Raw genomic sequence first — 144179 nt, forward strand, 5'->3', positions numbered from 1 at the left:
GAGGAGCTTCATCACAGACATTCTAGCACTTTGGGCCCTATTTCTCACTTTTTTACATCCCAACCACGTGTCTCGTGCCGTGCCACAGCTACAGTGCTGAATTCCTCATCAGAGAGCTCTCTGAAAGCAAGAAAATACTCCCACAGTCTCAGCAGTTGCAGTGTCCTCCAGGAGCCAAATATCACTTGTGGGGATCGAGGAGACCTTCACTCTCCCTGTTTTCCTCTGTTTTGTCTGGTGCAACAGAAGTAAATCTTTCCTGGAAGCAAGGGCAGTTTTTTTAAGGTTGTACATCTTGCTATATCCTGAGGTAAATCCCAGTTAGCAAATAGATTTCAGAGCCACATGGGCATTTGTACAGGTTACTGCATGGAGGCAGAAATATTCCCTGCTCTGATCCTGTGTCTGTAATGGTTTTGAAGGGCTTTCAGGCACACCCACACATCTGTAGGTCACAAGGCATGTGGGGATGAGCTGGAGATGACCAAAGGCAGATGTTATGGCTCTAGATGTGAAGCTGAAAGTACTGTTCTTGCAGCTTGGGGTGACACATAATCCATTTTATAGGCATTTGCCTAATGGGAATCAATCAAGGGGATGTTTGAATGCCTGGGACAGTTTGACCTGTGATTTTTGTGACCCCTGTGAGGAAGCTTGTAATTCTCAACTGCTCTTTTGATGCTTTATCTACCTTCTCTTTCCCTCTATGTCCTATTTAGCTGGGCGAAGTTCCTAAGTCTGAACCATATGGTAGCCAGCCATTGCTCAGCATGCAGTCTTGCTGCTGAGCCGAGTAGAAACCCAGGTGTATGACCAGAAAGAAAAACACAAACTCAGCTTTTAACTCCAGCATCACACAGATATGTTAGAAATGTCTCCTCCATGCTCACATTTGCAGCAGCTTCCCTCAGCCGTCAAAAGGCTTAACCTCATGCTTCCCTCTGAACATGGGCTGACATGGCCCATGATGAATATGGCAATAGAACTGTGGCTGTCTCTGATAATCTTAGCTTTTTCTTTTTTCCCCTCAAGAAAGAAATTGATTTGTATTTTATCCGCTTTTGGCAAAAGTAAAGGCAGGCAAACAGACAAAACAGCTACCTTGGAAAGAAATGTGGGGCCCAAGGCCTGCAGGAAAGCTGAAGGAAAACAGCAGCTTCTGGCAAAGAGCTTCAGCAAACCCAGAGGCCCCGGGGGTGGGAGTGCTCTGTCGGCATTTCTTGGAGACTTGAAAAGAAAGGACAATGGATTTTATCTCCAGGCAGGTTATTTCTAATAAAGCTCACAGGACAGTAAAAGTAGGGGTGGTTCTGTGAAAAACCTGAGCACCTTTTCTTCCCCAGAGTCCCCAAGAGCAGATGCCACCACAGCCTGAAGCCACACGTGTTCAGCCTTGAGGAGGGAGGAGGGAGGCAGAGGCAGCCCTGAAACCAATATTGTGGGAGTCAGAGCAGTACAAGTGGAGAATTGCATTCACCAGCAGGAATGCCTGGTGGAGGCCATGCTGGAGGCACAGGGCTCCCAGGGAACTGTGTGGTGGACCTTATGGTGAGAGCAACACATAGTAAATAAGGTGACCAGCCATGGTGGGGTGAGCCATGGGAATCATGACCAGTGGCTTCTTGTCTGAGCCGGTGAATCCTGACCCCCAGGGCTGTGGTAGCTATGGAAATGTTGTACCTCCATGAGGGTCAGTAGTCCAAAGGAGGAGACCAGTGACCTGTCACCCATGCTGTCACTCATCCAGGCCAAGTGCATCCTATGATGGCCAATGCACTCTGGAGGCTGGTAGTCAGCTATAGGGGATTGTTAATAAACTCTTATTTTCTTCCTATTTTTTCTTGCCATCTCTCTTTTGCACTAGATGTTCTAATGTTTAAGTCCATGTGCTTATTGTGTGTGAGGAAGAAAAAGAGTGCTCTGTGTGCACCCAAGCTATAACTTTTCTTAGATTTCTGGGTTCGGAGTTTATGCCAGGGCTTAAACATTTCAGGAGGAATTCCCTAGAGGCCCCTCACTGTTGCCAAAAAGCATCCTGGCAGATGGGTTGCAACTCTATGACTTGCTGCAAAGTGAGTGGGAGGACATGGCTGCCCAGCATCTCAGAGCCCTGATGCCTCCATGTGCTCAGCCATGCTGCTGGGACCACCCTGCCCGACCAGGGGAGCAGTCCCAGAGAAAGCTTCCTTGCACACAAACAGCTATTGATCTCACCAAGGGTTGCTGTAAATGATCACTTACAGTGTGGTCTGTAATCAGGATGAAGCTGAGATTTATTGAAGTTCCCCTTCTCAAGGGCCAGGGGTATTTATCTGAATTCAGTGGGTTCTCATTTGCCAGGTGACAGGACTGTGCAGATCCTCAATTACCACCTTTTTATTTTTGCAGCAGCAGACTCTTTTCTTCTTGAAGACTAGGACAGCAAAGCCCTCTGAAAAAAAAAACCCTTGTCAGAGGTTAAAAAAGCCCAAAACACTAATTAAAATAAATAGCTGGGGTCGTAGTGAGAATGTTTGCCCATGAGGCAGGTTCTTGCAGGCTGTATTTTTCAACATTCCAGAAAATAACCACTGAAAATTTTGCTTTCCCCCCCCACAAGCATCTACTTGCAAAGTCTTTTCAGTAACATGGTAGTTTCTCTTAAACATTTAGCACTTTGCTGTTTGCAGAAAGGCAGCGAATATTTTCTTAGCACATTCTAAATTATTTGAAGCTTTTTGTTAAAATAACAAATTAGTGCTCACCTTAGCCAAACCCACAAATATTTGTACAATTAAACAGCAAGCTTTGTAGTCAGAATGGGAAAAGCATTCTCTTGTATTTTGTGGCGCCAGATTTTTTTGTTCCACTATATTAAGTTTGATTAACCAATCAGATAAAAAGAGCAACTTTGAATGTATGAAACAATAAATTAAAGCCTTCTTTTTTTTTAGGAATGCTTAATTCATTACCTTTGATATTTGGAAAGACAGAAATGCTGTGGAGTTGGGATGAAGATAAGGTTTTAACTGGCATAATATCTGTGGGTTTTAGAAGATTAGAGAAGGCAACCTTGCCATATAGATGGGTCCAAACCAAGTGAATAGAAAGCAGCCAAAGTGGCACCCTCAACCTCTCGGAAATGTCTTGGGTTTAGGCTTTATATAAGTTGTCCTTATGTAAGTGACCTGCATTCAGCCTGCCTTGGTTTTGCCTCCTGACCATTGAAAGCAGCTGGGAAGAAGGCAGAGGTGAGAACAAAAGAGGTTAAAAAGGGAAAGGAGAGAGATGAACTATTTTCTTGACCCAGAGCAGACCTGAGAAGAGCTCTGAAGGTGAGGGCAGCGTGCTAGCAGGGAGATTTCAGGAGAGTTTTGACATGCTGAGAGTGCCTGGAAGGGAGAGTTTTCTGTACGAGAAAGTGGGGAGGGAGTCTCTGCTCTACTGTGGGCACAGGGCAATGTGTGTGTGGGTCCTGCCTCCCCTGGCCCATGGGACACCCCTTTGACAAGGACCCTCCTTGCTGGAGCAGGACAGCAGTGGGATTTAGGTTGAGTGCCAGTCCCTGCTTAATTTACTATTTCCTGTGATGACTGGGAGGTCAAAAAGGGAGTCACTGACGATCAGAAGGGAATGTGCTATTTCATGTATGATACATCATCCCTTCGTTGATAAATATAACTTGCTCACTCTCTCTATAATTCAGTAAGGAAAAGTGAAGGCCAAATATTTCAAAAGTAGTTTTAAAGTGATGCATGTAGCTGATAAAAAGGGTGTAACCTTCCCCTCTGATCCCCCCATGATCCTCTCCCAGTGAAACACTGCTATTTTGTGGAAAGTGTTGACATGCTAAAAACTATTCCATTGCTTTAATATAGAATTTCAGCCTTTCTGTTTCCAGGGATATTTTCATAAAGATGTGGTCTTTATTGCTTGAGAGATCATCTGCTCCTGCTGCTTATTCATCACTAGCAGCCATATAACACACAGTCCTCTGTGACATCATAATCATCTCCAGAGCAACTAATTATGATGCCACAATCACAGGAGTGACTTCAAGTGAGGAATAAGCAGCAGGAGCAAATGAACTTGCTAAGTAACAAATAGTCTGTTTTCAGGCAAATGTCCCTAGTAATAAAATAGAGGAGGAGGGGGGAAACCTACAGAAAACATGACACACGGCCAGCAGTGTTCGTAAATAGAACATTTAACAAAGTTTTTCACAAACGCCTCTTTGATGTCACATGCTCTAACTGGCTTCTCTGGGCCAAATTCTGAAAATCTGGACTAAATCCAAGGATTTGAATTACTTAGACTTTCAAGGAAATTAAATGCACCAGATTTCTTCAGATTTGCCCCAACACAACTGAACCAACTATGGAATTAGAATTAAAGCGATGCTACAAGGGACTTTCCTGTGCAGAATAGGCAAAAGACAAAAAAATTTTTGGAGTTGATAATTATCAAACAATGGCTTAAAAGTGTTTTAGTTAGAATTCAGCTTTGCAGAGTCAATGGATATGCATACATAAGCATGAAAGAGAAACCATCCTTTCACCTGTGTCACAAGGCTACTGTAATGTTGAAAAGATGGCTCTGAATAAAGAGACTCAAATAGTAAAGGTGGCTTTGGCAAGAAAATACCTCAAGTTTTTTGTGGACCAGCTTTGTTTCAAAACAAGCAAAAAAAAAAAAAAAAAAAGAAAAAAAAGAAAAAAGTAAGGATTTTTTTTTGAAACTGAAGACTGGGCGAAGATGTAGTATGGCTGTTTATTTTTTATTTTATTTTAATTTACAGAAAGTATACTCTATATTGAACAACAACAGATGTCCTAGGAGTGAATGCAGGGCCATAATTCACTCTCAAGGCTCTGCTGCTGTTCATAAACTGCTCAGGCACTGTCTGACATCGGCAGAGCCCTGCAAGTGAATTACAGTCCCCTATCCACACTGGGGCCATACATTATGGGATGCAATGGGCAGCCAAGACACAGTTGGCTCATGTCACCAACTGGTTTGCAGGCAGACTGGTGGTGAAGGAAAAAAAATTATTACTCAGTCAGAGGTATTTTTTCTAAACACCTTTGTTACTTGCTGGACACATTCTGGAGCAAGTGTTGGTATTGCAGAGTTGCTGCATTAACTGTGGGGTTTGCTGCTAGAGCAGGAGCAAGAACCTTTGAGGAGCATGCTAAATCTCCAGGAGAACATGATGTCTGAATTTCATTCATTGCTTCCCGAGCAACACCATGAGAGTAGGAAAGGCCATTAGTGCCCACAAAATGGTCTGGGGAACAGGTGTTACAGATGATGGCAGGTTAAATTAGACATGGAGACTCCAAGAAATAGCCATTTCCCAAGTACTAGAGAATAGCCCAGATGGTAGATATTCTGATATCAGTGCATCTTTAATACTATCTCATAAAGATTTAAAATGCAGTTCAATTTCAGCACAGTTATAAAATCACATCTTACAACCATACCAAAAGCTCCCTTAATACAATATGGCTGCTTGGACTAAAAGCAACTTAAGCTAAAGATCACTAGTAAATCATTTGTTTCATGCTCCATTTCTCTGAAAAAGTACTTCCCAGATGTGGTAACTTTGTTCTTTGCATTTTTCTTCTGCAAGTTAAGTAACCCACAGTCCTTTCTCATTTTACTAGATGCCTAAAATGCTACATATTGGAAGAAAAATTGGCCAGAATTTTTCACTTGAAAGGAATATTCAATTTATTTTAGAATCCTTAATAACTACAGAAAACCTCTCCCATCCCCCAAAAAGAACCTTTACTAGCACTCTTGTCCCCAGGTCCTGTTGTCACATCTCCCATAATTACCAACCCCCAGAGGCTGAGTTTGAAGCCATCTATCTGGAGCAGGAACAGCTGAAAGGAGTGGGAGGAGAGCAGTGACTCAGCAGTGTGAACTACAGTGCAATTTTCTTTCTTTTCATTTCCACTTCACTGTTAAGAATTCAGCCAGAAAGGTTAAAATGAGGAACATGGCAAGAGTCAGGGCAAAAGTCAGAACTGTAGAGAAAATTAACGATTTGTTTGTTTGTTTGCTTTATTTTTCTGTTTTGTTTTGTTTGTTTGTTTTTTCCACAAAGCGTTGGGGAAGGATTGGACTATAAAATCTTACCTTTTACAAGCACGTATTAATATGGGCCAGGTAGCTGCTAGGGATAAACTAGGGAAATCCTGTGATAGCTTTTATCAACACATTGAAGAGTTGTATTTTAACTACTTCTTTGTTTTCAACACAAAGGAGCTACTGTTAGGCATCAAATTTGGAAGCGGAAAGAAATAGTATGCTAATGTAATTCATGGTCAGATGATACAAAGTCAAAAGAAGCTGCAAATCTGAGTGAAGATAGAAAAATTACAATAGGCTATAGAGGGGCTAGAAGCATTGGCAAAAAAAAGCATAAAGGGATTCAGTGTGGGGAAAAACAGTAGCTCAGATAGAACAATAGAGGCAAGCGATCCAGAACATTGAAATTCAATGGAAAGCAAAAATATGGAAAGCAATTGCTCTGTAAAAAAGGAAATGTTGTTACTGGGCAGTAATTAGATATGGGTTTGCATTGCAAATAAATCAGCCAAACAAACAAACAAAAAAAAGAGGACAAGAGCAATATCGGGCTGTATATGTCAAAGTGCAACTTTAGTAGAGACAGTGGCTCTTCAGAAACTGTCTTTGGGTTGACCCTTTCTCAATGTCACACTAGAAAGGCAAAAAATATAAAAAAGAAAAAAATCCTAGCAAGTCATTAACTTTTTTGAGTCTTTTGTGAAGAACTTCAGATTTGTTTTTTCGTTTGTTCTCCAAAGCCTTATAATCAGTGCGGGACTATTCTGCTCTGATTTGAAAAATGCACTTGCCCAAATTGAGTTTTATAGAGGCAAATTTGTTGGATTACCCCAAGGCCTGCTCTCCCCATCCACATGCAAGCACCGAGTGTTCTTCCATGTCCCTCTTACTAAATAGCCTCTCTGCTGACATCCCCATACAAACCATCACTGTGGGGTTTTTTCTGCCTTGAAGAAATACACTAGTCTCAAACCAGTCATCTGCATGTTAAGCTGTATTTAGAACAAATCATTTTAAAGCAAAACAACAACAAAACCAACAAAAGAGCCATGCAGATTTTTTTCTAGATTTTTAACAAAATGTTTGATGTTGTAGAGATTTCCAAACAATTAATGCGAAATTGGGGATTGTTGTTCCCATGATTTATTTACCATCCATAGAGAACTCAGCTGTGGTGCTGCTGCTATTGCTACTTTTCCCTCTGCATTTAGTGCTGAAAACTGGTAAGCTCTTTGTTGGGGCATGTTTCCACTGGATTCAAGTGTGCTGGAATTGCAAGGTTCAAGCTATAGTAATGTGAAACAATCTCTACAACAAAGCACATGCAGAAAAGGCTGGCTTGGGGTCTTTTTTTTTTTGCCTCATACACTGTGTAATCTTGGGAAGGCGTCAAGAGTTAAATTTTTAGACTTTTAGACTTTTAGACTTCAGCAAATTTTTTTTGCTGAAGGGGTAAGGAAGGCAATGTGCTGTTCCTACATGAGTAACAGGCAGATGACCTGTATGCAAGGTCTGTTTCTTGGGGACACTGTTCTCCCTGCCTGTCCAGTGCTCATCCCTTGCAGCTAAGGAGCTAATGCTCTAAGGTTATCTCCTCTAGTAGGTTTTATGCCCACCTCTAGGAAACTGCAGTAGTGAACCTGGGAGCAGAACTTGTGTCTAAAGATTGCAAAGAAAAAAAAGCAAGGCAAATACACAGTTTTCTTGGAACACCATGTCCTTGCTATCAAAAAGGCTACTTTTCCACAGAGAGAGGAAATATCCAGGTTGCAAGAGATGTAAGGAATACTTGTAGGATGCCCAGAACTTTTCTCCACTACAGCTTAAAAGGAAAAGAGTTGTGCCACCAATGATGCATTTAAAGTGAGTTTAAGTAGTGGGCAACATTTTCATGTCCCATCTTAGCTGAATTGCTGTAATTTTGCTCCAGTAAACACATCTTAGCTGTGGAGGATGGAGGGAAGGAGGCTGGTTGAGGTGGAGCTGAACATTCCATCCTCACCTCCAGCAGATCCCTTTGAGCCACTTTGGGCAGGAGATCTTTGTCCTGGCCTAAGAGACTCCTACAGTGTTTTCCATTTGGAGCTGCAAATGTTGAGCTGTTTTCACTGGACTTTCCTTTTGAACAGGCAAATCTCAGAGGGCATAGGCAGCCACTGGGCCCCAGCTGCTTTCTGCTCCAGCCAGAGTCCAGCCTTCTCTGTCCACATGCTTGATAAGCACCTAAATTACCAGATTTATTTCCCATTGTATTTTGTTGGTCCCCCAAAGATAATCAGTTGACTAACTGGTTTCTGTCTATATATAGGATAGAGGGAAGCAATACAGAGATTTCTGGCAGGACTTGTGGAGAAAGAGGATATTTTATTTGTCTGTGTCTTGGCTCAGCCAGAAAACATTTTTTTTTTTTACCACTCCTACTAAGAATCCTATTTCCCCTGTCTCTTGTTTTAATACTGTAGGGCAGTTTTTAATGTTGGCAATGTAGCCAGAATTAGATCTAATAACAGCCAACATATAGAGAATCCTAGATGCAACAGCACATAAATAAACCAGGCTGGGTTTTCCACAAAATTGTAAAAATGAAATAAGTAAGGTGTGAGGTTAGAAGGTTGATTTATATGTGGAAAACTAGTGCCAAGAATATTGCTATGGGCCTGGCTCCTAGAGGTAAGATTTGTTAGCAGAAACTGTCTCCGAATATTTATGTTCAGCTAAATAATTGCTAAATAATTCCAGTTCTCAGCTGGAAGCTCAGGATCAGGCCTAGCCCAAATGGGTGGCTGAGAAGGATGGTATATTGGTATTTTATACAGTGGGCCTCTTACTCAGTGACACTTGTAACTTTCAGGATATAATTAATCTCCTTTTATAAAATGTGCTTCATGGTCCATCATTGGAACACTTCTTTTGGAAGTATTTCTGTATAATAAATTGAAGCACTTAAAAGCAATATATTTGGTGCTATTTATTGGAGAATTAGTGAAGAAAGTTGTGCTTTTCTGCTCTGATTGTGTACTCTGCTTTGCATGAACTCTATTTTTGTTAGTTAACAACTTTGTGTGTGACAGTGAGATTATGCTATTACTGTCATTATTTAGGCTTCTGCAGCTTAGGGACAAGATTTTTTTTAATGTTCTTTTTACCATGTTGGCTAATACTTACTGTGCTCAAGATTAATGGTGGGCTCCCTGTAAGGAGTTTTTTATGGAGAGACTCTAGAAGAAATTACCTCTTATGAACATACAGGGAAGAGAGAGCCTCATCACTCAATGCAGCTGGGAGACAGACATCTACAGTACAATATTCTTGTATTTTCCTCATCTCAGAGCAGTGTTACAGTGATGTGGCAAAGGGGACTATTCTGAGTTTATGATCATGAAACAAAGAAACATTTTAAAGGGACCTTGTCAAGAATGGGATTTCTGATATTGGTACAAGCCCTCCAATGGCCCCACTTCTGGTTACCTCTGTCCTCCATCCCAGACCATCCCCACCTTCCCACAAGACCCCTTCTGTAAATCTGTTAAAATAACCCACTCTCAGGATTTATTAAACAAACAAACAAAAAATGATTGCAGCAACAGAGAGAAGAGCAGCTTCTGGGCAGTCAGCACAGGACTACTTAGGCCTGGCAAGAAGCAGCTGGCATTGTGGGCTACTCCGCACATGTTTTGTGGGATCCAAGGGACAGGGATGCTGGAGAGCAGCTCTTGACATCAGTGGGTCAATGACTTAGCATTCTCAAAACCTGAGCCTTTATCCTCAGAGGTGAAATGGTGTTGATCTCTCTTGAAAAATCAGATGCTGGGGAGAAGATACATTTTCCCTGAATACAAGCTGGGGGATTTGTCCAGGCTTTTACATGCTTTGATCTGTAACCCAACGACATCATCGGACTTTTGGGGAAACCTGCCACTGGTTGTCACGGGAGAACCAAAATCTTCCCTTGTGTTGCCTTCTCTCAGATCCCTTTTCTAAAGCACTGGACTGCCAGAAGCATTCCCCTTCCAAAAGAAGGAGAGACAGTTCTGCAGAGGTTGAAAAATGCACCCTAAAAACTTAAGACTCTTCATCTTCTGGGCTCTTAGGCTTTATTGGATTTATGGAAAATGAGGTACCTTTTATCACTTACATGTACAAAGCTGCACCTATCATCTGAACCAGATATATTTTGAATATTTATGCAGAAACAGCTCCTTTATGCATTTTCAAATGTTCCTGATCTAGTTTAATCAATTAAACCAACATTAAATGCATTTGAATATCTCAGCTCTTTCTCTTATCAATATAATTCTCAAATGTTTTCTTTTCAGAGCCCAAGGTGCTGAAAAATAGATTCATTTACTCTATTACTTCTTATAATTGTGGCTCCAAGAATTTTTTTCCCTAATTTTGAAGCCACAGGAAGAGTTTATGTGGCTCTAAAACTGCTGTTGGTTTTCATACCACAATACTCAAGGGCATATCTCTCCTTCAGGCTGCTATTGTTTGCAGTCTGGAGATAAAGGCACACTTGATAAAACTCTTTTAATGATGTTAATATTAATACTTTGGTGGAATACTTTATCCTCCAGTAATAGCTTTAAAGAGTTTGTTGAGATTTTGTCATCTCATACATTTTAATAGAAAATTAGGTTTGTGATTAAAAAGAAAAATATATCTACCTCTTACTTTATTTTACTTACAGTGTCATATAACGGCTGCCAGTGGAATAATGTATACCTTGCACCATATGTAGCTCGGCACTCATTGTGAATACCTGATGCTTCAGAGAGAAAGAGAGGTGCCAACTAGTTAAGGGCATTAGTATAGGCCACACTGTTCAGCATCAGTCCCTGGGGAAGCTCTGCATGGAGGTAACCTGCTCTAAGGGCAGGATGTGAGGCACTTTTGTCCGAAGGGGAGGAAGCTCCCAGTCTCACAAGTAACCCAGCTGCTCTGATACTCCCTTTTTGGGGAGAAAGTAATTTTCTTATTTGTAAGCCAGCAGCCCTGTGTAGGTTCTGGACATAAGCCAGGAACTCAGAGTTTGTTCCTCTCTGCTCCTTTGGGAAGCTTTTATGCTCGAGGAAGTAGGAGCGGCAGCTTGAGAGCACTTAACTGCAGGGCCATGGCAGGAAGGCAGAGGAGTCCCCAGGTGTGGAGGGTTTTGTTGACTGAAAACATCACCAGTAACTGTGTGTGATTGCAGTGCCCATGCAGAAGGAAGCTCAGGTTAGTCCCAAGGCAGGGAGATCCCACACTGGCTTCAGCTACTGAGGAACTTGGGTTTCATGGAGAGAACGCAGCACAGCATGACATTTGGGATCATTGCAGTAGGGTCTACTCTCACAAAAGCTGGGATAAAGAAACAGCTGCCCTGTGCTTGGGGGAATGCCTTTACTGTTTCATGTCTAACAGCCATGATGCACACACACTGCTGACTCCTTCGACTCCCCTTTCTAACCTGCTTTTGCCATACTGATCATGCATTTCTTGAGATTCAGCCTCACCAGTCATAAACTACTTTAGGTTCTGGCGATCACAGTTGCATTTCACTACCCTGCCTGCTTTAAAAATAGGAATACTGATGACATTATCTACCGAATCTGCATCCAGTTCTCCAGTGAGTATGCAAGCAGGCTAAAGCAAAGGTTTCACAGAAGAGCCACCAGAGAAGTCCCCTTAAGAGCTGTAGCGTCGCTCACTATCAGGGTTTCTTCAGGCAGGTGGAAACAGACCTGCTTGAGGGAAATCTTACCAGGATCTAGTTGATGTCATCCAGTGCTATTGCTACATAAGAGGAGGGAGGCAGCATTCACCAGATAGGACAGATTCACTTCCAGGCAGGAGGGCAGGGGACCAACCTCTGGTCCCAGTGGTGGAGGGCAGCACTGCACTGCCCTGCATGGGGTTGTGCTCACGGCGGTGTCAGTGTTATCGCTATCCTTGCACGGGTCAATTGCTTCAGATGCTATTGCATTCCCAGCTGCATAATTTATTGTGGCTGCCACGTGAGGGCTAGTGAAGACAGCCAGAATGAAGTGCTGTGCCAGTAACAGCCTTGGTAAATTAAGTAGTGATGGGCCTGAGCAGTAAGATTTTGATATGGATCTGAATTTTGAATAGCTTGAGTTCAAGGGAGCTAGGATCCGGGTTTTGGGCTCTGTCCCATTTAGAATTACAGAAAATGAACCCATCACCATTTTGAACCCAATGTTTCACACTGTGATAGTGGCTGTGGGAGCACTTGATCAGCTGCTGTCAGTCAGAGCAATAAATTGGCCAGCTTTGTGTCAGCTGATGAAAATGCTGCAGGAAAAAGTGCAGGCTTTAAATGTCCTTTGGTCTTTTTACTCTCAGGCTAAAATACAAAAGAACTTAGTAATAATATAAATAAGAATTAATTCCCTAGATTCCCCTCTCTTTCAAGCTGGTAAAACAATCATCTTCTCTCTTGCAATGCTCATCAGAGCTCAGTTCTTTGTGCTGCAGCCAAGTATAGCAAAGCCACTGCAAATTAGAGAAAATAAACATTCTCTTCTTGCTTGTCATTTGAGGTTATCTTAACCTGATTCTAGCTGAATGCCACTCTGTAGGGCCTCATTACACAGCCCAACTATTTCTTCACCTGGAGGAACTTGCCTCCTTCTGAAAAACTTCTCAAAGAGGAAGAAGTTTTGATCCCTCACATACGGAAGGATTTTAATCTTGATACTTGACAGTGTGCAGGATGCATGATTCATAATGAGCTTCCACTGTGAATCAGGATGGGATTTTAACGCTGTTAGGTGTGGTGTAATGTGTTGATGAAAGATAATCCTGACAAGAGTCCCCTAAAAATACCTCACCTATTGGGCAAATCAGTAGCATGGCCAGTGCTAGCGGTTCAACAAGTTCAGTGTGTAGGGGTTTGTTGTTTGGGCTGTTCTGAGTGCTTCTTAATATGGTATATTATCCAGTGAATAACTTCCAGGTGACACTTGAATGGTACATTTAGCCTGAGAAAAAGCTTCATTGCAAAATTCAGTGTATGCTGGCTATCTTGAAGGAGCTGCAGAGGAAGTTTGTCGGGGAGTGTAGCATGGCAGGAAGGTTTCAACTTGCATTAAGAAAATATGATATAGACTACATGGCAGCTTTCTTTTATTTACTGAGAACCTGGGCTATTATTTGCACTAAACTTGACAATCTCAAGCATTAACAGTGTCCTTGACCCATGTCAGAAGGACTATAGTTATGTTCATGAGTACTAGAAATATAGAGCTAGCAAAAATGAGTGATTTCATGTTGAGTGCCCAGGATTCATGATACGAACTTTTTCTTTTTGCTTTCAGCTGCCACAGGATTAATTAATACTATTTTATAGACCTCTATGGCCAGGAAACTATTTATCAGTTCATTTTTTGTTTGATTCTGCTATTCTAGAGGTAGTTATTATTCTTGGGATCTTTTTTTTCTTTTCAGTTTTTCTTGCGGCATAATTTCTCTTCCAGATTGCCCAGCATAACCTTGCTATCAAAGATAATGGACTTTCTGTAAGACTCTTTAAGTCCCTTCTTCTATGAATAATCCTAATTGCCTAAATAGCCCATATGGCTTCCATGAGATTACTTGTTTAACTAATGGTTTCCCTCCCTTGCTTTACTGTCTCTTTCAATCTATCTGGTAATCCAAGGTTATAATTGATCTAATTTGTTAATTTGTTTTTGCAGTTCAAAAAGAAAAAAATAATCACTGAGTAAATGGTTCTTCCTTTCTCACCTTGTAAGGCTATCGCTCTTTGGCAGTTCAAAATTCTAGTGAAAAGCTCTAGCAAAATTTTAAATTATTTCCACCTTCTCAGCTCTTCTGACTGGTATTTATAAACTCCATCTTCCCTGTTACAAATCTACTGGACTTACTTAATGTATATGCATGACGATAAGTCTGACAGTATCAGGCTACAGATATGATTTAGTAAACATGGTTATTCTGAGGAAGGTATTTCTGTCTTGACATTACCATCATGTATTGTGGTCCTTTGCTGTCCTACATTGCCTTTTAAGCAGTTGCCTCTTTCCAGTCTCAGGAGAACTTTTCAAGTGTGACGAGGTGATAATCTGTAATAGGATTTCTGCCTACAAAGTACTCACAGGGTTTTGAAGCTAATAACTTTAGCTAAAGATATTAAGCATTCTTGAAGGAAGCCTTCCCAAAGAAAGCCTAATCTCAATTCCAATGCAGAACAATAGATCACCAACTTAAAGGCTAACTGATGAGTGCAGATGTTCAGGGATCATGGCTAATTACATCAAAAGCTGGCAACCACTGGATTCTAAGTACCATATGTTGTTTCTCAAAAATAAGTGATGCTGCTCCTATCCAAGAGACTGCCACCACTGTCAAGAAGCTAATAAAAGAGTCTGGGTTCTCAGTGGATCTGCACTGGAGCCAACGACGTAACTTTGAAGCTCCCACTTCACAGATACAGCCTAATGTTTGTGTGCTTGAGACCTAGACAGCAGTGCTCTAGTTCCAAGTGCGAGAGTTGCTCTCTGTTCCTCCAAAGAACAACCTCACTTGCTACTATTCGATGGGAAATCTTGTAGGGAAATAGGGTGATGGTAAAATGTTAATACATTATTACAGGCATTCTACAAATACTTTAATGGTCCATCATTTGCTCTGTGAATCATATCACCAATCTAACCTTGGATGAGTTTTATCTGCTTACTCCACTCTGCATGGATATTCACGTTATAAGTCTTCCTTGCACAGCAGCAGGGAGTGGATCAGATCTGTTGAGCTTTGTACTCTTAGCTGGGCCTCTCTGCAGGCAGGAATTGCTCCTTTGTTTTACTGAAACTAATTTGGAAATGTTGTACCTGTCCCACTGAGTGGTCATGGCTTAGCTCAATTTTTTTTTTCCTTTCCAGAGGTGAGGTTTCCACAGGCACAACGAGGCTCATCTCAGTCTGGGCAGGTGGAAAATCTGAGCTGAAGCACCAAGGTGGGAGGACAGTGTAGATATGTCCAAGCTGACTGAATTCCCTTTTCTTTACCTGAATCTTGGAGTGGATCCCTGTAGATCGATGCAAACAGAGGCCTGTGGGTAGTAGCTGTGAAGGGAAGAAAATATTCCACAACAGTTTTACATTAAATATTTCAAGTAGCCTGTTCACAATCATTTATATTCCGAGAGAGCATTTGTGCAAGAAAAATTGCATATTTGATATTAAAAGATGACCATTTTTATTGTTGGTTGGATGTTCTGCTTATCCATACTCACCATTTTTGCTTCATATCAAAAGCTGATCTGAGAAATTAAACAGCTAGCAATTGCAATGAAAAAGAAAAGAAAAGAAAAGGGAAAAAAGAAAGAAAAAGAAAAAAAGTGAATACTGAGGGCTATGAAGCTTCAGTTCCTAAACACAAGACTTTATTTTCTGTTTTGACCAGCAATCTGGGCAATTCAGTCCTTATGAAACTCAATATTAAACATCCATTTTGAAAAAGTCCACTCTGCAGTTTTTATATGGTATTTTCTCTGAATTTTCAAACATGCCAGCTCTCTTATGAAGGAAACATTTATTTGGAGAATAAAAACAATGGATTTCTCGCCAGGCATTGTAGATGTAAGTATACTCCAAGTAGGAGAAGCTTGAAAAGGGTATCACAGAAAGTTATAATAAAGTCACTCACAGCGTTTCAATGAAGCAACATGGAATTTACTGTTTTAAAAGACAAACCTTTAATCTGTTATTAATTATAATAGCAATTTCTAGCTCATAGCACTCACGTCGTGTTTGCTATCAAGAAAATCTTCATTAGGAATGAGAGAAGCCTCATCAGGTGTGCTGGAGCACTTGCTACACTTGCACCTTCCTGAAATTGCCTGTAACCCTGGCACTTACTATCCTGCTGTTTACTCACATTTAAGATTAAGAAATTATTCATTGTTTAATACAGCATGTAATGCCTCCCCTAGAAAACACCTCCTCAGTGCAAACATACCATGTATTTATTATGAATGAAACTCATTAATAAGTAGTGCAATCAATATTTGAGCTCTCACAAATATCAAATGCTAGAGGTTGTTGTTTGGCTGCTATTCATCATAAGGTCAGGATTTGGAGAACAGGTTGTACTTCAGCAGAGGTATCAATTTTTGTAAGTCAGAATCATAACTTGTTTCACCTGTTTTGCCATCTATCTATTAAATCTTTCATCTGTCTCTTACACTCATGCACACACATTGCAGTCATTAGCTGCAGCTGCAATACTTTCTGGCATCATTTTTACAGGAGTTTTGCCCAGCACTGTGTTTGTGCCTGGGTCACGAAGATCTTTTTCAAATGACTTCCCATTCAATCAATGACTTCTTCTGAAATTGGTTTCCTCATCCTTAAACATATTCTCATTGCCATCCCCACTTAATCATATGCAAGGCACTTCAGTCTAGACCACCTCTCAAAAACTCAGAAAATTGAAAATACAAGTAGGAGTTTTGAGCATAAACCCCTGTGTATGCCTCTCTTTTTTTAATTTTTTTTTTCTTGCTTTATATTCTATTATGAATTCTGTGCATGGAGACTTCCTTGTACATCCAGACAAACACAGATCTGATGAACAAACAGGGCTTTAATGTGAGAGGAGAGTGAAGTGATTTTGAGTAAATGACTAAATCTGTAGGAACTGAAAAATGACCCCACTAGCTGAGCTATTGTCAAGGTGTGACATTCAGCCCAATTAGAAAATGACTGCCTTTAAACCAGCTCAAGCACTCTCTTAACATGGTTGGAGGTTACACATAGAAGCAACTCTGGCAGTTCTCAGACCATATCTGATCCTTTCAGGTCACTGCACATATTTTTGTCCAGCATGCGTGCCCTGCAGCATAGGGCAAGCAGCTCCTGTGATGAGTAGTCCCCTGTCTTCCCCATCCTCTGTCCCTGTCCCATCCCAGCATGAATGCTCAGTGCCCTGCTCTTGCTTCTGCCCTCTGCAAAAGCCCAGCCTCCTGTGGGCTCATCACAAAGACCAAGTGTCTCTTCCAAAGGCTTCTGTTTCACTGTTTATTTTTCTGATGTATCCTTTTATAAAGGAATACTCACCTAAATAAATAAGCTGTACACTTTGCAGAATGTTTCCCAGTTACTGCTCTCTTTACTATGGTCAGGACAAGAAACACTGAATTCAGTGGAAAATTAATTCAGCTGGTTTTCAGTGTTTCTTGCATTTCTCCTGCCAAGTCTTTGGACTTTGAGTAATGTCCTTCTAGGACCCTAAAAGATTCCTGTTTGTAACTTCTGCTTAGTATTTGTAATCTCAGATTTCCTTTCCTGAACATGTAATCACACATATTCTGTTTCTTTCTTCTTCTTTATCCTTACATGAATTGTTTGAAATGTCCATTCTACATCTCATCTTACTATTTTTGTTTGTTTGTGGGGCTTTTTTGGTGGGGATTTTTTTTTTGTTTGTTTGTTTTGTTGGTGGTTTTTTTGTTTGTTTTTTGTTTTGTTTTCTGAGAAGAAAACCCACAAACAAGACTTAATCTACATGCAGCTGGGCTGGAGCCATCTTACTATTTGTTAGGGCTGACCTGTTCAGATTTTTTCTTTTTTCTTTTTTTTTTTTTCCAGTTTATGAGCAGTGTGATACCTGACCCATTCACAGAGAGACATCCAGGAATCAGTTTTTATAGCCTCACTACAAGTAAATATATAATAGAGTAAAAATTAAGAGTGTAGTAAGATCAAGAGTGTAAGCAGAGTTCATGATGTCCAACTGCACTCATTTGTTGCACAATGACAGATAGACCAAACTATCAGTGTTATATATATGCATGCAATTTAATTCTGTTACACAAATAATTTTAAATGTCATTGTGACACCTTCTGAATCAAAATTTCAGCTTTTTATTTTAGATCTGTTAAGCAAGAAAATACCCAGTTGTCTGTATAGGAAACAGGCACAGATTTCCTGGCTCATTTTCTGCTATAGATCTAGAACCTTTCCCCCTTATTTTTTTCACGTTTTTTTCTTTAGGTATGTAAGAAGCACATTTGCACAGCAGTCCAATACAGCCTGTGTAAATCAGTGTCACTCCACCCAAGCAAGCAGAGCTATACTGATTTACACCAGATGAGGCACCAGCTGAAGATGGTCATAAATTTTGCAGTGGTTTTTTGACTTCAGGCTTCCTCCTTTTTCAAGGATATGTGTAATGAGATCTCTCATGTAGACCATGGACAAGTGCACTGTGCCTTTCCTTTAGAGGAGCTCTGTGGATTTGTGCTAGATGTAACTCCTAAAGGTGTTTTTAAGTGTCCTTGATTGTTCTTCTACTAAGTCGGCAGTTATACATAGCTCTGAAGAGACAGTTTTCTTACTCTAAGTATGGCTTTCCATGGTTTTTTTTTAGTGTTGTCATCCTTAATGCATGACATGTTAATCAAATAAATACTACTTCAAGCAATGCGTAGCTGAACTTAATTTCTAAGGAAGAATATTCTCCTCTCTTAAGCAACACTGAAAGCTTATACACAGAAAAAAGAACAGTTATCTGCTGAACTGCTTTAGCATCCTCTGATATAGCCATCTTTAAAGCACTCCTTTGGGTAATAGTACTAATTAAATCCTGCAATGCTTATTCAGTCTTCTGTCCATAAAAACTCCCACTGATGGGATCCGAGAGTCCTCTGAAAAGCTGGGCTAACTTTATTTACGGGTATAGATATGGATTCAAATGCCTAACATTATACAGTCCGTTGGAAAATTTTGGCCTCCATGCTCAAGGACCAGAGAATAAGAGACTTTAGGGATGACCTGACAATCGAACAGGGCCTTTCTCAGGCTCCTGCTAGTATAAAGATGCACAGTAAACTACAGTGTATACTGCTGGGTAGTTTTTCTTTTTTTCAAGGGAAAAAAGTATTGAAATGATAGAAAAGGGAATTAATAGTGACTGATTCCACAGTACAAAAAGACTTTGTGGGACATAAGTTCAAGGTAATCACAATTACAAGTGTAAATTATTTCATCTATTCATAATGCTCTGTTCCAAAACACTTGAAACTGCCCTGGAGAAAAGCTCTACCTAAACGTATCAACACCAGAAAAAGTGTGCTGTTGAAACATAGTTTTGATGGAAAAAACACAGAAAAATTAACTATACCATATAGTAAGCTGGTCTTATTGTATATGGGTAAGTCCTTCTTAAAATTTTTTCCCAATTGGGTGAATGGCACATGGCACAATGGTGATTCTTCTCTTAACTGTGGTTTGATATGTCACGTCTTACCCTGTCAGATATTTATGATTTGAACAGTGGAGCTTTCTTTCTGACTGAAATAGATCTTGTTAGGAAGTGTTTCATGATTTGCCTGGATCCTAACCAGTTTTGGGGATGAATCTTATATTCTACATTGATTTTTGCATGCCAGGTCACTGTGAATGTGACATTCGTAAAAATGTCTTGGTAATTCCACATGATTTTGCCAGATTCTGGCACCCTGTTTTTAAAAGCCTGATGGAAACTCAGTGGGACTGTGACTCCCAAGACACAGATTTTCAAAACTGCCTGTTTATGTTTTGATTATTTGGATTTCTAAGTCCTGAATGTTAAGCATCTAAATCCCTCTGGCCTAACAAAGCAAAAAGGACTGAAGAGAAATGGGGACAGTTTCTGTACAGCGCTTGGAAGAATATCAGGTAGTTTATTTTTGCCTGTTCATCCAGCTGCTCAGCCATTTACCATTCTAATAAGTCTAAGTAGGCAACCTTCTGTTTCCCTAAGGAGTCTAGATTGCCTGTGGCTACGTGGATTGGTCTTTAATAGAAAAAATATCCTATATGCAGAGGAGGTCATGCTGGTGCCTTAAGATGTGCTAGGGGAGGGGAATTTGCCATGGCTGGCCATCTCCTCAGCTCTCAGTGAGCCATATCTGTCCTTCCTGCAAACAAAGTGGATCCTACATGTTATCTCCCCACCTCCCACAGAGGTAAAGCCTCTCCCCCTCTCTGGGTGTGTGGGTACTGGTCTGTCCTGGGAACTCTGCACCCCAGTGTGGGGTTGGGGCTGATGTGGCTCAGCCATCGCCCCAGAAAGCTGCTTGGCATGCAGTGTGCCTGCTGTGCTTGGCAGCCTAGGGTTTCATGGCTAATCAGCATGTGTTAGAGCACAGACAGCACAGCTTAGAGTGGAACTGACCCCCAAATGTCCCTTTTTGGAAAAATGCAAGGGCCAGATTAAAATAAACAGCTTCTTCCACCACCACTGAGGTGGTTAGGCTAACAGCCCTCTTTAGTCTCTCTCCTGGCTCCAGGTGGCACCTAACCCAACTAAGGTCAGTAGAGAGACTGTCCAAAGAGAAGGGAAAGTCCCACTTTGGATTCTTTGGCAGACAGCCCCGGTGGCAATGTCACTCCTGTCCACAGCCCCTCTGAGGTAGCCAGTGGGCTGGCAAGCCCATGGGATAGCCATTTGCACCCTTCAGCCTGCCACAGCTTCATATATGGGGACAGTGGATGTTTATCTGCTATCAGCTATATCAGATGGACATCTATATATCCAGCAATTAGTGTGCTCTTAAAAATCAGTCATAATCTGTATTTTTAAGCCCATTTTAATAACTAGAGCACACTGCCACTCAGAAAGCAAAGCAAGTCCTCAGACATTAATATTTTAGTGATAGGAAAGAGAAACAGACTGAACTTGCTGTTGAGTACTCTGTATCATTTTATAAAGGAAACTAGTTTTGCTGAATTTTCTCTCTCTCTTTTTTGTTTTTTTCTTTTTCTTTTTTTTCCCCCGTAGTAATTAAAGTTCATTTTTTCTGGCTTGGCACAACATAGGAAAGAAACCCTGAAGCTTGTAATGCCCTCAAACAGACAGTGAGATTGCAAAGCAGTTATGTGCTTCTGTGGATTAGGATAAGTAACCTCTCTGAACTACGTTGTTGCTACATACAAACCCTAAGTTTATCCTACAGCTATCTCTGCTGTACTTTGGTCTAACTTGAACCTTCCAAAGACTAACTTTCTATGTGACTTTCTCATAAGCATAGTAGCAAATAGACATATTTATAAGTAAAAGCAATGCATGATCTTTCTCACCCCTAAGGCATAAGGCAGCTCAGTGGTGCTGGTTTTTTCCTACAAAGAGGGTCCAAGATGTCCCTGTTTTAGCATGATGTTATATTCTCATCAGCACCCAGAAGGAGCTGGATCTGTGTCTGCAGGTGGCAGGACACTGGTGAGAGCAAAGCAAGACATGAAGTATTAATTTTCCCAACAAGATTTTGAAGGAATATTAGAAAAATAAAAACCAGTCTCAGTATTTCCAGGAGATGCCAGGGTATGTGGCTGACAGAAGTTCTGCTTGGATCTTAATGTTGGGTGGCTATTCAGATATCATATCCTTGATTACTGTATCATGACATTTCTTTTATTCCCTGGCACAGAAAGAGAAGTGCCAGTATCCCCTTTCAGACTTTTAGGGGATCTACTTGGTAGGAGAAGGAGGAAGAAGTAGATTCTGTAGTCTTCAGGGGCTACTGGCCTCCACAGTCTGAAAAAATGATGTAGGAGAGTTAAAGAAGGGAGGGGACAGGGAGAAGAAGAGTGTTCCTTAAAGTGTAACTTTTCTTCCAGGATCATGCTCCAGCCTGTGGCTGGGGATGCTGGGGGTGTGTGGGAATCCTGCTGCTGGACCAGGGTGCTTCATCTAAGCCCTTGTCCACTTACCAGCATTAAAGAAACCACAATGTTTTAAATGAAACATGACTTAGCCATTACTTTCTGGTTGTGTTCCAAATGAGCAATCATATTTAACACAGGTTGCACACTCTTCAGGGACAGTTTTTGATCTCCTCTTAGGATACTCACTATTAATAATGGGGACCTTTACAGAGGTAGGAGATGGCTCATTAACATTCTTCACAAGACCTTCTATGTTTAGATGTTGTGTTGATAATGCTGTCTTCTGGTAGAAGTGCTCAGAAATAAAACTCTAATATAATCTGCAAATTAGCTGCAGAATAATAAGCTTCATTACAGCTAGCCAGCTACTCCAGCCTTCTGCTTTTATCAATGAATTAAAAGCTCTTCATCTGCAGTTATTACTGTAACATGACACGGCAGCAATGCTGAACAGTTGAGAAGGTGATTTTGCTGTGATAAGCACAGTCCCCCACAGGCTCTGTGATTCTGTAGCATGCATCCCTTGCCATGGGATTGTTCTCCATAATCAAAGATTTCATTTAAAAATAAAACTGCATTACATCCAGTGTGCCCGTAAAGGCAGCTTTCAAAATAGCCCTCCAGTGTGGGACAACATCAGGATGTCTGTCTGAGTCCGCAGGCAGTCGGGAAATTATCAAACCCAGTTCAGTTGCTGTAATCCTCCCTGTGTTTTGTGCAGGGGACATTGAGAAGGTGCTCAGGTCCCTGCACAAGGAGTAACCACAGCAGTCAAAAGTTTAGAGAAACTCTAATTCCTTTTTGGTCTTCTGAATTGGCTCTTTGTTGAGCGTGGGGTCTTTGCTGTTGTCAGTATCCTTCTCTGAGGTTTTTTGTGTTTGTCCCAGGTAAACACTGTGACTTGCATTCTTTTTGCTTTCTGAGATTTAGAGATCTTCATGCTGATGCTTCCTTTCTCTGATGGATTTCTCATGATGTTTGCTGGCATCCTCTCTGGCCTTTTAGGGGTGGTATGACTACAAAAATATATGATGGAAAACACCTTGAAAAAGGTTTTGAAAACTAATGTAAAAGTAATTTGCAGCTCAAAATCTGCTTGGAAATCCCTACTGATTTCAGTAGAAGCTACACCAAGCTGATGTCTGCCAGGTATCTAAGTACAACTTTGCTTGATTTGAAAGAGTTCTTGTCACTCCCTGGTCTTGCCAGTAGCCAACATCTGTCTTTTCCAGTTGGAAGGGCCTTTAAATGGTGGTCACCAGCTATAAGGACAAAAGGGCCTTTTGGGTGTGCTGGTAGAATGGATATCTTGTATTCTGGATCCCCAGGCCTGATAAACTCTGAAGCAAGAAGTCTGCATATAACTTGTACTACATTTCTCCTATGGAAAGTCCTCCTACATTTGTCCTGCTCTGGGAAATGGTAACAGCAATATGGCAGTGTGCTGGGTCTTATTAACTCTAGGAACTGATGCAAGAAATAGAAGGTAATTGCAGAAGACAAGAGACAGGTGTTATGCAGAGGGTGGAGTGCAGTCTCTCTCTCCCCACTGAACCTTTTCTTTGGTTTAAAAAACCAAAAGTTGCAAAGCAGTGTAACAGCACCCTAAGCAAGAGGGAATTCAAAATCATTTTTCCTGAGAAGGAATTTCTCTTAAAAAAATCATTGTCCCACACTAGCTCCAATAGATCTAGTAACAATCTATTTGTTAGTTTTCTCCCCTTTCTTTCTTAGAAACATAGAATCATAGAATGGTTTGGGTTGGAAGGGACCTAAAAGATCATCTAGTTCCAAACCCCTTGCTATGGGCAGGGACAGCTTCCACTAGGCCAGGTTGCTCAAAGTTCCATCCAACCTGGCCTTAAACTCTTGTGAAAAGTGTTCCTGAGTGTTACGTTAGCTAAGGCACTGAAAGCAGCCTGTGTTAGCTAAGTAGAACTTAATACTCCCTGGTGGCACAAACGAAGGACTCAGATGAAGGTGTGAATGAATATCCACCAGATGCTCTTTAGGCTGCACTGCAGTTCAGGAAAAGTTTTATGTTCTGATACGTTAGAAATTTAAAACTGAAAAAGCCATACCTTCAACATATAGAAAGTCCTTCTCCCTTTTTGGATGTTTCTAGCCTTTAAGATTTTTTCTGCAAGTATAAGCATATGCACTGAGTACACCCTATGGAGTCAAGAACTTGGAAGATTTTACAAAGACCCTAAATCTATTTTAAAATGAAAAACCTGAAAGCAATCTCAGACTGAGCCTCTGTGGCTTTTGAATGCTTTGGACAAGTCTACACAGTTCAGTAGAAGGAAAAGAATAGCTGCTTTTATACATTTTTTTAACTAAAAATTATATTTCTAAAATAAATGCCTTTTCTGTACATGATTGCGTGTGTGAGAAAAGCATTACTTTTCAGTGGAGAAGTTCAGTTGCAGTGTAGGAATGCTCAAAGACTTTTTTTTGAGTTTGCATGACTTTTTGTGCATTTATTTTGAAATATGGGTTCAAAATGAAATGCAATCTTGAATTTCTTCTGGACCTGACTTGGGGAAATGACATTTTTCTAATAAAAAAATTATCCTCCCCCCCCCCCTTTTTTTTTTTTGTTTCTTTGTTTTTTCATAACAAAATGTATAAGGGTTTTGTTGTGTACGGTCTTGTTTTAATTGGCTTTAATAATGATTAATATCAGACATCACTTGATACCGAGTCTTTATTGGCACATGCCACAGATAGCATGTATATTATATATTGGCTCCAAAAATAACCAATCCAATCCAGGTACCATTAGCCTTTGCAGGTGCTGATGGAAGGTAGGACAGGAAACACTCTGCTCCTCAGACAATTTGACTGCTCATTGCCAAGGAGCTGGTGCAGAGGGGACCTTGAGTCTCCAACTGGCCAAACTTCTCCACAGTTGAATCGGTAACACTGCTGATATGCCAGCATTTGAGGGCTTCCAGGTTTTTGGTGGCCTTTCTGGTCACTGATATCCTGTGATGGACAAAGGCCAACTATTTTCATCTGGGCCAGGACAATAGTTTTCCGTACGATGGTCCATTCAAGAGCCAGTTAATATCTACCTTTTTAACTCCTTCAAGGAATTTTTATTTGGCTTTATTGGGACTGAGTGTTGGTTTGATTTCTGTTTCACATTCCTCTCCGTGTAAAGATGAGGCAGGACTATTTCTGAGCCAAGGAGAGGCCCATCATTGCAGGAGACAAGAGAACGAACATTCTCACAGTATAATCAATCTTATAGAGCAGATGGATACAGTAATTAGAGCAAAAACAATTTTGCCAAGAATATTAACATTTCAACAGTTTATCAGAAAGGGGGTGTTGACACCGGTCAATAATTTTCTGATTATTGCAAAAACATCTTAAGTTGTTGACTATTTTGTGCAAAATAGGACAGACTAATTTTGGCCTCCTGACCTTGTTTACAGCAATGGGAGGTAGCATTGCCACCAAAATATTTTTTAAAAAAACAAGCAAACAAACATGTGTTTTTCCAGGATTTGTAGGTATTGTAGGTCATAAAGATGTGTGAGGTTTCCATATAGCATATTTATTTATATTTTACTCAGTCTCATGATACTTGGGTGCATGTTGCAAAAAAAATTAAACAACTGTTGCCAACAGTTAGCACACGTCAAGCCTACCCGTTCCTCCCCCTCTCCCCATGTGTGGATGAGATAAACATCACGCCTATGAGCCCAAAAGAAAGAATAATAATAAAAAAGAGCTTAGAAGAGTCCAAGTCCATCAAAGTTGAAAACAGTCCCTACACTGGGGAGGATGTAGCCTCTGTTGGTTTCCACCAGCTGAGTGAAAAACTGGCAAATCTATGAGAGGCACAGGAGGAAATATTGTCTAAAATGAGTATAGGTGAGGGATGTGACATTTTACCACCTTCAGAGTATATCTCAGTCCTTTATTTGTCTTTTATTTCCTCCTTTTTCTCCTCTCTCTATGGTTTTCAGTGTCAAGACAACATGCTCTTACACAGCCCAGTGGATCGGATCTGCCTTGATATAACTGCAGATTACACAGCTGGATGCCAGCACTTGGGAGAAGTCAGCACAAATCCCCTGAAACTATTTCCTGCCCTATCGCTCACATTCAGGTGTTGGGAAAGGACTGGGGATGCAGATATGAATTTACTTTGTGTCTTGCTTTCTTTTATTGAATCACATGAGTTAGACCTGGCAGAGCCCAGTAAGGGGAACGCCGCAGGAGGAGGGAATCTCCCTGACATTGGAAATGCTCTCCAGCCCACCTGCCAGACCCCAGGACTGAAGAAATAGATACAAGACCACTTGGCCAGACAGAAAACTGAAGTTGCAGCTGCTCATCTTCTGCGTTGCAAACAACTTCTTACTAGCAGTAGTAACACCAAAGCAATAACTTCATAGCCCTGCACTATTGCAATACAGATGGTTTGACACTGATGAGCAGCGCCTGCAGCATTCCCAAAGAGGTCTGGGGTAGCATAGACTTAAAGCAAATTTGTTTAGGCCTAGTTTCAGTGTCAGGTGAATATAAGGCCAATTCCAACCATGAGCCAGAGCAAACAAAGTTTTGCTTGGTGGCCTGTGACCTCTGTAGGGCCACAGAAGAACTGAGGGCTCAAGTGGCTGAGCCAATGTGTTTGACACATGATTTTTTCTCCCCCAAACACAATCTTATCCTTGGGAAGCAAGGTGAAGAGGTTCAGTGGTCATCAGTATGTCTTGGAAAAGGTGAAGGTAAGTCTCAAATTGCTTGATCCTCAGTAGATGTGTGAGTAGTTGTGGCAGGACTCAACATTATTCTAATGAGTTTGGTGAAGCCATGCCCCAGGGTAGCTGGTGAAGTTCAGGAGGCAGTTTTTAAACTATTGTGCCATGGGCTGCTGCTCAGCAGGTAAGCTGGAAACGAGGAGCTGGAGGATCCCAAGGCTGAGACCTCTCCAGGTATCTTTAGGTTGTAGGAGCATCTGCCCCTATGCATCTTTAACACCAAGTTGAGGCAAGAAAACAGGCAGCCAGAGCTTTCCTGTTGTGTCATGTGCCTCTTGCTCACTTTCTGGATGGGTGCAAGGTCCCACACTCTACCTCATGGGAACACTGGAGTGGAAGCTGGATGTGGCGTTTCATCTCCTGTTTTACATCATCTGTGAGTTAAGCTTGTATACTATGAGGTGTAGAAAAGAAAGTAGTTTTTCTGTTTGCTCTAGCAAAGTAGCTGGAGACCATCAGGAGAGGGGTTCAGCAGCTGCCATAGAGAAGGAGCAGCTGCTACTCAGAGCTCTTGCAGCTGCTCCATGCTGGACCCAGTGGGTTAAAAGTCCTTGTGAGAATAATGGTCCCATCTACTAGCTGTCTGGCAGTGGTTGTGATCAACAGCTGACATATTGATTAAACAGGGGAGCCAACGGGTAAGCAGATAGACTTACATTTGCAAAAAATAAGAGCAAGTGTAAAGTTGAAGCTAAATCACTGGAAATCTGCCCCTTTGAGTCTTTAAAGGTCAGGAGTGCAGACCAAGGATGAAGTAGTGCAGGAAGTGACAGGGAAATAAATGCCCTGAAGGGCCTGAAACAGCCTAAGTTTTGGCCTTCAGAGTTTGTGGAAAGTACCTCCCAAAAGGAGGTGGAAAGGACAAGGGCAATCTGAAGCCAAGCCCTAGGGCAGAGGGTGGCAGATGCTACACGCTGGAGCAGTGCTCCACAGGACACGATGCCAGCCTGAGGGTCTGCCTGCACAGGAATGATACACTGGATTAGGCTATTCACCCTGGCTTCAGGAATGAGCTGCATCAAACGTGAAATGCAATCACATTGCTTTGATCTGCTTTCCCACGGTGCTTTTTTTGTCCAACTGCGTGCTTGTAAGTGGTGGTGTGCCCATGTGCCACACAGAGCCCTGGGGAGGTACCTCTGGCCGCAGCGACCATCCCTCTGCTTCTGGCTCCCCAGAGTGTGATGCAGAAAACCCAGTTTTAACTGGAGTATACCTGGAATCAAACCAGTACTTTCCTGTGATTCCTCTCCCAGCCATCCTGTAAGGCACCCTAAAAAGCCTGGAAAAGATATCTCATGAGGGGATGATGCGAATAGATACATCTAGGTTTTTTTCCAGTCATCCTGGTAGCCTGCACTTATCTTGCCCCAGTGTGAACCTTTCTGGTGGGCTTTGAGGAAGAGAAAGGAATAGGTCAGCTAAATCTGAATGGTTGTGAATGTGCCCATGGAGGTTGAAAGAAAGGTGGTACCACATGATAAAAAAATCCCCCAGTGTTGTAGATGAACAGGGTCAAAGAAGCCTTACTTTACTCTTGCTGCAGTTATGGCATAGCTGTGAATAGAGACTGCACTAGAATCATGGCAATGACCAAAATGATTTGGGTAAAAATTTTTATGCTGGCATGTGTGGGAGACGATGTTTTGTAAATACGAGGTGACCTACTCTTCAATGAAATTATTCAGATCAGTTGTTTTAAAATCTGGTTATGAACAAAAAAGGGAATCAAGCACAAAAAAGAGCACAGTGCAAATTTCATCCCACTCAGATTTGTCTCACTTATGACTGGGAAGGATTTAAAGCAACCATGCCCATAGCTGGATGCTGTACACTGTCCACATGGATGCCACTGTTGGGCCACAGAAAAAATATTATAGTGTAATATTCACAATTTGTCTGGCACTACAGAGTGGAAAGAAGTCTTTAGCCTCTTTAAAAGAAGGTCACATCAACCCTTTGCTTTCACAAATTTTTTGAACTTTTTTTAAACCATTTGTACTTTTGGTGTGAAGGAGTGCATATAGCAGTGAGTTCTGTATTCAACTGTGTGGGAAACTGCTCCCTTTTTCTGTTTTGTTTTTTTTTTTAATCTTGCCAGCTGATAATTTGAAACATTGCCTCTAGATATGTTACGAGAGATTTAGACTTTTCTTTCTGTATTCACCTTCTATGCACTGCTTATGATTTGGCAGGTATTTGCTAGAGAGGGAAGCTAGCTGCTTTTGCAAGCCTTCTCTGTTTAATCTTTCCTCTGCAACAACTCTGTTACCCTGTTCACTCTTGCTGCATTTTTGCAGTACATCCAGTACATGAACCACAAAGTGCCCCTCACTGATTTTTTCCTCTTGGCTAACTCATATCTCCCTCAATTTAAATTAGTCTTGCAATTCTCCAGTCATCTCTAGGCATGACTGCCCCCAATAAGTTTGTACCTAGATATTTCTTCTTACCTCTCCTTTTCTGTCTCCTTCAGTCTCTCAGCTGATATTAGATCCTTATTAGGCTGAGGATATAGCATTTTGTCTACTAAGGCAAGCCAACAACACCACCTGTACTTATTTCTCAGTCCAAGCTGTCATGCTGATAATTATAAAGAATCACTTTTCCTATACTTTTGAAAGGACATCCTTGTCTACCTTTCTCTGCCATGGTTTGCTCTAAGGTAAATGGTTTTGTAAATTGCTTTCCCCAGGTAAAAAACATTGACTGCAGATGAAAGAAAGGTTGTGTTCAGGCTGATGATGGGAAACGTGTTAGGGGAGCCCTGTCAAAACAGTGAAAGAAGGGACACAGAGCTGTGGGCAGTGGTGTTAGTTATCAGGACAGTGTCCTTCTTTAATATGAATATGGAAAGGCAACGTCTGCAAGGCTGGTCTATAAAAGGCTGTTATTTTGTAATGTGTAAAACAAAATAGAGCACTCTGCTTGCTGGGACTAACTTCTGTGCAGAGTTACTAGGACTCTGCGTGACTTTTTTCTGGCCCAAACAATTTCAAATCATTGCATCCACTGATTGGAGATTACTATTGTAGTATGAAAACTGTTTCTGAAGCCTCCTGGGGCAACTTATTTACCCAAAAACTTCAGAACTGTGTGTGCTTGTATAAACCTGTGTGCCCACAGAGGTAATGTTTTTTTCTATTCTCTTGCACTGCAATAAACATCTGGACTATACAACAAACTTGATTTTTTTGAACTCCCATGGCACATCTAGTTCAAGGAGGAGCAGGGCTGTAGGAGACAGCTCAGAAAAGTAGGTTCGAGACTGCAAGCATGCTGCCTCTATTTGGATGGGATCCTGGAGGAAAATGAGAGGTTTTACAGCTTGAATGTTGCTTTAGAATGTTGTCTGGGTAAGCAAGTAATCTGGAGAGTCCTAAGTGCAGCTGCCATGGTAGTTGTCAGTCTGCAGCTGACTCAGAGTCCTGCATGTCCTACGCACAGAGACAGTACCAGAGAACAAACTGTTAGGGGAACTCTTCTGCCACGGACAGCTGAGAAGGCTTTTGTGTAATCCTAGATACTGCTTGTCAAGGTAAATCCCATGTTTTGAGACCATGGTACATTTGAGGTCAGGAACATTTTCTATGGAGTCTTGGCAATACCTTGAAAGAATTCTGTGTATCAATGTAGCACGGCTTGCAAAAAGAGCCTGTCTCTTCATGCAAGGGTTGCTATTGTGTCTTTACTGATGTTCCAGTCTTTCTCTGGCACCTTGCTCTCTCCCTTTTCTGCTCCTCTCTGGGGTGCATGTCCCTTTACTCCTCTACTCCATCAGCTCAGAAACTACTTGCTTGCTGGTGCCTTTGCTCCGGATGATGCTCTCTTTCCAAGGGAAGTGGCCTATTCTAGTGACATCAGGTACAGACAGCCCTTGCTGCCTCGTAGTAAGCTGTGGCACATCCACCTGAGCAGCTGGCACATCACCAGGAGAGATGACATTTGGGCAAGATAACCCAGAGCAGGAAGGTGCCCAGGCCAGGCCAGTGTGAAACAATTGTGGTGTGGGATAGTGGGACAACTGCCAGGAGCCGAGCAGCCGGGAAGGCTCCCGTGTGAACGTGAAAGCAAACAGACTCCCTGCCAAGCAGCACTACTTCTGCTCCAAGGAGGATCACTTATTGCTGTTTGAATTATTAGCTCATTTGTTGTAGTAAAAGACCGTGTGGACACAAGGCACAGTGAGGAGACCAAACTAAAATTACATCTGTGCACAAAAAAAGGGCCTGGGAGTATATTTATATCCCTGCTTTGCTATGGGACTGTTATTCAAAGCATAATATAAATCATTATGTAAAAATCAAAATACCTTTGGTCTCTGCAAGGCACCTGACATCAAAGCACGAGTTCAATAAGTTAAGCAGAATTGCTAATACTTGATGCTCAATTAGATCTTCTGTGGTATCTAATTTATACTGCTCTTAACACAGGGGGCAATTTCTTTTGCAAATGAACTTAGCAATGTTTGGTGCTTTCCCAGCACACAACAAGGTATTGACTCACTGAAATAAAATCACTGGTTTGGGGGAACCTCGCCTTCTTTTCCTATTTGCTGCAACTCCCCAGCTTCAAGACAAAATTAAGTAAAATTATTTACTTTAAAATCTAGACATTATTCTCAGTGTCATTGAACCAATCTAAAGTAGCTATTTAAAACACAAATCTAAGTTCCATCATTGTAAGGTAGGGAATCTTTATAATGTTAAGGAACCTTTGTTTGTGTGACTAGGGCTTGAGACTGTCCCTGAGCCATGGACTTCTTAAGAGTCTGGGGCCTCTTTGGTTTACTTTTCATCTTGAAAAAACACTGGGGATTCTAGCATATACACATAAATCTTGTCAGTTAAATACAGATTAATGGGAATCAGCAGGGAGTAAAAATACTCCACTTTTTACGGTAAACACTTCAGTTTTACAGCAAAAAATTAGGTCCTCCCATTCCAACCCAGAACTCTGTTCCCTCTTTTTTAGGCATTTGGCTTTCTTTGCTGCTACATTTTTTCCCCCAGCAATATTCTTTCCCTGCACTTCCCTAAGTATCCATGAAATACTAATTTCATACAGTCCTACTCAATGAGTCCCCAGCTAACAGTGTCTTGATGTGTCAGTTGGTGTTCTTTGTTACAGAAGTCCAGCATGATTTCTTAATCTTTGGAGAAATGGAAAGGGTGTTTTTCTTCATAGAATTACACCAGACAGTGAAAAAAAGGAACAGGAAAGGACTTCAAGTAAGTAAAGTAATTTTCTAGATAGTCTAACTGGTCTATGAATCAAAGTAGTATGTAATACCTTAACTCCTAAGAGTATATATCTCCTACATCCACATAAAGATGGGATTCTTAATATACACATGACTTTTGAAGATGCTGCTAAAGATTTATCAAAAATATTTTTGGTCACTTAGGCCAAGTTAAAAAAAATGTACTTGCAGCTCACCCACTGAGACAGAGAAAGGCACAGTTTCAAACCCTTGTGCAGATAATATGTGACTGCAGTGGCTGAACTACTTGGAAGATAACCTTTGCTGGACTAGGACAAAGAAAAACTAAGCTAATGGAGAAAAAACCAGATAAAATAACCATCTGCAAGCACACATGGCCTCTACTTCAGCACCCATAAAACTTAAAAGGATAAAAGGAAATTGCTTTCAAATTAGCAAAGACAATTTTATAAACATTTCTTCCTATGCTTTTATAGGGTGTTAGACTTGTTGGCCCATTTCTGGTATTAGTAATGCTGCATGTATTAGCTTTAAATGTGAAGAGAGTTCACAGTAGTCTTTCCATTCCAGCAGTCTTTGCTTCATTTTCCCTTCTACCCTGCATATGCATGCATATTAGTTTAAAAATGTATTTTTTTTTCTCAGGTAACCCTATTGAAATTGTCACCTGGCACTTCAGCCAGCCCAAAGGTATCAGTGGTATTGTCCTGCACATTGAATCAGCATGCATTGCTTAGCCTATATTTCATCCTGACCCATGGTTGTGAACAGGCATCTGTCCCAGCTCTAAGTGGCTATGTGGCTGTCCAACCCAAAGATCCCACTTGAAATTAGTGAAGAAATCCAACATTGACTTCTCAGGACTAGGCTTAGGTTCTCCCCTTTTGCAACCGTCAAGAGCTTTGGGCTATCAATAGATTTACAGCTACTACAAACCCCCTTAGAGAAGGCACAGTTTGACTGTCCTCTTGGACTGCAATTGCCAGCTTACACATCTGTGTCCCTCCCAAGGCTTGTTTCCCTCCCAGAGTGTTGCTAGGGCTCTTTTACCTGGACTGGAAACCAGGCCCCAATCGTGGTGCAATCCAGCCCAGTCCTGGCTGCAGCCAAGAGATGATGCAGCTGGGAGCCTCTCGGTGCATCCCCAGGGGAGCTGCCTCAGAGGAACTGGGCAACCTCCAGCACTTTTAAACATGTGGAGTGAAAACCTGCTTTGTTGACTAGTGTGTATCTTAAAAAATTTAATGGGCCTAAAAGGAGAAATCTGCTGCAACCTAAGAGACATTTGTGCCTTTGAAACTCATCCTGAGTTCTGCAAGCTTTTAGTCATTTCAGAAGAGCTGTGCTAAATTCAACCCCTGATTCACATATGGGATTAAGTTGTTTCCCTCCTAGGAAAAGAGAAGAGTGTTGTGTAGTTCACAACTTTAAACAGTAGATTTCTCTTTAGCCTAGACATGAGCTTTGCATAAATTCAGAGCTCTCCAATTGTTACGGCTTTATCAAGCACCTTATTGGTGATCAAGACAAATAACATAACTTAGAAGGGGACTGCTATATGCAAAGTCCATCTTTCCTACTTACTTTGTGACTATTAATGTGATTTTTAAATGTTCATACATAATTGCAAAGAATAGTGTTAGCATAATTCTACTGTAAAATAAAACCAGCTGTATCCATTATAAGTGCATTACTGCCAGGAACTCTAAATATGTTTATGCCTGATAGCCTTTTGACTCAGTAATATCCTGCTATCTCTGTTGGACAGGCAAGTTTTTAAACCAAGAAAAGATAGGTTATGATTTTCATAACCAAACTGTTTCTTTTTGAAGTATGTTACCTAAATTCAAATTCTAAGAAGGTCATTATAAAAATCTGCCTGTGATTTTCGAGAACAATTGAAATGTCATCTTCAAAGTGGGGCAAGAATGTACAGTGTGCACTAAGAACAAGTTATTCCTCCCAGATATACACATACGCAGACAAACCCTGCCATATCATACCATACAAACAATTTTAATTGTGTAGTTACAGTCAATAACCACTCCTAGTCAGAACATTTCTGCATAAAGAAAATTGTGATACACTTATAAAAACAGCCAGCTGTAACAAAATAACTGGTGTTTTCATAGCAATAAACTCATAAAAAAGAAATACACCTTTATACAGAAAATTTATACAGCTGTAGCTTTAAAATTGATTGTAAACCAAAGGAAGACACATTGCAAACATCAATTATTTTCACATTAATTGCATAAGTTTCTAAGGTGATCTATTAGTTTTATTTACCTAAGCTTATTTGCATGATAGTAAAAATTGCATACAACAATAAGAGTGAAGCTTATAGTATGAATTGCTTGGATAACATAGAGCACTTTTTATAGGCAACTGTGTAAAGCACATTTTCTCTATTTAAAACTTTTAAGACACTTTGTTTTACTGCCCATCAAAATACATTTATAAATAGAAAAAAAAAATCAGTATGATAACAAGAGAAGCAATATTACATTTAACGGAAACTTCCAAAAAAATTAATTACAACATGATGCTGCAGGATCTACAAATAAATAATGAGGACTAAATTGTGTTTCACATTTTCTTTTTCATTTTCTTTAAAACCATGTAACAATGAGAATGGAAAAAAAAATACAGTGACCTTTATTTCCAAAAGAAAACAAATCTGAATTACGGCAGTGCCATATAATACAAGGCATTTGTTGGCATATGTTATCTTTAAACTGCATTCCACAGTCTATAGTTCTTTTGTAACATACAATAGAACAAGAGTAACAAACTCTTTATTATTTTACTTTTTTAAATAAATGTGAGTTTCCAAAGATCAAGTGTGGAGTGCTACAGTAATAATTAAAAAAACAAGAACGAAACAGAAACAAAAAAACAGTAAATCACAAAAGTTGTAATGCTTGTCTGAAGGCTCCAGAATCAAAATCACTGGTATCATGCTTATTGGGTACACTCACAGTGTATCCAGTGAACACAAATTAATATCAAACAATCCTCAACGCTTCATCTGTTGCTGCGAAGCAGTTTGTAAAACAGAGTAAAACATCTAGTGCAGTCTGAATTATCCTTTTTTCAACTTTTGTGCAAGGTTTGGAAGATTCATTGGCCAAACAATGAATAATAAAGGTTTTTGACAGAACGCAAGATGGAATTTTCATTTCATTAGTAAATACCAGTGGCACTGTTGAAAGAAAATAATACTTTTAGATCAGTCTTTCAATTCAGCATTAATCTCTGTGTTCCCTTCTACTGATAACTCTTCTTCTAGTTTAACTGAAAAAAGCGTGTTTGCGTTTTTGTCTTGGATGCTGTCTTCTAAATCCTTGAGCAACTCTTCTTCCTTGTACTCCGCAACATCCACCTCCAAACCGGAATTGTCCTTCAGCTTCCCGTGGTGCTTGAGATAATATCGCTGGTTCTGAAAGAACTTGATAATGGTGTACTTGGGCAGGTCAAGCTGAGCAGAGAGAGTCTGGATTGCTTCTTCATCTGGATACAGGCCTACGTCTTGTATGAAACTCTGTAGGATCCCTAGGGCTTCAACAGAAATCTTTGTTCGTGGTCGGGGCTTCTGACGATTTTCATCCTCGGATTCAGCTGGTGATGCTACCGTCGGTTGCCTTGGGGGTAGTCTGGGACCTGGTTGCTGTTGCTGTTGCTGCTGTTGCTGTTGCTGCTGTTGCTGCTGCTGCTGCAAGACAAAGCACAGCATTTTTTTTTATTTTTTTATTTTTTTTTTTGTAAATGTATTCCTGCCCGTATTTTATGATACCAAGAAAATCCGAGGGGACAAATTGCAAAGCTATAAACAAAGGTTAGTAAGTTTAAACAACAAAAACGAAAACAAAACAACCTACCAAAAAAAAGGCCCATTATTGCTGAAACAGAATTAAAAGATTACTTGTAACTCTTTGCATACCACACGTTTCTCTGTGTGTGTGAGAAGAGAGGAGGAATAAAGGGGCAGGGATATGGACAGAGGAGTAGAAGGAAAACACTGGCTTTGTCTGACTGCAAGCTCCAATGACAAGACATTGCTGTGGTTCAGCTGACAAATTTTAATGAACATGCTTCATGAGTCAAGTGCAGACAAGACAAAATGCTAAGTAGGTGACATAGTATGGGATTAACTTGACCAGTTTAGCCAGAATTGTAGCAGGGGTGAAGTGAGAAAAGTGCCAGATGAGGGCAAACGAACAAAAGCTCTGCCAGCAGCAGCGGCTGCTGCCCAAAACCAAGGGCTGCAAATCTCTAGCAGTAGCTAGACTGAGGGGATCAGGGAGAAAGAGAGCATTTTAAGTTAAGTGCAGAAATATTCCACTACTAATCTGACCTTATTGTGGCACTGAAGTCTCGTCAAACTTGCAGGTGTTATGACAGAGAATTCATTAGCTGGAAGCACCTAACATCATGCTGTCAAACCCAGCTTCAGCAAGGACTGAGAGATCTGGAGGTAGGGAATCTGTATTGCCCATTCTGGCTCTGAACTCTCTTGCCTGTGGTCTAGGAGAGCGTCTGTCCTGCCTGTGCTCAAGTGTCCCAACGTATAAACAGGGAAGAAACATATTTACCTGCTTCTGTGTTTGTACTGGGGATTGTTTAGTTAATATTTATAAAGTACTAAGATGCAAAGCTCTAAGTAAGTTGCACTATGTATTATTAGAAGGGAACATGCTGCATTCCAAAAAACCCAGGCAATAAAAATGAGCCAGTATGCACATCAGAAGCATAAGATAAAGCCAATCATGATGTAAATAATTAACAAGAGCTTAAAATGAAGTTTTGCAAGCATGGATTCAGAAACATTCTTAAAAGGTGAGGCATTGAGCCCTAGGGACAGAAATGTTTTTCTCATCCACCACCAGAGTACGGTTCACTGTAAGATCATGTTTAAAATCAAGAGTGAATTTATCAGTACTGTTTTTGTTGACAATTATTTTGCTTCACAGCACAGGAAGCACTGGTTAGTAAGATATTTTGGATCAGCAAATTTCTTGTCATATGGTACAAACCACTAGTTATTATTAAAAAACAACAACAGCAAAACAAGCAGTTGCCATCACTACATTTCATTTCCCTTTGCGAGTCTCCCCTCGACCATTTTTTGTGTGTTGGTAGTGGTTCCCAAGTTTCCAGTTGCAGCTCACCTGCAGACTCTAAGAAGCATAAAATACTGTACAACAAGTATAAATATTGCAGGAATTAGAATTCTGTCCATTTTGCAGTGGTTGGGGAGACTTTGCATAGTTCTCAACAGTTCAGGAGCCATTGCTTTAAGTCATCTTTGTAATTGTGAGGTCCGACACAAATGCTAGCAGAATTAGGGCTCTTGCCACATCACTATTCATATCCTTCCATGCTTTTTGGTCTGTGAGCAGTCCTACTCAAGGTTTCAATCCCAAAGACATCCAAGACTACCCCCAGCACATTGAATTCTTAAAAGATTGGAGGCTTTGTATGTACAGTTTGAAATCTTCTGTCTTAGCTACATATTTATGTATCTACAATAATTACCGTGTAGCAGAGTGGAGACAAAACTCAGGCCCAATCTCCCAATTCTTACGCTTACAAGTCATATTAAGAGATTACAATGCAACTGCTTCTGTGAATAACATTTATGAGATCAAACACACAACTTTTATCAACAAGGCAAGAAAATCTAAGTAAGTGGCATAGTGGCTGAATGTTTATACTGTGCATAAGCTTCTCCTTTTATCCCCTTAAGAAGCGATTTTATTAAAAACAATGTACATTTTCAAACAAGTGCTGTTTTATTACTTAATATAGATCTTTCTCTCTCTTTTTGCTAAATCAAACAGCAAGTTTCCAGGCTTTCAGAATTATTTTTGTACTTGATATCCTAAGGGATTGTCTTATTCAGTTTGCTTTATCTTTAATATACACTCCTGTTGTTTCTGGCTGTGAGATAACGCTATCCTTCCTAGCTTTGTAAATATTTTTGTATAGGTAGTATTAATGATACACTGGGTCTCAGCTGAGGCAGGGAAAGCACAGGGTAATATCTGCCCTTTAAGAGGGAGCAGTTAAAAGGCTGACCTCAGGTCTTTCATGAGAAGGGATTAAAGAGTCCCCAGCTCAGAGAGACAGCAGTCTGCACTGCCGACGTGGGCTACAATATTTAGCAAAGCAGTCAGCCACACTCTTGGTACTCAGTACCATTGTGAGAGCAAAAGGCAGCTGCCGCCCCTGGAGGAGGGGACACCACCAGTGCTGCCCTGGAGCCTAGGGTGGCTGTTTCCAAGCCCTGTGGCATGGCTCCTGTATCCCCTCTTGTCTCTCCCTGACACGGTGCCCTTGTGCCAGCTCACCTGAGGAGCAGCACCCAGCCAAGGTCCAGCGGTCAGCAAGCCTGGTAAGAAAGCTCCTCTATGCTCTCCTTTCCCAAGGGTGGTGGGAGAGGGGCTCTGAAGGAAAAACAAACAAACATTGACTCACCCCAGCCTCCACCAGGGTTCCAGTGGGATGAGGAATCCCCTTCCCTTCACTCCTACCCGGGGCGAGCGGCCACTGTTGGAGGTTCAAGCTGAGCTCCCGGGCAGCAGCGCAGCAAGGTCTTTCCGTTTTGGAAAGGGTTGGGCAATGGGTGCCAAACGCCTCTGCCTTCCCACCCTGACACCTGCCTAGCTGGGGACAGCCAGGTGGCTCTCACCCTGCCCGGTGCCACCACACGGCTACAAAAAAACCACCCAACCAAAAGGAAAAACCGTGGGTAGCCCCACGCTCTCCTCTGAACTCTGGCGGTGCTCTTATCTTGTACCAGGAGACCTGCGTTTAGCCTGGCCGGGAGGAAAGAAACACTAATTTCCTTTGCTCTGTTTAAAGCTTTATTTACTTAGCGCTATGCGGGATTGGCCAAGGTAAACTAACCTGAATCTGTTCTGCTGGCACATGGATAATGTGGGAAGGCCTGTCACCATGGTGATGAACTGCATTGCTTTCTTGTTCATAAATGGCATCACGTTCAGGCTGAGGAAGACTGAGGAACCTTCGGATCATGGAGAGATTCTCCCAGAGGGTCCTGTTCTCTGGTGAGGGATCTTCTTTCCAACGTAACAGCTCACAGAGCCACCCCTTGAAGATAACACCAGCAAAACATTAGTGTTTTTCCTCAGTCCATGAGGGCAAAATGTGTACTTTATGGGGGCTACATTCTCTCGCGCTCTCCCCCGGTAAGAAAGGGCCGTCCCTGTACACCAAGGCAAACACCAACACACCGTGAGGCTGCCATGCTGCCTCCTGGACCCCTGACAACCACCAGAGATTGGGAAAGCACCTTCCCCTTGGTCCCACACTGGCCATGGTTTGCTTGCTTAGAAACAAACCCATTGACAAAGGCAGAATCCTTCACAAGCTCCCCTCCACAGGATAGGGGTTTCACTGACACCAGGATATTCTCTCTGCCACCTATTTTTATTATTCAAAGGTACATCAATGGCATAGGCACTGCCTTTCAGGAGCCAGTAAACTGTCTGCTGAGTGATGGTGAAAATCCTGGTACTACTACTCAAAGCAACAAAGTACTTCAAAAATCTGCCTTGACTGTAGGGCTGTCTAATGTACACCTTAGAGGTAGAGGAGCTCTCTCATGACCTTTCAAAAGCCAGGAACCCTTTGAATAGACACAGCCAAGTAACATCTTCCTATCTGCTACAAGTAGAGGTGACCCTGCAGGTGAACTTATTTCAAGTGATAGATGATTATCCATTCCCAGAATTCTTTCACAGACTCAGAAAAAAGCCTCAGTTTTATGTACAATATTAGGGTCTGGGGTAAGGACATGATATGGCTCAGGCTTCTGATATATCCTTGATGCCATTTTCAGATCACAGGACAGCAAGTTGCCAAGAGTGCAACTACTCAGATGTGGCTTTCAGGTACATGCTATGAAGGTGGGCTACAGAATCCCCTGCAAGGACTGCAGCAGTTGCTAATTTGGTCCTGAAAGAGACAAACAAGTTCATCTTGAAAATGTAACATTTTTTTCTTTATGTCTTCTTAAAATTTAATTAAGGAATTTTTTCCTTACTTGTGCACGGATAATTTTAAAAGAAGAGTATAAACATTCTAGCTACCACAGTGTGCATCAGCAGTAATTTTTTTGTATATTAAAATTTAGGAAAAAATGTTACATGCATGAAACATGCATTCTTCCTTTCTTTTAGCTTCAAGGATCTGTTTTCAAAACTAGGTCCATGCAATTTTGTTTCATAATGCTGTAGAAAAATAATGTGACATTTTATCGAATCAACAAAAATGTACATAAATTTTTAGATCCTTTTTATATGTACTGCTAGTCCAAAAATGCTTTATCTAGACCAGTTTACTACTAGATACAATAGATACAGCATAGATATTTATTTTCTTGTAGACATTCATATCTTTAGCTAGCAGTTAATAAATGCAGCGTAAAAATATTGCCATGATAGGAAGAGGTGAAAGTAAACAAATAATCTTAATGCATTCATATTGTATATGAAAATATTTAGTGAGGTGTTTATAAAATGTGAAGTATACTCTCTTGGATACAAGTGGAAAACTGAACAAATGACACAAGAGAGAATGCCCCTGAGAAATAGAAAGTATCAAAATGACAAATGTTAGAGAGATGGTGGTAGCAGAGCTGAGAAAGAAAAGATTTAAGTGGGGACAAAATATGCTGGGTTCTCAGGAAGTATGCTGGGGGAAAAGGGGAGAGGGAGGAAGGTGGCAGCAGCAGAAGGCCCCCTGCACCCCAGGAGAAAAAACTGTAGCAAGGGGCAGTGAATTCTCCCTTCCCATTTTAAGGCACCCTGGGACATGTTAGTAGGTCCATGTATGAACTCTTCCTTCCCCTTACAAAACCAACATGGTGCTCATGGGTCTCTGCCTCCCTTGCTGCCATGGGGCTACGTGCAGGATTACACTCAAGAGCAGTACTAGTTTTCTGCAGTGAGTTACAAGAGGCTGAATCAGAATGCATAGGTAGTTTGTGGGGAATGGAGGGGGGAAGAGGATGAGAACCAAATCAAGATCTTTTAATTGAAATGCTGTCATACAATTTTAAATTAAGAAATCCCTGTCCCCTCCCATAACAGGTCTCTAAGGTATAGAGACAAACTCAAAAAATTGCACTACCATTTGTAGAAGCTGCATATATTTTGGCTGGTGACCATGTGAACCACAGATTATTTTTTTTTTATTTTAAAGATAGTAGGAACTCTTTTTAAAAATGTCCAGTAATAAAAATAATTTTGTAATAATTATGATGATTAAACATATTTCAAAACAATAGTTTTCTTTAACTACAAAATTCCTCCTCCAGTTACCTTCTTTTCTCTTCCTCTCTTCAGTAGATCAGACTTTGCTTTATTGATGTGCTGATGGCTAACATTCTATTTCCAGTATTTTTTTATCATCTTTTTCACTGAAATAATACTTCTAATTCCTTCACTAAAAATGATTTGATGAATTGTAACCTGAAGCACATCTCTGCTAGCCTTTCAGGGAAGCAGTGATTTTATGATCCTGAAATCAGATACTTCTGGCAGGGTTCAGAGAGTATACTGCTATTCTACAAAAAAGTCTCTTTCCCACTAGGTTCATCATGAAACATATGATGGCCAATGTGGAAACTATCAGCTGAATTCTTCAAAAATTACAAGGATAGAAATGATTTTTTTGTTCTTCATGGTTTATTTCTGGAAATAGCTGATCTCAGAAATATTCTCAGGAAAGACAGTGAATGGGCAGTCACAGAGGCTCTGGGGGTTTACTTTGCTAGGAGACTACAAACTTTACACCACTGTGGTCCTTTGGCTCAAAGCAAACAAACAAAACCTTAATTATTTCATCTGGTTTCAGTTTCAGAATGCTGTATCTGACATAAAGGTCATTCCTAAAAGTCAGCTAAATAGGAATGTATGAAATGCTTTTTTAAATTTTAGGTAATGTGATCATACAGACTTTTATAATGGAGAAATTCAGAGTTCTGTAAAATTTTTAAGTTTTCTTCAGTTAGATGTAAACAAGTATTGAAGTGCCTTAGTTAATGTGGTTGATTTTACAAGTGAACCTAACAAGGCTGATTTTCCTCCTCTTACATTTATTTTAAGTCTAAAGCAATTTCAGTCTAGTTCAAACAATTTATTCTGAAGGAGGGTTTGGAATTCTGTTTTTTCATGTCTTTGTAGTCTTACAGGAAGTGGAAAGGACCACAATATAATAAGGAAATATTTGTAACTTAGATTATATCACAACCCACAGCACATATAGTACAGCACTTAAAAAAAAAAAAAACAGCCTTAAAATAATTAAGCTCATTTGTCTGCAGCAAGGCAAACCCCCCAAAACTCTGCAATGACATTGGGAACAACCTTGATTTTAAAACAGAGTAAATTTGCCAGGCAACATTACACTGAATATAAAGAGAGTACAAAGCAAAATATAAACATTAGCCACATGTAAATATGTTTGGAGAACTTTCAGGATGTTACTACTTTTCAAACTGACAAAGTTTAATTTGACACCTTCTGTTCTAAAACCTTTGTTTCTATTCAGAATCACGCCTTTAGCTGCTATCAATCACTATGCTCTCCCTATTACTTAAAATACTGGCATGGGCCCTGGATAAGCTGAAAATGCCATGCAGATGAATTCTGAGATAATATGTTCAAACCTGTTATATACAACACAAATCCTGTAAAGTTATGTATTGTAAACCTACATTTATTGGGAACTAAAAGTCTTAAATCCATCTGCTACAAAGAAAATACTGTTATGCACTTTCAAGTAACCAAGTACCATCTGCAAAGGTCTTGCTACAGTAAGCAAGAAAATGGTGAAGAAAAAAAAAAAAAAAAAAAAAAAAGATGCTAAACCTAAGATATTTAAAATAAATAAGAGTCTTCTGTCTGGTTTTCTGATGGGGATTTAGTGAAGAAACATAAGACATTAGTGGGAAAAAACCTGTGAAAGCCGAACTGCCAAACTATTGCAGGAAAAGCGCAAAGAGGGTAATTGCCAAACATTCGACTCTGCAAGACCCATGAGCATGCTTATTTTTGAAGAAAGAATCTACACATTTTATCTATGTATCCAAATGCTATTTTCTTCAGTCTGACCTGTGCTGTGTTTAAGTAAAATCTTCTGTTCCTTCCCACAGCATTTCTACCAAACTGTTCTTGCATTCTGATATCTTTCTTATTAAAAGAAGGGCAAAGAAAAGGTAATTGAAATCGGCACGTAAGGTATACACACACCAATCCTAAGATCAAAGAAGGTAGCATTACAATAATGAAAAATGTGTTTTGGGCACAGCTTTCCAAATCAGCAACAAAGACATCGAGTCTGGGAAGAAAGGGCTTCAAGGGGGAGCAATTGGTTTGGTGATTTTGTTATAGTGATAATAATTTGCTAAATGATGAATGTTTCTTACAGGATGACTAACAAAGGCTCCAACATTGAAAAAAAAAAAAAAAAAAACAAGACAAAAAAAAGCCAACACCAACAAAAAAAACCCCAAACCAAAAAAACCCCAACCTGTTCAAGAAGGTAAAACATTTTAGAGTATCAATGTAGTTTTTCTTTGGTATAGTATATCTAAGATTATTTTGTAACATTCTCTGGGGCATATAGTATAATAAAATACATGGATTTAAAAGAAATCAGTCTAAATAAGGAGTTACTTGATGCAAACATTTTAGCAGAAAGTGTGAATCGCATTTCAGCGTCTATAGTGAACAAAGACTAAGTACACAACCCATTAAACAGTACTTCTCAAAAAAAAAAAGACTATTGTAGATAAACTAAAGTAGACATTTTGAATGAGCACATTTTCAGCAACTAACTATAAAGCTAGCAATTTATCATTCAGCAAATAATTTTCTACTTTTAAAAGAATCTGTAAGTGTTACTTATGCTAATGAAGACTGTTTTTAATCTGCCCACAAACATGCTAATAGAGGGCAATTTTTATTTTTTTTTTATTTACGATGCTGAAGGCACTCCTGTTTATAGAACACAGATATGAAATTACACTTGGTAAAATGAGCTTTTAACTGTCTGAACAATCTAAATCCTTCACCTTTAACACAAAAGCTTATAGACAAAACAAAACAAAGGAACTTGAGAATTAAACTTTAAATATTGAACTTTTCCCCTGCAAAAGCCATCGAACTTGCTTTACAAATCTCGCTTTCATTCCAAATGTCTGTGTTCTGCATAGATATTTCCATTTCTTTTCAAAACAGAATCCACGTATAGGAGAGAAGAAAAAAAGGCCAACGTAACCACTGAAGTATATGTCTGTGTTCTGAGCCTTCAGTATTAAACCTGTAAGCTGCTCATTGTACAGAAAGGTTGCTTTTGGAAAAGTCATAATACTTTGAATGAGATACATAATGGTAGCAAAGGAGTACTGAAAGCATTTTAAATTATTTACTAGGTTAAAAGGGTGAAATGGTACTTTAAATACATCAAATTTCATCATCTGGGCCATTTTTTGGTGGCAAAGTGGTATTGATCTTTCCAAATGCTTAAAATTAACTATTTCCAGAAGGTCATTATTTGATTAAAGGCATTAAAGTTGAGGGCAAGAAATGATGCACTTTGTCTTCTTTCCCATTCAAATAATCATGTAATTTAATCAGAGCTATCCCTTCATGTCCTGTAATAAAAATGTTTGTCTTAAGATATTGTTCTTTACCTAACATATTAACCTTTAAATGTTATGAAGTTCTTAAGAATAATCTCTGCTTAGAGAAGATTCTTCCATAATGCAATGAAAGAATCTCCAGCACTTAAATTGATAAGGCCAAATTTCCCTTACACATTGACTGGAAAACGCATTAAACCTTTCAGCTGAGATTTCTCACAGTATTCAACAGGACTGAAAATTCAGGGGGTTCTGAATCAGTAAGTCCATGCATACAGGATTGAGAAGCAAAAGAAACAAATGTCACTTCAGCACAAACAAATACGACAAATAAATAAAAATGGATGCTGCTTTGATTTATCTGTGAAATGCAGTTTGCATTACATTTGTATTATCTGGAAAACTACAGCAGGGAACACCCACTGCAGGGTAAGAACAGAGCAAATTCAAAATTCATTCTCAGGCTGAAATTACTTAAATCTGATTTCTTTCTGGGTGAAATACCTGTGGGTTCAGACATGGGATCAAGCCTAGATGACTGAAGCAGTCCTTCTTAGCCTTAAATAAATGTTCTTCTGGAACTTCCTGACTGCAGGAAAATTTATTCTGACTGCAGGCCTACCTTTCCTAAAATACATAAATTGTCCTGGTTATCTCCCATGTAAAGCTGAATGGTCCTAAATGCTGCACAGGAGAACTGAAGTCTGTAAAAGAAGGGCTACTGGATATTTTTCTAAAATTGTCAGAAGACTAATAATCTTCATGGCTTAACAGCTTCTGATACCAAAGAACACATCGGTTAGTGAAAATCTTTTCAATTTAGCTTATATATTCAATAATTTAAAGAGCTGACTTCTGAGAGGCACAAACTCTCCAGCAATTTTAAAAACTACTGGGAATCTTCAACCCTTTGGGACTGTCCTACTTTGCTCACAAAACCATGTACCTTTACGTCAAGAACCAAAAACTGGTTTTCAGCCCAATCCAGAAGATGAGCAGAGATACCAGAGTATGAATGCCTCTTCTTGAGATGTGGCCTGAAGTGATAACAAAATGTCCCCTGAAAGATGGTTGCCTTGGTATTTTTATTTACACTAATCAGCCTTAAGTTTCAGACTTTGCCTTTGAGCATTCCCCTAAATCAGAGAAAGTTTGAAACCTGAAGTTGCCCTTTATCTCCAGGCATTTCTGCTTTATCTGTTTCACTGGCTTTTATTACTGGAACACTGAAAGGGAAAGCCAGATGTGAATTTTAAGTTAATCTGTATCTGCCATCATAATAGATGAGATTTAGCAAAACAAATGAACTAAAACCCCACAACCTCATAGGGCTTTTCAGAAAAAAGGTAAACTTTACTAACAGAAAAAACTTCCTTTGAAGAATACTGAACAGATTATGCCATTTCCTTATATTTCTTATCTAACCTACTATTCAGCTGCACCATCTGGCCGGATGTTACCTCTGCCTCTTCTCTGGGTTGTAAAAAAAAATAATAAAAATTACCAAAAGGCTAGCAGTGGTACTGATAGCATTTCACTGAAATTTTTTTGGTGATAAAGTGGGGGAAAAGGGTTCCTAATGTCGATTTTTCTTCTCTGCTTTTTCTCCTCCCTAGAAGTAGCACTTAAAAAAATAGATATGTATTTCTACCCCAGTAAACATTCAAACAAACAAACAGCAAAAGGGAAGCTGCTAAAGCTACCTCTAAAATTCAATGACAAGCAGCAAACAAATACAAAACTAAAATGACCTCAGGAGCTGTGGCCTGGCCCCCACAGTCTCGTTGCTCATATTAGATCCTTCCTACCCAGACCTATGGTGAGTGGCTAAAAGCCTGTGCTACCAAAAACGTGTTGGATTAAGGTCTGAAGGTTTATCATAACTGGTAGGTACATTCCCTGGGCTGGCAATTACACAAACAGCAGTCTGAACATTCTAGATGTGCCACCAGCTAATGAAAGCAAAACCTATCCCATAACTCTAAAACGGTCTGAAAACATAAGCATCGTTACTTTTTAGTTGAATAGAGAGAGAGCTGAATAACCTAAGTGAAGGGACTCTCCCAAGCTTGGTTTCTCTGCTCTCAGCCTCCTCCACCTTTCCCTTCCCTTTTTCAAAAGCATCTTTTCTACAGTATTACCTCCCTTCAATTGCTTACCGATGATACATAGGCACAAGCTCTAATCAAAAAACATAATATGCATGCATTTGAAAACCTTACATAAAATGCAACTACATTCATATTTAAAAATAAAGGGGAAAAGTAATATATGCAAAAAACAGTGGTTGAAGTCATATTCTGCCTTCCTCTATTCCAGATCCTTCCTCTTCAACACATGATTCAACTGGCACTATAACTGATATGTGTGACAAAAATGGACTTAAGGATAAAAAAAATTAAATAAACAAGAACAAAAACCTGCTAATTATTAAATAAGTCAGTTTTAGCTTGGTACATTACATTTCATAGTATAGATGTATAAAATGGGTCAGTGGTTTTTACAGAGGGTGACTGGCAATATATGTCCCTTTACCTTTGATTTAAGTAGAAAGAAGTACTGGTTTCATTGCAATACTGATGCTTCTCTTGAAAGTAAATACAACCCTAAATCCAACCATGACCATTAATAGCCCATATTTATTTATTCTTAAATATGCAATCAATTTTGTATGGCAGCTACATCTGCAGTTTAGTTAGAGAAGAGTTTTTAATAGAAAGAGCCTGGCAATTTTAAAAATCTTTTTTACTACTATCAATTTACAAGTGAAGAGCGAATGTTATTATTACATTGCTTAGAGAGATTTAAAATTTGCCTTGGGGAGAAAACCTCTGGTAAAAAGGCCATAGGGCCAAAGTGTTACTTCCATAATTACTTAAATGTGTGCATATCATGTTGTTAGATTTTTTTTTAAATATTATAATTTACCAGAGGGAGTAATTTAAATCTGTGGCTTCTTGTCACATTTTTTTTTTTCTTTTCAGAATTCATTTTGGAATGCAGGAAGATCTACCACACACCAAGGAATCACAGGCTCACAGATATTTGGACCTCACTGTAAATTCAGTGTAGCTGACAAGATGCTCCAACAAGTGACATCATTCCAAAACTCACAGAGCTCCAACTCGCTCTCAGACATCCCTTCACATTTTTACAGCCTAACAAAATGTTTTCATATATATTTGAATTGGACACTTAAATATTCTGAGAAAAAGTCTTTGAGTTTTTCCCTTGCAATTCAGCTGGCTTCTATGGCTCTCAGTTTCCTATTGAAGAATGCTTAATGCTCTGATAATGCCAAGGGTGAGGGGGGCACTTAAGAAAATTTAAAAGAAACTTCAGACTTTCTTCTGGATTTTGTTAAACAATTAAACAATCACAAAATTTTAATAATGTCCATTATCTCAATAGAGTTTAAATTCATCTTTAGAATCCACACTGACAGACATCTCCAAGCTAATGAAATGGGAGCACCCAGAAGCCTGCATCTCATTCATGGAAAATGAAAGGCAGTGAAGCTCTTAGAAATCACACACACAAAAAATACCCTTTTGTGTAGCATTGTCATGGACTCAAAAGAATAGGAAAGCTGGAAAGATGGAATTTCTCCCTCCTGACTGTCCAAGGTTGGGAACCAACACTAGAGTGTTTTCAGGTAGTTGCTGTCAGGTTGCGGCCAAGAACATCCACAAGTGAAAAACTCCTAGAGAGAGCAGCACTTAGTGTTAAGACTTTTCCTCCAAGTAAAGTGCCAGCCAAGCCCAGCCCCAGCCATATTTCCAGGGAGCAGAAGCTGCTGAGAAGGGGCAGCAGCTACAACAGCAGGTTCTGCCCTTAAATCAGGCACACTTCTTCCTGCCCTGCTCCCTCCATCCTGTCTCCTTTCCTAAGGAGCAATCCCTTTCACTAAGCTCTCTCCTCATATTTAATAAGAGCAGTAAATGATTTCTTACAGATTTGGCAAAAACAGCCACCCCAAAGCAAAAATAAAAATGATCTTATTTAAGCTTGTCATAGCTTTTAAAAAAACAATGTGTTTTTATATAAACAGTGGAAAGTTCCTGTATCTGTAGAGCTCACTCTTGCAAGTGACACATACTAGACATGTAAGCACTAGGCTCAGTCACCTAAGTAAAGCCACAGATGTAACCGATACGTGTGCAAATCTTGCTCAGTTGAGGTCCAAAACTTTAGGGGATTCTGCTAAGGACCACTCACTCCAGGCATCTTTATTTCAGAAAGATCCTGAAACAATCCTGGGCTTCTCAAATGTCATCCTGAAGTCAGGGAACATGACGAGGCAGGGAACAAAACTGAGATGACCACTGAGTAACAGTGTGGATTCAGAAAAAATTTGGCAGATTTGGAATGAGGTAAGTATTAGAAAATTAGATCACACACTTAGCTGGCTCTGTGCTTGCGCTGGTCTATTCATTACATGCTAACAGTTTGGGGCAATTGATAACCAAAAATCTGAAGTTTGGCTTAGAGGTTAAATTTGAGGAAAATAATAATAATAAAAAAGGACACTGATAAATTACTAGTAATGGTGAAATTAAAATATTAACTAGAGCAAAACATTGTTTCATTTCACATCTTGCACCCAGAAATCCTGCAGCATTTTTTCAGGTGTTCTGTTTTGAATTCCTCAACATTCAGAAGGAAAACACGTATCTATTATTTCTTATTCCTTCCTTCGCCCAACACCCTATCACCCGAGCTGTAATCAGCTGCTTCTCGGATTGTTACTGTATATTTGTGTTTGCATAAGATGCCTTTATTCTCTGCAATAACGTGTTTAGCAGTGCTGGGTTTTTCAGGAGGAATTTTACCCTGTCGTTTCCTGTTTAGTTACGGGTTGAGCTCGCTTTTGTTTTCTGCGCTGTTTACTTGGTGCCCTGCTTCCCCCACTGCCGGGAACCACGGGCTGCTCGCTACCTCCTCAGCCTCCCTTCTCAGCTCTTGCACTACAGCTTTGTTTTTGTTTCCGTAAGTCATTAACTCTCCTACAGCTTGCTCAGAGTTCTCCCTGTTTTGTTTTGGTGTTTTCTTTTTTTTTCTAGCTTTAGGTTTTTACTTTTTTTATATATATATACTGCCTTAGTTTATTCAAGTTAAAATACCAATACAAGGAATCCTCAAAAGCCTCCCAAATCAGGGAGCTACTCACAGCAGGCATGAGCAACCTGAGAAATCAAGAATGGCTCTTGCTCCTGATAAAATGATAGAATGATTTTCAGCCACAGAGCCGGCTACAGTGCTGGCAACTTGCCCTCAGTTCCCCACCACACAGCAAAGCCCAGGGGCATGGGGTGTCCATGCTGTACCCCATGCACAAGCCAGTGTTCATGCAAAGCATCTGAGTGTGGGGAGGATGCACCTAGGGGGTAGGATGTCCTAGGCACAGCTATGGGGCACATGGACTGCAGTAGGGCAAAAGAAAAGGGCACACAGAGCCAGAGTGGATGGTGAGGATGTACATGGTGATGAATGGGAAAAAGTCAAAGAAGGGCTAAGAGGAGAACTACGGTAAAAGGATTTAGTGAAGGCGGTGAAAGGAAAACAAAACAGAAGGTGATGATACAGAAAGCAGGAAGAGAAATTAAGAAAATCCATCCTGCCAGACACAGCACCTCTTGTCAGGCAGACAGCAGGTGCTGCCTGGGGAAGAGCTGATTCACGCATCTGGAGTATAGGAACTGGAACACCTCTACCTAAGAATGAAAAGCTAAAAGAATCAAAGGAGGAGGGGTGCCATGATTTTTTTTCTTTTGGCAATCCAGTGATTTCCAACTGCACAACATTTCTTTAATAGTTTTGTGAAGAAAGAAGAGCTGGATTCCTGGGGCCATCCAAGAATCCTGATGGTTCATTTCAACGTTGTCTCTCCCAAGGTGAGCCCTTCCTGCCATCCTCTTTGCTGTGTTCCAGACTCCCTTTCAAGACATATGCAGCCATAGCACCTCCTGCACTTCAGATGCATCACCAAGACAGTATTTCCCTTTTGTCTAGGGTCTGCACAGACCCCAGAGGACTCAGCAGTCGAGGCGGCACTGCCATGCAGCAAGGGACATTGGTGGCACATCTGCTTCTACTGGCACAGCTGATCTACTCCAGATCATCTTTGGGGAACTATTTACACAGTCAGTAACTTCAGGCCCAGCGGTATGGCCACAGGTCTTAAAACCTCTCTGCAGCAGTCTGGGGGCCATCAATGTAGCCAAATTTTCTGCTACAAATTGTCCCTTCACAAGCTTTCAAAAACTATCCTGCTCCCCTTCCTCTGGCTGCCTTTAAGCACTGAGTCCTTAGTTCCTTCCTCCTGTGCTTTCAACACTGCCACTGCATCACCAATCACTGGCAATGGGTAGAAAAATAAAAAGCTTTTTTTTTTGCTTTTTTTTTTTAAACCTCCCCTGGAAGCCTTATTACAGTTTAGATGTGATGAATTTCCATCAGATGCACTGCTCTGCTCCTCTTGCCTGACAATACCTGCTCAGAGGCATTCAGCACACTTGTATTTTTTCCTTGCTGTACGAATTGGTTTAGATCCTTATAATTAAAGCTTTCTACCAAAACTGCATTATTTTCTCTCTGTGTAGAAAAAATAGCTGGCTGTGAATCTACTAAAGAGCTGACTACTTTAAAACAAAATCCTTACTAAATATTGACGATTGTTTAATTAAGATGAACAATTTAACTGGAAAAAAAATTATAAAAACCTCAAGCAATTTAAAGACAACACTTAGGTTTCTTCCTAAAAGCCAACCAAAATCTTTTTTTCAAATGAAACACCGAAATGTTTTCATTAAAAAAATTAATAAATTCTATTTGCCAAAATTCTAACCACTTTGAGAATTATTTTTTATGAAGAATCTTTTCCCCAAAGGAAGGAGAGTGAAGAGTTAGCAAAGAGAGAGAATTTGTGCTGAAAAACTTTGGCAGAAAATTTTATTTCTGCTAATTTCAGGTGACAGTGAAGACTACATTTTTGGTTAGAAGCTCTTCCTAAAGCAAGGTATTTGTTGGCATGTTATTTTGAAAAGCAGCACAGTAGGATGACTTCTTTAATAAGTGGGCATAAAACCCAGAGATTAGAAGGTCTCAGTGAGAGACAAAACCACTGTGCAATATCCAATTTCTTTGCCAAATCAAGGAAGGTTTTTAATAAAGGTCATGGAGAAATAATCTCCAAAGACAGCAGTGTCTCTTTCCCCCTATATGTTTACTCTTTTATTTTCCCCCTTTACAGTGGAAGGCAGACCTTGATAGGAGCACACACACAAAAGGAAACAAAAACCAAAGATGAAGGGGAGGGGGGGAGATGAGGGGCCTGGAGGGGGGGGGAGGGGGGGGGGGAGAAAGGAAAAAAGAAAAAAAAAAAAAAAGAGGAGCCTGAAATTTTAGTTACACCACATGTGGTTTTCATTTGTGAAAAATGAACAAGCTGTTTGTGGTTAAACTGTCTAATCTGCTGTTATCAATCTAGCGCTGCATTCAAGATTTACAGGATACATCAGCTTCTGTGCCACATTAGCTGTAAAAGGGAGAGGGGGTGGGAGGAAAAAGGAGGAGGAGAGAGTTTATCCTGAGGAATAATATTTCCAATGCAGCCACACTCACACTACATCTGGTTGTGCTGGTAGCGGCAGTTAAATTGAAATATTTCACAGCGTGTGTCAGAAACATGCAGAATGGTAATTATGACAGATCTGATTAAGCCTGAGTGCCACTAGCTCCCTGGCCAGCTCCGGTTGTGCAGGTGTGACCTTGTGCGTGCCTGCGTGTGTAAATAAAATTAATTACAAGCGAGAGGGCGAAGGCTTCGGTGACATCACAAAGCGGAGAAACTCCCAAGGGGGAGACCTAATGGAATATTTTCCCTCAGTCTAATAATACAGTTCATATTGACTTGAGGTAATTAGTGGGATCATTAAAGCAGTTTTCCCGGCGTATTTGGCTGCCTGATCAGATTAGTGAAAATGTTCTTCAGAACAAGCCCTGTGTGGTCTGCCAGAGAAGGAGGAAATAAAAAGCAACAAAGCATATTTTGGAATGATAAGCAGCGCTGGACTTTTTTGCATGGCATTTTGCAGGGCCGGCTTCGGGAGCCTGGGCTCCCGACTCCCCTGACCAATTCCATCTTTCATCCCAGGTGCACACGCTGACACTGCACGTCACCAAAGACTTCTTAATTTCTGTTCCTCTGTCCTTCAAAAGTACACCATCCCTACCCCTTGCTGCCTAATAAAAAAATTTAAAAAAAAAAACAAACAGATAAAAGCATTATGGAATTGCTAGACTTAGAAAAACAATATTAAGATAACTGGGGAAGGAAGAAGAAATACACGACTATCTCCCCCAGCACCTCTCCCCAAAAAACAAAGATGGAAAGCACCAGTTTAAGAATTAGTAAGGTTTGAGTTTCCTAACAAGCTTAGCCAAGCAAAAACAAGGGGGGGGGAAAAAAAAAGGCAAAAACTTTAACTATGATATAAAGTCTTCCACAGTAAGAGAACACAGAGCCCTAATCAAGAAATGGACCATTTGTTTAAAAACAGTCTATTGAGCATGCTCTACCTTGCAAATGGAATATGCCAAGCTCTGTCACAGATGGCAAGCTTTGACAGTTCCCATCCGTAGCGTCGATACTCGACAGTTCAGCACAAGATCAGTGACATTCTGTCTCATTAGAGCCACGCTAATTATCACAGCTAGTTTCAGGGGAAACCATGTGTTGCAATGGTCAATTTGAAGGAGTCTGTGCATCAACAAACTGGTAATAAGGATCAGACACCTTATTATATGACAGCATGCTGCCTATGATCTGATTTACTGAATCAGAGGTACTGAGGCAACACTGAAGCCTGATGGGTTATGGAATCGCGTGTACACAATGCATATCTGAAATGTGCTTTAAAAATAAAAGGCAGCTATATAGAAACAACAAAAATAAAAAAAAATTGAATGGTGAAGTTATAATGAGAACTTTTTTCATTTGTCATTAAGACATGCAGAGATATTCAAGATCTTGTCAGGCAGTTTTATCTTTAATCAAATCATATAAGATAAATAATTCAAAATGAAAACTGTAAAATTATGGATTATGCTAAATTACAATTCATTCCATACTCTGATTTTTCAGTTTCAATAACATGTACCAAACATTCCTTATGTTGTGCCGTCTTGCTGCTTTAACAGAATTCTGTATTTTGTAAAGAGCTTTCTCTACTTGGCTCTATTCTCTCATTTGTACATTTAATGACTTAAACTTGTACTTCTCCTAGCTGCTCCCACACATTCATGCTTTTTCCACCAGACAAAAAGCACCTGACCAAGAACCCTGCTTTGCTGTTTCTGGCCACCTGCGGGGCCGCATCCTGCCAAAGCGTTAAGCAGTAACTCCCGACCAACGTAGGGCAGGTGCACACCACATCCCTCCAGGGAAGCTCTCCTTAGGGCTCAAATAGACAGCATTTCCTGAAGCTGCTACCAGCACTTTAAACAGCCTCAATATGGACTGCACACAGCACCTGAACTGCTGCCTGGCCATCTGGGAACCTCCAGCCACAGCTGATGAGACCCCATGTGAAAAGCATGCTCAGGAAGCACATTTTTACATTCCCATATCAAAAAACCCAGCCTTTTCCTTAGGTGTTGAAAGGGCTGCTTGAGCCCAGGGAGCTGTTTGAAGAGGTCAATATAATCCTCCTAAGTATTTTCCATCCTGTACCCTTTTCTTTGGCTTGAACTATTTCAGGTTTCAATGTCTTTTTTTTTTTTTACTTCTATACAGATGTCCATGGGCAATTGCCCACTGATATGAACCACTTTGGAGATCTTAAGGCCGTTTCTCTTTAGTGTATCTTTGTGGATTCCAGAAGTTGCTGTTTACTTTTTAATAATGGGAACCCAAGACTCACTGAAGTTAACCCACTCTGCCGAGGTTGTACCAATCATGTAGGAGATGACCAGGATCAATGCTGGCCCTTCTCCAGCTATAAAATGATTGAGGGACTGAACTAGTTTCTTTTACCCCTTTCTGAGAAAGAATTAGAAAATAAAATTTAAAAAAATCCTAAAGAAATTTCCTGAGGCTTTAACCTGTATTTCTGCAAAGAGATAATGTAAAGGAATCTAAGACATGGGCAGAGGAAGGACCTGGAGCTCCGTAAGCATTCATTTAGTTCCCCAATCGAAACCTGAAAATCTCCTTCTCTCTAACCTGGCAAGATGGAACATAACACTATGACTCTGCAAGATGATATTTTGTAAAAGAAACAAATCAGCCCTATCTGCCAAGTTTCACAATTCCACTGAATGGCAAACCACTTTGTGGGGCAATTCTTGATGGTGTGCAGATGCTCATCTAGCCTTCTCAGTTCAGGCTCTTTCTCTCCCATCCTCTCTGACATATGATCCCAGCCCAAATTCCTGCTGCTCATGGTACCTTCTCAACTGCCAGAGCAACCACTCCCAGACAGCAGAGGGGGAGGAAAATTTAAATAAACAAACAAACAAATACATAAAATAGAGGCAGTTGCCTGGTATATGCCAATGAGTTTTTTTCCCATGAAGGTGAAAGGGGGTTTATGTTCAGGTAGAGCAGTGAGACAAGAGCAGACCTTGGAGCACATTTTGTTTCCACCCTATTGTCTCCCCACGCAGTATCCCTCCCTGCTCCACAAAGAATCCATTGTACACCGAGGGGGGCAAAAAAGAAGGTTTTAAGCCAAGATTTAAACCCAGGAAGTGACTCAGCTACTCTGAGGGAGACAAAGAGAGGCGACTTGATGGAGAAGTAGGATGATGGGTGAAGGACCAAGCCCCTGCCTGCCCCCTGGGCTGGACCTTGCTAGGGCAGCCTGAGGTGCATGGCCCTGAGGGAACAGCTTTGGAAGCAAATTTCAAGACTCCCTTCTTAAAGCCACATTGTTACCAGAAGGCTGCCCTCTGTGATAAAAGGTTTCTTTCCCTCCCCACTAGAAAACAGTTGAATAGATCATTCTCTATCTGCAGTAATGGCATGTTACATCTTCGTGCCAGATCTACAATACTGTGCTTGTTCAGTGTGGGAAGCTGTTTAAAAATGACTTTCCTATTAGAGTATATAGCTTAGTCTCTAGATGGAAAAAGCCAGATCAAAGATATAGCATATCTAAAACTGCTGTTTAAAAAGATAAAAGTGAGATAACAGACATCAATTTTTCACTATAAATCTCCGGGTTTACTACAACATTAAAATTTCCAGTAAAAGCAGGGTTTTATATACCTGAACTCTAATGGCCTATTCTGAAAATATTTATGTCTGAAAAAGCATGGTATTTGCATGCCAAAAGCAATTTTAGTGCCGATGTTTAGCATTCTCTTCCTATTTAACTCCTTCCCATCTACTCAACAAGTGTTGGTTGCTCTGCCTAAAGCCTCCGTAGCTCCCCTCCCCAGGGAACATTTCAGAGAAGGATGCTCCAGGTGCGTACTAAGAAAGTCAAACACTTCTAATAAAATGCACTGCACTTGTGTGATGGCTTAGGATGGAATCTCTAGCATGATCTGAACCACTGATTTTTCTCCTCTGTGCTCTGCATGCAAAATTGCTCCTTTCCAAGGGACCAACTGCTTAACCAAAGTGAAGGGCAGGGGTAACAGAGAGGCAGGAAATTGGGCAACACAGTGCAACAGCTCAGAAGTAATGGATCAAAACCCCCCATAATGAGATAAGGTTTCTGGAGGTATGGGTAGTACTCCATTAGTTTTATACTAAAATTAAAATCAGAGCATGGTTCTGTGACAGCCAAGCATCTAACATTCAACATACAGGCATTTTTATTTTGTGACAAAGGAAGACATTTGGTGCCTTCCTGTCCATGAACAGTAATTGGCAGGACTAACACTGCAAAAATCAGCTGGTTTACCTATTTTTCTACTATAAACTCATTTAGGTATAATTCTGTAGTCAACAACCTCACACTGTAGCACATGAGACTCTCAGAGGTAGGGAAGTTGATATTACTTCAGGTTTTGCAAACTGTCATTTCCTACATTTAAGAAAGCTTTCGCAAAGTAAGTTGATTTTCAGCAAAGTTTTGCTTCATACCAGCATGTGCAGGCCAGAGTTTTTCAGGATAAGCCACGAATATTACAGTAACTTTGCAAAACACAGCAAACATACAGGAGCAAAAGTGTCTGCTTGCTTTACCTCTTGGGACTCTTAGATTTGGGGTTGGTTTTCTTTTTTGTTTACTTGTTTGTTTGTTTTTATGGAATAAAATTAGATTTCAGCATCTGTCACCATCAAGAAAAAACTCATCCCTGGCTCCCACATGAAAACATTGTAACCAATGCACAGTTACTGAACCATGATGCCTTAATGATCATTACACAAACCAACTTTTTTTTTGTTTGAAATAACAAAATTAAGAATGTGGTTTCATAATTACTTGAATCAGACTGTTGGGTTATAAATTGAATAAAGCCACAGCATGATTAAATTGTAAAAGTAATGCATAACACAAATTTATATATATATGTGTGGATTCTTTAATTTTGACTTATTCAGGTGTGGTGATTAAATTTTAGCAAGGCATATTGTTTATATTGTTTATGTTCCATAACCTGGAAGCAAACACAAAGCACTTCATAAACCTTTCTGTCTTCTGTTAGCACATTTTTTTCTAAAACTCTCTTTTCAATATAACCTAGTGAAAAATATGCAGACCTACTAGGCAGACAACTTGAAACAAAAATGTAAGATTTTAAATACTGATGTTCGGTGTTTTGCCAATTCCAGTTTTAAAACTCCCCAAAGATATGATGTATTCAAGCAATTTGAATTCTAGTGTCTTTCTTAACTACTCAGTACAACCATAATAACTTTTAAAGTATATACTTAGAATTTAACAGAATTTGAAGATATTCTGTAGATAATACATCAATCCTTAAAAATACAGAAACTTAAAAAATATACAGAATATATGCAATCTTAAACAGGAAAAGAATTCAGCGTTCAAAAGGATCTTCTAGCCAAGTCCCCGGACTCATTCAAACCCACATGCCAGAAAGTCCCTTTTCTTTTGGGAAGCCAACAAGCCACACACTAAGTGCATGGTGAAAATGCAAGTATGCAAACCATCACTCACCTAGGCCAGAGCACCCTCTCATGAGCATCATTGCAAACCCCTCCTGTTCCCATCACCACTTCCTTGCCCTGAGCTATGACCTCTGCTACTCTGAGCCCCTGGTAGCCAGCTAGTTTGCTGAGCATCAAGCCCATACTTGGCCCCCTGTGAATCAGGTAAATGCTGCCAGAGGCACTGACACAGTGCAAGTCAGGAGGCTGGTTTTTTTACCCTGGTGCTACCTAAATAGAAACTTCTGTAGCGCATCATTTAATAGCTCCTCTGTACAAAGTGTTCTAGTCAGCAGGACATTATCTGCAGTCTCTTGGCTCAGGCAAGCCCAGCCACCTTGCAGATGCTGGCTGCTTAAAACACCCAATCAGATGTTGACCCAAATCAGTTCAAAAAAAAAAAAAAAAAAAAAAAAAAAAAAAAAAAAAAAAAAAGAAACAGAGAAAGGCCCTCCAAAAAACAACTCTTTGCTGCCAGAGATGCTTTAGGCCACATATTGTTTTCTACCATTTAAACCATTAATCAAGCTTTTAAATCCAAAATAAGACAAGAGGACAAGAGCAGCAATGCTCAATTTTACTTATTTAAAAATTAAAACCATAAACCAACACATCATTACCTAATACCTGTCCTTCAGACTTTTTGCTATAACTGGAAGTGATTATCCCAGGATTTCCAGTTCCAAGCAGGAAACCAATACCCCCAAATTGATAAAAAAATGAAATGATGGACTTCTCTCAAGACATGTTCTCTTAAAGATTGTTTGAGCAAGCCTATATTTTTGTGGCAGGGAGGCTTCTTTGCCCTAAAAAATATTTCTCTGTACCACTGACAAGCTCCAATGCACAATTTTTCACAACACAGAGATTTCCTTTAATATCTGTGGCTTTGTTACATGTTTATATCTTATTAATTGGCTGACTAGTAGTTAGAGAAGACTCAACACATCCAATTCACTTCAGAGATTACTTCTTTGCAGCATCTATAAATGTCACTTTGGTAAACTACAGGCCTTGCTCAACAAGTAAATTAAAGTTGCATCGCTTCAGGAGAAAAATAACCTCTGAGAACACAGGCATAATCTCCCCAGCAAAAGTAAAAAGAACTTTGTGTTTGGTGTTGTCATGTTTCTGCACTTGACAGCAAAGTTTGTAAAAGAATCTACATTTCACACAAATACTCTGCAAGTATTTCTGCTAAACATTGACTACCTGTCCCTTTTTAAAGTCAGCACTGGAAGAGGTGTCCCACCTAGAACTTTTAAGACTACACACTTAAATAAATACACTATCACACAAATCAGATCAGATAATTATATGGACTGACAGATTGGCTTTGTGGATGACTTTTGCAGAGAACTGCTATGGAAGAAGGGAAGGTGTAGAATATGGACAGTTCTCTAACCCCGAGTCCTGACATGTAAATAAAGACATCTGAGGAGCACACAGGTTGGAAGCTGTTGTAACATTCTATCATAATTAGAAACATTTCTAGAGCCCTGTAATTTCCAATCAAAATTACAGTAATTTCTGATATACAAGCCATGATTCATGACAGAATTTTTACATTCCATGGGAGATTATAGTGGCCTGATGTATGACACACTGACTACAGCACTAACAAACAATTCAGTTTAATGTTTAAACAGCACTTGCTGTTTAGAATCCAACAATAAAAGAAACATATTATTGTAGAAATTATCACTTTGACAGTGATTGAAGGGTAGGCAGGCATGTGGCCTATAAAGCTGCAATTTTTACAGTCCACAGCTTGAGTTTAATCATTTTGAGATAACATTTCCAAAATATCCTTTTAAATTCTCCTTATAGCATATACCTTAAGAGACAATATCCTTTCTGTACCATGAAATAGAGTAAACTCCAAAACACAAACAACACAGAAGTCAAAAGTTAGAGACTGCTAAAAGGAAAATGAGCACCAAAATGCTGACGGCCCAAGAAACACTGGTCTGACTGATAATTACCATCTTTCCCTAGAAGGTGCTGAATTTTTCTATGGAGCAATTTTAGAAAATTAAAGGAATAGTGACTAAATGGACTTAACATTTAACCTAACATGAAAATTCAACATTGCAAACATTAATGCCTTTACCATCTTTTTCAAGCATTGGTAAAACCGTGGTTCTAGTCGTTCCAATTTTTCTGGATGTTTTTCCCTAACTTGCTTCTTTTATATTCCCATTTAAATCAATGCTTTTGCACACTTGGGTAATTTTTCTCAGAAGACATGTCACTTAGGATAATCACACCCAACAAGCACCTACCGATTTCCCTCTCTTGACACTAAACTTGACAGAAATTCTTCAGTTGAAGAAAACAAGAGTAGGAAATCACACAACAAAGGCTTAAAACTGAATATACAATCTGTATGTCTGCACACATGCAGGTAACCAACCACCCATCATATTCCAGACCATACTTGTTTTCTCAGACGTAACTTGTGTATCTGTAATATGTTGGGATTTTTTTTTTTGCTTTTGCTTTTGATATGGAGAGGGATGCCCCACCTCCTGTGCACAGCCTCACCAGTGGGTGTGCTGGGTTTCTGATTTAGTATTTTTGGCAAAAAAACAAACCCCGGTGCTCCTTGTTACAGTGTATGTAATTACAAAACACCTAAGAACATCTAAGCCTCAAGATAACTCAGCAATTATATACATATATTTATCTACAGCTTACACACAGCTTTTGACTGATCAACTCAACGCTTTCTGAACCATGCAAGACCCACAGGAGTGCAGAGAAGGCATCTCGGTGGGGCCAGGAGGGAGGGATGCATCTCTGGCAGCTGCTTCTCAACCCTTCCCAGCCAAGGGTAACCAGATGTTACCTTTGGACTCAACAAGAAACCCTGAGTTGTGGCATAGGCTGCACATTTTAACTCAGACAGAAGCAGATCAAAGCAGAGGGCAGGGAAAGCAGGCAGGACAGGGAAGCCGTGGCACCCCAGGAACTTTACCTGGCTTTTGGTTGCTGCAACCTTTGCAAACAGTGCTTGAGACACCTTAGCTCTCTTCATTTCCTGCTGAATCTCATCGTAAATGGAAGCATTAATGTTCATGGAATTATTTTCTGTTTTTCCATTCCTCTCTGTAGCAATAGTAGCAGTTTTGACCTAGAAAATATATTTCGTGAGACATTTTTCATTACGAAAAAGTTATTTTCCTTTCCTTCCCTCCCCAAGTAGTTCCCACTTCCATTTTATTCCTTTTATTCAAATTTGCTCTGATATTCTTTCAGCTTTTGAGAGATTTAACATTATAAGTTATCCATGGTTCAGGTAGCCGGGAAACAAGAAAATTCAGCATATTGCAACAGGTGAATGCATCTGAAATATGAGTTATCATTAGCTGACCACTGTGAATTCCAATGTCATAAAACAAATTAAGTGGAAACATGTTAAACATTCTTATAGGGTCTTGTGAATTCTTACATGATTTCTTTGCCCTGTGTAAATTAGGTCAAAATTGTAACTGCAGCATAAAAGAATCTCTAATGAAACAAAAAGCTGACAGATATATCTTGATCATGACTTGTGTCCCATACAATCAAATTAATAATAACGTACCAAAGTTGTGGGTTTAAATTTAACTTTCTAAAATACTATTCATTCTTAAACTGTTTTTAAGAAAGCACTTATTTAAAATAATGCATACTTTAACAACTCACTCATGAAGTCAGGGCTTTCTTAAGACTATTAATTCTAGCTGTATTTCACTTATGTACATCAAATATTTGTTGTTCTTGCAGTCCAGATTACAAAAAAAGACATTATAACATGACAGCAGGTTACACCACCACATCTATGCTACATCTGCAGCATTAATGAAAACAACAGAAAAATAAATCAGAAGTGATATGATGGGTAGAAGACTATCCTTTCCTTCATTCTCTGGAAATGATGGAAGTGACGTTTTGACACCAAGAATCATCTCCCCAAGGTGATAGTGCAGTTTCTACAGTATCAGTCGAGAGGTAGAGAAAATCAGCAGGGACTCAGCTTACCCTAGAATACTCTCAGTAGCTAATGACAACATCTTCATCTAGCAGCTAATCTTGCAATGCTGGCCTAAGACTAGTGAGCCTACTGGCCCACTAAAGTGGACACAGGGAAGGACAGGCTGGATTTCTGCCAAGTACCTACAATGGGTTGGTGCAAACTGAAACCCTTAGATTTTGATTCAAACCTACTGGCTCGTACGGTGGTTGCTGAGAGATGAATTAATTTAGCCATTCAAAAGTTACATGTCTAGTCTAAGTTAGTCACTCAGGCTACCTCTAAATCTAATGGGCAGAGAAGCTGGCACTTCCAGAGGGTGATTCAGCCTACTCTTAAGTATGTGTCTAACAGCACACTTTCACTATCAGTTTAATCCAGTGCGAGTCAGCATCTTCCTGTGTTCTAAAGTCCCTCGAGGATCAAAGGGAAATCATGACAACATGGTAATTCATCTTCTAATCTCATACACTATGAGCTTTCATATCTCATGGGTCTCACGATATGAGAATCAAAGAATTTGGGTGAGAGACGTACTTAGGCAAATCATCAGCCCATTTTTTTCCTAGAAATGTCACGCTCAATTTGTGTTAACTATCCTCCACAGTGCTTTTAAGATAAAATAATCTAGTCCAGAAACTGGGAGTGCACGCCACTTTTGCTGAGCCTGATTTGTCTATCAGGCTTTTTGGGAGCTGTGCTAACACATGCCCATTAGCTGCAAGGGGCAAAAGCCCCGCAAGAATGAGGTGTCCACACACACTTCCACCTTCCTCCTTCTGACAGGCATTAGCACTTTCTGGTGTCTGAAAACAGGAGTTGAAAATGCAGTTCATCATTTGGTTTGCTGTAATCTGAAGACAATTGGCACTTTGCAGCTGTGACCTGGAGAGTGAAGGCTTTTCCTTTTCTGTGGTGTGACCTTTTACAGGTGACACTGCAGGAGAGGATGCCCAAGCCTGGGCCAACAGCTGCTCAGAAACATCTGAGGCACCTGTACTGGGAGGAGCAGCACTAGGAACCTTCCCACTGCAGTGGTAAAACATGCCTCATACTGGGCAAATCAGCATGAGGCCACAAGAGCAGGTGCATCTCTTGAAAATTGAGCTTCAGGAAAAATGCAAGTCTTAACGTATTAAACTGATTGGGTTTGGGATTATTGAGAGATGTTGTTCATAGTCCCTGTCCCTTTCCAAATTACATCATTGGCCAAGTATAAATATTCACCCTCTGCCTCTTCACAATTTCTCCTCAAAGATCAGGTATAGACTGTGGCTGGACTAGATGGACCATTGGTCTGCTCTGGTCTGATGAATTCCATGCAATACTCCTAATTAACCTTTTGGAGAATATCCATACATAAAACTGTTTCATAATTCATACACAGCAAACATCTAGGCTGTTGTGTTGAATTTAGAATTGAACTTCATCAAGACAAAGGCTGTTTGAAGCTGGGTTGAAAAAACCTCCTCCTCCTCAAAAAAATCCAACAGAAAACAAAAAATCCCCCAGCAGTGCAACCTCAGGACTTGGGAGAGAAGGTGGAAAAAGTATTCATTTTGGAAATAAAACCAAAAAACCATAATCACTTATTTCATCCACAATTAAACACAACCTTTCACCCCACCCACACTTACAGCCACATTCTCTGTTTAGGAGAGAAACCACATATCAGCTTTTTTTTTTTTTTTTTTTTTTTTTGGCAGTAACCAAATCTTGCAAACACTAACTGGGAGGGGAGTTTTACTGTAGAAACGTAACATACTGAGAACCAGAAACTTGTTTGTCCATATTGCTATCAATAATCAATTTATTCATTTAGAAAGACCTGAAAAAAACAACCAAACCACATCCGTCCCCTCCTAGCCTGCCAGGTTCTATCTTCTCATCAAATACAAATTATTACAGTAGCAAGAAGTTCTGGATTAATTCAATTTTTCTAAACAAAGGACAGGTTGTTATAGAAAGGATAACCAATCTGAAGAGGTTTTCAAAAACATGGAAGCTCATTTCTTCCCCATCAAAACTGAAACAAAAAAATCTCTTATAACACATTCTCATAAGTACTGTTTTAGCTTGGGAACAAAAATCTTCTTTAATCCTGGTTTAGCTTTTAATATTACATCGTACATTAAAATTCATAAAGTAGTTCATTCCAGGCAAAACAAACTACTTTTCAGTTCTGCTCTGCAAATAGCACAGGAGGTACAATAAATGCTGTTGCTTTCAGAACAGCTTTTATCAGGACAAGGTTTACTACTCCATTATTACAGTGGCGCCTGGAAGTGCAGTTATAGTTAAGTGTCGGGGTTTCCATTAACTCTCCTCCGTGGTGGTTTTTGCAGGGGGGGTGAGAGGGTTGCATTTATTATTTTGTTGAGTTTTACTTTCATTAAAATGCAACTTGGCACAAACAGTAACTATCAACCGAAATCTCAAATTTTGCAGACTTAAAAAGAAAATTTTTGCTGGTGGTGACTTATGGTGTGATTGCATCTTTGAACTCCAGGACTCCACCATCAAGCTTCATGGGATTAGGTGTTATCTAGAACAATGGAGGTTCACTGGTCCTCAAACACCAGCAAAGCAGCAGCCTCCTCAAGACCAGTCTTCCAAGAGTAACATCCTATCTCTGAAACCCAAGCTGAGATTGCTTTAGCATGGAGGAAGTGTTATTTATCTGTAGGCAGAGGAAAACCAGGATTATATTCATGAAAATGAAGCTTTTTGTCAATTGAGTACCCAGAACTATGACTCATGAAAGATAAGTGGATACTTCTCAAAACATCACCTTGTTAAAATTATCTTCTTCTCTTGACCTTATACATACTCTGTTTTTATACAGGATTCTGAGGAGCCCCAAGAGTTAGTGCAAATTTTCTTTGGGGAATATGAGTGGTGAGAGGGTTTCTTCCTCAGCTCTGCTGCAAAGGAAATTACTTGTTCTGAGAAGGAAACATGCAAAACTGTGGGAAAGCTAACAAGTTTTATCCAGAATATTTGGGAAAAGAAAATCTGTGGCTTGGTCAATTGTCTTCATACTCTCCCAAACAAAGGACTAAGGAGGAGAGTGCACTCCCACCCCTGGAACTGCCCAATGAGAAGAGGACATCTCTAGCATCTCCCTGGAAAACTCCATCCACCCTGAACACAGTTCCACATTCAGCATCCCCTAAAGTATCCCCACATCCTCTTGTTCCCACACAATATGCAAGACTCATCCTCTGAGCTTGACTTAGGGATACCCAGAAAGGATGTGATCTGCAAGATGAAGGTGTTGAAGAGGCAAAAATAAATAAATAAATAAATAAATAAATAAAATAGAACAAGAAAGGGTATTTTTTAAGTTTCTGCTAGATTAGGAAAGTTAAAACTGTGGTATCCATGCAGAATGTAACTGAAGGAAACGCTAATATTATAAACACTACTGCCCCAAGGAAGAGCCAGCCTGACAGACAGGCTTCTCCCCCAAAGGTGGTTAGATGAACAATATCTAAAGGAAAAAAATCTTGTGTACATTGCTGCCTCACTTTCAGTCTGCCAGTGTGGAAGACAGTAAGCAGACATTTACAACCTGACCAGCTTACAGGGCTATACACATATCCCAGAAGCTCATGCATTAGAGGCTAATGATTTCAATTAAAAAAAAAAAATAAAGTAAGATTTTGCTTTTTTGTTTAAGTCAGAGAGAAAGGGAAAAGTAGGGGGGACAAAGAGCTTCTTAAAGGATTTCAAAAAAGAATTGGAAACAATCCAGCTACATTAGCTCAAGTAGACACTAGTAAGAATGCTGTAAAAATGAGATAAATTCAACACAGTTCCTTCTAACTCAGGCCCCAGGGTTTATGCTTGGTAAGTTCTTACTATTCTATCAGACCTCCGAGGTCATGCTTTCTGTTTTTTCATGCAACTATATGCAAAATTCACAGAGAATAAGCTCAGCTGCTAAATGGTTAAGTCTGCTCTACTGTCTGGCTACCAGTTGGCAACACAAAAATGCAAAATAGATCCTTTTCAGGATGTTTATTTTCACATCCTTCCGAAACTGATAACTTGCAATTGCAAAATAAACCTTCATGTGTGGCACATTAGCTCTCATTTTTCATGGTTTCATAGTTTAATTGTTTCAAATGTTACACTGGTCTAAAGATTTAATATTAAATATGTTGGCTCTTGAGTAAATTCTGTTGTCAGGATAAATGGTCTGTTTTGTCTTTCAATGGTTATCCAAGAAGCTAAGCTAGAAAAATATTATGCTGTATTACTGTATAGTCAGCTTTAAAGAATTACTTATAATAAATTCAGTAGTAAGGATGCTAGTAGTTTTATTTCCTTAGTATCAAATATTCAATAAACTGTGGACATTTTGGGGGTGTAGGGTTTTTTTTGGTTTGCATTAATTTTGCAGTATCCAGGCTATATTTCTGCTATGATTTGTATAGATACACTTGCCAGTTCAACAACTGCAACTATTTCATTATTTTTAGCATTCAATACTGTACTTATGTTAATCACACAGATATTTCAATTTGCAAATTTAGGGTTCACAGGGGGCAAGTGCTACATGTGTTTATAGGTGGGTAGATCTGGTAATGTGTAAAAAGATCATCTAGAATCCCATCTCAGAGGTTCTGACACCCTTGATCCATCCACTAAGTGCAACTGTTTCACTGAATAACACAGAACAATACAAGAGCTGGAAAACAATTGTTTTTCCTGTAGACCTAAAGCATTAGTTTATAAGGTTTCCTTGTTAACCAACCTGTTTTTCTCTTGAAAAGGATTAAAAAAAAACCAATATGATGTTTCCACTTTGAACTGTCATGATTAAGTTAATTATACTCCTGACTACTACTAAAAGAATAAAATATAATTATGAACAAGAGCACAGTAGAGACAGATGCCCCCCCTCCAATCCTTAAATTTGGAGTTGCTTTGACAGTTAGGAAAACCCTTAGGTCTCACTTTCCTTCTGACTGCAAGGGACTTATACACTTTAAAGTGTGAATTAAAACCAATAAAAGGACTACCTCTGACTCCACATCCTTCTGGAAAGTCCTGTAATTAACTCTGTTCTTTAGCTGTGAAATTGCCCAAGACCACTTGAGACAGAGTGAGACATTAGCTTGGCAGAAAGAGATAAGTTAAGAAAGAGGTTTAGCCTTTGTTCTGCATTACCTTGGCTGTGGGAGCAGGTACAGATATTAAAACAAACTCAAATGCTATTTTAAACACAGTTATCTATATTTAACTACTTCCCTCTAAAGCATCCTTTATCTTGAGGAGTATCTATAGTGGATTTCACAGACTAAACTCAGTTAATGATAACAAAACTAGACTATTAGCACAGTCTGTTTTTTCTATTAATTTTTTTTTTCTCTTCTTGTGAAAAGCAATGCAGGTCAAAGTGATCTTCTGTCCTCCCTTTTCCTACAGTTGTGTTATTCATTACTTCAGCATGGTCCTTAGCATCCACTAGCTGCAGGAAAATGAGGAAAATAACCTGGAGGGATGTATAGCATTCAGATTGGGTATAGCATATAGTCATAGACACATGCCCAAGCCTGGCTGGGGAAAAACCACTTTGTGTTTGTATTGTCAACCATCACAAAATTCCCACAATGCCAAAATCTTTCTTTGTATAGCAAATCTAGACTGTAGGTACCGTACAGTTCCCACATGTCTGTATATCAGTATTCTCCTTGCATAGGTACAACCTTGAGCCACAGCAGTGCATAGCATTTAAGAAAAAGTACACTGTATTTTGAAGTGTTTCATTCACAACTGTATTTCTTCTTTATGGAAATCCTGTGCATTCCTATGGCTCACACTTATGTTTCTCATGTACCCTAAAACCAGCATAAGAGGTTTTTTTGTGGACACCAGGACTACACCATCTGACTTCATAATTTTTGAAGAGTTCAACTAAAAGTCCACTACATTTTACATAAATCAATAGGAGTTTCATTAGAACAAACATTAAATGAAGTTTTAATTAACTTATCCTAGTCTTTCAGAGCAATGGATAGAACAAGTCTGTTCTGTTTTCCAGTTGTCTGTAGCTTAACCTGCTGAAAGCATGCCCAGCATCCTCCTTCATCCATCCCTTTAGTTTTACCTGTTACTTTTCTGGAAGATAAGTTTAAGGCAATGTAATGTACTCATATTTCTATTTTCATTCCCACTCAGTTTCATGGTCCGAATCCTTCAAAAACCCTATCTGGATCTCTTACATTAAACCCAACACCTGAGAATTACAGGAAAACCAAAACAAAACAGCTGAAAGCCAGCGTGTTCCAGGCCCGGTATATCTTGTATCTCAATAAAACATGAAAAAAAAACTCTGTAGGGGCCATAATGGATCGAATTTATCTTAAAATTAGAAAATAGCTAGTAATAAACTGCTGCTATCATCCATTATATTTCTTAAATTTAATTTGTGATGTGCACTGCAAATAAAGATTCTACAAGCGTTTAAAAAAACAAAACGCAAAACCCCCAACAAAATACCACAACAATAAAAAGAAGAAAAAGCTTTCTTCTTTTTACGAAAGGTATCACCCAGCAGGGCAGTGAGAAACCCCAAGAAGCAGATCTCAAAGACAGAGAGAGTGGTTTACTTGTGGAGGCCGAGTTGGCGGTGTGCTTATGAGAGGTGCGGGGCCCATTGCAGAGGCTGCGTTCAAGCTCCTTTCCCTTTCGTCCTGGTAAATTCGATCTCGTTCAGCTTCTGGCAGCTGCAAGAAGTTCTGCATAGCCCGAAGGTTTACCAGTAAAGACTGCGAGGCAGTCTTGGGATCCTCTTCCTTTCGGAGGATTTCTGAGAGCAAGCCCTGGAGGGAGGGAAGAAAAAAGTTAGCCCCTGGAGAGTTAGCCCAGGTGAGTGCCTGTGAAACCATTCTTTGCAAAGCCACTGCTTATCAGTCCTCAGTCTTCTTTCCACTGGGCTGAGAATAACAGCAACAAATGCACTATTCACTCTGCACAGGAATATATTAATTAATGGCATGTTAGGTAACAGAGAGCCTCAGTTGCTTTCATTTTATCAAGCATTTGTTTTAGATACAACATAAGCTGAATCCACCTAAATAGGTCACCTTCCTTTTACTGGCCATGAAAACTTTCAGTCAACAAGACACTCAGAAGATGTTAACAATAAGTGAAACACAGATAATTCAAAGGCATAACACTGGGGTGTTCTCAGGCTTTCCAAACAAAATGCATAGCCAACCTAAATAAATGGCTTTCCACATTTCTAGCAACTTAAAAGAGAGCTCTTCAAAAGGAAGTGACATCTCACCACTAATCTGAGATGATAAATTCACGAGGTTCCTAATATTTTGATGTCTAATGACTAAGTCAGTATTTTTGTTTTGAGAGTCGTATGTTGGAGTTTAACAAAAAGTGAGGAAAGTCACTGTTGGGTGCTCCCCCTCCTTCACCTTCCTTCTCCTCCCACTGTCCACCTTTCCCCACCAGGACAACACCAACCCAGTTAGTGGCCTGGATTATTTGACCTCCTACAGTTCAGGTCCCATTTACTAAGTCCAACTACCACTGTTGTCCTTTGACCATTTTCAGAGCACAACAATAGACTGAAGCAAGCACTGGGGAACGAGATGAAAACAACAGCATAAAAGGAAACAGGTCTAGCGGTGAGCCAGAGATGGGCAGGCTGCAGACAACAGGATGCCACCAGCAGCTTGTACAGATCACACCAAGTTTGCTACCTAATCATTTCATCTTGATTCTTAGCAATGGAACAGGCCTGGTGATCTGGGACACCTCGTTACTCTACAAGATGAAATAGTTTTGAAACTGTGAGTGCAACTGCAACTTTAATGTCAACAGGTTATTGAAACCTTCCTCTGCCTAATTTTCTTCTTAAATATGTCAGGCATGCAAAATGATCTAGGGTCCTTAAGTAAAAAGATGGTGATAAGTTAACATTTTGCAAAAGAAAATGTGAACCTCTTGTTAGAACAAATGCTGCTGCCATGCTGAGGGCTTAGGCTCAATGATCTTTCATGGTCCCTTCCAGCCCCTAACATTCTGTGATTCTGTATGTACAGGGTCTGTACTAAGCTTTTGTTGCTTGTGTAGCAAAAGAACATGGACGTGATTTTTAAGAAATAACACAACCTAATGTTTCCTTTCCTAAAGAGCCGTTCTAAGTTTTTTTGGGAAAATTAAGAGATGAATGGAGGGAGGAGAGGCAGGCAAAAAAAAAAAGCTAAAACTAAGAGAGGCAATCTTGACTGGACATAACCCTTCCTAAGGTAATGCAGAAGATAGCTATGGACCAAGTATCAGACTCAGTAGAGAAGTCTGATGCTTACAGCACATGGAAGTTGTCACCTCTCTCAAAGGCCCTACCCTGATAGGCAAAACCCCCTTTATGAAAGTGTTGCTGCACAGCCATTGCTCTTGGGAAGCTGTTCTTGGGCAGGGGCAGAGCCCACACAGTGCAGCTCTGAGCTCTGCATTTGCCCCTGTTGTCACTCCATCTCTTGGGGGAGATGAGGAAGCAGGTGCTAACCACTGCCCTGGGGTGAGGGTAGCCCTCATGACCCTCTCTGTGCCTGCACACATAAAAGGTAAATGGGATGAGAAACATGAATAGTCTTTGAAGCCCTAAGCATGAAAAATAATTTAAAGAATAAAATAAATAAATAAATAAATAATAAAATAAATAATTTCTTGGGCATACTTTCTTACCACTATTCTTCATCCCTCCTCTTTTCTGATATCCACGCAGAGACTACTTAAAAGGTAAATAAATTAGTTCCAGAGAAAAAAAAGACAATTCAGTGGAGGATAAGATTTAATTTTTTTTCTAAATTATTAGTTTAGCAATAAACTCACATTAATGGATACATAAACTGAATTATTGTCTACTTTTTTTTTTCCTACTTCTACACACTTAAACCCACATTTACCATTGTTTGCCAATGGTAGGGTTACACGACCCATCCTCCAAGGGACTAAAAAAAATAATATAAAAAATTGTTTTGTGCCACTGGAGACAAGGCAAAGCTGTCTGCAGAGCACAGGATGTAGGATGGAGGTGTAAACACATGTGATTTCTGACTGCTACTATTTTGAAAACAACCATACTAGGATTAAAAAGTATAAAGAACAACTAAACTGGAGTGATCACTGGCAGGAGAGAACTCCTTACTAACAGCAAGCCTACTGTTAGCCACAGGAAATGTCCTTGAAAAATACTTTAGCCCATAATATAAAATATTTCTTTGTATAAGCCTTTGCAACATAGTGAGCATCTAAAAAAAGCAGAAAAGGCTGGTTTTCTTCTATACCTTCCCCCCACTCCCCAGTCAACTAAGTAAAAAAAAAAGAAAATTGTTTGGGTTTGTTTGGTTTTTTTTTTTCAGTTTTCCTGTATTTGTCAGATAACCATTGCTGCAGGACACCTCTTGGTGATTACAAATGCCATTAAATGTGCATTCTCCTCCCCCACCACTGTCATGACTTTCTGCATGAGCTTGGAGCAGAGGATACAGATGCAGAGAAAGGAAGGGAAATGAGAGGGAGCAGGGAGAAGGCAAGGAGGAGGTGTTTGCTTATAGGAGCTTTGAACCTAAAGGTCAGAATATGTGAGGAAATAACAGAAAAACAACATGTAGTACCAGGTGCAGGCAAAGACTTACAATAGAGTTTGCCTGCTTCAAGTATTACTTCATTGCTACTGCTTCAATTTTCTGGGCACAAAACTACTGCTAAATATTGTCAGGCAAGATGAAAAATGGAAAAATCCTAGAAAGAAAACATCAGTTCTCACAGATCCTGCCCCATCCTGACATGCAGAGATTTACTCTTCATTTTATCAGGTTTGAACTGGTTTGCCAAGATCCAAGCCTTGGTGTGGTCTCCTGGTACTGATGAATAAAAGCTAAATGCTATTCTGCACAGATACTATAAACAATGCAGGCTCAGAGTCCTCCTCTCTTTTCCTTCCTTATATTCTTTTCACATTGGAAATGTATTTTCTTAAAATGTTACCAGGTCCAATTGATAAAAAGAAAGTTTACACGCCATCACAAGTATAATTCATTACTAATTGCACAAAAATGTTCAATAAATATTATCAAGGCTTTCAAAAGCTAATTATGAATTCTTTAAAACTGGAGATAAACGAAAGTGTCTGCCAATATGAACAAAAGCTATGCCTGTCTGGCCCCCCGTTTGTCTCCTCTTTGAGTGTAATCACTGATTCAAATAGATTTTATCAGCCTGACAGAACTTCAAAGCTTCCAGAAGAAAAATGCAATTTGCCCAAACCACCCCAAAACATGCAGAACATCCTGGAACGCTCCCCTTTTGCGTTGCAGGGTGCTCCCACCCCATGTCCAGGTGGAAGATTATTTGCAAGCTCCACCCACAAGCCTGGATCCCTGCCAAGTAAGTTATAAGCAGACACATTTATCTATGTCCCTTAGTAGCAAGAGGAGAGCTGTCATGATAGTGTAATAGCACCTTTTTACCTTTTATTCAATAGTGATATGGATAGCGTGCTTTTTCTTAAATTACACTACGAAGAATTATATGAATACAGTGGCAATTTCTGTTATACTTAAGCAGGCAAATTTCTCTCTACCACATAATTTACAGAACTCAAATTCAATAAAACATTACATGATGGTCCATTACTGTTATCAATTTTGAATAATCCATCTTCATTTTTCATTTTACTGGAAAATAAAGTGTGCCAAAGACAAAGTGGAATTAAAAAAAAAAAAAAAAAAAAAAAGTGCCTGAGAAGGTGGTTTGTGTAAACTTAGATTTTGGTTTAAAATTACACAGAGCAGTTTACTGCATCTAAGTGTTCTCCCTAGAAATAGCAACTGCCCAGAATTATCATGAACACAGGCCTAAATTCAGAGAAGTTTTCACAGATGAGAAAAGGCATTATACATGACCAAAAGGAAACATAACACAGCAGCTAATATTTTAAACAAGCATAGGGGTGAAACAGAAAGGAGGAGGAGAGAAAAGGTATCTGCAGAAACACTGAGAAGCACTCAAAAACCTTGAGATGAAAAACTGTGACTGGTGCGAAGAAGAAGAATTGTAACAATCAGATATGGCAAAAGTAGCAAAAAGCACTCCCCCTCCTTTCGTGGAGATGGAACTGAGAGGTCACCTCCATACAGCAGCACCCAAGTTCATTCAGCAAACGTTACGGTTGAAAGTGTGCGCAAATAGCAACAAGCAGCCCCGAGTCACAGTTCCAACCACAACCATGACTAACACAATCCCTTCCTCACACAGGACCTGCACGTCACCCTGCTGTGCACCAGGTTAAGCTATGCCTTCAAGTCAAATGTCAGCTTTGCTTGTGGGAACCCAAGCTTTCCGTTTCCTGACTCGTGTTTACATTTACAGACAGCGAGACAGAAATGGCAGAGGAGTTTGTTTATTTGGTTAGGGCTACCAAGGTGGTTCAGCCCAACAAATCCGATGCTCTGCTCTCAATAAGAACAAAACAGTGTAGAGAACCTCCCAGATTAATTGCAAATTTGCAGGGGTGGGCTGAGTCTCTCTGCTGATGGGAGGCAGCTGTGGGGCATCGTGCTCTGGGGGGCTGCCACCATGCACTGGCACTGTCACCCCACGGCAGCCCAGTGCCACCCAGGTCAGCAAGCTCATCATAAATGCTTACTTTCTGGCCAGCAGAGCACAGGAAAATACTGAACTTGCTCTTTTGAGCAGAGGTGTCTGCACAGTGCACTGACATCAGCTGGAAAAAATACTGTTTATTAATTCAGTCAAATGGCAACTGAAATACTTGCCTCTCAATTTACCAAAATTACCCAGAGAGAGACCAGTAGACACATTCAGTAGCTATGCTTGAGGTGAAACTCTGATCTGCTCTCACAAATCCTCACTCAACAAACTTTTCCTCAGTGCATCACAAAGAGTTGCTAACAGGATTCAAGCTGTTTCTTTGCAGCTGGTGTGCTGGAATCACAAGTGCTGAAGGACAAATAGAACTTCAGACCCCACTGTGCTCTGAAGCCTTCCTAGAAGGCCCACTGAGAAATTTTGCATGGGGAGAGCTGCTCTACTCTCCAAAATCACTTCTGCTTCCTACAACAATTGTTCTATTGTATCTATAGAGATGCTAATTTTCATTCAAGTAATAGCTATCTTGGACACCGCTTTGATTAAACTTTGCAAGGCGCATTCCTGAGAACTACATGGTTTTGAAACTTCCATTTTGAAGTTAAGAGTAGGGGGGAAGTTATCCAGAAGACATTAAGGACATCCTTTTAATTTTCTGAGTTCTGGCTGAGAGATTTTTTTTTCCTGCCTTGTAAATAGATGATAAATAATAAAAAAAAAAAACCAACAACAAAAACTACCCTTCTTTTCAGGACAATTTTTACCAAATTATTTCCTTTGGACTGGGAAGAAGCAGAAATGTTTCTAATTGACATTCTTCTAGAAATTATTGGAAATTAGGGCCATATGTAGAATTACCATGTTAAACTGGTATAACCTCTTTTTCCCAACCAAAGACCCTCACCCAATTCTGTATTCATACTGCAGAGCACAAGTCTGTAAAACAAGAGGTTTCAGCACCTTGAGCCAATTTAACCAAAGTCCGTATTTACTGCAAAAACATTAAGTCAAATTACTCTTAGTTTGTAGCTCTCTTCCTTTCTTAACTTTCACACTGAAAGTAAATCTCTCTTTCATCTGAGACTGTATCTCAACATCAGGGGGTTTTGGCGTAGAACTCCTAACTGGTTTCAGTGAGATCTTCTGCCTTCAGAAATTGATGGCATTATATGGTCCCTGGACACGGCTCAAATATGCTTATGACAGTCTCAAAAATGTCAGTGGTAAGCCTGAGTTAGCTTTTTATCTCAGAAAACAGTAGATGAATTTAAACAAGCGTTTTCTCTTGCTCTAGCCAGGAAAAAAAAAAAAAAAAAGAAAGAAAAAAAAGAGACAATGATACTATATCCATATTAGAAAATAACGTCTAAATAACATCAGTTATTCGAGTGCTGCTCACTTTAGTCAAATGTGACAGATCATTGAATAGTCTGAGATAAATTCTGAACTACAGCAAGCAAAACAAATTTAAATGCTTCCTTATAAGAATCACAGGTATCTCTACTTGTATTAGGTGTTTCTGTGGGTAAAACTAGCAATTTTCAGTTTTGCAAAGGTGAAATGTGGCCACATCAAATTCCCCTGGATTCAACGGGGCTTTGCTTCATACTAAAAGTAATCTATTTTTTGGAAACACTGAGGCTAATATTGCCTAGGCTTCTAGTATTCTTTTCTGTTCCTTATGCTTGCTACAATAAATAATCAATACTAGAAAATGTTATGTATCTAGCTGCAAACACTTAGCTGACTAACCAACACAATTTGTAGGATAGACGGGAACTACTCTGTAGTCTTCCAAGAAAATTTGGTTGAAAATTGCCCAAATATACATAGGTATTTCATATCCTTAATGGGATTTGTTTTCAGCATTCATTTTGGGGCTTCCTTCCACATTTTGAGTCATTTTGAATACATTTTACCAAGTTGGTTAATCAAAACATCTGTGGAAGAAACATCAATTTCAAGAGAAGCCAAAACGATTATTATTTTTTTTTACTATATTCTACAATGGACAAATACTTATTCCTTATATATAAAAATTTTGGGATCCAAAGCAAATTTACCTACATCCTTTAAAAATATTTCCTTTAAAAAAAAGAACCTGTCTTATTTTCTGTTAAAACAGACTTCTATAATTTTGAGATATTATTTGCACTGGATATACTGGCATTTCTTTGATAATTTCTGCTTGATTAAATTCCACGCAACATGGCATTAAGCTAAATTCATAGAGCAGAATAAATTATAACAGGGTTAGCTTCTAAAACAGGTGTAAAAACTAACACATTTTAGTGTTACTTATCAGCTTTGCTGGGGCTAATTTTTTCTGCATTGAAGAGACGAAGTATATGTTCTGACGTGGACATTGGCAATCTCAGCAGCTACTGTTCTTGCAACAAATTACAAAAATACCTGAAAAGAGTAGATGATCTAAAAATAAAGCTTTTTTTTTTTATCTTTTCAGAAGCCTGCAAAGATGTTATTTAAACTTTCACAAGAAAATAATAAAAATAAATGCAAAGAAGAATAAAAGACCTCAGGTACACCCGTGAGAGAAGACAGGTGGTTCAGTCCATGCATGTGGTCAGTACAGGTATACCTTTGCAACAGAAAAGGCAATCTGTTGGGTGACTTTGTAAGTGGTTCTGCACAGAGCTGTTCATGTCCGTTCCATGGCATTAAGTTTAAGATACTCATAAACCATCACAACTGGAGAGGAATCAAGGCATCTCTAAGAACAGGGGGTATTGCCACAAACCAACCATTGAAGACTTCTGTACTGTACCCACACGGTCCTGCAAGGAAGCTTGGTTCCCTCACAGGAGCTAAGTGACAAGGCAGAAATGAGGAGAGAGACTGAGGTGGTGATAATTACTAAACAAAGAATGGGCTCTTAGACATTAAAAAAACAAAAAAATAGGAAAAAGACAACTGACCTGAGTTCGGTTAAAAGCCACACGTGCAAATACTGCCTGCGAGATTCCTGCTCGTTTCAGTTCATCACGGACCCACTGGTAGATTTCGGAAGACACCTCTGTGTTTGTTGAGACCTGCTGCTCCAACGGCTTGTTCATGGATCTACTGACAGGAGGAGGGTGGTTCAAGTACTGTTGGTTTAAGGACTGCTGGGCTAGAAGTCTGTTCACTGCATACTGCTGGTTCAGCAACTGGGCCATGACCAGCTGCTGATTTACCAGCTGAGGGCTAATGGGAGTAGATACAAGTCCAGGGTGCAGGTTTGGAAGTGGGGTCCGAACTGATGGTTGACTACCATGAGAAAGCTGAACAGGGGATGGAGGCTGTTCGGCTGTGTTCCCTGGGACTGGCTGCTGACCGAAGTTGACATGGTTGGCACCTTGCTGGGATAGTTCAGTAAGGCTATCCATCTCAACTATGGTGGAAAAGAAACATTAAAAAAGCCAACATAAGATTAAAAATCACAGACTTCACACTCCTCATAAACTGTGCTAAGACAAACATAAAATGACCTATTCAGGTTCAAGCTTACTGTACTCTCCAGCCTAGACCAGCAGGACCATAGCACCACTGTTGCAGTTATTTGCCTTCAAAATTTACCTACAAATACTGGTGCAGTTAATTCATTTTTTTTTTCTAATACCCAACAAACTGCCTATAATCATCACCAGGCCCCTGGAGGAACTAGAAGAATATTATAAAAAAAAAAAACCCATGTGCTGGAAACGATGTATGGCAGCGGGATAATTTCCTGAGAGTTCTGCAAAGGTGCAGTGTGGCATGGGGCTGCAGAGCACATCCCTGCAGTGATGGATGCAGAGCAAAGATGAGAGACAGGAAACCACGTTGTACGCTGCAGAAGATGTGAGTGAAATCCTAAGTCAATCTACACAAAGTTGGTAGGGGAAAGCACACCCAAACCAGAGAGACAAGGCCCTGGTGACTGGATTTGTTCCTCCCACAGTGTCCCTGCCATAACATCTGCAGTTCTCAGCCAGGAAATTTGTAACAAGCAGGGTGGGGCATGGACCTCCCCATGCTCTGTTAATTTCTAGATTCTGTATCAATTGTATGGGACTGTTAGGAACTAGTATAATTTATGTAAATTACACAGATGGGCTGCTTTATCTTGCAACCACGTATGCATGGTTTTTTTCAGTGACTTGCAACATGGTTGATTTTTTTTTCTTATATTAACTCATCTTGACACACCCTCATTTTTAATTAAAAATACAGTTTTTTAAATTTCAAGAGTTCTTCCAGCTCCCCTCTTGTGCACAAGAAGACAATATAAAATAACTCTAGGCTGATGGAAAAGTGTCTCCTTTTTAATCACTGTATGTCACTTTTTCATTTTTAAACCATCTCAGTTCTAGAGTTTTAGCAATGCTGGTCTGGAAATAGCTTTAAGAAAATATGCTCTATTTAAAAACCAAAACTCCAGTATCTTCACAGATCTGCTGTAGCATATTTTTTCTTATACTATTAAAGCATATTTTTAAAAAAAAAAAAAGGCAATGTCTTGAGTTTTTCATAGTAATTACGAACTTCAGTAACAGTCCTTCAGTGGAAGAAAACCTTTTCCTCCACAGGGGTGAGAGCTAGAAGAAGAAACTGCAACTAGAAAAAACAACAACTAAAAAGTGTGTTTTTCCCACAGAGAGGTCTGGTGTCCACAGCTTGGATCAGTCCCCTCAGCAGAGCACCCTCTTCTCCTCATCTGCATGGCTTTGAGGCCCTCCTTGCTCCCTTGCCCCCCACATTTCCAGTGTACTGGTTTCACTGTCCTTGAATGAATGGATGGTGAAACCTTCCCTGTAGGACATCATGTAAGGCAAATTTTGGAGGGGCTGCCCCATGCAGGAGCCCTGAAGCAATGAAGGTGGGAGAGGACACTGCAGAGAGGTCATCACCCCCATGCAGGTGACTCTGCTGGCTTGCCCACAGACCACTTAAACCCAATTGAAGTCTTACCACCAACTTCTGTGGTGTCAGAAGAAGGGTTTGGTGTGGCACAGAAGGTACAAGATGCCTTACTTCACTAGCCCAAAGTAGAGATTAACCCAAGTGGGCCATACACTTGGAACAGTAATTCAAGCAATTATCACAAAAGTGATGCATTGTCTTCAGTACAGCCTTAAGCTGTAAAAGGCAAGGAACCTGTTTTGTTAGATGAATGATTTTGCTTCAGATACCAAAATCTACATCAAGCTCAAAATTCAACCCAAACCGATGTCCCATGTCTTCATTCTGTTTTAAATTATATAGAAATTTTTTTACTTCAGGTGTTCAAAATGACATGACATGTTTAAGAAGTAGTTTTAAAAAGGGACAATACAGAAAGATAAAAGGTATTAGAGAACAAATATGTCCCACTGATGTTTTTTTTCCTCCAGTAGTTTACTTGGGTTTACTACAATAAGCAAAAATTGTCACAACACTTGTTAAATTTTTTTTAAATCAGGGTCCCAAAATTAAATAAAGAGATTAATTTATAAAACCACAGCATTCTTGTTGGAAAGCAGCGATAGTTATAGACACCTTTTTCTTTAAATATGCATTAGCCAGAGCAAGAAAAAAATACAGATATTTTAAAAAAAAAAAAAAAAAAAAAAAATCAGTCCATCACTGTTCCAGAACAGGTTTTTTAAACAATTATTCTGGGTGGTAGAAGATCTCTAGATTTACAGAATGACAGCTTTACATCTCTGGCAACCTAAGTCACTTTGGCTGTTTCAATAGCAAATATTTATTTAAATTAATTCTTTCACTATATATGTACTTTCTACTTCTGCTCATCAAAAGGATCCTAAACTTCTGGTGAAAGGACCTGGCTTCTTATATGACTGTGACAGACCTCAATGTGACACATAAAGAGTACGTATCCACCATCACAGCAACTTGTTTTTTTTTTTTTGCTTACCCATCATATCTTTTGCCTTCTTGAAATGTTTATACCACCTTCCAAATTCCTGACATTTTGCTGCTGAGACATTTGCATAGTAAGTGCTGTTCACAATGGAAGAAATCATACTCTGTGTGAAAAGGGGAGAATAAAAAAAATCTGTAATACAGTGCAGTCCAAGTCAAAGCACAAATTATTTCAAGTGCTGTAACCATTATATTTGAAGAGTTTAAGAACCATATTGCATTTTTAATCTTACTGTGCAAAGAATTTAAAAAAAAACCAACCTCATGACTGTTCTGTGATTACTTAAGCATGAAAACAAACTGAGGTATATTGTAAATCGGAGCAAAAAGAGCAGATGTATTAAGAAAAGGACAAAGTTACTAATTAAGAAATATCAGGCAATGGGATAGACTCTGGGCAGAAGAGGCTGATCTTGAAAGTGCATTTTATTCTGCTTTTAAATGTGACTGACCCTTCACACAGCCACACAAGTTTACAATACACTGAATCAAAAAATGCAAGCAATGTCCCAAGTTACCCATGTCCAATCCCTTTGTACCACTCATCAGAGGACAGACCCTGGAAAACCATAGGATTAAAGTTTATCTGAATGACTTACTAGTAGGATAAAATAAGGAGGTTTATGTAGTAGAATAATAGCTATGAAACAATCCAAAACAAACCCAGACTTGACTTTCCAAAACAGGGTATTTCAAGTGATTCACAAAAACAGGCTTATGAAAATCTCTTCTTGTCATATCTAATTCTGTAACTGAGTATTAGCTGTAAAACAGACCAGAGAATGACAGACAATTTTCCTCAAAGGTTCTCAAGATATCAGATAGTTATAGTGAGAAATTTACCTTCTGCTCAATTTTGACCAATTTTAAAATAGTAGAGTTTACAATGCATAAAACTTTCAATTCCCTTACGTTCTTTTGCAAAATCAATTAAAACTAAGCCTTGTAAAATGCTCCGACTTCAAAATTATGCTCAGTATATGATGTATGAATAACAAAATTAGCAAATGTAATTTCAATAGGCTGAACTTTGCCACCACTTAGATTTCTATGTAGAAAGCAGTTACTTTAAATTTAACTACAGGAATTGTCCAGCGTATTGAGAAAATATTGACAGTCAAGAAGACAAAGCACTGATTACTATATTTCTTCATTATTCAGTATGTAACATTTAACTACAATTGTGCTGTCTTAAAATCAATGTACAGCACCAAGCCTTTGCTATACAAACTGCAATAACCACTGGAAAAAAGTTTGGAGTAAAAATGCAATAAATATTACAAGTCTTCTTTTATAAGGTTCGTTCAACTTCTGAGTCAAAAAGCCTTGATTATTGATCTTAGTGAAATTCATTATAACGATTTTCTAACATATTACTCAGTAACAAGCTATTTCTGGAGGCTCAGAACTGCTAGAAGGAGGCAGCATTATTTATGCCAAATGTGGATACCCTCTACTCACTAGGCAGCTATTTTAATATTTCTCTGAATCACCAAAATTCTTACCATTCCTTGATACTAATTTGGCATTTCTAAAATCAGCTAGAAGCCTTTTGTCAGTAGTATGAAAGGTGAATGAAATCTTAATAGACTACTGCAATTCTAGCCTGAATGACCTGAATCAAGCTCAGGTAAGCCCAATTTCAATTTTCAATATAGTAGCAGTATCATTAATGTCTAATACTTACAAAATTGTTGTTTAAAATCTTTTACAGAATAAACCATTTTAAACACGGGCACATGATACCTATGGTGTGATTTTAAAAGTCTTTTGGATCTGAACTAGTACATCACATGAATGCAGTTACTGTCTATGTAAAACCTGTAAATCTGTACCTGCAAAATGGGAAACTGCACATGTAATAGGCCACCACCCCATGTTAACTTGTACATATGTTGTGAACGTCATTTAGAATTTCAGGATGGTTTTCTCTCATTTTACTTTGCCCCTTTCAGATGTCTTCTCCTGCCCAAGTAACTTTAGTAAGTATGACAACATGTATGTCAATAGTAATTCCAGTAAATTGCTTAATACTGATGAAGATGTTTATCTAGGATTTCCTAGTCCTCCCTTCCATGTCATTTTAAAAAGAAGATATGCCAGTGACATGGCACTTTGTGACATGCTCTGCTTCTTTAGGAATAAAATTAATGCAGTTACTTTATTTTACAAGCAGATAGGAGACAGGTCTGTTTAAATAACACTGCTAAAAATTTTAGCTTCTTTGATACAACGAGAATTTCAGGCTCTGATGGCTAGTATTAGGATTTTACTCCAGCTCTTCCAAGCAGACAAAAAAAACCCCACAAAACAACCACTAAAATCTGCAGACATTATCAATGCATTTTAAAATGAAAATTATCCTTTTTTCTTTGAGAACACTTCATGCAGATATTCAAGTGATATTACCCACGCTAAGAATCCTCATCATGAGGAATCAATGATTTATTTACTAATTCACTGAAGGCAAAGTTTTACAAGCCAGATAAAATATTACTACCTTGTTAACTCAGAAAATAACTTGACAACATTGAATTTCATTGTTTCTATGCTTTATTTATTATGGTGTCATCAAACGTGCAGTCACGTCAGTGCAGAGAAATGCACTTTGCAATAGAAATTCCTGTAGAATTCCTGTATCTTTTAATGGCAATGTACACATATAAATGCCCACTATGCTTAGAGCCTGAAACTGAAGATTAATCCTATGAGTTAGTGGTCTTCAGAGATTTATGATCTAGACTGGAGACATATTGAAGGTATTTTATTTCCTGGGTCATTAGATGTGAAGAGCTCCCCATGTCTTGGCTTATACTTATCAATAATCAACATGAAAATTATTTTATTTAAAGTACACCATATTCATATGTACTAGTGTACGTAGGCATTCCTTATCTGTGAAGCTGAGGCAGATGCTTTTCATGTACATAAATCATAAAAATACTGAAATGCATCACATTCATCACTCATAATCTGGTTTCTTTTCACATGTCACAAATCATCAGAATGCAAAAACTGGTCACAAATCTGACGTATTAATGTATTCTGTCCTTGATATTAAGTTGCAAGACTTCAAGTTCCCAAATTTCCCTCTTTCCCCTCTCTCCATCCCTCCCCCACTCCAACTGCATCACTTGTTCTGAGAATCAGGAGATCTCATCTGAAATGGTGCCACCTTCACAGAAATCCCACTATTCTGGAATGATACCATCTGCTGCAGCCCAAGTGCTCTTTTTTTAGCCAAATAAGTTAATTATAATTAGGCATCCAACAACTGTGTGGAGGTAGGGGTAGAATTCATTCTGAAGTTCAGCTGAGGTTCACCCAGCGTAGTTTGAACCAAATCCCATTATCTCGGGAAGGTTAAACACCAGAGATCCAAAAATCAGACGTTGTCATTTCTCAGACAAGTTGTTGAGGAACTCCCTAAGGAAATACCTGAATCCTCAGCCAGAAATCTTTTCATGTGCCCACCACATAAAACCTGATAAAACTGCAGCACCAGACACCTTTTGTTTTGAGCCAGAATCCCACGCAAGGTGCGTTCTGCAAAGCACGGGAAGGACCTGAGCCTTTCGTGCCGGGTGGTTGCCGCAGCCACGGCTGCGGGTGCTACAAGGGAGGCATTTCTGAGTCATTGCCTCTGACACTGCTCTCTCCAACCAGGTGAAGTACTGTTCCATCATCTCTAAAAGTATTCGGTTGTCCTTTTTTTTTTGCAAAACAACAAAAACAATGTTAATCAGGTTAATTCAATCATCTAAACCAAAACTGTTCATGCTTTTCTGCCAAATCAACCAACCACAGCAAAATCTGTTATCAGTGATTGCTCAGCTTCCAGTCAAAAAGCTTTTAACCCCCACAGTCCCAAAACTTCCCCTAAATAACCTTAAAATTATTTTTATATGGGCAGAATGAGGTTGTTTTCATGCCTCATGAAAGGGAAGTTGGGCTGCAGTATTTACACAGAACAAATACATACTAACAGACTTAGCAGAGAGTAACAGACGCAGCAGCTTCATAAAACAAATCGGCTGAATTAGATATCAGGGATTCCTTTGCAAACGAAACATTTCCCCATTTCCCTCAAAAGGAGCATTGTAACCAAAACTTATTTGGGCCTTCCAGGTTGTTTAACTAGGAACAAAAAAGATCCAAGCGTTTTTTTGCAACTCATTCATCGTTTTTTAAAGCTTCAAGCCTGCTCAGTAGAAGGGGCAAGGGCTGCAACAACTTATTTACACAATTATCTAAATACGATTAAACAGCTGATGGACAAATATTAAACTGGAAAATGTATAGTCATTTCAGCTTAATGTAATCCTCTTTCTGTAAACACCCAAGATGATTTTTTTTCAACCAGAACAGTCCTGACATCTCATAAGCCTAAGGGTGAATAGCAAGAGATTGTTTTTGATAGTTATAAATATTCAAAAGACATGCAGACCATCTGCTTTCATAATACAGGTAAAGCAAGACTGAAATGGTGACTGCTGTATAAAAATGGTTCTTTTAACAAAGTCTTCCTCTCTTCGAAAACTATAAAGACAGATGTCAAAAACTGTTTACACAGGGTAATCAGGAGCGTGCAAAATGTAATATTCCTTTTACACACAGTGCTTGCTAAAGAGATTTTTTTTTTTCTTTTTCTTCCCATCTGTGTGTTGCAACACATTTCTACAAGTTAAAAACATTTTTTCAAACAGAGATCTCATGAATACCCAAAAACATGCTATCTGGTTTCTGAATGCTAATTAATTTCAACTAAGGAATCTTATTTTTTTTTCTGTAGGAAGGAATGCATGCTTTTGAAATGGAGTATTTCAACAATAACAGACACTGAAAACAGAACACCCCACAAGTTTAATTTTGCACTAGTTTGACACAGGCTATTTTCACAACTGTTTTACATTCAAACCTGCATCTGCTAGATCTGTCTATAAGACAGACAGGAACTATTCTCCTTGATTTCAAATGAGATTTTATTTCTCTTTTACTATTTATCAAGTTTTTCAGTACGAAGCCTTCTAACAGCATAATGGTTTCGTCAAGTGGTAAGTGGAAGATAACTTGTCTTCCAAGCAGAATATGAACAGTGCTACCCATAAACCCTACAGTCAATTTTCAGAGCTAAAACACTAATCTTGACAGTAACCTTTTAATGTATTATATTAATGGCACAGAGGCATTAAGCACCTTTTTTATAATTCTCAATAAAATGAACATTTACTGAACAATCTGTCAAACTACTGGCTCCATTTTTTAAAGCCAAACTTATAAGGCAGTATTCTATTTTCTCTTCCATAAATCCTCCATTTTACATCACTATACACCAGCAGGGTAGCATGTTCCTGTGCTGGACTTCTTTTTAAAATTACTTCTTTAAAAAAAAAAAAAAAAAGTTATGAGCCATTATCTTTAGAACTGGTCTGAATAGGGGTAAAGTAACAGGACAGAATCTAAAGATGAGGAAAGAGACATTTGTTCATAAAAAGGACAGAAGAACTTTGTTTTCCTGATCCGAGCCACTATCAGTGGCTTTTATTTGCATAGCAATGACAAGCATCACTTTTAACACAAGCTGAACTCTCAGAGTGCTTATTTCCTAGAAGGCTTTATGTTACCATTTTTCAATAGAGAAGGGAACATATAGGCCCCAACTGGGTACCACAAGATGATCCTGAAATCAAAAGAGCCCATGTGCTGCAAAAACTCAACCAAGGCAAAATGTTGGTCCTAGTGTTCTGATATGGAAAAGAATCATCACCTGCCACTCCAAATAAAAGCAGACTAAATATATCCAGCCTCTGGCTGTTTTTCGGACAAGGAATAATAAAATGGACACTTTAATTGCATACGATTTTCTTCTTTTTAATTCCTTGGTCCATTACCTGGAACTATAGCAAGAAATGCAGTAATAGTCATATGTCCTGTAAATATGTAGTATAAGGTAAAAACGCACAGATGGACAGAGTAGAAAAGTAGTTTTGTTTGTGCCTTTGGCATTGCACTTGGATGGCTATTTGACCTCCATATTGTTGTCAGGGTCAGGAGAAGTAAGGATCTGCATGGAAACTGCTGGTCAGAAGTTAAAAATTGCCTAAAGGCAGATCTAAAATGGTGGTGCAAGGTTTTCTTCCAATACATGAGCATGTCTTTCCTCCTTTCTCCTATCTCTGTACAGGCTGAACTATCTTCTTCTACTTTTCTGCCTTATGTTGTCTTTAAGTATTATAAATGTATATATTAGCATAAATGTAAAGCTACATTGAATGCAACGAGGGAAAATATAAAATGAAAAAATAATCTATATATATACTTATGTGTATATCTATATATGAATATATAAATACATATACATATATTTATGTATGTATAGAAATATACCCAACACGAGAAGATTTTGAAAATCAGAAATGAGGATTCGGCATCTGAAGGAACTGATCCTTGCACTATTTTTACCATTTTGTAATGTAAATTCCCAATTGATGCATGACAAGAAGCATTCTCCCAATGTTTTCTGAGCATCTCCCACTGACAGATATAAATAAAGCTCAAATAAAAAGCTGCTTCCCAAGACATTAGTCTTATATCTACAAAGGTTAAAAGTGAGAAAGATAGATGGGAAATGTTAATTCAATTTTGAAGAACTTCATAACTGCTTTACAAGCTTTATAGCATAGTGCCTTAGTCTTGAAGAAAAAGAAAGTCACATCAGCCTATAAGGAGACATAAGACATTTTTGTCTTCATCATTAGAAATCTAAAATGAATCTTTTTAAGAATCCTGACTTCTACTACACACTATTTGTAAAATGGCAGGTACCTAGTAGCAGAAGTCCTGGCTAAACCTTTTCTAAAATCAATGTGGTTAAAATATAAAATAATAATTATTAGTAAGTTAATTCTTGGCTTACTTCATGGAATGAAATTGGTCAACCTTTTGAGGGTTGAATTAGAGATTTTCATTCTGTCTGTGCCTTTGGCAGAAGAGCTATGAAATCAAGGAGGTCCATAAGTAAGGAATTATTCATTTCAGCCAGGAATCTGCTTGAAAAAGCTGCTACAAAGTAAATAGATTAATTTTAAACTGCTGGTAGCTTGAACTGGGAATGCACATTTTCAAGGGCCCTTCTCATTGCTTACACTTCAGTGCCCTGATAGCACAAAGCCATCTTGGGGCACACAGGCAGAATTTCATAGAATCATAGAATGGTTTGGATTGGAAGGGACCTTAAAGATTATCTGGTTCCAACCCTCCTGCACAGGCAGGGACACCTCCCACTTCATTTCTGCTGGATGAAGTCAAACCCAGAGCTGAGCTGTTGTTCCAGGGTGAGCTTCATCTCTCCCAGTCTCATAATACAGAGACAGGTTCCTCAGCCCCTCTCCAGGCTGCTGCTTGCTCCTAGGCTGGGCAAAAGCACAACATGAAGCTTGAATGCCTACGTTCACCTCTTCTTCTCGGGACACAAGGAACAATATTAGAGGGAGCTGGAGCCGAGGAGGACAATCCAGATCGTGAGCAACAAATGTAGACAGGGCAAACCAGCATTTCTTGTACAGGAATGAAGGCTGGAATAGGTGGGGCCTCAAAGATCTCACAGAGTGATCTGTCAAAAATCTGGAGTAAGAGACACCTTCAACCTTTCTCTCGGGTGGATTGCTTTTATTTCCAGTCAATCTGTAGCAGCCAGGTCAGAATACTTCTGACTTGTTTCACAATGCACACACTTCCAAATGCTATCCTAATGCAAATGCTTTGTGTCATAGGGGATATTTTAGATGTATTAATGCATTAAACTTTCCACAAAAATCAAGTATATACACTCTCCTGATAGTGACATTGGTGATTGCTCCATCTTCAACCAATCACAATGGTTGTTTTCCACTCTGTTTTTTGCAAAAGGCTTTTCAAAATTGCTTAGCATTATCTGCTATAAGGAAGATTTCCTTGCTGGGAAATAGACATGATTTTCAGCAACTCTCTTCTCAGATTCCACTGTTCTGCTAAAGCAAAGCATCAGATGTCTGGCATGAAGTTGAGCCCTAAGGCACAATGTCCAGACAAGAAGTCATCAGACTCAGTAGCACTAACAGTTGCCTTGCTGAATTTCTTTTGGTGTTTAGGATAAACCCTTTCTTTGATCTCATTTCATACACAAGGTTTTTTTGCAGATTTTTAAACCAAAAAGGACCATTTTGAGCATCTATTTGGACTCCACATAAAAAGAGACCCTAGATGTTCACCTAGCAATTTCTGAATTCAGCCAAGTTACCTGCGGCTGGGCTAGGGCAAACATCTGATATTGATCTGAAGACTTCTTGTGCTGAATCTTTCACCACATCCCATGGTAATTTCTTCCACTAGATAGTTTTGTTGTTGTTGTTTTTACAATATATGGCTGGCTTTTAGTTTGAACTTCATTGATTTCCACTCCTAGACAGTGCATCTCTCATGCCTCTGATTCCTTGCTTAAATACCAGTCTAGTGCCAAATATAACATCCTCTGCCTATCCTTTGTTTAAATGGTTGTCAGATTTATTGTTTCAGGCTATGTGCCTCTTTATGAGCCACCTGTACTTCTGATTACTCTTGATCATATAGACCCAAATTCTATGAGGATATTTATGCTGCTAAAACATGCACATCAATAAACTTCTTTCTGACTGAAGAAAAATGTTGCTTTGCCAGAAGAAAGCATAAAATTTGCTTTCTTAACTTCTTGGATTCTTAACTTCTGCTAAGTCAAATCACATAAAGGTGGCACTTTAAGCAACTATTTGAGACAAGGTACCAATTTCTCCTCAGTGCTGCTGCCCTGCACTGACAAGAGTTTGTGAAAAGTACAGACTGAAGAATTCATAAAAAGATGCAAAAACCAATGGAGGGATCTCAAAAGAGAAATGTTCCAGCTAGATTTCCATGAGGAATATGCACATGTGCTTTGAGGGTCTACTTATTCAAAAATTGTTCTTGGTTAGCCCTCAAAATAAATTAAATAAAAAGTCACTAGATTAGCTTTAGCACACAAAGCCCCTCCTTACAAAACTGCAGAACAGGGAGCACAGCTTTAAGAGCTTGGGGACACACTAGCTGGTGAGTATATTTTAGTGGGATTATATTATGACGTATATATGTGCGTATATATGTATATATATGTATGCATGCAAATATTTTGTTTTTTAAAAAAACCAAACCTTCCAAGTCTGAGAGAGGCCAGATACACTGATTTAAATACAAGCACACGTGAGAAACTTAGAGACCTGAAATCTCTCTGCCTCTAGAAAGGCCACTGACCCTAATGTCTTCTGCATGTGCCTCAGTTTTTCATCATCACAAAACTCATCCTTCTCCTCCATGACAGATTACTGAAAAGTATCAGATCTTTTAGAAACGTGGCATAGTCAAGCACAGGTTATGCTTTAGAGCAGTTTCCCTGCTTTTCTGGCACAAGCTTACAAAAGAAATGCAACTCTCAGTGTAGGAAATCTTAGTACTTAAATAATAAAATAAGAATAATTAAGAGACAGGTGTATATAAGGAGTACCTTTCATGTGCTCCTGCCCCTGGGGAACAGACGTTTTCCCTCTTGAGTAGTTTATTCCATGGCTTGGAGTGAGGCAGGTCTGAGGCTGCTGCTGTCCTGAAAAACCTGTCCTCTGATCACTGCTGCAAGGCATCAGGGGAATCTGATACTATATGTGCTGTTCTTAAAGAAGTGTCCAAGGAAAGAGAGGCAAAGCTCACTCACCCTTGCCTTAGGTTTTCCTAACATGTTTCTTGGAAATAAAAAGGAAGAGCATAATTATTAATTAAAAAGGAAAAAATGTGGGAAGGTAGCAAGCTTTCAGGGTTTTGCTTAGGGTCTGTTTAAGAAATACTTGTCTTCTAAGTTATGATTAGAGCCAAGACCTGCAAGGAGTCTGGTCCGACACGGTGAGAAGGTGCTGGTCTCTTAGCATTGCCTCTCAATAAGTGGGTCCTGCTTTGCTTTCATTCCTGTCAGGTAAAAGATTACCAATTCAAGTAATTCTCTCCAGACGCATCTTTATGCCTACATCCCTGCAGGGGACCCTGTCTGCTTCCCCTAACACAGACATACCTCATCTTTAAATCTGCTGACAGTGACGCTGCAGCACCTACAGAATTTGCTCAGCTTTTGGGTAGGTTTTATAACTGCTCTGATCTCTGTGCCTCCCACCACTGCTAGTAATAACTGAACCAGCCAGGGAAGGTCTCTGCAAACCAGTTGCAGCAGTGATTAAGATGTAGACATACGTATCTCCTCGCCCTTTAAATAGAAGGCTTAATTGGCAATGTGGATAGCAGCTTCCTAATGGACAGAAATTAAACTCCATTTAATTCCTGAGCAGACACTTCCAATGCACAAGGTTTACCACACATTTGGAGCTGGGAGGGGAGTGGGGGGAAGGAAGGAGCCGCACGCACAACTCTCCCTACCTCTGACAATCACCAAAGAAAAGCAACATGAGGACCAGAATGGCATAAGTGTGGCAGGTGTGAATTGACCTGCACTGGCAAAGCTGCGAGCTGGGAAACTTGCAAATCACATGGTTGTGCAATACTTGGCTCTAGTCAGTGCTATCATGTTCCTTATAAAAAAAAAAAAAAAAAAAAAAAAATCTTAAAGACATGTACGTCAAGTTAAGGGATTAACTGTCAAGTGACATTACTGAAACAGAGACAATATATTTCTTTATTGTTAATGAAAAAAATGAAGGAAGTGATAAGCAAAGTACTGTTTTGTAATGTATTTTACATAAGAACGTAATATAGAAAGGGAAGTGCAATTAAATCTTAATGTGGACTTTTTTATTTTTAGTTTATCATCTGGTTTACATTTTGAGCCCCTTTGCAGCAGTAAATTATGCTGGCATTTCTTAGGGAATAACTGCCATGTTAATTTAGTTTAATAAAATAACTGACAGAAAAGGGGAAAAAGAAGCAAGAAGAGACAGTACCCCCACACCCACACTCCTTATCTTTAGCTAAGTACTCAAATGCTTTCTATATGAATTGTCCGTGGTCCAACTCCAGCACCATGTAATAATACAATACATTACAACCCAGTACAATACAATCTTGGGTTTCTGTAGCGCCCTTCATGCAAGCATCCCAGGGTGCTTTACAATCATTATGAGTTAAAATTAAAACTGAAGCACATACAATTCCTAATAGAATCATTTAAAAAATGCTAAACAGAACAAATAACTTTTAAGTCTAGATTTAAAAGTCCCAACAGCCAGAGCTTTCCTTACTTCAATTGGCAATGAGTTCCAAAGCTAGGGAGCAAAGCGACTAAAGGCTCTCTCATGTTATGCTAAAGAATCTCTCGTGTTGTTTATACTTGGTGCAGTACTCTACAGCCAACAATTTGCCAATAAGAACAAAAAAAAAAAAAAAAAAAAAAAAGAAAAGACTTATTTGCAATCTTGCTTAAAGAAAACTGGAGGAGTGTCTTGTTAACCCTCTAATAAAGTTATGGAAGAAAATAATCAGGGTTCTCACTTGGCCATGACTGCGTTAAGAAGTATGTGAGAAACATGAATGAATGAATACAAATTTTGTAGCGCTGCATTACTTGACTGCCTTTTCACCACTAAATGCAAAAAGCAAAAGCATGTCTATATATATGTATATATACATATATATATATATATAAATAAAAAGAACACCACTGCCGCAAATATTTTAAATGATAGCTACACTATACCATTCTCAGGACCACTGAGTGAAAACAGAAGTCAGATAGGTCTCAGTTCTACACCACATACACATTTTAGAGGGAAAAATCAGAAGAAAAAGTGGTGTTCCTTTTTCTTCTGTCACTTCCCTAAAACCTGATGCCCATATGATCCAGATAATCATTCACATGACACAGTTCTCAAAATTGCAATCCTAAGAGGTTAGCACATGAAGTGGGAGGATGGGCCCAAAAAACATAATTCCATTCAAAAGCAAGATTCTTGTACTCTGCTCACAGGAAAGCTTGGCAGAAGATGGCTGCTTATATCTCCAGACAGATGAATTTAGGGAGGTAAAAATAAATAAATATGATCAACACTAGTGCCATCCCTGTTGGCCTCTTGTCTACTTTTTTAGAAGCAGAAACCCAAGACCTCATGACAGCACAGATGCTAAGGGACACGCTGACACCTTACAGAGTCCTCTTAAGTCAGAAACTGTTTCTTTAAGAAACAAGGTATGTCTTCCCCCACCTTCCCATGGTAAGTCCAGTTCCCTTAACTGTTTTAGAATGAGACTCTGGCCTCATCAGAGTTAATTCACCCCAGAGTCACAGAATTTCTTAGGCTGGAAATTAACTTTCTCCTTCTATAGAGCGCTGCTCATATAAAACAGCTGTAGACTGACATAGCTTGAATAGCAAGAGTGCTTAGATGCATCTAAAGAAAATAAATCACTGACCAAAAGATCATGCAATTCAAAGGTTGAGTACCCTACAAATGTCCATACAGACACACAGCTCTACCTACATGTCTACAGCTCTGCACTGCCCCTTCTATATGGATAACTAAAAATCAGGGGCACAAATCCTAATAGTTAATGTTATAGTTAATGAAAATGTTTTAAAAATCCAGATACCACATCGGCTCACAGAGACATCCAAGTGAACGCTCTTGAGCAACTGAGGGGTGGGTTGAAAGGCTCTGCCTGCCAAAACCTGAGCCCAAGCCCTCAAGGATTTACTTCCCCAAAATAATTAATGTCATCTTTAAAATCTAAAGTATAATAACTTCTAAAGTAGAAAAATGAGCTGCATTCCTTACTCAGGTTATTAATTATTGGGCAAGGGGAGGAGAAGGAAGAGAAGAGAATCACAAGCAACAAATAAATCCAAGCACTTGATCTCAGGTCTAGGCAGGTAAAATTGAAAAGGGAAGGAAAAAAAAACACCTTTCAGTTTTCTAAAGCATTAATTTAAAATTGCTCATAAAACATATGCATTTTTGGCACCTCTTAATAGCTCATTCCTTAGTTATTTATAAGTCTGGAAATTTTAATTTTAGCAAACACAACTTTTTTTGGTTGGGATTTTGGAGAGGGGGCTGGCTGGGGTTGGGTGGTCAGAAGAACAGAGAGGAAATGCTGAAAGATTTCTATTATGCTGCTTATTTACTTTGATGGCCAGGTGCCTTTAGAGCAGGTAACTGAGAAACGCTGATGTTCCAAGCAAGATCTCTGTTTGGCATTTCTGTCATGACACATAAAGCCTGAACAATGCCTGCATAAAGCAACATGCATATTTAGGGAAGGATATTTGAACAAAAAAGGAAGTATATGACCTATATCACGCCCATGTCATGTGCAAGCAAACATTCCCTATAGTATCATCAAAATGTAGTCAGGATATCTGTATTTATCACAAGTGTAAAACTATTCAGAATTCCGTATTGTTCTGTGTATTTCTTTCCATGGAATGCAAGCGTATATCTCTATAATTAAAAAAATGCCATTCCTTATCATCAAGAGCAAATTATGTAAAACATATTAAAATTATTAAAACATTAAAAACTTATAAAAACATATTAAAAACATATAAGAACCATTAAAAGCACAGGGACATGGAAGGGGCAGCACACATAAGTACCTTCAGAAAAAACTAAGATAGTAACGCAACATCTGTACATGACTATATCTGTAAGTATCCCAGCTTCTGAATAGATTCTGTGGAAATATTACACGTTCTCTACAAAATATTTAACAAAATAATAAACCACAAGATTTGAGATTCTACTAACTATACATCAGGTCTGGAATTTCTCATCTGTAGTGCACTAGTAGTTGGCCCGAGAACCAGGCTAGATACAAGCAGTTTCAAAAGATGAGCAAAGGAAATTTAAACACCCCCCCCCACACACAAGAAACAAAACAAAACAAACAAAAAACCCACACACAAAGAAACAAAAAAAAAATTACCTTTACATTTCATGATACTATGGGGGAAAGAATACCTGGCTTCTGAACTGCTTTTGCGGAGCTTTTTTGCAAATACTAATAACAATCATTTGGAAAATCTTTTTTGTAGAAAAAAAAAATCAGCTGAGATAATAGCAGTAGAAAAGTCAATGTCATTTGATCACTGCCATATTTTCAAAGCAGCACTCAGATTCTAATTAATCTCTACAATCTTCTAGTTTGGTAGTTGATTGTTATCTTCCTCTCATGGAAAAGGTTAGAGGAACTCAAGATGAGGGGTACGTCTAAATGCTCAAAAGCACACAGTGAGTTTGTTCTAGAATTATCAAAGGACTTTTATTTTCAGACTTCTCTCAGGCCCAGGTTGCTCTTCTCTCCCCCGTAAAAGCTTATCCAACTACATATATGTACACAGAGAGCAAGAGGCAATAATTCAATTGAGGAAAAAAAAATCTGAAAAACACCCTTTATTAATATCAGTGTAAATACGGTCTGTAGTATTTCAGTTATTTTAACTGTGAAAGTAATACGACTTTTGCGTTAAAGACCAAAACAAAGCAAAACTACTAAAACGAAGCTAGGACTAAGGATGAGCAGAGAAATGGGAGAACTAACATTAAGTAAATGAACGGAACAGGCCTGCCTGCATGATCACTTTAGAGCAGCTCCCAACAGACTGAGGTAGAGTAGAGCTTCTGTGCAAGGAGTTGGAAATAAGAATTGATGGTAGAACAATTTCTTTACAACCCTCTGGAGACTGAAGAGCCAAAACAGCAAGGAAATGAGATCTAGGCCACTCACAAGGTGCACCAATTTAATGGAATGCACAACACAGCCCAAAATTGAGCCCTAGATTAAATTCCAAGTTGCCTTCCCCATCGAAAGATGTTTGGAGAGGAGGTAGAAATGAGGCGAGCCATGCGTATCAAACACAAGGAGTCTTCAAGGCAGCATCTTAGCACGCTGCTAGTCTCTAGCCATAAAATCTCCAAGCCCAAGGTAAAGCATGGAAATGCATACTGCAGTGCATAATTCAGAACAGGCTTGGCTTTTCCATGCAAAATTTACACTGTCCTTTTACCTTGCCTGCTTGATACTGAAAATTTGAAACTAAATCTCTGGATGGATGATTGCAATTATATGGCAAGTCAGAGCCATGCACTTGCGCTGGTCTACCCTGAGCACTCTCCTAATGAGACCAAGAGTCCTCAGTCCGCAGAGAAGGGCAAGAAGAGATCATACCTATAACACCCAAAGGTTTTAGCTGGACAAGAAATAAATGGAAAAAAAAAAAAAGAAAACCCAATCAAGCAGATAATGCTGTTAAGTTTTCAAAACTCTATAAAGACAAACTTGATCTCAAGGTTTGTTCGCTCACATATTTTCAAGCTATTAAATGATTAAATGTATCCACGCTATAAAAATAAACTGCTTAGGGGTTTTTTTCAGTACATAGAATATCAGAATTCTGAATAAATATGAGCAATTTTTAAATACATGAAATGCAAGATTAATGAAGAAATATAGTAAATTCTAAGTGAGAATGATGATTCTCAGTTTTCCATGCCTAGATGGGACTTCGGAGATGCCACGCATTGAGCACAGCAACTTAAATACTTTACAACAAACCCTCCCATACCTACACAAAACAGAGTGTTGCTAATGACAGTGACAGAAAATGATATCTACTCTCGTTTCCACTTTGAGTCATTTTTCTGTGGTTAATAAATTATATCCATAACAGTGTTAATAAGTTATGGTACAGTGTCACTGCATTAGTTTGCATTTGTGATGAAGCACTTCATATGGCATTACCTATGCCTGTGGAAGTACATAACAGGAGAGACAACTCCTCTGCTCTCAGAAGAATTTCCCATGCTGATCTTTTGATAGACCCTCTCAGGAAAATTCGCCTCCCAAACTCTGCCTTGCTCTTACTTTTCACCTCCGCTGCAGCAGCACGCTGCTGTGGGGCAATTCCCTAACTTTGCTGTGTTAATAAAATGCAGACTCTCTTAAATCACTGTCCTTTCCATAGGAGCAATATGTGATGAGTTATTAGGCAAATATGGGAAGCATTCAGATCAATTTATTCATGTGAAAAGGACACCGTCAGATCAACATGTCCTCCCTCAAGTTCCCAGAGGGAAATGTAAAGATGCACACTAACTGGTGGGCTCTTGGTCTACCCCTGTAACAGCTTGATTTTCCAAGAGTTAAGAATAAATAAATGTATGTTAAACTTAATGTGATCTGGTCTCCAAAGAAAAGCAGAAGTTACTTAAATTCTTGCAGCCCAACTACTGACGCACAGGTGAAGACAGAGAAGATAGCAGAAATAAACATGCTTTTAACAACAAAAAGAAGCTGCTGTAAGTATATTCCTTTGAAATAAAGAAGAGCAAAACAGTAAATGAACCATCCCAAATCAGAGTTCTGTAATCCCAAATCTGTAATCTGAGGCATTGGTCATCTCAAGAGCTGTTATTAGGCATGATGTTCTTTGTTCATTAAAACTGGTACATAAAAATTCATTATAGTTTAAAAAAAATAACTTTTTGAAAGAGTGTATTTACTGAAATGCCTATAGTACCATGGCAGTGTCCCTAGTGAAGTATTCCTTTTAAAAACATCTTTCCTGCTTTACCATTGCATCATCTACATATACACATAAGCTGCTATGTAAAATGTAACATCCAAATAAACACAAAATATTCCATCCCAGTAGAATGTACTTGCTCTCAATGAGTACCAAGTAAAAACTAGCATGATTAGATTAAAATGGTGAAAAATCCCCAATTATCTGCGGCCTCCATAAGCCAGCAGTGCAAAAGCTCGCTCACGTGCTTTTACAGTAGGTACTTACAAGATAACTTCACAGACATATTACTGGAATGGTTTGCAACCAGTGAAGATAATTTTGATTATTTCCACTTCAAAACTTCCTATATTGGAGCCACATCACTGAAAAGAATCTAACCATAGGGGAAAGAAAGTGATGGGAAAACAGTCTGCTAATATATCCGCTGGAAAGACATACAGAGAAAGAGAGTAGTCCTCTATAGATTAACTGAAGTCTTTCAGAGACAAAGACTCCAATATTCTGAGCAAGAGAAATAAAATCCCCATAAAAATACCTTTACTTCCTTGATTTCCTTTTCTTCTCCTCCCTAGCACAGCCAGCATCATTTATTCATACACTGAATTTGTCTCCACTGCACCACAACATATTTTCAAATTTAAAAGGTAAAAATAAAGATGACGTTCCTACCACAGCATCATTGGCTCTGTGTTGCATTCAAAAACAAGTTGCGCCTTCACATAAATTGACAAAAGAAAGACAAAAAGAATGGCAAAAAAGAACAATGCTTCTAAGGCTTGAGAAAGGCACCAGTTCAATACTTAGTAATGCATAAATTGAGGTTTCATTTTTGTTTAGGTATATTTTGATTAGAACTAATAACTGACTGATTTTCCTTTGGTTGTTTGCAACAACAACACATCATCCAAAGAGCTTTATTCTTTATTCCCTTCTCATATAGCATGCCAAAGACTGTCTCATTTTATGAATTAGCATTTAAAACTACTGTAGGTTATCTAACAAGCATTCAGATTCAATGGTACTTTTGACAGCAGTAAGTAAAGAGCCTTTTAACATCTTGAACACATGTGCTTGAAAAAAGTAGTTGCATCAAAGCAGCTCAAAAACTGAAGACAAAAACCAGTTAAAATCCAGTTTGCTGCGAGACAGTTTTAGTGTGGTGTAAACAACCTTTCACGACTCCCCATGGGAAACGTTGTAAGACTACGTTCAAAATGAATCAGGCATATTTATAAAGATCATGAAGTGGTCAAATGAATTTGCATTTTTGGCAGATTCACTCAACGGGTACTACTTGCTACAGTCTGTAGAAATCTCAAATCTCACATCAGCGTTGCCTATAGTGCTTTATTATTTATTACATGTTATGCTAAGTACCTGTGAAAGGGGACATTCCTTGGCCAATGAACTCTGGTTCATATCCTTCAGTAAGTCCTTCAGAGCATTTCTTACTGTTGTGTGAGACCATTGTTCAGGAGGCAAGTCTTCTAGTTTAGGGCAACTATTTGAAACACAGATTAGAAAAGGGATTATTATAAGATTGCATCCTGCTGCAGAACATTCCTTTAAGACAGACAGATTTCATTTTGCGCATCAAGCAGATGCATCTGGAGATTGCTCTCGGTCTCCTGATTGTTCCGATTAGTTAATTACTTTATACAACACATCTGCTGTATTGATGCATGAATTATACATCAGCTGCATGTGGCGACTATTTTTTCATGTTACTTCTACCTTCCTGCTCTGATGCGCTTGGTAAAACAATTTAAGGTGTAATGCTTTCTCACGACTGATCATGAAAAGCGTTAATATATTAAGCGGTTTTTCTTTTTTGTTACCATGAAATTTAAGAATCTAGACAGCAACACTAAGTGTGAGCAAGTCATTCTTTTACGAAATGCACACAGATGGTACTGTTCATGATATGCAAAAATATTTTTCTCTTAAGTAAACTTTATGTAAAATGCCTTCTTGTAATGCATCATTTAATTGACTAAAATGCAATATAGTTTTAATGAGATATCCAAAGAAAATCTATGTATCAGAGCTATAAAAGTTTTCTGCAATAGTATACTGTAAGTTAAAGAAGAATTAGAGTAACCAAAAAGGAATTTAGATTAGCCTTTGTACTTTGAGCACACAGCACAGGGGGAATTAAAGAGAAGCAGTATTAACAGTAAGAGCAGACAAGTAACAGTTCACGTCCCAGAACTGGTATGCAACTTACCTGTGTAACTGGATTTTCAGTGTGACCACATGATACACGTCTTGCAGCATGTCTGCTACTGTAGCATCAGGGGCATCTGTCACATAGGAGAGTGGAACTGGATTCCACTTCCCGACCTGGATGAGCCCTGCAGGATTTTTAATTTTTGAAGGGAGGGGAAGTGGGCAAGAAGAACAGGAAAAATTGAAAAAAAAAAAAAGTAATTTACCTGTTAATTCCTAGAGGCAAAAGAAATATCTGATTTTAACAAGACCACCACCTTTGTTTCTAGCCTCTTCAATCTGGCAAAACAAAAGAACACCCCCCCGCAAAAAAACCCCACCCACACACCACCAAGGATATGCTGCTTTATCTATGTTATTAAATTATACAAATGCTTTACAGTAGAGATTTTCTTAATATGTAGAGAAGTGTATTTTCCTAAGTTCCCTTGAATTTAATAGGACAAAATAGTTAGCATTCCTCTTAAATTAGAAAGGATTTTGCAATGCAAGGACTGAGAAAAAAAATACTTTGCAGTCTATAAAACCATCAGGAATAAAATAAAAGAAACAGAGCTGGGTATTCAGTCATAAATGCAAGTTGACTCTCAACAGTCCATCTGCTCAAATATGCTTTACACTTCCCTGTGGATCCTCAGTGGAGCAGATTATTAAGGTCAATAAGCATACTAATGATTCAGTTGAAGTATTTTTTTTTCTTTAAACAAAAAAATTAAAAAATTAAAAAATCTACCTCTACATTCCTCATAAACAAAACATTCACTAACTAAACAGAAATACATTGGAGATTAAAAAAAAAATCTGCAAGAAGTTGAAGTAGTAAAACCTGCACTGCATTCCTGAAATAAGTACTGCCCCTCCTCTAAGACCCCACAAACAAACATAATTTATCGTTCAATTTTATAATCTTATTTACCTTTTGCTTGGGCAGCAGAGCTGTGAGAATATCCAAGTGACAGCAATGCCATTTCAATCAGTTGGTTGAAAAGCATATCCTTTCTTACCAACACAAATTCTGCATGCTCCTCCTTAGAATCATACTCAATGGCATTTTCATAATGTTCCACTACACAGAAAACTGGAAGCATACTTCCTATTAGGAAAAAAAAATACATTTAATGTATTAAACTTGAGTTATAGTAGAGTAGGTGGGTCTATACAGCGTTATGTAAATAAAACCTGCACGAACAGGCAGAGGAGGCATCAAGAATCATCACAAATATTTGATAAACATACTGCCTGAGTACTTTCCCCTCACCCTCCCCCCCGAAAAACAAGAAAGTTCTACAAAACATACATCTCTCTGAAAAGCCGAAATGCAAATTCACCTTGCTTGATCAGATACAGATTAAAGAATTACCTTCTATAGAAATAACAAGGTTGAGTGAAGAGTTGATTCTCCCAGTCCTGCCTGATTTGTTGTGAGTAGCAGGCAGCAGGAGAACCTAAATACATACTGCAGATGTCTTCAGTGTGAGCCATTTTAGTCCCAGCTACATAATTTTGTTCATTAACATTAAAACTTTCTTAGTCCTGCCAAAAATATTTAATTGCCTTCAATATCAACAACAAATCACCTTGCACGTTATACACTCGCTCCGAAAAGCATACACAAGGAAACAAGGCAAAAGTTAACACTAATTCGAGCTTCATTCACCGAGTGCACTTGAGCACTACTTTCACTCGCAGCTTTAAGAAACAAATCATTAATTCAATGCTGTTTTAAGAAGTGTACCTGCGGTTCAGGCTTTTTTGTGTTGTCGTTGTTGTTGTTACATTGCTGCACTTCACACTGCACATTCCTTGTATTCATTGCTATTTTGTTATGCCTGAAAGTAATTACTAATTTCCAGTTTTGTAGCATCATACAACAAAACCTTCCTTATACGGCACAAAATAGTAAGCAGATAACCTTTTTTTTCTTTCCTTTTGACTTTTCTGGTAAGGAAACCCTCTCTTTTGACAAGACATAGAAAAGTAACAAATGACCCAAAGCTGTTTTAGGGACAAAGTCCCTCCCAGCAATCAGATTCCCAGACTTTGCAAAAATCCCTCTCAGATTCCCAGACGGGCAGGGATGACACAATGACCTCAGACCTGTGGCTTTAAGCCCCCATCTCCAGCAGCACAGGTTGTGATCTCTTAATGTCAGAAAGCAAAAGGGTTAAAAGCAGATGTACAGAGCTGTCTTGTGGCAGCCTGCCAGAGGGGTATCATCTTTAGCATAAATGATGACAAGGGTTATTTTAACAGGGCACCCAGGAACTCCAATTAGTCCTACAATGTTAATGCCTCTATAACCACTGCCCTCTAGACTTATGGAAACCTCCTAACCTGCTAAGGTGCACCAGGCATGCTGTAGTCTAAGAAGATTTACTCTTGACAACAGATAAATGCTTTAAGACTGCGTCTGTTGATTTGTGCTCTAACGTATAGCAAGAAACCATGATAAAAAAAGATACCTCTTAAGCACGTATGTTTAAACTACATCTGTTCACCAGAGAGTCAATCTCTGGCAAACAAACCCCTTCAGGCTCGCTTGGAAAAGCTTACAAACTCACTCCAGTTTGCCCAATAGGCTCAGCATGAAAGACAAGCCTAAAAGCTTGCCAATGTTTATGTAGTGCAGGAAGGAGCATTTGGGGTTTTTTTGTTGTTGTTGAGGTTTTTCTGCCTTTTTTTTCTTTTTTTTTTCTTTTTCTTTTTTTTTTAATCTACGTGAAACTGGTCAGGAAGGGAGAGAAAACCAAAGCAAAAACAGTACATGCAAATTGGTGATTTCTTCACTGGATTTAATTAAGCTGTGGAGAGCTTTCTAAACCACACAAACGCTTCATCTGCAAAAAGGTGGTGGTTTGGCTTTTTTTGTTTGTTTTTTTGTTTGGTTGGGTTTTCTCTCCCCCCTCCAGGCTCTCACAATTGATGTCTGACCCACTGCCATCTGACTCAGAGTGAGGGATCAAAATTCTTAAGTAGTTTCACCATTAATACATGGAGATTAAATGTAAACAAACCTTTATTTCAACAAACAGTGCAGATACACTCAAAACCAGCTAAAGCATATTTGTTTTGCCTTATCATTTCCTACAAATTAAGCTCTGATCAGACACAAGACTAGCAATGCACAGGTACTCTCTGCATACCAGTACACTTTTTGCCAAGTACATAGTCTCAGGAGTTGCAGTGTCCTGGAAAACCAGGTACTTCAAAACAACAAGGGAAAACCTCCTGGCCAAATTTTGATGTACAGCATAGATTATTAGAGGTGGATCCTAGTAGTGTGACACAGGTACCACCTGACTACAAATCAAGCCACTCAATCTTTTAGCAAACTGTCACTGGTGTCCTTCTGTTAATGTGAAAAATGTTATACAGGAGAGCATAATCTCAGCTGGCCGATCGCTCCTGCTAGCACTTGGCAAGACCTCCAAGTGCAGCAACTTCATAACCTTCTAGTATTAAAGGGGAGAGCACTGGTCAGTGCTTGCTGCTAAAAATACAGCATGATTTAAACCTGAAGGCAGTGTTAGAGCTTTTGCTGAAGGTTTACGAGTCTGTGTAAACAGCACGTCTGCCATAAGGAGCAGTGAAGTCTGTAGAATCCTTGTCTAAAACTGTCCTGGCATTAAAAGTTTGCTGTGCAAATATCACATAATACCAGAGACAGCTGAAATCTCCTATTTAGGAATTTATGGAACTTATATGTTTGCAGGCGTCAGAAAGTCCTTTTTATATAGCCCCACTGCTTCACTGTACAATATTAATGCACTCTGCTTGAAAAGACGTAATAAATTATATTTTTAATGCTCTTACCCTGGCTTTCTTAAGATGCATACATTCTTGGCAAACAATCAATAAATAGGGTAATCATGAGCAGAGGCCAAAGAATTTGCTGAAGTGCTGTTTTTCCATTTTTAATAGATAAAGATCTAACAATACAGACTGCTGTGTCTGTTCATTTCAGGATCAATATATTCTTTGTTTTCGCCAAACCGAGGAAAAAATAAATGATTGTACGATAAATGTTATGCATCAGACACAATGAAATTCCTCTGCCTTCTAACTTTGTGCGTTTAATAGTCTTGGTTGCATTTTGCACTTTGTTTAGCAAATGCAAGAAAAATCTGGACTGTAAGCATGCACCGATTCTACTGAGAAAAGTAGAGGCTGTTTTAAAACAAATGGCAAATTACATGCAGCATATTTTGATTTAAATTAGCAACTCTGCAGGACATGGTCAAAAAGACACATTTTGGTAAGTAGAATTTACAGATCACTGTCCATTAAAAGTATTTTCCATGCAAACAAAAACCATCCATATACAAATACCAATGATTCTAAATGTGCCTTTTCCTTGTGTAAATGTCTAATTACAGCAAACCAGCCACTGAAAAATATGACACCCAAGTTGTTCATTGTTCAATAATGAATTGTACTTAAGAAAATAAACTGTGAAGACTGACATCATAAATGACTTTTCCAATGTGATACCTAAAGATTTACACTCTCTCCTTTAAACCAACTTGCAATGGTTATGGAAATACTGCTGTCTTTCCAAGCTTGGACCATCACTAAGGCGAAATTCTGGTTTGGAGGTTCGGTATTTACTCTTACATATTATTGCATCTCTTAGCCCAACACTTACTCAAAAAAAATAATGCATTATATTACTTCTATTTCAATGTAGCAATTTTCTTTAATCGGGGCAGATAGTTTTTACCTTAACAAAAATCAGACTCCACCCTGTAAAGCAAGATGCTCCACCCAAGCATGAACCTTACATTTCCCAAAAGTGATTTATATCAGAGTTGGGAATATATAGTATTTTATAATAGAGATTTAATCCTGAAATATAAATGAAGTAGAGTCTGCAAAAGTATGCTTTCCCTCCCAAATAATAGAAATCACATTTCTCTAATACAGAATTATGAAAAGTGTTACCTTTTCTAATATTAGTTTTCATCAGGTGTCCAGAGTGTTTTAAAGGCACTCCTTGCATTTTAGTTCCTGTACTTCCAAGTCTTCCTCTTCCTAATGGGCTCCCATTCTGTTCCAAGCGCGCAATTTTGGCTGGTGGACCCTTCGGATCGCTTACATTGTTAGACATTTCTGAATGTTCTTTCCCCTGAGTTGCCTCGTTCAAATGATCCATACTCAGTCCCGCCTCTAAAGATCACCTGCCATGATTCAAAAAAAAAAAAAAAAAAATATATATATATATATGTTGCACACGTGTGCGCATATGTATACGTACGCAGCCTGCACATGTACAAAGAAAGATATATATGTAGTGTAAGATCATAAAGAAGAATAAATAACTGTTTTAACTGTAAAGAAGATGCCTTTTTTAAAAGAAACAAACATATATTCCAAAAATTACCTCATACCCCAGTTGACAGAGAGATCGCATCATAATCCAGTGGAATTATTTTTTTAAAAGCCAACTAGAGTACCTCTTTAAAAAAAATCATCAGAGATAATCTACTAAATCTGAGATAGACTAAGACTCATATAAATTATGATGATTGTCAAGGTATGTACTCTAACACAGTCATTGTTACAAATCTCACAAAAAGATCTGTTATTAATCCAGGGTGTTTATATTGTGCTAAGTGGGAGAGAGACAGAGAAAGAAGATTCCAGTGAAACATTTCTTGATCTACTTCATTTAAAAAATGGATGCACAATAGAAAGATTGTTAAAACTTTAACCAAGGGAGCAACAGATTTATTAGATATAGAATATCTACAATTCCTGCCTCCCCTCTATCTCCCCCCCCCCAAAAAAAAAAAAAAAAAAAAAAAAAAAAAAAAAAAAAGTTAGAAGAGGATTTAACATTTAACATTGTGGAAAAGCAGTGGCGGGAGATGGTTGCTTTTGAGTTTCCTAACCAATTATTATACAGAGTTTATCAACTTTTGCAAAGTTCAAAAGATGCATGTGAAATTTTTCAGATGTTCATCTTTAAGTCGTATATTGCGTTAGTTTACTGAATTAAGAAAAATAACTGTGAAGGTAGCATCACACAAACCATAATGCTGGTAAATCCCCCACAATTTCTACAGTACTTCTAAAACCCTTAAATAAAATAAAAAACCCAACCTGGGTCATGGTAAGTTACGTGCTGGTACAGCTATTTGATAGCAAAAAAAACGTAGTAATTTCAATAACAAATTAAGAGAAGGTATATGCTAGCATGCTTATATTTTCCTTTTTATAAACTTTTGAAACCTCTGTCCACGCATAACAATTCCAGTTAAATTACTAACAATCTCCCAAGCCTAGAACATAACAGAGTAAGTTTTGAAGATTTTTATCACTCATCAGAACCCATTTTGCCAAGTATTTATATAAAAATATATCTCTTTCTGAGAACAGACACATTTTTCTGGTTGTGATTTCATACATGAATACTGTTGTGATTGTTAAGCTTTTCACTCTACCTTTCTCTGACTGAGAGAGGTGCAACTTCGCTGACAATTATGTTACATATATAATATAATCACTAAGGACAGGTGACTAGACATTAATTTATGGACCTGTATTTACATTAGCAAGTACAAAAACTAATACCGAGGAAGTCATATTTATAAGGACTCGTGCAAATCTAAATACTGCTACTTTCAATTGCCTGGTAATTCAATACATTTTCTACACATTTCATAGCAAAGCTATTAGGGCCATGGGATTTATTTTTTTCTTTTTAAGGTACTTCATTGCTGTTGTTATATATGTGAATGGCAATTCTGTAAACTATCTTTTTTTTTGTTTTAACACCGTGCTGCTTTTCCCGACACGGTGAAGAAAGAGGTAATTTATTAATCTGAACGTTTACAAGCAACCTCAAGAATGCCTGTGAATAGCTGAACTTCAGAAAATCGTTATTTTTCCTCAAGCTGAAAGGTGACAGGCTAAGGTTTACCATTCATCTTGATCCCATCTGTTTTAGGTCGCCTGTCTCATTAACAGTAAATGTGTCTATTTTAGCCACTTTTTTAAAAGAAATTTTTTTACTGTATTAACTGCAGCCTAAGCAAAAAATTACAGAGCCAAAGCAATTACATGTTCCGATGTTTCTGACGATGCTAACATACTATAGGGCTGCTTTTCTGAGATTGGTCTCTCTCAAGAATAAGAGGATTAACAAGGGAAAAAAAAAAAAAAAAGAAAAAAAAAAGGGGGGGGGGAGGAAGAGCATAAAACAACAGCAAGAAAAAAGCCTCGAACAAGAAAAACCTTGTCACTTTTGGCAACTTCAGAAGTACTCTAAGGCACTAAGGCTCTTTGCTACAAAAAGTATCTAGTCATCATGAGTCAGAATCGCACTACATCATGTACAGTGAATAAAAGTGATAGATCACAGTTTAGTTAATATACTGACAACAACCAAAACACCCGATGGGTCATTTTTGCTTGGCCTGAGAATACCCACCCATCGGCATCCTTTCACCGCTTAGTCATCTTGTAAAAAGCTTTACGTTACAAAGCAAAATTACATGCACATAAAACACCTAATTTACTCATTTAAACTCCATGCCCAAGGCTAAAGTTCACCGAAACCTCAGTTTGGAATAGTGATGAGCAACAACCAGCGTGGCCTGCCCAGGGAGAGGATTGCAAGGAAGAACTACCATCTCCGCCGGTTCCAGGCCAAGAGTTTCCCTCGGGTTTCGCATTTAGACATCTTTCACAACTACAAGTTTTCATCACAGGCATTGAGAGCAGAGCACGATTTCACGGCGCAGTTTCCCAGAGACGGCGCACACGTACGGGCACACCGCGCAATTTCTGAATGAGAGTCGGTGCGGCATCTCCTTTTTGTCGCGATGTAACGCCGCCGCTATTATATTATTTCTTTTTCTCCTCCTGAATCAGCCCCCTCCCCATGCCTTTTCCCCTCCTCTTCCCTCCCTCCCCCATAAAAACCCGTAATCACATTTGAGAGAGGCTCCGCACTTATCCGTTCCATATGGCTCTCACAATCCAGGCCAAGCTTTCCCTGTGACCTTTTAAAGAGACAAAGAAGCAAAGTACTTATCTAGAAACAGAAACACTGCAGTTTTCTGAGTGAAATTAGCAAAACCGACCCGAAACTCACCACTTCAAAACTTGACAGCATATAAATAACAAAAACAAAGGAGGTTTCCTTTGCAGCCCGAGCTCTTGAAGAGGAAGAAGTTCAAGACTGATGTTTTCTAGGTCCCCCCCTTTTTGGAGAGAGGGAGATGGGGGGGGGTAGTGGGGGGGGGGGGGGGGGGGGGGAGCAGACCTGAGGACTACTTCCCCTAATATTCTCTTATTTTTTGCTTTTTTTTTTTTTTCTCCTTGTTGCTATTTTCCTCTAGGCGGGGAGGGGCAAAAATAGATAGCGAGAAACAGAGTAGCCATGAGCAAAAGCGGCAATGGACAAAAAATACAGGCTAAATATCTTTTGAGAGAGCCAGTTTTCGAGGTTTAGCAACGGAAGAAGGAGCCGAAGATCAAATTGATCAGACAAGTGTAAAGCTCAAAACGAGAAATTCATAATAAAAAATAAAGTAGCAGATTTAAATTGAAGTGGAGGGTGACTTAAGTCTAGTTATCCTCTCAAAAATAAAACCACTGCGTGCAGGAGCAAGTGAGAAAGAGGACTATTTAAAAAAAAAAAAAAAAAAAAAAAAAAAAAGGTAAAGCAAAAAAAAAAAAAAAGCAGCTTTTCTATCCAGTGTGAAGAGCAGAAAGTCTACTTCTAGGTTGTCACTTACACTATTATTCTCCAATAGGCACCCAGAGGAGCAGCACACAGAAGGAGCCCGCTCCCCTCCCCCTCCGCAAAAATACACACCGTAACAGCCCCCAAACTTTCTGCGGAAACCTCAGCCCCAGAGATCGCTACTGGAGATTAAAAAAAAAAAAAAACAAAAAAACCCCAACATAAAAAAAAAAGTGTGGAGAAAATTGCAGGAAAAGGCACTAAAATGCCACTTTTAATCTCGCCTTTGCGGCGAGGAAAGAAAAAAAAAAAAAAAAAAAAAAAACAGAGAGGACCTGTCTCCTCTCATTTACCGGGGGCTGTTGTGCGGGGGGTGAGGGAGGGGGGAAGAGGGAGCGAGAGAGGAGGGGAGAGAGAAAAAGAGGGGAGGAAGGAAACACAACAAGGCACACCACCAGCACTACAAAAAGTGACGAGGTCTCACTCCCTCCGAGTCCAAAACCGGGAGAAATTACAATTCAAAAAACAAACAAACAAACAAACAAAAAACAACCCCTTAACCCTCTCTACTGAAAAAAAAAAAAAGCAAAAAAGCAAAAAAAAAAGCGCCAAACAAACAAAAAAAAAATTGGTTCTGCTTCTGCCAAGGAAAAAAAAATCAAATAGAAAATCTGGGAACTCCGAGAAGAGTTACTCGCAAGAAGGGGTAAAAAATATAAAATAGAAAGGTTGCAAAAAGCCAACAGCAACAACAAAAACCAAGCCGGCAAAAAACCCCAATAATAATTGAGAAAGAATATTAATGGTAGGCTTTTTTTTTTTTTTGGCTTTTTTTTTTTTTTTTAATTCTCCTTTTCCCTGTCTGGCTTACTATGGTTGTTATTTAGGCCGGTTTGGTGGTTGTTGCTGGATGTTACATGGATATATGTATGTATGTATGTCTGTGTGTGTGTGTATGTGTGTGTCCCCGGACGGAGCTGCCTCGCTGTGCTCTCTCTCTCTCCTCTCTTCCCCCCCCACCCCCCCCTCCCCTCTTTCCCTCTCTCTGTTTCTGTCCCCATTAAATTATTAGTTGACTCATCACTACTCCTCCTCCTGCTGCTGCTGCCGCCGCCGCCGTCCCCTGCTCAGAGCCTCCTCTCCGCTACCGCTCGCTGCCGCCGCTGCCGCTGCTTCTTCTTCCTCCTCCTCATTTTAATACAAAATAACACCGAGGCCACCGGCTTTTTTTTTTTTTTTTTCCGTTTTTTTTTTTTTTTTTTTTTTTTTTTAGCCCGAAACGGGAGGAGAACGTAGCCTCCCTGCTGCTGCCCAGAGCCCTTCCCCGGCGGCCCCGGATCATCCGACGCGTCCTGGGAGAGAGAGAGAGAAAGTGGCAGCGGCAGAGGAGGAGGAGGAGGTGGTGGTGGTGGTGAAGGAGAGAGGCGTGGGGGAGGGGAGGCCGGCAGCGGGGTTGAGGTGTGTGTGTGTGTGTGTGTGCGCGCGGGGGGGGAAGGTTGGTTCGTGAGAAGAGAGGTGGCAAAGGGGGACCGCAGTGAGGAGCGGTGAGGGGGCGCCGGGCCGGCCCGAGGAAGGCGGGGGAGGGGTCGGAGGTGGGGGGGTGGCTGCCGCCGGTAGGTGAGCGAGGGGGGGTCCGGGGGAAGAGGGCGTGCGGCTTCCGGGCGCGCACGAATTTGCAGCCATCTGGGTGCGGGTGAGGCGGCCCTGCCTGCGCCGCGCACAATGCCCGCCGCCCCCGCGCAGGCAGCGCGCCCCCTGCGCGCATGCACATGGCAGATGGGGGCCTAGCGGCGACGGGGGCGAGGCGGCGGGAGCAGGGTGAGGGGGGCAGCAAGGAGGGAAGGAGGGAGAGAGAGGGGAGGGGGGGGTAGAAGAAACAGAAGACGAAGAGGAGGAGGGGCGGGAGGTGAAGGCTGAACAATATCCTGCCGGCGCTGCCAAGCGCAGCTCCCGCCCCTCTGCGCGGAGGCTGCGCGGTTCGGGCCGCGGCTGGCAGGTGCACGGCGGCGTCGGCAGCACCGCGCTGCAGAGCAGGTTTTCCGCGCCGAGGAGGGGAGGAGCGGAGCGGAGCTGGCGGCAGCCGCCCCCCCGCAGCCGCAGGTGGGAGAAGCCCCCCAGAGGCAGGAGGCCGCCTGGGGAGAGGGAAGTTTGTCGTCTCCGCTCCCCCCACGCTATCAACAGAGGTGAAAGGAAAGCACTGAGCACATTCTTTTCTTTTTTTTTTAACAGGCGCCAAAGGCTGAGTGAGACGGTCCCCGTTCAGGGGAGGGCATCACCCACAAGATGAGGGTGAGTTGGTGGGTGCTGCCCTTTTGCTCTTCAGGAGCCAAATCGTCCAGCAACGTACCCCTGGTAACCCCAGTAATAAATCACTCCGTGGTCCTAAAGGGGAAATAACTGCAGCCCCACCACGGTGCGGGACGTCCCCAAACTGTCCCTGCTGGATCCTGGTCTGCAGGGCGGGACCGAAAGCCACCGGTAAAAGGTGAAAAGGAAAAAGTGATAACGTATTGACAAAAATAAATTAACTGTGAGACAGACATAACTTTTTCCCATCAGGCACTTGGAAAAAAAAGTAACCCGACTAGACAAACCTGAAAGCAACAAGTTTGTACAAGCTTCTAGATAAGAGAAAAATTAAGCTTCTGTATTGATAAAATGTGCAGTGTTTGAATATACTGTGTCTAAAAAGAAAGTTGCATCACCAGCCAAAGGAGACATGAACTATTGCATAGCCGGAGACACGGGAAAAATATTTAGGGTTGTAACTTTTTAAAAACAAAACCAAGAAAACCAAAGAGCAAGAAACCGCACCATACAAACTTGAAGCAGCAAAAAAAGTAAGAAAGTGAGGAGACTAACACCAGTACTAGAAAACATACAGTATCATGGCCTCTGAACAAAGAAATCAATAATTCTATGATGAGAAAAAATTATCACTACTCATATGTTACTATAAAACAAGGGGAGCCCATCAAGACTAGGTAAGGCAACCTGATGTTTACTGAAAAAAGCAGAAACAGCATACAGGGAATGCTGAAAAATGGTAATAGGGTGAAATACATGAAATATTTCTCATACTCAGCAATGTACAAAATAGATTATAAACTCAGAAGCAAAGAAATGCAAGGCTGGAAAATGAATACACTGTTACATACTACTATTATTCAAAGTGGAACAAGTGGAGGTGGCCAACACAAGAAACAGAGAGGTTCCAGATATGTTGCATGTCCTCAAAAGGATTACTAAAAGTATTAAGATTATTATGACAGATTATTACTGAGAGTGCTGAGAGGTAAAAAATTCAAGAAATATGTTTCACAAAGAAAAACAAGGGATAAGATATGATCAAGGGATAACTATCTAATGGGTTGTTTATATAGAAACAAATCTTTTTCCAGTAAGAAGGTTAATATTATTCAGCCTCTCCACAAAAGGAAAAAAAAAAAAAAAAAAAGAGAGAATAAGAATATTTCCTAATATGTTTGAATACTTGGAAGGAAATGGTGTTAACTACTTCTAATTCAAACTTTGCAGAAACAGTTGAAAGTATCAATGTTGTATAATTTTTCACCCTTCTCAGGAAAGCTTGATACAGTAAACTTTAGCACTAAGCAAGGCCAACCATTAAAGAAGAAAATCATGAAGGATGAGAGACTTTGAGCTGGCAGTATGCTACTTTCAGTATGAGGGAGGAAAAGGACAGTTCAGATAATTTGAGAGATGCAGAGCTGATTAGAATAGAGCAGATATTTTAAAACGTGATTTGGAACAAGATTTGGGACTAAATCCCCACCTTACAGAAATTATTACCAAATATGACATTAAGAACTCCCCACAAAAAAACAACAACAAAAAAGATTAAAATTTGTTTTAAAATAACTTGTGCCTTGGTGTTCACAATCCATGGTTTAAAAAACCTTGAAATGTTCAGATTAAAACAATGTGATTAATCTAAAAAGCAGAGACAGTGAATTAAAGGAGCAGGGAGATAACAATCTGATAATACAGGAGCACAGAAGGCCTAATAATGATATTATTATGCACACTAACCAAACACTGACAAACAAATACTCTGTTAATTATATAATCATGCATATGTTTCCTATGCTTGAGATAAATGATTATGGAAAATAACTCTCTTCTTGAAAATGCATATATGTACTAAACCTTATAAACTCCCTACAACATGGATTAATCTAATTCCTGTACATCACTTATGCCTAGTAAAGTATTTACTACAGGCTTAGAAGGCTGAGCAGGAAACCCTTGCTTTGAGGAGAAAGCAAGAATTACCGAAGGCTGCTGTGTATAGACAACAATCAGATGTCTCTTATCAATACCAAACTACTTGGAGTAAATTCAAGATACAGATATCTGATTTTCATTTGACCTGTTCCAATCTGCACTTCACATTTGTCAACTGTGATATTAAAATGCTCCACTAGAATAAAGATATTTATAATAAAAACATATATAAAGTACGGAAGATGAATAGATATTGTCATGGATACATATGCAGGCAATCATTTAAACATGCAGCAATAGTAGCACCACATTTTTCATACTTCTAGTCAACACAGAGCAGACAAATATATGCTTAATAAAGCTTATTAATCCTTAATAAAGTTGTTGCACTGTGTTTATGATATATAAATGCAATTTGCACCAGGTTGTGTTGAAATAAGGCAGATACTTAACAAGTTGGACTGTGTTTTTTCAGCCCCATGGTGAATTAACTCTCAAGCAGCAGTCTCAGTAGCTGCAAAACAAAACAAATTCTCCAGTGTGGCATGCTGCCTCGGTGCCTCCTAAGGTCTCTAGTCCAATCTTTTCTTGTTCAAAATAAATTAGGAAATATGGGCCCAAATCTTGAGGCTTGGCTCCTGTGCAACACAAACAGAAATGACCTGGCAGCAGAGCAAAACCAGCATGGCTGTCTATTCTCTTTTATCAGATTTCTTTGGGGAGATCAGGCTGATTGGGTTTTATACATATGTACTTCTGAGAATTCTGTGGCCATTTGGGTAACCCGTAAGCACCAGCTCATGCTGGAGGTGATGCAGAGTTGTGCTGCAGCATTGGGACCGCCAGGAAAGTCACTTCAGTCAAGATTTTAATGTGTTTACCCCACTGCATAGGGTGATGTGTGCACCCCTATGGATAATGGTAGCTGTGGGACAGCAAGGCAAGGACAACTCTGAAAATAAACATCTTTGGCCAAAAGGTGAGTGGTTCCCCAGTGGGCCTAATTGCTGTGTAGGTCAGACAGAAGTCTGGGTTCAGGGGAAGGTTGTGCATTACTGTCCTTCTCCACATCAACCTGTGCAACCTTCAGCACAGCCACCACTACAATGTGGACACAGTCCTGTGGCTCCACTGGTTTTGTACCAGATTTAAGTTGGTTTTCAGCCTCTTCTGACACACTTCCCCTCCATTTGGCCCTGAACAATAGTTGCCTGACACCGCTCAAACAATTTAACCAATTTGACTGCAGCAATCTCAATTTACATATGACCCAAGAAGCCGATGTGCACCGATGAGAATCACAGCATTCTGCGACATCCCCCACGCTGAACTCAAAAGTTGCATACCAACCTAGATTTTTTTTTTTTTTACTGCAACCTGCCCCAGCCTGGATAGGATGCCTGTCAAAAAGCAAAAGTGCTATGAAATGAAATTCATAGCACTGAAAGGCATCGCACACAAGCTGTCGTCCCCTCTCACATTTTGCATGAGCAATTTCTGCTCGTTTGTGTTCTCTCACACATGATGTCCTGAAACAGTTACGTAAAATGAATATTTAACTTACGATAGTCAGCTGTATTGAACTGCACTTAATTGCTTATTAAATGAAGTAAATTATCCTTACCATATTCGTCAGAGGTGAAAAACCTACATACGTGGCTATGTGTAGTGCATTCATTAGTTTACAGACCCCAAATCCCTTGGAAAGTATCAGATATCTACACAGTGTCCCATGGTGCAGCATTTTGTAGTTGATGTCTCAGCTAGCTTGCAGATATGTAAAATCATATATAAACAGACATCTCCCTATTGATTGCCTCTGTGACGAGGCTCGTTTACTCCAGCTAACATTTTCTGCAGCATATTTCAATCACAGAATCTTCTTTTAAAAATAGAATGGAATAAGAATATGCAAAATGCAATTTTGGATAAAACAAGTAACTTTTAGTCAAACTACCACACCATTTTGCTCAAATCCCTTTCACAGCTGGATGTCTATTTTGACTAAGATGCTTGTACAACTGAAGTAAGTGCATACACTTGCTGATGGAGCCCTGACAGTCATTTCAGTTCGCCCCTTGGTGCCAAATGAGTCACAGTGAGGCAAAAAATGGTGGAAGAAAATTATGGAGTAAAACCCAACAGAGCTGTTTGCCATGATGAGGTGAAGGGCGAACATGACCACTAATGAGAATAGAGAGGAGTCTTTCACCTTTGGTTGCCATGAGAAATCTGAGCTGGTTGAAACCATAATAGACAGCTGTCCACTTTCCCATAAAAGATCACAGCAATGAATATTAATGGATTAATCCCATAAATCTGAACTCTGCAGTTGCAGCCTCTGCCTTCTGTGTGGACAAGCCGAGTTCACTTGCTAAGAGTGTTAGCATCATAACTTCCACAAACGTCCACTATCAATATGTTATTTAATATAAGCCAATATTTTTTATGAATGGATTTCAGAACTACTTCAAATAAAAAGCTCCAACTTAAAAAAAAAAGCAATTTGTGACCATATCCCTTATGTCCCTTTCCATCTGTAACTGTAGAGTAGATCTTTGATGAGTCATGCTCGTAATTTCCATGTGGCAGCTACAGCCAACTACTTCCACAAAAAAGAACAAACAAGAAAAGATGCAATAGAACTTTATATAATAATGCTCCAGGCAGCTGGAAGAAAGGAAGAAGCTGCATCTTCAGTGATCAACCAAGTTACCTACGTCATAAATGTATGTTCAGCAGGTCACTAATTTCACAACTTTCTCCCCAGAGGTATAATTTTAGGCCTATTATTTGAAGATGTTCCATGTGGGACATGTGGGAGATGAAAAAAGCGTGTTTCCTGTTAAAAACCTGATCATCACAGCACCAGATAACTCCTAGACTTGAGAGAGCCATATAATTGTTACCTGAAAGAAGCTGGTTGATAAGCAGCTATTTTAGGGATATGTCTGAATAGAAGCTCTGTTAATTTAATAGTATGTAAACCATGGTCCCCAGGCATATAAATCAGTAGAGCTCCAGTTATTTTTGCTCATTAAAAACAAAGTAACACTAAGCTATCTCTGAAATATTTTGCAATATCATTGAGTGATTCTGCTTCTCGTCCCTTTACTTACTGCTTCCAACCACTGCATTTCTCCCTGGTCAAAAAAAGGATGCTTTTAAGAATGCAAAAGTCCAATCCAGCAGTTCTGGATGAGGATGAACTTCACGCAGCCCAAGAAAAGCTTCATATCAAGAAGGAAAACAGTCTGAACCACTACAGTTATCACTACAGAATGGTCAATCAAGCATTATATAGCTAGAACTTCGATGCTCTTTCTGTTGAGCTCAAAGACTAGTGACTTCTTCTGTAGGAATATGTCATCAGTGGGACAATAGTTTTTTTCTTTGACCTGTTAGTATGAACAAAATCTACTGATAAAAAATGAAAAGATGGAAGAGTTTAAGTCTAAGGAAATGGTTAGAACTGATTGATGACTTGAACTATGTCAAACTTTCATTATGAAACCCAAAACCACATGAAATGTCCTGTTTCCAGTTTCATTGTTAACTCAGAACTTTGCCCAGGTTCTGATGCACTTTTTCTAAGGTTCAAAACCTTTTAAGTAAAACTGTGCATCTAATTACGGCCAAACTTGACAGGAATCAATATTCATTGTACATAAAATACATGCAAAATGTGTGGTTTTGGTGTAAAACAAATTGAAAGTTGGTGGTTTTGGCCGAATTTGCTTTTTCTTCTAGGGCTTGTTCCAGTCTCAAACTCAGATGACTTCACAATAACAAAGACTAAATGAATGAGTTTTTCACAGCTCTTTTCAGGAACAATTAGCTGTTAATGTGCACAAGTCTTTTAAGGCACAAGACACCTGCTAATATCCAGGCCCTAACATAAAAAAGGCTTAGCATATGCAGTGTCACTAAGATGAAGGTCATGTATACAACTATAACAGTATGCTTAGTTTAAATGCAAGAAAAGTATGGAAAAATGAGTCACTTCAACTGTGTTACTCCAAGTACACTGAAAATGTGTGAATCTTCTGATTTAGAGGAACAACAAAAAGGTGAAATTGACTACATTTCTTCAAGTTTTTAATGTTATTCATTTACTAAAATAACTGCATTTTTAGATTTCCTGCTAAATGGCTACAATGGAAGCAAACTGAGATGGAGAGCAGCAGTTGGGAACCCACTTGAATGCAACATTTTTAGGGCAAAATGAGGTTAATATTTATTAGAGCTCATTTATACTTATGCAAGCACCAGAAGGAAATGCCTGAATAAATGTGTAAGAATTATTTCCTGCATTAGAAAAAAAGACTTTGGGGGAAAGTTCTTATTTTATGTTGACACAACAGTAGTTGACTAGGAAGAAACTGAGGCATGCCATGAAATTTCCTAGCAGAGCTTCAGCTGCGATAGAAAAAAAAAAAAACATTTGAAAGTAATTATTTTCTCAGTGTTTGTGTTTATTTCCTTTGGATCTCTTTTCTATGTAACTTGTTTCTGGCAGTTTACACTACAAATTCCTTCTTGTATAAGGTTTTATTTTATTCAGAAATGTTGGTAAGATGCTCACAGGAAATTTTCAAATATTCTGCTAATGGAAAAGATGTTGTGCATTCTCCAAACTCATTTTTCTTTTATAGGTATACAGATGGAAAATCGCTCTGCACCACATCTTAAAATGTGCAGCTTCTGAGGTGGGTGGAGCCAGGTGAAGAAATGCTCCAAATTATTGCAGTCATAGAAAACTAATGTCCAAATGAACCTACCCCATGTTTCTGAAACACGGAACACCTTCAAAAATAAAAATCCCCCAAGATGCTGCCATGAATAAATTGCAAAATGGATATGTCATCTCATATCCAAGCCCATGCTTAAAGCTCTTCCAGATTTTTTTTTTTTGTGTGTGTGTAATGAGAAAATGTGTTTAGTTCTTCTTTTACTTGATACCAATTGGTTGTTGCTGTGGGCACATCGCAAAGGTTTACTGGGTTTTTTTTTTTGCTTGATTTAGGTCTGTGAAAATCTTTCCATGACCAAAATAAATATTATGCCCAGTCCATACTGAACTTTTAAAATAAAAAGCAGTAAAGCAATCTGCTTCATTGTCAAATGACTGACAGAAATGTAATTAATGCCTTTGGAGGGAACGCCTAAATAAGTATCACAATCACAAGAATGTGCATATATGCATATATGAATACATTTGCACAGCCACAGTCTACCCTGTTGCTTTAATGTCCTAACACTACAGGCCATGAGCAGCTGAAGGCAAAAGTGTACTCATACAATTTAAAATATCATGCTGACACAATTTTAAGGTTAAATGACATTGTGTAATTTATTAGAAGATTAAATGCTGGCTTCATCACAGGACAATTTAGCCCTAGAAAAGGAAGGCAGCATAGAAATGCTAGCATACAAACAAATTAAAAATAATAAGTTAGAAACAGGGGCAAATGAGATTATGCCACAGCAACAAAACCAAAAAGAAACAAAAAAAGCCCAAGCCCAAAAAGCTAAGAACACAAAAGATGCATGAAAAGCAGTATGCTATGTTAGATGTTTATCTATACATAAGAGACAGGTGTCACAAAAACAAAACAAAAAAATCACGAAGCTAAAGAGAAACTTTAACTCACCAGTTTCCATCTGTTATATCTGAATTCATGCATAATTGATTATCCATGACTGGTAAGTTCTTTTTTTTCACTAGCCTAACACAGTTTTCTAAACATTATGTGTTAAATCACCACCAAAGTAAAGGGTGTTTGAGAAACCGTAAGGGCAGAATAAAATTTTTTTAATGAAAAATAACATGTCAGTTAATAATAGAGCTGACCTATGTTTAAGAGAGAAATTTTAATCATGTGCATATTAAATATTAATAACCTATTCTGTTATTGTTATAATAAGGTTAAGTAAGCTTCTCCATGCTTAAGGAAAAAGAAAAAGTAGGAATATGTAACAGTGAAAAAAAGCACTGAGAAGCAGAGACATAAGGAAAATGTGTCAACAATAAACAAGAGGAAATGAGAAAGAAGGAAAAGATGAAGGTGGAAACTAATCTCTATGTGTCATTATGACTGCCAGAGTACTGGCAAAGAAGCAGCATCCTTTTATTTCAATTTTAATCATTTCTGAATTTTAATACCCTGCTCCTTTTGTAATTCTCCTGGCATTCCCTATATGCATCCATCCCAGCCAAAACACCAGTGTAAATTAAATGGCACACAACCACACCACTGATGTAGTTCTCCCAGTAGAAGCAATTGAGTGACCAAAAAGCAGAGAAGGTATGACTACTTTGTGTCCTCATAGACCACTAGCCAATTAAGTGACTTAATGTTCTTCAATTCCTTTAATTTTGAAAAGAAGGGCAGTGGTTAGGTAACCCAGCAATACAGAGCCATTAAAAAAAAATAAAGCAAGCCAGTAGTAATACAATAATCAGTGACCATCAGGGCCTGGAAAAATGAGTTTGCTCTCACTGGCACTAAGGAGCATCACATGATTATTTAATTACAGCTCTAATTTTTGTCTCGTGGATGGCAACATATCAACAATTAATAGGGCAAATAGAGGAGAATGCATTTTTAAAGGGACAGAACCTCTGTGAAATACTGTTTGGAAATGCGATTTGTCAGGCAGTATGATGCTTCTTAAGGTATATCTGCGATCATGCCACACATAAAAAAATTATACTGGTTCAATGCTCTAGGTATCTATAAAAGTCTTCCAGAATACTTAGGAAATAATAACTATACCTATGAGTATTGTAATTGTCATTTTAAGTGGCAATGCAGAAGTCACTTTCTCATAGATAAGACATGCAGTCCCTACAATGACAGTAGTGGAATCACAAGTTTCAGATATAGAAATGTTAGTATAAAATTATTTATATTGAAAAAGATTATAACAAAAATCTTCAGGAATGGCCAAAAGGATTCTGGTATTCAGTGAGTCAACTGAGGGAAAAAAAAAAAAAAAAAAAAAAAAAAAAGTAGTCGATAAAATGCAGTCAATGGGAGAGAGGTTGGTTTCGATTGATTGATTTTTCTGTGAGATTTTCTTACAAAGCATACCAAAATTAGGGACTCAACACCAATATTGTACCATTGCTGCACAATACTTCTAGTTAAGAAGCAAAAAAGAAAACCTGAAAGAGGACATACATGTGATTGACTGAAAAGCTCCACTCAGAAGGGTTGGATGCTGTTGTTCCCATTGTGCCTCATCCTGCAATGACCGCAGCACAAAACATAGGGAAGTGGGGGAAGTTCAGTGCGTGGAGGGGCACCTTTCACAAGCTGCACTATTATAGGAATCTGCAAATTCTCCTAAGAAAAACTCTCCTTTTATATACCTGGTCTTCCCTGAAAACATACCCACTTTTCCACAATACTGTGTGGACCAAGTAGCAAATCCCATAAATGTACACAATGCACAATGTGTTTCAGAAAATATTCAATATCTGACATAGGAAAGGCAAGCTCTACATTTCCTCTAAACCTTAAGCTATATATATGAAAAGCCTACAAAACTAGTCTTAGATTTTTTAAAAACTTGCTTCCCAGTATAAGACTTAATTATGCTTTTCTGTTTGGTGTTCTAAAATCTATCCTTTCAACATGCAAAAAACCCACTGAGTTTCAGTCCTTGCACAGAAAAACCAACTTGTGAACAACAGTTCAAGAATTATCACAAAAATAAGTGTAACTGCAGAAGAAATACTAATGCAATATATGTCCTATTCCTCCTGATAATTGTGTGAAATTAAGCTGTTTTCATTGAGGAGATAACATTTGGGATCCGAGATCTTAATCTTAAAAAGAAAGTTGACATGCAAGAGCTTGTATGTAAAAGTATATATCATTCTTTTTATGCACTGGTTACTATACAGATAGCATGTCTCACAAAGACTGTAATTAAATGTCTAGTGCAGAAGTAACACTAAAAAGCATACAGTATATTATTATATTACAATGAATCCTTAGAAGCTAAAACAGTGATTTTTTAAGTTTTAAGATGCCTTTAATTATTCTTGATACTTCTTACATTTATTGAGGAAGCCCGCCTATGATGAAAATCATTAATGATTTTAAATCTTTCTAATATGGCTCTCTGTTAAAATATTAATTTAGTCTTTGATTATAAAGATTTTAAAACTGCATTTTTTCTCGCCTGCATTTTTTACCTCTGGTCCTTCTGTGAGTTTGCATGCACGCACACTCTCTCACACTGTCTCACCCTCCTCTCTTTCCGTCTTTTATTTAATGTATTAGAATTGAGAATACAGGGCGTGTATGATATTTAGAATTTTTCTCTTGCTCATTGCAAATGTTCTTAATTACCTGGTTGTTATATGGAGACATACATTCTAAGTGCAGTTACTGAAAAGGAAATACTTTTGTCATACCTTTGCATGTGGGTTTGAGTTCAGAGCAGCAATTCCTTGCACTTGTGCTGTACAGTGTTTTCCATTCTAGGACTGACTTACAAATTTAAAGAATTAATTAATCCTTCAGTGTTCCATGAAAGATATATATTGCAAATTTTATAGTTGGGTAAACAAACCAGGGGCATATAAGGCCGCATTTCTAGAAGGACTGTGCGCTGCAGCTTCCCTTTCTTTCATACGAAGTTGCAATTGCAGAGCATTTTCAATATCAGGCTTATGGAATGAATGACTGCAAACATGGCATGATCAGTTATTTACCCAAGATCACATATTTCTGTCAGAGTTGAAACCAGAACCAGGACTCCAGACACCAGTAAAGATTATGAGACAATCCTCCAGGTATATATGATCCGAGTGCATCACCACTTCTAGCGAGCAGCGTGTGGAACGACACACAAATGACTGCTGCTGGCCAAATAATATGATCCTGTCAGGGCAGGATCCTGGGAAGATGGGATGCACTCGAGGTTTAAAGCACCTCCCTCATCTCCTCAGGTCATATCCTGTCATAATGTGCCAAGGGAAAGAGATAGAGGAGATTGTGCTGGGGCTTATGCAAGGCCAACACAGCTGAAAGTCATGGCCCATCCTGATGTTCTGCACACAGGTGCAGCTGGGGTGACTGAGGTCCATCTGCACACCAGCAGACTCTCCTGCTAACCTGCAACTCACAACAGAAAAGCAGGAGGTGGTGAGAGCAACCTCTTGTGCACCCACAGCTGTGGAGATGTTTCCAATGATGCTTAACAGCAGCTCGGAGAGAGAAGTGAGCCCACCACTCCGGGGAAAGGCAGCCTTCTCACAGCCTGTCCTTATCCTGTGCACAAATGCACACCATCTCACAGGAAAATTGATCTCTAAAGAGATCGATGCATATTGGTATTCTAAATAAGTAGCTGAAAGGTGACCTTCTAAGTCTTAGTGTCCCCCTCAGCCTGTCTGAACACCTTTAACATCTATCCCCTACTGAAACTATGAAAAGTAAGGTCTACCAACCTCTGCTGTGATACACCAATGTGCATGGGAGGAAAGTCAGGCCCAGCGAGTTTAGAAGGAGATATTTACAATTCAGACAGTGCCTGAGGAATTTTACTATGTGCTACTACTGTATTCTACTATTACTATGCCATTCCTACCAAACTGCACCAGTTTTCACAGATTGAGGATAGATTACAGCTGGTACACGGCATGAGCATGCGACCAGAGCATGTGAATATGATCAGTACTGATGTGTCTTTAAATTTATCTCCATCAAGTTTTATACTTCCTGCAAGCAATGCAGTGCAGAAACCATTAGAAAGCTGACATTTGCAAAGCAACAAAATGGGTATCAATTAAGTAATGAAGTGCTGGTGATAACTGTGCTAAACTTAGATGCCACAGGATGGCAAATGTTGGAAAACACCTACATTTTAGACAGCAACATTACAGTACATCCTTTTTGAAGTAACAGTTAGAAGTTGTGGTCAGGGCTGTTGAGAGTTCACGCTGCCACTCACATGGGAACTGAACTATAAGCTCACTTATAGTTAAATGTAAAATATTCAGAATTTGAAGGAAAAACAGGCCTCTCAAGTAGAGGTTATTGATGGAATTCTCTGACGGGTTATGCTGACTGCAGTTATCTTCAGTTCAGATGTTACCTACTTGGACACACTAGTCCAGGATTAAAAGTAACATCAACAGGGTTTTCTGACATGGATTTCATAAAGATGCAAAATTTCACTATATCAAGCAATGCAAATTGTAAGTTACTCTTTAACCATCAAACTGTTTTACTTTTCTTTTTTCTTTTTTTTTTTTTTTTTTTTTTTTAGAATCAGTAGCAACTTTGTGACAACTAAAGTTTAAAAAATGCACTTGATTGCATAGTGACAGATTTGCAGAACATTTTTCATCACACACACATATGTGCTTTCAGTTATTAATAAAATGCTTCTGCCCTTAATCTGCCGTTGCCTGAATATACAATTTCAGAGACTTGGATAGACAAATACTGTTAAGGAATTCTGTTTTCCTCGTTTGAAATGCAATTCAAAAACACAAAGTAAAACCGAATACTATGTCTTTAAAACTGGCTTCTGCATACTACAGAATGGAATACCGAATCACTTTTGTATTAAGTTCCTCTTGGAGTGGAATGATAACAAAACTTTCTTTTCTTCCTCACCGCCCTTTCCTTTTTTTCCTCCTTTTTAACAAGTAAGAGCCAGCTGCCCTGGATAACACCACAGGTAGATATTAAAATGGAGACAGCCATTATTTAGTGGCGACAGCAATATAAACACATGCACTAACCTATAAACTGGTGTTTACTTCAGGAAAGTAAGTCATATTTTCCCTCTGATTGCCGTGCTGTCAGTTTAATGCAGCGTAAATAAACAGTAGGTGCATGATAGCTTTAAGTAGAAAGTGTTCATTCCACAAGAGGAGCAGATTACTGAAGCCTGATGCCTATAATGGCAAAAGCAGAACTTCCATTTTACCTGAAAATATAGCCTCCTGTGCTAAGAGACTTGCGTATTTTCTATTGAATTAATTTGTCAGAATTCTATGAAAAATATTGCCTACTCAAAGAACTTTACCAAAAACATTCATTTTTGCAGCCCTCAACTTGAACCATTTGAAAAAACAAAAGCCAATCACTCCCCTGTAATTTCATCATCCCATTGCTCTAAATGAAAGCTTTATATAATCAACCTAATATAACAGAAAATAAAATGATATATAGAATTGCCTATACTTTGAGTTATTTTGTTCTTATAAATATATTCCCTGACTGAAAGTAAAAAAAATTCCCCTTTGGAAAAAGCAATGATTTCTGAGAAGATTTTATATACACTCGACATCTATTAACATAAATTATAAGAAAGGAAAATGTTCCAGATGTGTTTAAACTGTTGTAGAAGGAAAGTTTGTGGCTTCACTGGATATATATTAAATATATCTAGAGAGAGCAGTGGCAGTTGTGTACAAGAAGGCAATAAAATGCTCCAGCAGTATCTATGTCAAAATAGCATAGTTCCTAGAAATATGAATAAAACATTTCAGAAGTCGTATTTCTTCCAGTTTTAATTCAGAAATCTACTTTTAATATATTTTTTCTGAATGTTGCAAACTCTTTTATTAACAAAATAACTGCCTTGACTTTTATTTTTATTTCAAATACAGCTGGAAACACTAAGAAGGACTTCAAATATATCTGACAATGCTAAGATCAAAAAATCAGTGCCAATATTTCAAAAAATGGACCAGTTAACACAACGAAAAGATTTGTTGGGGTTTTTTTCCCCAAGAACACCGGGCTTCTAAGTGGCAGTCACATACATTTAAACTGCTCTCTACCCCACACCTGAAACGTTCAATGAGTTAATGCTTATTTAGGACCTCCCTAGTCCAAAGAGGTTTTTTTGCTGAAGGGGTGGATATGCTTACCTTCCCTACAGGACTGAACCTGGCGATGCCCATGGGGTGCTGGCAGGGCTGCAGACAGGGCTGGAGGCAGAGTTGGTGCTGCCTGTCCTGCCTTGGGAAGCAGAGCAACAGAGGGCAGGTGCTCCTCAGCTGACCCTGCTGGGCCTACTCTGCAGACCCAAAAGGTTCGTTCCCTGTTGCCATGCAAACCTGGGCTCTCCTGGGAGAGCCTCTCTGCCTCTCACTCTGCCAAAGCAGCATGTCCCATTAGCAAGTTACAGACCGAGTCTGTCTGCTTTGCAGTGCTTCCGCGGGGGGACACAGCAGCAGCAGGTTAGGTTATTCCTAAAATAACAGGAGAGGAACAACTGCAAGAGCTACTTTCCTATTTAAAGTATTAAGAACAAAGAATATAAAAAGGAAGTGGCCAGTTTTTCAAAGTGTATGCAGAAAAAGCATTCCATTTAAATATTTTTTGTTCCAGTAAACTCTTTTGCATACAAAGGACTTATTTATTACATATTTGAACTTGTGGGAAAAAGGGAAGGAATGCACTGATTCCTGAAATAACTCTCCAGTCTTTTTGGAGACTTCACTCTTCTATGCTCTTGTTCTGCTCACAACAGTTTTATTCCAGGGACAGAGGAATTCCTTGGAGTCAGTTGTTTCTTTTCCACTAGTTGTTTGTATTCAAGAGTGGGCATACATAGCATACTAGCCAGTGATTTTAATTTCTCTTCTATTGTCTTATTATGCGTGTGTGCGATCTGTTTAGCCGCACGCTTGCGTGTGAACGCGTTACATTTTCTGCCAACTTGTTACCTGCTCTACACTACTACACATTTCTTTGCTAACCATTGCTTCAACTTGAAAAGCAAGGTAAAACCAATCACAGTCTCAACCTGAAAATTAATTAGAAAATGAGTGTATGTATAAATGTGTTAAAGAGCATATCGGAATACGGGACTCAAAAGAGCACTCTAAAATTCTACAAATAGTGCTGCAGATTAATTAGAGGATACAAATTGCAGAGAACATCTTACATTCATGCCTTTACACTCTAGGCTTACTGTTTCAAGTTGTTTTTTGAATAGTGCGCCTGATTTGACACATTTCTATCTGGTGATTGTGTTAAATGCTTGAAGAGATAATGAAATATCCAAGCACTTCTCGTGCTAACTACAGCTGAAATTTTACACTTATTGTAACCTCTCCTAACAATGTGAGAAAAACAGAGTAAATATATTAAATTTGTTTCACAACAGATGCTTAGGTTGTTAATATTTAAGATGCCTATTCATGCTATTCCTGTCTGCACATTTGTCAAAAATGTAAGCTTGAATGCTAATGTTTGCCAGCAAATTACAGCAGACAAATCTTCGAATGCACTGTATCAAAATAATATGAAGTAGAAACAAGGGACTGCTGCTAACTCCCACCCAAGTAGCACAGACCAGAACGAGAGGCCACTACCAGATCAAACGCCCTGGAGACCCTACATCTGAATTTGTGAATTATTTTCACAGAAACCTTACACTCAGTTGGACTGACCAAAACCAGCGGAGAGCTTCCACCAATTTAAACTCATTTCAGCTTAGGAGCTGGCGCAAAGTATTTCATCAAACTTGAATTTTAGCGAAGTTTTTCTCTCGCAGAGAAGCCTGGAGACCGGCAGAGGGAAACTCCGGACCGGGCAGGTGCCTGTCAGGAGCGCTCTCCCCGGGCAGCGAGCGGACAAAAGGGAGAAGGTTTGAGCGAAACCTCGGGTGGCGGGTTTGGAGACGGAGCGGAAAAATCAGAAAATAAAATACTGGAGCACAGAAGCGAGTTCCTGGCATTGCTCCCCGTGACAGCGGCAGCGCCGGTGTGTGCGGCGGTCGGTCGGGGGGTGGGGGGGCGGTAGACGTGCCAACCACCTCCACGGGCGCGCCCCCGGCTCCCCACGGCCTCCTGCGCAACCCCCGCGCCCCTCGGAGGCACCACCCCACGACCCCCCCACACACACACACACCACCACAGTCCCGCTCCCCCCCACGCCCGCCCCGACTCGCCGTCGGGGGTGCCGCCGCCCCCTCCCTCACCCAGCGCTCGCCGCTGCCGGGAGGCGCGCGGGGCCAGGGAAGAAGTTTGCCAAACTTTCAGGCTTATTTTTCTTTTGCTTTTCCCTCTGCCTTCCCCCCGCCCCACACTTCGCTCCCCCTGTGTCGGCAGCGGGAGAGGCGGCGGCGGGCAGGGGAGCGGAGCAGGGCCGGCTCCCGGCAGCAGCGCGGTGGCAGGTGTGTGTGTGTGTCTGCCCGTGCCGGCCGGGAGGCTCCAGCAGCGGCAGCCACAAGCGGAGCCCTCCCGCCCCGTGTCTCCCTCCGTCCGCCGACCTTGCTAAATCACCACGGCGTGTGCCCTCGTCCACCCACCCCGTCCCCTCCCGTCCCCCCCCGTGCCCGAGGAGCGACGCCGAAGGAGCGGGACCGACTCACTCATGGGAGCGCGGCGGGCGAGGCCGGCGACACCTCCGGCTTCCGAGGCGCCGGCGAAGTTAATTGCACTGAAGTTCAAGTTGTCTTTTCACCCATCAGGAGTGGGCGTTTAAAGGAAGGAGAGCGAGGAGGAGGAGGGGGAGGGGGGGGAGAGTCTCTCTCGCTCTCGCTCGCTGGCTCGCTCTCGCACACACACACACACACACGCACACACACGCACACACGCACACACACACACACACACACACACGCACCCGCCTGCTCGGCTCCGCTCCCGAGCTGCCTCAGCAAGGAGGAGCCCGGACGGAAAGCACTAGGGCAGCAAGGTACCGGCGTGGGGCAGCCCTGCCTCTGTGTGTGTCTCTGTGTGCGTGTATCATCTGTGTGTTACTGCGTGTCTCCCCCCACCCCCCCCAACCTCGTACGGCCCCTTCGGGCGGGGAGGTGCGCGCTGCCCCCGGGGAGGGGGCGGCGGGGCCGTCGGGGCAGTGCGGCGGCGGGAGGTGGCTGGAGGGAGGGGGGGCCGGGGGGGCTGGGCGGCCTGCACCTCCGCCCGCTCCGCGCTTGCTGCCTCCTGACTGCGCGGCGGCGGGGAGCTGCGGGGGTGCGGGTGAACCGAGCGGCGGCTGGAGCGCGGCGACTGTGTGTATCTGTGTGTGCGGCGTCTCCACACCCGCTCCCAGCCCCGCGTGGCCGTGGGGCTTACCTGGTGGAAGTGCCAGGGGATGGCAGGATGTGTGTCCATCCCTGCCTCTCTGACACAGGGGATAGAACTACCCTCCACCCCCGCGTTGCATTGTCCGGGTACCGAGCCCCTAGTCTTCCCCGCTTTATCTTCCCTTCTATCCTTCCTCCGCTCCTTTATTTCCACACCTGCCCCAGCGCCCCATGCCCACCCCCCGCCGCGGCTCCCCGCGCCCCTCCGGCGGCCCCGTTCGTGCAGGCAGCTCCCCACGGCCACCAGAGGATTTAAAGCAGCCGAGGCAGCTGCTCCGCGGTCGCGCTGCCGGCCTCCGCGGGACAGGGATGCCCGGGGTGAGAGCAGGCATCCCCCGGGTGCCGCCGCCCGCCCCCCGCCACCGCCTGGCGACCCCCCCTCCTTCGGGGTCGGGTCTCGCCGCGCAACAGCCCCGGGTTCGCTCGCCTGATGTTTCACCTGGCACCATGTGCTCCTCGGTAACGCAGTTTGAGAATTGCCTTTATTCGTGTAACTTCTCCTTAGGGAGGGACTTGTTCTCTCTTCTTTTGTTTTTAAGACCTTCTTTCCCATCTTCGCTGATGGCAAGATTTGGAAGTGGAGCTCCTGCAGAATGAACCTGGCAATGAGTGCAGGTTTCCTTGAAAGCTGGGGCTGTTTCTCATTCCCTAGGAGACTGAGAAGAGAGGGGACCCTGGATGTCAGCCCAATCTCCGATTTTTATTTGTCTTGACTTAGAGGCAGATTTACTCTTTCAGCTCTAGGAACTGACAGGTATCATTTCTGTAGGCACCTTGGCATGTCTCAGAAACAAGATCAAGACCATAAAGTGTATACGTCAATGCTTTTGCTAGTTAACTGGTGGTACGCCCTTCTATTAATTGCTATTAGAAAGTGCAGCCTTGTAGCACAGTTATTGAATAATCATTAATCTGTGGAGAATGCCCAAGCCCAAAGGTTAATAATAGGAATAACAATTAATAAAACTGACCTTGCCAGTGGGGAGAATATTTTTGTCATCGTTATTAAAAGGCACTCCTGTATATATTATGTACAGTGGTGTAAATTTGGACCCAATATGTCGAGTACCAAATTATTGCAGCAACCAGAATTAATCTACCCCATTATCTCGCCTCTGACTTTTTCTCCCTTTAAAATGTACCATCCACTACTCTCGATTTAAATAGAAATGCTAAGTCTTTAATCAATTCTGACATTTCCACTAGAAAATAACATCTAACTCTCTTACACAGATAAAAATTTATTTGCCTGCAGCTGATCTGTTGTAGTGCTTTGGACCTATTCATTTCTCAGAGAGGACTTAGCTTTTTATGATCTTTAGGTACCACAGGGTAATAAATACAAAGTCAGTACTAAGAGGGCATTCTCACTTTTACAAGTCCAGCTATCCACTCCCTAGAGCTGCATCCCCACACAGATACTCAGACTGGCTGACTGATGAGCATTCTTCTATTGTCAGAGATCCACCTCCTTTATTTGTATCACGCTCTTCTGACTGGCTGGTCAGTGAAGCCTAATAATAATCATGTTTCATGTCTCAAAAAATCTAATAATTGAGTTAGTCATTCTTATAAATTGCAGCTAAGCTATTTGGGTTAGTCGTGTTATCCCCACTTTAAAGGCAGGGAAACTGAAACAGGAAAATTAACACGTCTGCCTGAGGCCATGCATGGATGGAAGAGTAGATCCGGGACTGGGAGCAAAAGACCAAGCTCTCTCTTAAAGATCCTCAAGTGCACTATAGAAAACACTTTTTTAAAAAAGAACATAAACCTTTTTTTTCATCGATTTTGTTTCTTATTCAAAACACACACCCTTTTTTGTTTTAGTTTGGGTTTTTGTTTCGATTTTTTTTTTGCGTTTTTTTGTTTGTTTCTTTCTTTCTTTCTTTTTTGGGCTCTATTTCTTTTTCTTAATTCAAGATTTATCCACCTCTTTAAAAAGTGTGGTGGTATCATTGAGCTACATAGGGGAATTTGCTTTGGAATTGAGAAACCTATAATATGAGATTGTGAGCAGTAATGGGAACAGAATTATTCATTGTTGGGTTACTGTAAACAATATGCAGTGGATGTTACAGTGTAGTTACAGGCCATCAAAATACGATGAGAAATCCAGCATTACTATAGATTAGGTGCTACTGCCTATCTGGTGTGTATTGCTTTTCACCATAATGCTCCTTCAGTGCTTTCAATATCAAAATATTTATCATGGGCCTAACACCTGAAAAACATACAGGACAACCATTTACTGTCTTGAGGAGTTACGGTTTACATCATCAGGCAGTGAGTTTTACCAAGTTGTGTTATTTGTGTCAGTGAAGCAAGATTTATATTGCTTGCCCTTTACCCGTGGCATGTCATCAAAGCTCTGTTATGGTGTGACTGAGCACAGATGGCATGCCTAAAAAGCAGGTGTACAATATAACTTTCCTATTACTTACACGTAGATATTTCCTCTTCCTCAGTGTCCACCCCCAGATGTTTGCTTGCCCAACCTTCTTCAGGAGGTATAGAAAGTCCTGCTCATCCTGTTCATCTCTGATAGCTGGAATTGCACAGTCAAAACTCTATACAGAATGAGTGTTCACATGTATTTTTATGTATTTATGCTGACAGCTCCATTCTGGGCTTTTTTAGAGTTCTGATTTGAGGGAAGTGGGTGCAGATCTCACTCAAATAATCATTCTCCAATACCATTAGCATTATCTGCCAAAAATGAAAGTGGCATATGAATCACAATAAACCAGTCATGAATTTGTGGATTTAGAGCCTGCCAAGGAACACCAGAAATTCACATGATTCCAAAGTCCCATGAGTTTTAGGGGATTTGAACAATCTGTAAAAGTACATTTATCCAAAGACCATTTTATCGATGACCCATCCTATAAGGACAACATACATAACAGATTTAAGGATAATATTAACTGATATATTTTTGTGCAAATCTTTCTGTTTCAAGGGAGGTAGTGAAAATGGTGAATCTTCTGAGACTGCATCAAAGGCCCTTCTGAGGTGCCCCTCATTGAAGTGCTATTGTGACATAATGATGTGGAAATAGCTTTTGTGTGAGAAGAGCTATCAGATCTTCTGGGAAATATCACAGATACTTTCTAGTTCCTTTCAGACATGTAAATATCCTTATGTTTAGACATAAGTAGAAAGGGGTGGGGAGTGAAGTAGACCCAGGAGTGGAGTGAGGGTGAAATCATTCACATATATCTGGTAACCAAATAAATATATATTCTTGGGGTGGTTTTTGCTTTTCTTTTTGTATGGGATTTTAACTGAGGCTTATAATGAAATGTTCAACATTAAGAAGAAACACTGCATGAATGTGTACACACTTCAGAGTTATGTTTACCTATGGCTGATAGAGAAGGTCATCTTCTGCCTGCAATTACAGATGATCAACAGAACTCTCAGTAATGCTCAGATACTGATGTTAGTCCCAAGTAATACTTTACAAAGTATGGTTTATTTCAGCTTGTAATATATGTTTCTTATATATCCATATGCATAACACCATAACAGCAGAAAACTACATGCTACCTAGCATTTCTTATGATTTCTTGCTTGCTTCATGGTTTGTTTTAAGCTAAGCACATCAGAAAGTGAAAATAACATTTGACCCTTTTTCCCCACTTCACATACAAAACCAGCAGCCTGAGTTTTGTAACCTGTTCATACATTAGTACTTGTGAATACACAGCAAAAACCTTGTTCATTAGCACGGTCTTCACTTAGCTGTCTCAGCAGCTTGATGAAATGTTAAGACTTGGTTTGAGTAACCATGTTCCAATTGGTATTGGCATCACCTGTGGCAGATGAAAAGTGAACAAATACAAACATGTGGCCTTCTGTGCATATTTTAAATGTATGTGGCCATTATCAACTGCACTATAACCTTGTCTGATGTTTCATCTTGCTAGTGGGTCGGTAAAAGACACTCAGATGACTCTCAGTTCATTTCTGCACTCTTGATGCTTATTGGCTTTGCTGAGACTTGGTTAGTTAGACACCAAGACTAAGGGACTCCTGAGTTGAGGTCTGTGCTGCCTTACTACCTGAATGAACTGAATGAACTACCTGAATGTCTCTTGCAAAAATTTGTTCATTGAAACAGGCATTGTGCCAATAATAATAAATTAATTTGTCTGTCTCCAGACTGGCTGAAGTTTCCTCCAGTCATTCACTGAAAGTTCATGGTTTCAGGCCCTGACGCTTACACAGTACCTCAGTTCATGCAGCTTCTCTCCAAGCTGCTAACTACTTCCTGCTTCATATCTGTGTTTTTTTATTATCTGAAAAAAGTAGACTGGATCCTGCAGGTTTACTCCTAAACCTTCTTGTTTGTGGAAGAGATGTTCAAGTTGTTGCAGATGTATCAGTGGCATCAGAATCACTTCTGTGTTGCCTGACTGCCCTCTTCATCTTCTGTCTATATGAAATTTTCATTTTTGAAAGCACTGAAGGGGTTGTATTAATGCTTATGTGAACCACTTTTCACAATGTCTGTTCTTCTTTTCTCTTTCTCCTTGGTGTCTGGTTCTTCTTGGCTGCTTTTAAAAATTCTGTTGCCTCTAGTGAAGGACTGCCAGATTAAACCAGTGAAGAGAAACCAGGTGACTGTCTACTTCTACGAACATAGGTTGTGTATAATAAATTCAAGTTTTACATCTATGCAAATTAAATCATATGATTCTGACTACATGCATTTTTTATCAAATATGGCATATATTTCACAAATTACATTTAACTTACAGTCATGTTGCTATTCTGAATACCTAACTAGGAGTTGGAAGGTGTGCCACAAGATCTTAGAAAATAGGTTTATGAACACACAAAAAACAAGATAAAATAATCTATTTTTCCCCCTTCTATTCCCAGTAGCTCAGTGAAAGGTCTTTTCCTGCTGTAGGTGATACAGGGGCCTTTAGCAACCCGATCTACTAGAAGGTTTCCCTGCCCATGCAGGGGGGTTGGAACTAGATGATCTTTAGGGTCCCTTCCAACCCAAGCCATCCTATGATAAACACCCCACCACTGAGCTTTTTAGAGACACAAGTGCATCCTGTTATTAGAAATGTTGAAATTTTGGAAAGGCCTAAAGAGAACATGCCCAGAATAAGGAAGTTTTAAAGCAATGTGTCCTTGGTCCGGAGTTTTCCTCATCTAGTTAGTAAAGTCTTCCTATAACGTTTCTGCCATGCAATTGAAGACATCAGAAAGAATATCAAAATAAGCATTTTACTTCCACAAAATATTTCACCTCAGGAATATTGTGACGTGAAAATAGGATTTAGCGTGATTCTTCCTCTGGGGTTTGTTTACAGAAAGAGCAGTATTAGTGTAAAGTCCTGAGCCTTGCAATATGACTCCCAACCATAGGTGCACCATACCTTGAATAATCAATCTGTCAGCTGAGCTATGACAAGGATTATGCTGTGAAAGTAACAACTCAATGCTTTTGGTGTTCACTGCCCTTAGCAACTGCTGCTGGGTTTTTTCATAAATAAAAAATATATTTTGGTGAGAACAAAGATGTCTCTGTCAATACTTGTGTTTTGGTCAGTAAGAAGATCTGTATGGTGTGAAATGTAGGAGTTGGGTGGAATTTAAACATAGGAACAAACAGGTGTGATTCAGAAAACACCTGCTAAGCAGTCGCTTGGTTGCCTAAACCTCAAAGCCCTATATTTGCCTCATGATTCTTACCTTGGTGTCAGTTTCTTTTATCTGGGCCTCCTGAGTGGTCTTTTGGATGGACCCAGGACCATAACATTTTCCCATCCAAGTGTCCTGGTCAACTTTACCTCCTGCTCCTAGGGCATGCCTCAGACTCCTTGGTACTTCTGACTTCTTGACAAAATGCAGCAGGGTCACATATATAAGGATGTTGCTTACTCCAAAAGCTTTTTTTTTTGCTTTTTTTTTTTTTTTCTTTAGGGGGGTGTTTTCTATACTCCACAACAATTTAACACAGGGAAGACAGAAATAATCCCAAGAAAACTCAGTGCATGCCCCAGCCCTGGGAATAATTTAATCATCAGATTATGATCTAAGGAATCTTGAATTTGTTTGTGCTCAGGGGCACTGTTTCAGCAGAAGGGTCGAGACTGCCTTTTCTAAAATAACCATCAGCCTGATGGTCAGAGTTTTCCCCAGAGTGAGTGGAGTTGTGAATTGGGGCCTTTCAGGGCAAGAGAGATGAATCCCATGACTGCGTGAGTGCTCTAATCACAGAGTTGTTATATAGAGGGAGATGGGAAGCCAGCTTCTCCTCCAGCTATGTTTTAATAAAACATAAGTTTTGAAGGAAAGATCACAGGAACCTATTTTCATAAAAAGAATCAGGGTGTAGATACTGAGTGGATGAAGGCATCTGTCAGACAGCTCTGTGTAGAGCCCTGTCTTTAGAGGTAACCCTCAGGTAAAGCCCTGGCTTTAGAGGGAGCCAGGATTTTAGATTTGGGACAAACCTCATTTTTTCCCCCAGTTGATTCCAGTTAGCTTGCTGAGGTGAAGGTATGCTGTGCTGGATGCATTCCAGGCCGCCTGGGTGTCTCACCATGTACACCATGGGAAAGTCACACTTTCAAAACATGGTTCTGGGTACCTGGAAGGGGACCATGGGCTGAAAAATTCTATATTGAATCACCATAGTTTTGGGAGCACCACAATTCTTTATGGGATTAGTTCATAAACCATATAAACTAGTAGCTGCTAATTCGTAAAAGTTAATTTCATAATAGCACCAATACTTCTAATATGTATCTGCTGGTCACTGTTCTCTCCATAGGCTTTCTGGTCCATTTTTATTTTTTACCAGAAAGGACAGCATAGAAAACTCTTGGACTGCATATTACTTATAATGAAAATTCTCACTGTGTTTCCCATTAGAAGCTGTAATGGTTACCATGGCCAGACACTCATATTGGTTTGAGTCCTGTGGGATACAAGGTTAGAATTATATTTTTAAGGAATTTTAAAAACTTAAAATGAACGTACATTCTGAGATTTTGACCTTTTTTAGGAAAAGGATAATGAGATTCAAATATGCTTATTTCTTCTTTAATAATTTTATTTCACCTGTTGCAAAGTTCCAAAATCAGAGGACAATATATTCCTCCAGAAAACATTAACAACGTGACAGCAGCAGAGATTTGCCCTGACACAGTGTCACTGACTGCTTCTGCCATACATAGGAAATATGGGCACAGTTCAGACAGTCTGTCCCATGCATGCTTCCTTCCCCAAACCTGCTTGGTACAACTGAAGAGGAGGTTACAAAGCTGCCCTGGAACCCTTCCACTTGTGATCTGCATCCTGCAGTATGGAATATTCTAAATATCATGGGCTTTCCCTAGCTAACAAGCTGGTTATTCTGGCTATGCATGAAGATACAGATTTGGGTCTTAATTAGCATCTGTAGTTTAATCAAACCGTTTATGATCCTGAGAAATCTGAACCGTAGACTTTCTGGTTTTTCTGATGACAGACAAATACCATAAACAAGAAGAAACTAAAATAATACTTTACTACCTCAAGCATTTGCACCAGCTGTGGCTGTGGTAACTTTTGTGGAAAACTGGGAGTTCTGAAGATACTATTTTTAAGTGTCTGATGAAGGTTTTAAAGATGGAGATAAAGATTTTAAAGATAAGAGACATGAGAATAGGCATCTCACAAAAGTTTTTGGTGTTAAAGTATAGAAATCATTCTGTTTATTTTTACAGGGACTAAATCTCCTGCAGTAATAATGCTGTAAGTATCAAGCTAGGCCCAGTTTTATTATAAAAGAAGTTGACCCGAAAGAGAAAATCTGGAATAAATTGCTTTGAAAGTGGATTGACCTGTTTAGTCTGGTGACCTAGTGAAACAGTGCAGGACTTTATAATCTTCAGTGCAGACAGGTCTGCATTGTTGAAGGAAGCAGGAAGTGTAAAGAGGGCTGTAATTGCATATTCTTTAATAAGAAATATAATTGTTGCTTTCTCCAAACAGATCTTAGACAGATTTTAATAGTGTTCATGCATTGAAAAGCCTCTGAAACACACCCTTCTACCCTAATTTGTTCATACACATTGATATATTCTAATGTATTTGCACCCTCTAAAAATACAGTCAATGTAGGGCATTTCTGATGTGTAGGGTTCCCTGCTCTTTTCTTTTAGATTGACTGTGATGTAGAGAAATATAGAGGAAGATTCAGTCAGATGAAAAAGGTCCAGCAGATGTGTTTCTTTCAATACTTTGAAATTCCTGTCTTACAATAAGGGCTTATCATTACAATTACTATAGTGGTCAGTTTTTACTGCAGTGTCAGAGCCAGACCATCTTTTGTATTCATTGAAATAGTCCCAGTCATGCAGCACATTAAAAACAAACAAACAAACAAAAACACACAAAAACCAACCAAACAAAAAAACCCACCAAAAAGAACCCAAAACCCCACAGTATAACATACTGTTTCAGAAAACTTTGGATTAGGACAGTGCATTTGTGAATTGGTATAATTTCCTTTGCTGAATTTGAAGTGGTCTCACCTTGTGTTAAACTGGTATCAATATAAATCTTGGTCAACATGAAGAAAAGTGGTATTATGCAAAGGCTATTGTAACTACTGAATATAAAGTTCAGCAAAAGCAGCAAAAGTCCTTCCCCTAACACAGTTTTATCTTCTGTGGCTGAAATTCACTTTTTCTTATTTCTTCATGTTCTGTACTCGTTCTAGTCATTACAAAACAAATGGGCTTCTTAACTGGCCCTAGGTGTATGGCTTTCCCATGAACCATGGTAACTGAGGCTTGAGATTTATGAGCAACTGTTTAGTTTTCATTAAACTTCCTCACTTTCTAGATCTAAGCAAAATGATGCCATATGTTGGAAATCAGTTCAGTAGTGACTGTCCTTCAGCAGCTCTGAAAAATTTGCATTGTTCTGCACTGCTGTGGACAGCTCTTTGGGACCATTGAGGTCACATAAATATATATGAAATAATTTTTATTTCCAGTGAGTATCATATTTTAAATGCCTTGCATTCTTCTTCCTGTGAAACGTGAAGTTAGGAAAACATTAGGTCTTCATTTCAGGAGACTCAGGACTTAATTTTTTATAAATAAATTTTATAATGATAATTATTAAGTTTGCAGAAAAGATATACCATGGGTAGTGGATTTGTCACATTTTCCATGATGACCCGACTCTATATATAGCTTTAGAATATAAATACTCATGTGACAGAACTGTGAGTTCATCAACTCTTTTTATATATTCCACTAATCAGTTAACCTTTGATAAAGGCTTCACTTTCTCAGGTGACCTGTGTGTGAAGTACCCCACTTTAGTCCCTGGGGGGTGTTCAATATAATTTATCTGATCAAGGCAAGTCAGACAGTCTGAATCTACTGATGATATTTACACTGCTGTGGTTTAGAAAGAGATTTTATTAAAAAGGGTATCTGCAGAAATATGAAAAGGACCACGACTGTTCATGGTAGTTCAAACAATTTGTCTTTTTTTAAAAGAGGATGTTGAGGTAAGTTGGATCCGTGCAAGCAGGAAAATGAAATCGTGGTTTGCTACTGCTTGGCAATATTCATGCAGTGAGTCAAGTCAACAATACTGAGGTTGAGAAGAACACAAACCAAGGAGGTTGCTGATGCAAATAATGCATCCTGGTTGCTTCCTCATGAACTCTTCTATGAAATCTTGCTGCACCCATCTTGATTGCATATGCTAATCCTGGTTTCTTAATTGACTCATAACAGATTTATCTGGATTTCCAACTTCCTCTTTTCTTTAGAATGTTAATTAAAAGAAAAACAATTACACTTAAGGTATTTATGACAATAATAAGAGTTTTCTGCTAGAAGTGTTCAGAGCCAAATTTTGCTTTTATTTATATGGGACCATTCAAAATCAATTATTTTGAGTCTGTTCTGGCCTAGTGACCTTTTGATACCCACATTGTAAATATTTGTCTTAGCAGGAATGGAAGGTAGTTCATATAGTATATTTTCTAAATTTTACTTCCTACTGTAGAATTAAGAAAAAGCCCTCAGCTTTTAGAATTCAAAATATATGTAACAAGTCAAAAGCCACTTTTTTTTTAATGAAAATGAGCCCAAATGTGCACATGTAGACTTGTATATTCTTCCTCTCTTCCCCCAAATCAGTCACTGCCACTATTAGACTTGCGGATGTGGGAAAAGGAGGGCTTCTAAATTCTCTGCATGGGATATGGAGATTTTGAGGCATGTCTGTAGCATAAACAGATAATTGTCCTTTTTTAAATTTTATACTGGATGTAGAAGTTGTTTATTTTTACTCAGGATTTAGGAACTCTAAGTAATAGTCGTTACGTTTTTTGTCATGCTAACAAAATCAGATTTAATTAAAGAAGAAGCAGAATTAAGAGTCATCCTTCTTCCTTTTTCGTTAAAAGAAAGAAAAGCCAGTTTCTACTGTGGACTTGTACAGGGCTGTTTTTGTTTGGTATTTTTTGGTTTTGCATTTGTTTCTCCTTAACAAGGCACTCTGTAGTCATAGTCTTGTTTGGTAACCCACCATATTGTTGTTGGTGGTTTGGGTTTTTTTATATTCAGTAGATTAAATCATACTATCCTATTTGGGATCTTCCCACCATTACGGCTTTTGCCACCCATAACCTTATTTTATGATCAAAGGGGAAATAAAGGGAAAGCAGTAATGTTAATAGGCTTTCCCATGCAGTCTCTCTGGGAATGGTCTTTTTATAAGTGTCTTGAACTTGACCTCTTCAGAAGGCCCAAAGGTCCAACACACATTTTAAAAGTTGCATTTAAATTTTAATATTTTTATTCCGTGAAGCCATTTAAAACCTGGCCCTCAAAACACAAAGCATAAATCTTTCAGGGCAGTCATACAGTAAAATTGATGTGTGCGGAAGAGAAGTTCTGGAAAACCCCTACAGCTCTGTTGCTTTGCTTTTCATGTTGTTTTATAGATACCTTCCCTATAACACTACCAAATAATCAAACAGAATCCAATGAATAATATTGTGATTTCATCACTCTGGCATTTGAACTTGCAAATACAATTTAGCAATGAATTAGGAGAGGAAAAGTTTTGCATTGCCCCACCCTCATTATAAAAATGTTCTTCAGAGCCAAACATTTCAGGCATTAGAAAGATTTACAGTAATAATATAAGTAGCTATAATGAACTTGGGAACAAGGGAGTCTTGTAAGAGATTCTCAGAATGAGAGAGAGGTTTTGTAAGCAATTCTATCAACACTAAATAAATATTTAGGAAGATTATCTTCTCTTAGTGAGTCTGTATAATAATTGTAGTGCTAATAGGAAGTATATGATTTGGATATGAGAAGATTCATATCTCTGAGTCCATACAACTTGTTTGTGTGGGTGAATCTAGTTCTCATTAAAGGTACTGGTTTGACTGTCCTGATTGCTGCAGTCTTCTTTCCATGAAAACAAGTCAGCTTTGTCACCAGCCATGCAAGGTTTCCAGTCATCCCTCAGTTCATCTGAGGGCAATCTCTTCTGTCTGCAATCTCTTTTGTTGCTGGTTGTTTTGTCTTTTGGGTTTTTTTTTGTTTGTTTGTTTTTTGTGTTTTTTTTTTGGTTGGTCATCAAGACAGCCAAAAGTGACAGATCAAAGTGATAATATACTTGAAAAGGAAAAGAGCATGTGTTAAGTGATTGAACTTGACCTGGGGGTCACACCATTGCCCATCACTGTAATGTCAGTGTGCAATCTTCAACCTTGGGAACACAGACAATTCCTGTTTAATTTTCCTTTGTTTACTTCTGCAGCTTTCCTAGTGCAAATTCCTAACCCCAAATCACTGATCATACCAGAACACAGAGAAAACTGGGGAACAGGGAGAGACAAGGCATGAGGGAGGCAGGTGAGAGTGGCTACTTGTCCCCTCTGGCACATCTGCCTGGACACCCCCAGTCAGTGTCCTGCTGCAAAGGAATGGCAGGGATGGAGCATGACCTCTTCTTCCTGACACTCACACAGCTTTTCATGAGTTAGGCTGAGCTGAGGATGTGGGCACAGAAACAGGGAATCCCGTTGAAATTGCTGGAAAAAAACCCCTCTCATTAACTTAATGAGATTTGGAACATTACAAGGGAACTCCAGCTGGAACCAGATCTGAACCCGAGTGTGAAACATTCCTGAATACACTACCACAAACTTGTTTCAAGGAGAATATGTGCTCAGACATACAAATGGCTAGATTCTGATCTTGGTAACGCCAGCATGAGTCTCTTGACTCACAAACTGCACTCAGAGGACTAGCCCTGGAGACTATAAAATGAAGACACACGCATGCCACAGGAGACTGCAAAAGGAGGGTGGAGCTATGAAGATTTAGCCACACACCTTGCTGGAACACCTTAAGACAGGTAGACCTGGCAGCAGTTGGCTGAGACAGGACTTTGATCCTGCATAATCACTACTTTCTATAATTAAGTGCACAGTCTGACTGAGTTCAACTTTATTGTGCTGTGGTGTATCTTCACTCAGATCCTCAGTACCAGACCTCTTGCCCAGCTCTTTAAGAAATACACATCACTTTCATTTCTGTAAGACAAGAGGCTGAGCTGCCATGATTGTTGAGCTTCCCGGGGGAAGAGGTCTGCCCTGTGAATATCAAGAAGATAGATGGAGAAGAGAGGAAATAGATTCTCCCTCCACCACAACGTGATAAGGCAGCAGGCTGGGCTCAAAATAGGCAGAGGAAGTGCTGAGTGACCCAAGTGATGACAGGCTTGGTGGCATTCTCCTGTGTATATAGAAGCCACTTGTTTTGTCCATATGTCTCCATACTGTGGCTGAGAAACAACTGTAGTGTTCTCATGAGGTGCTACTCAGTCTGCAAGTTTAGTCTGAAGGAAAAAGCCAGTCTGTTCCCATCTAGTTTATAAACTTCTGAAAAATGTCAGTAGAAAAAAGATCTCTTCGTTAACTAGTCTGTATTCTTTGCCATCCATGGAGGTACCAAAAACTCTCACTTTGATTAAAGTAAATGTGAGTTTTCCTGGAATACGAATTGGCCCTTGACAGAGCTCTCACTTGTCACCTGTTTAAGAGCGTTCTCATTATTTTCTGATTACTTACCCAGTGTTGTAAAATTTAACTTTTCTTTATTAAGTAATTTAATTCTCAGAGCTCACAAAAAACTTTACATGTAATCCATCTCTTTCATTTTAACTGTTTCAAAGCAAATTCCATTTCTTGAAGCAGATTTTTTTTTCCACATTTCACATCTGAACTTGCAGTGAGAGAGATTAATACAAAACAAATAAAAACTTGCTTTTTTGAAACTTTTGAACAAGTTAAAACACATCCAAAACTCTATTCACAGTAATTTATACTAATTAAAATGCTGAAGCTGCATTAACAAGAAATGAAAAGGAGTATTTTGGTTCTTATCTTTTGCAATGTGAATATTTTTCATGCTCAGCTTTTCATAACTACTACTAGAAACATTATACCTTGTATTATTTCAGTGGTAAATGCTATTGCTGTTTGGCATTTTATGGGGTGTGGTTTATAATTTTATTAGCACCATCTGTTGTTTAAAAGATAATATAGACTGTTTTAAAATTACCAAAAAACACTGGTGTACACAGAATCAGGAGCAACATTTGCAGTTTGCTCTTTGCCTGGCAATTTATCTGCACATAAAGCTGACTCATTGAAGGCAGCTGAATTTAACTCCTTTTGGTTGATGCTATGCTTTAAATGCCTCCACTGGACTGTGCATTGAATTCTACCAGTATCAGGGCCACATTCTATATCTGAATATGTATCTGAATTCTGTATCTGAATTCTATATCTATTCTATATCTATGCTGGCAGATCTCCCTGAAAATGCTAAAGGGTAGAGGGGGAAATGGAAGGCCATATTTTGACTGGACTAAGGACCCTGAAGATCACCTTCAAGCAGAATGAAGTATTTAAAAGGGAAAGATGGGCCAGCAAGATGAATCAGAAATAGGTTTGCTTGCATGAATTGTGTTTCTTCTGAAAATGCTTTGACACATCTCAGGGCAAAAAAAAAGAGTTTTTAATTACTGAACAAACCTTTTTTCCTGAAGCTGAATGGAAACACAGCATCATGGACAGGTGGTTTTACACACTTAACTCCACCCACAGCCTGAGAGCAGAGCCAGTTAAAATACAAAGGCAGAAGAGGTCATAAATACAGGAGGTAAGGGATGCTTGAGTGAACTTGGAGGAAGATCAGTGATAAAAGACCAGAAGAGACGCCTGTGGTTGGCCTGTGTCTTGGCCAGGTGGAGAGCTATTTCAGCTTTGCTTAACAGGCAAACCATCATGTCCTTCTCTGATCTTTATCTGTTACCTAACTGCTTAAAAGAAATAGCCAGTTGCATTTAGGGAGAGAGAAAAAACACTATTAGATAAGAGCTTGCCAGTCACAATTGGACTCTTCTGGATTTATGGGGCAGAGACAATTGCTCTCTTTTGCTAGAGATTTACAAAAAAGAAGAAACTTCCCAGCTTGATTTCACAAAATAAAATTTGTAACACTTTGGCTTCCAGCTACTGAATTTCTATCTGAAGAGTATACTTAGGAGGACAAGTCCTCTGTTACCAAGGAACAGAAAAACCATGTCAAGGAAAGACTCATCTTCCTGCTAGTGTCTGACAACACAAGTATTTTGGACTGAGAAAACCTGCACTTCAAACTAGTAAAAATCCAGGTGACAGACATTCCATTTAACTCAATACCATATTTATCAGGAAAGGTGGGCAAGCTTAGCTATTCCAGAAAAAAAAAATTTAAAAAAAAATTGTAGCTATTCTTGTACAGTATTCACATTCTGGATTGAAGAACCCCAAACCCAAACAAACAGAAAGAAGCTCTGGCAGGGGTCTATACACTTCATCATGGAATTAGGCTGATTTTTATTCTAGAATAATTATTCCACTCACAATGCAGAGTAATTATTCCCAAATAAAGTCTCCTTTTTTATTGCAATGAAGTGTCCATGGGGAGCTATCACAGAGTAGTTACCCAGAATTGCTGTGCCGCTTAACTTCCCCCATGTAGACAAGCCTTAAGAAATCATATCCAAAAGAAGATTGAGGGGGGAAAAAGAGGTGTCTGTGCATGTGTTACAGCACAAAGTGTTACTGTAAATAGTTATACATTGTAATGTAGATGTTGGAAACCACACATATATCCCAGGAATATATACACAGTAATAGCAGCAGAAAAGGTTTTTGTGGAAACATACAATAAGAATTCACTCCTTTTTCCTTTTTTCTTTCCTTCTCCTTTTCCTCCCTTTTCATTTTCCTTTTCTCCTTTTCCTTTTCTCCTTTTCCTTTTTCCTTTCTTTTTTCTTTTCCTTTTCTTTCTTCCTTTTCTTTTTTCCCTTTCCTCGCTTCATTTTTCTTTTCCTTTCCTTTTTTAATTCGTCTTTATTTTCCCTTTCCTTTTCCATTTCCTTTTCCTTTTTTTTCTTTTCTCCCTTTTCCTTCTCCTTTTTTTTCTTTTCTCCTTTTCCTTTTATCCTTTTCTCCTTTTCTCCATTCTCCATTTCCCTTTTTTCCATTTTTCCTTTTCCTATTGAGAGTTCTTGTCTTTATTCTCTGCAAACCCACTCTTTTCTGAACAATTTTATGGTATACCCTCTCTGGATCCACTGGGAAGAAATGATTAATAACGTTTGGGTTTCTGGAACAGGGTAGCTCCAGTATGGTACTGGGTCATAACTCCTTAAATGAGATGAAATGTTGGACCTTTGGCATGTGCCTCAACAACAAATTATATTCAAGGGCAAGAACAAGGAATGTTTTATTAGCTGAACCTCCTATTATATTAATACTTCACTGAGATGCATAATGCAGTCCACCCTCTCTCTTGCTTCAGGCTGAGTAATGTATAGTTGTATTTATGTTTGTGTCACATTTTCACGCTCTTGGAACTTGTAAAAAAACCCACAAAAAGTATTTTATAGGTCACAAGATTCCTGAAATTTGTGGTCTTGGCCAAGAGTTTGACTGTCTTGCCACTTTAGGTCACTCTCGAGGCTTCCTTAATGATGGGTGATCCAGACAAGATCATCTCCTCTGACTCCTGTCACATCCTTGTGACAGAGGTATGCTTACAGTATCCCTGTAGTGTCCAAATATTATCCCTGGGCCATGCTGTGTGATCTGCTCTTCAACATGGCCCCACTCTCACAGTCACTCTCATATCCATGGCAAAGCTCTTCCAACACTTGGTCCTGTGTATGGCACAGCACCTGAGTCCCTGTCTACTACTGTGACCTAAAGCACATATATTGCAGGCAACTCACACTGCTGGGGAAGGCAGGGAGGAGGAACATAATGCTCATGAATGAGGTAGGAAGCTCTAGTTCTGTTGGGAGCATCAAAACAGCTTGAGCAGGTGTTTTATCTATTGGCCAAAGTGCCCTGACAAGTGCTGGTGTTATCTCCATGCCTAGTGTGCAGTGCCTGGCTGGTGAGAGCTGCCACCTTGAGCCCAGGTCCAATGCTTCTTGGCTGTTCTGGGTACGTGACACAAGTCAAAAGATGTTGCATTGGCCTCCTGGGAAAAGAGCAACTGATTCTGTGCCTATAATTTTGAGATAGGTGGAGGAGAACCACTGTGTTTTGGGTTTTTTTTTCTTTTTTTTTTAGCCTGGAGCAGACAGGTTGCCCATCCCAGGGCAAAGACTGGTGCACACTCCCTTCTGGAAGGTCACCAGGCATCCCTCCCCAGATCAGGGGAGAGCAGCTTGTGGCTTGCAAACCCACTGGCCTTCCAACTCTGAGAAACTGCAGAGGGAGAGGGAGCTCTGTGAGGTCTCTGCCAAGCCCTGCCGTGACCTTTGGTGCTGCCTCAGTGGACATGGCTCCGGCAAGGGGAGAGCCATGTGCAGTGCCATCTGGGCCCACACCGGCGAGGTGACCCTCCCTCCGGCACTCCGGCTGCGGACACCTGTGCCTCTCTCTGCCTCTAGAGCCCCAGCTCCTGCTTTGCTCTCCAGTCTCACCCTAACACTGCTCAGGCATCTCCCTCCATCTCTCCTCTCTGTGGACAACAGTGACTCGGCACTGTCTGTCTGTCTGTCTGTCCCAGCTAGCTCGGGGCTTGGCAACATGCACTGCTGGGATGTGGATCGTGGTGGTTGCTGATAAAAGGAGAAGCCTGGTTTGCCACCTCCTGGGACCTTCACGCCTGCAGCCACATGGTGGACCGCTTTGTCTCCTGCCACCACAGGCTCATACATCTACATCTCCATGGCTCCCCCAGATAATAAAGGGGGTGAAGTTTGCCTTCGTGTGCCTCTGATTTCAGTGAGTTTGAGGTGGCACCCTGAGCAAGTAGGAATAAATAATACTCTGATAATTAATATTGAGAAGAATCTCACACATACTGTAGGGATAATCTCAATATTTAAACACTCTTTCTAATTTCTTGTTTGAGAAAACGTGGAATAAAAAAAAACAACAACACTGAAAAAACGGTTGAGAAGGGTTTGTTTGTTTTCATGAGTCTTCTGGCTCTTGTGTTTTCATCTTCCTCAGCAGGACTGCCAGACCTTTCCTTTTGTATTCTGCTACTTCTTCCTTGTGATCTGGATGCAAACAGTAATTTCAGAAGCATTTGAATATTTTAAAAACACGTTACTGAACTTTTTTTTTTTTTTTTTTTTTTAATTTTCAGTAATGTTTGGGCTCACATTTGAGAGCTGGCTGATGAATCCCATGCTGGAGTGATATTATTCCTATTTTTTTGGCAACTGATACTCATTCCTATTTCTTTCAACTATTTTCAGTCAGGAAAATAAAATATTTGTACTGAAGCTGGTAGTCAGCTTTTTCTAGCACACTTTCTTAACTGTGATATTGCTGTGGGTAATCTTGTTACTCTTTCAAACACCATGAGAAGGATGTCCCAGTTAACGCTGTGGCAATAAATGGGGCAGCCTGTCCACAAACAATGGAGGTATTCCCATACTGTTTTGCATTTAGTTTGTGTTCTTCACAGTTTTTCTTCCTGCAATCCTGATTGCTAATGCTAGGAAAATGATCAATGGTACAATCCAGGCTAATTACTGTGCTTAACACTCATTTGAAGTATGAGTAGTGCTGTTTAAAATCATGTCAGCAGGTCGCACACTGATGGGAATATAACTCACCCTTTTACTCTGTAACACTTCTATTACTGTCCACTCAAACAC

At 39.6% G+C, this 144179-nt stretch overlaps 1 protein-coding gene and 1 long non-coding RNA gene across 5 annotated transcripts; one reads left to right on the forward strand and one right to left on the reverse strand.

Moving 5' to 3' along the window:
* Window positions 1-33742: 33742 nt before the first annotated feature.
* On the reverse strand, window positions 33743-107130 carry SATB1 (SATB homeobox 1). 4 transcript variants are annotated; one of them, XM_030445404.1, is made up of 13 exons: window positions 106017-107130; window positions 105855-105924; window positions 102860-103095; window positions 98835-99011; window positions 97917-98043; window positions 97067-97190; window positions 79118-79229; window positions 76155-76609; window positions 68193-68405; window positions 60535-60690; window positions 38662-38865; window positions 38103-38198; window positions 33747-35464 (listed from the first exon to the last, which is right to left on the reverse strand). In XM_030445404.1, the coding sequence occupies exons 3-13, from the start codon at window positions 103068-103070 to the stop codon at window positions 34982-34984; spliced, it is 2358 nt and encodes a 785-aa protein (XP_030301264.1). In that variant the 5' UTR covers window positions 103071-103095; window positions 105855-105924; window positions 106017-107130; the 3' UTR covers window positions 33747-34981. The 4 variants fall into 4 exon arrangements, with proteins under 4 accessions (XP_030301267.1, XP_030301264.1, XP_030301265.1 ...); XM_030445405.1 differs by lacking the exon at window positions 105855-105924; XM_030445406.1 differs by lacking the exons at window positions 105855-105924; window positions 106017-107130 and adding an exon at window positions 105550-105658.
* Window positions 107131-107840: 710 nt separating this feature from the next.
* LOC115597867 lies at window positions 107841-109094 on the forward strand. Its single transcript, XR_003987208.1, has 2 exons — window positions 107841-108068; window positions 108840-109094. It is a non-coding gene; the product is annotated as an uncharacterized LOC115597867 (long non-coding RNA).
* The last annotated feature ends 35085 nt before the right edge of the window (window positions 109095-144179 follow it).

This window comes from Calypte anna, chromosome 2 (genome assembly GCF_003957555.1).
Source record: "Calypte anna isolate BGI_N300 chromosome 2, bCalAnn1_v1.p, whole genome shotgun sequence".
NCBI classification, from domain to species: domain Eukaryota; kingdom Metazoa; phylum Chordata; class Aves; order Apodiformes; family Trochilidae; genus Calypte; species Calypte anna.

Bases quoted from the DNA above. Each gene is read 5' to 3' on its own strand.
- SATB1 (XM_030445405.1), bottom strand. From the start codon at position 103,070: ATGGATCATTTGAACGAGGCAACTCAGGGGAAAGAACATTCAGAAATG. The intron at 68,406-76,154 runs GTCAGTTGTCTT...CCCTCCCTCCAG, and splicing joins TGGCTTTTAACCGAACTCAG to GGCTTGCTCTCAGAAATCCT. The intron at 35,465-38,102 runs GTGAGCTGGCAC...TTTGTCTTGCAG, and splicing joins GGCTGGGTGCTGCTCCTCAG to CAGCAGCAGCAACAGCAGCA.